The sequence below is a fragment of the Siphateles boraxobius genome, unplaced genomic scaffold (genome assembly GCF_051911475.1).
Source record: "Siphateles boraxobius isolate OS27281-9 unplaced genomic scaffold, OSU_SipBor_1 1, whole genome shotgun sequence".
Classification (NCBI taxonomy): Eukaryota; Metazoa; Chordata; class Actinopteri; order Cypriniformes; family Leuciscidae; genus Siphateles; species Siphateles boraxobius.
In genome coordinates, this window is record NW_027508699.1 from 4340276 (window position 1) to 4484454 (window position 144179).

At 38.4% G+C, this 144179-nt stretch overlaps 5 protein-coding genes and 1 pseudogene across 10 annotated transcripts; 3 read left to right on the forward strand and 3 right to left on the reverse strand.

The window, feature by feature from the left end:
- Positions 1-5855: 5855 nt before the first annotated feature.
- Positions 5856-84328, forward strand: rock1 (Rho-associated, coiled-coil containing protein kinase 1). Of its 4 annotated transcripts, none has more exons than XR_013207969.1 (34): positions 5856-6758; positions 35572-35653; positions 40020-40120; positions 42762-42899; positions 45644-45819; positions 45922-46006; positions 48780-48924; positions 50729-50867; positions 51013-51104; positions 52967-53126; positions 53215-53278; positions 53388-53476; positions 54753-54801; positions 54983-55118; positions 56906-56985; positions 58901-59147; positions 62103-62209; positions 63228-63378; positions 64198-64358; positions 64457-64641; positions 65923-65992; positions 66341-66444; positions 66567-66732; positions 66888-66981; positions 67057-67145; positions 69636-69827; positions 70003-70168; positions 74574-74644; positions 74755-74843; positions 74976-75054; positions 75733-75994; positions 78055-78262; positions 79917-80283; positions 82101-84328. XR_013207969.1 is itself a non-coding variant. In XM_077246969.1 (33 exons), the coding sequence occupies exons 1-33, from the start codon at positions 6660-6662 to the stop codon at positions 79966-79968; spliced, it is 4128 nt and encodes a 1375-aa protein (XP_077103084.1). In that variant the 5' UTR covers positions 5856-6659; the 3' UTR covers positions 79969-84328. The 4 variants fall into 4 exon arrangements, 2 of the variants coding, with proteins under 2 accessions (XP_077103084.1, XP_077103131.1); XR_013207918.1 differs by having other exon boundaries at positions 79917-80605; positions 82003-82964; XM_077246969.1 differs by having other exon boundaries at positions 79917-84328.
- On the forward strand, positions 59492-60220 carry LOC143742128 (uncharacterized; annotated as a pseudogene).
- A 5995-nt stretch (positions 84329-90323) lies between the features above and the next one.
- Positions 90324-103095, forward strand: eif2b5 (eukaryotic translation initiation factor 2B, subunit 5 epsilon). Its single transcript, XM_077247029.1, has 16 exons — positions 90324-90702; positions 91574-91698; positions 91790-91975; positions 92063-92240; positions 94712-94792; positions 94878-94955; positions 95031-95343; positions 95440-95585; positions 98576-98720; positions 99108-99209; positions 99306-99413; positions 99518-99608; positions 99772-99895; positions 100878-101003; positions 101089-101199; positions 102817-103095. The coding sequence occupies exons 1-16, from the start codon at positions 90562-90564 to the stop codon at positions 102874-102876; spliced, it is 2115 nt and encodes a 704-aa protein (XP_077103144.1). The 5' UTR covers positions 90324-90561; the 3' UTR covers positions 102877-103095.
- Positions 103096-106780, reverse strand: mul3 (mitochondrial E3 ubiquitin protein ligase 3). 3 transcript variants are annotated; one of them, XM_077247041.1, is made up of 5 exons: positions 106553-106780; positions 105731-105854; positions 105394-105481; positions 105197-105317; positions 103096-103810 (listed from the first exon to the last, which is right to left on the reverse strand). In XM_077247041.1, the coding sequence occupies exons 2-5, from the start codon at positions 105845-105847 to the stop codon at positions 103327-103329; spliced, it is 810 nt and encodes a 269-aa protein (XP_077103156.1). In that variant the 5' UTR covers positions 105848-105854; positions 106553-106780; the 3' UTR covers positions 103096-103326. The 3 variants fall into 3 exon arrangements, with proteins under 3 accessions (XP_077103156.1, XP_077103166.1, XP_077103174.1); XM_077247051.1 differs by having other exon boundaries at positions 105731-105849; positions 106553-106662; XM_077247059.1 differs by lacking the exon at positions 106553-106780 and adding an exon at positions 106406-106478.
- Positions 106781-114200: 7420 nt separating this feature from the next.
- LOC143742202 (serine/threonine-protein kinase pim-3-like) lies at positions 114201-115363 on the reverse strand. The gene is made up of 4 exons (XM_077234970.1): positions 115354-115363; positions 115058-115152; positions 114844-114894; positions 114201-114614 (listed from the first exon to the last, which is right to left on the reverse strand). The coding sequence occupies exons 1-4, from the start codon at positions 115361-115363 to the stop codon at positions 114201-114203; spliced, it is 570 nt and encodes a 189-aa protein (XP_077091085.1).
- A 22838-nt stretch (positions 115364-138201) lies between these two features.
- Positions 138202-141434, reverse strand: LOC143742329 (uncharacterized). The gene is made up of 7 exons (XM_077235208.1): positions 141284-141434; positions 140732-141007; positions 140433-140639; positions 139362-139754; positions 139059-139153; positions 138845-138895; positions 138202-138615 (listed from the first exon to the last, which is right to left on the reverse strand). The coding sequence occupies exons 1-7, from the start codon at positions 141312-141314 to the stop codon at positions 138202-138204; spliced, it is 1467 nt and encodes a 488-aa protein (XP_077091323.1). The 5' UTR covers positions 141315-141434.
- Between the last annotated feature and the right edge of the window lie 2745 nt (positions 141435-144179).

The following is a 144179-nucleotide window of genomic DNA, read 5'->3' on the forward strand; positions in this document are numbered from 1 at the left end:
GTCAGTTTAATTTAATTTGAGTTGAAATGACTTAAACATCCAGGTTGATTCTACTTAAAAATGTAAGGCAATAACTTATTTGATCTGTCATGTTTGACACTATTACAAAATTACATTGGTATTCAGGGACTTGTATTAAGAAGGTTTAGATGTCTGATTCTGACGTTACCATTTCGTCTGTGCGTCTAATCTTACAGTGGTCAAATACGGAGTGCCTAAGGGATCTGTATTAGGGCACCTGCCATTATCATTATAGATGCGTCCCTTGGAAATATTATTTGAAAACATGGGATTAGATTCCACTATGCAGATGATACTCAGGTATATATTTCTTCCAGACTAGATAACATTTCTAAATCCAGGTTAATAGAGTGTTTAAGATATTAAAGACTGGATGACCGGTCATTTTCTTCAATTAAATTCTGATAAAACAGAGATATAATTAATTAGACCAAAAGCTTTTAACTTATCAATTTATCTTTTGTTATAAAAACAGCGTTTTTCACACCTTAGAAACTCCTCCTGGAGTACCCCCAACACTGCACATTTTTTGATGTCTCTCTTTTCTAAAACACATGTTTGAGGACTTGGAGTCTTTACTGAGCTGATGAGTTGAATCAGGTGTGTTTGTTTAGGGAGACATCTAAAATGTGCTGTGCTGAGAATAGTTAGTCCAGGACCAGGATTGGGAACCAATACCTAAACGGTCTAGGTATTTTTGTGTTTAACAGATCTCATATCATGCTAGCCTACAATCCATCGCACTATTTAAGGTCACAAAACTCTTTTGATAGTACCAAGGATATCAAAGTCTATTAAAGGAGGTAGAACTGCTTCACATTTGGCTCCTAAATTCTGAAATAGCCCTCGGAGTTCAGGCACACTCTCTCAATTTAAATCTAGATTAAAGACACATCTCTTTAGCCAAGCATTCCCTGAAACTTGTAATACACATGATCATCTTTTGTCTGAAATGCAATGAACAGCAGCCATGCTAAATTTCCTCTGTTCACTTTCTTGCTTCCCGAAGTAACTACAGATTGAGATTCAGAGTTTGGATCTAGCCTTTGCAAAGGCTTCAGACGATGCCAACACTTGTGAAGATTCCAGATAATACCAACTTTGGATCATACAAAAATTGTATTATCCTTATATTGTTATCATTACAAGCACTAGCTGTAATCACTGGCTAGCATGATCGTAGTGTCTTGCTTACTGACTTTGACAAGTCTGGTTGTCTCAAATTAAAGTAGGAAGAGGGGGCTGTATGTAGTAAGTCTTTTTATTTATTGGAAATGATGAAAACAACAAAATACGCTTTTCAGCATAGGACAAATTCTTCAAGGGACACACTCACAGCATATCCCTAGTCTGGCTCTTTCTCTCCTCCCATGGACAGTCAGCATTTATTCCATCTCTTCTGCCTCACTGGAATTGATAACAGCTGTTAGTAATTTATCAACAAATTTTTCCTTACAACTCACTTCCGCCACTCGGGAGATCACATGAAACAGAACTTCTGCAAAATTTTGTGTTGACATGTTGCAGAGAAGTACTGCCTTGGGGTATTGTATTTCATAATCCACTATACTGACGAGTACAAAGTGATACCAACATGCTGATCGTTCTAATGTCCTGAAGAGGTTTGTCCCAATTCTTTCCAAGGGGACCTCAATTAATGGGTGAGGACACAATGGTGCTTTAGGAGTGGCCAGGGGATTCATCAGCTGACATTCATGGCTAAAAGAAACAGGCAATGAGCCGATTTATTGATTTTTGTTGCCTGAGGTGTCCGGCCATTGGATTATGGTGAGTCACCTGGAATAACATTTCTCGAGGCCTCTTCAGGACTAAGAGTTGTGTTGTATCCTCTTTTGTTTGTAAACCTGTCCTTGATCCTAGAAAAATAGGGATATGTGCGCGCTAGACTGCTCTACCGGCAGAAAACTCCCAAGCATATTTCCCCAATAACAGTGAAGACGCTGGACAATTCATGCCCAAGATCAGGGGGTTATTGAGGTGGAGATTAACCACCGCCTCCACTATATGCTATTGGCCCCTGAATTGAATTATGGGTATTACTAGTGGGTACCTAAAAGAGGGGAGAGAGGGAAATAAGAAAAGGGAAGCACTTAAGGACTAGGGGACTTCCCCCATGAGGAGCTGGTCTGGGATGAGGAAAGGTCTTTGATGTTGGTTACTCCTCGCCCCTGAGGTGTTTGACTACAGTACAAGAAAAAGAGAGAAGAGAGAAACACTCTGGGACTCGTCAGCTTCTGAAAACACCGTTACATGCTCCTCAGCCAGTCAAGTGGTGGCACTACACTCACCCTACGGTCTCCTTGGGTAGACGGGCGACAAATTGTTCCAGCACCACAAGATTGACAATGACCTCAATCCCTCAGGTATCCACCACTAAACCACCATCCACAGGGATCACAAAGAAGTTGGGACAACACAAAAGGGTGGTAGCTTTCTCCCAGGCTCAGGGAACAGAAGCTCTGGCAATGTTGTGAAGTGTTGTGGCCCACCACCTCCAGAATGGCCCTGGAGGTTCTGGACCCACAATCTGTGTTTTCCCAGAGAGCAGCGGGATGAAGAGCACTAGTCATCGTCCACTCTGCCAGCCGCTGTTTTTTCAAAAAGATCTATGAAGGATTGTACCGCCTCTCCCCTCCCTGCTCATCCAGCTCCATAATACCTTTCGGTCGTTTACACGACAACGATATGCTTAAAACAGAGACATTTTTCCTTTGAGTTTTCCACGTGCATACGACACCATTGTCAAAACAATCCCCATTCACAAGGATCCGCAAAAATTACTGAAAACACTAAACACTATAGACTGAACACGTAATATGCATGTGCATGACGTCATCGTCTTCAGAGATTCGCGTTTTATGCTGTTTACACGGAGACCGTTTTCAAAAACTTGCATTTTGAAACCATTTTGAAAAGATATAATTTGTTCTTGATGAAAATTTTTATTATAATGCTGAGAACACAAAAAATTGAAAATGTTTTACTTTTGTTTGCTTCCTGATCATGTTGTGTGGAGGGCAATGAGAAGGAAGATTGGATCTGCCTCTTCAAGATTAAAAGATCAACCCTTTATATCAGAGGTCTTCAACCCTCCACTGTCCTGCAAAGCTTAGCTCAAACCCTAACCAGCTAATCAAGTCCTTCAGGATCGTTTGGAAATCACAGGCAGGTGTGCTGAAGCAGGTTGGAGAAGAACTTTGCAAGACAGTGGGTTTCTAGGAGCAGGGTAGAAGACCTCTGCTTTATATAACGACAAAGGGGATATCAGATAAATGTGATGTTTACAATGTTCCTGAAAACGTTGAGCATGCGTGATAGGATTTATGAGCTGGAATTTGGGGGATGGTTGAGAAAATAAGGGAATCTTATTTCTCTTTATTTTTCTTCAAGTCACCATAAAATTAAAATGGACAATTCTTATTTTTGTTATATAATATTGCAGTGTTTATTTAAAATGATTTATCCATGCACATCTTTTTTTAAATTCATGTGCCATCATATTCTTTAACAAAATAACTTTCCCTCCCTCTTGCAACGACATCTTTTGTTTTTTGATGATTTGTGGACCAGCGAGAGGGCGGGACAATAAACTCGACAACTGTCTAATCAATTCCGGATGGACAAAATCAAATCCTGCCCTACATTTTTTCTTGTTTGAGAAGCCATTTTACTCAGATATAAGTCACAATCACAGATCTAGATCACAGATTAGAATGTCAGATCTAATACAGTTGGCTGCTAGAGAGTTTTATGTGAGCTCTCCACTACACTGTAAAAAATCCAACTTACATTTTGTTTGACAAATTCTGTTTTTAAAGTTTATTCAACTATTTAACAGGAAAAAGTTTGTACAACTAATGACCCTAAGTTGAGAAAACTCAAAAATGTCCTGCAGCTGGTTGCCTTAAACTTTTAAGTTTTCTAAACTTTTTTTTGTTTACAGTGTAGGCTACATCGTGCCTTGACTAATATAGAAGTCAAACGCTCCGAACAAACATAATCCTCTAATGCAATTTGGAATGCCATTAAAATAAACCCTCTACAAGTTGATGCAGAGTCGCAAACGAGCTGTTTGAAACAGAATCCCTTAAAGCAAGCATTGTTTTACTCTTCAGCAGACTGTTGTCAGCAGACTCAAGCGTGTTGAGTGTCACAAATTGAACGGGCATCTGTATACTGCATCTAGTGTAGACAGCATCAGTGATTATAATGGGTTCTGTTTGCTTCTGTAGACTGGTGCAGCCATTAAGCAAAGGAATGCCAGTGGGTGGGGCATATGGTGCAATGATGTTTAAGCAGTATGTATAACTATTCGTTGCTGTCTGGTTCTAGAGGCAGTCTTATGCAAATGTATTTACCCCTGTGACATCACAGATCCCATAATATCTAAACAAACCATTTTGAGCTTTGTTGAATAAATGCTTTGTTTATAATGAGGGGAATATTTTAAGCTCTAAAACTTGCTAGATGTTTTAATGGTACAAAGACCTCTTATATGTCAAAAGATCAAGGGAAATGTTTGTATTTTCTCCTTAAAACTGCAATGAACCAAAGAAAGTCTCAAAAATGCGGTTTGAAATAGCTGGTGTTTCTGATGTCACAAACTACCCTGTAACCAATCAGGTCAACGTGTGATCGTCAATGAGTGGATCTCTGAGCTGCTGTGAGTGAGTGGAGGCGGGTCTCATTTGCATATTCATAGAATCATGTATTCTAAATGAAGCAAGGGTGTAGAGTTACATTCAAGCTATTTTGAATGTAAAAAACGTTTAAATACGTCATTTTGGTGATCAAAGATGAGTTTTAAGGGGTAGAATTATTGACTACAGGGGGACTTTAAAAAACTGAATCTGTGCACGTCTTTCAATCTTTGCTCTTGAACATCAAAATGTTGTTCAGTCTTTTTATAAATATCTTACCATTAAACTGTTCAGGTGCCAGCTTCCGCCAAGTCACCAGAGCTGATGAAGTCTACATGTATGGCTGGTGTCACACAGTGGCTCAATCAAAAGCAGTTGGTGCTAAATCTTACAAAGACAGTCGCCTTGTGTTTTTCTATTAAAAAACTTGATCTAAACGAAAGACTTAAAATTAACTTACAAAATGAAAAAAAAAATCACTCTGTTACAGAATTTAAATATCTTGTATTGGTCCTGGATCCTCAACTTAAATTTAGTAAACATAAAGAAAATCTCTAATACAATACAAAGTAATCTTAACTGTTTTAAACTAATCAGAAACTATATATATGTATACATAAATAAAATAGTTTTGTTTCTCTGATCTATAACACCAGGCCAACAGCCATTTAGAAGTCAAAATGGCTTGAGAAACACTTTACAACAGGTTACATGAACTACACACACACTGGTTAAAAAAATATTCTCAAAACGCACTGTTTATGTATTTGTTAATCTTGGTTAATATAGTTTAAGCATTTATTCATATTTTTAATACAATATTGTACATTCTACTTCAAATATTGTATAATATTGTATATTCGAACTATTATGTTTGTGTCCATTAACTTTAAACATGATTACTATGTAAAAAAAAATGCTAGTTATAAATCATGATACAATATGTACGAATTGAAAAGTGACAGTATTTAAACGGTAGCTTCTGTAGAGACTGGCCTGGAGCTGCTGTCCTGAAACTGATGGCTATGCCGCTCTGCAAGCGGATACTACTACAACACGACCCGCCATTGTACTCGTGTGTGTGTGTGGTTGTGTGTGTGTATGTGCGTATGTGTGTGTGTGTGTGTGTGTGTGAGAGAGAGAGAGAGAGAGAGAGAGAGAGAGAGAGAGAAAGAGAGAGAGAGAGCTTCTGCGCATGCGCAGTCGGAGAGGTTTCGAAGTTGACTCTCCGGGGTGTTTCAACAGGAAGGCGGACATGTTGGTCAGGCAGTGGGAGAAAATCGGGCACCCAGTCTTTTTTTTTTTGAATAATAACATCGATTAAAGCTTTAACTATCCTTACAGTTACAGCACAGCGGATTACATACTTTTTTGGAAAAGTCGAAGCCGGCGTGCGGACTCGGAGATGTTTATTGCAGAAGAACCGTAAAGGATCGTTTTAACCAGGATCTTGTTTTAACTGATCGAAATTTGTAAGGCGAAGTTTTTTTCGCCACTTCTCACTTTGCAGCTGTCAGACTCGTTTGGCCTGGCAGGCATTTATGGACAGAGGCCTGGAGAAACTTCATTTCATGTGGCCGCATGCTAACTCTGCAACATTTATTTTATCCCTTCTTCTTTTTCGCGCGGATATGATCTGTCCGTCTGTTTTAACAGAGCTTGTTCTCCACATATCTCCTGAAGCTAAATTAGCTTAGCGCACTATAATCTGTTGCTGCTGCTTTTGTGTTTGCCAAGTTGTCATGGACTAATCCGACACCTTGTCTTGTTGTTGTTTTGTTTTTGAAAATGTGGCTTTTCGTCCTCTCTCGGTGTTGTACACGTTTCAACGAGAGCGATAATAAGACTGTAAGACACAAAACGCTGCTTTGATCAAACTAGTGCTTGCTTTGTGAGGGCAGAGGAAGTTGGCGAGTTAATTTGCTAACCTTAGCCAGTAGAGTCACATCTCTTTCATACGTCTGAATCGGATCAGTTATGAATATGTCTGCTGGAGAAAGTTTGACAGCTCGCTTCGAGAAGATCGATGCTATGCTGAAGGATCCCAAATCGGAGATCAACACAGACTGTCTGCTGGTGAGTTTATCAGATTTATTGGAACTCTGTTATGGCTTTTATAAAGAGTCTGTTCGGGTAATTGTTACTAAGGTAGGCACAATCTAATATAAATCTTGAAATGCATGCATGCATGCATACAGTACAGTACAATAATACGCTATATGCGCTGTAAATATGCAAAACAGCGGAATCATGCTTTATGACATTGCAATGCACGCGCCAGCCTGTAATCATTTTTTGTACAATTCAGACTTTAAGCGATGCGGAATTTAAATTTGAATATTTTTTCTAGATTCTTACTGATTTTAACTACTTTGATTCAAATTTTTTTAATGAATTACAATAATTACTGTATTAATACTTGCTATTTCAAAGTTAGCCGTTTCAATTTGGAGTACAAACCCCGTCATTGCAGGACCCCTGGCCCCGGAACCACCAGGCTCAGTTTCTTGTTAAAGGAGGGAAAGTAATAGTTTTCACGGTTGAACCTACAACCTTTTGGTAACCAGCAGGGTCTTTAACCACTAGGCCTCACCACCCATTTTCCATGCTCAGATTTTTCAATAAACCATAATTAGATCTGCATTTGTACTCTGCGTTTACCCGTCATGAAATGTGCAGTTTGTAAAGTGATTTCTTACATTTGAGCATCTATTTCTTAAGGAAATTGAGCTCTTCTGACTCCCGTGAATTGATGTTGCATACTCAGGCACATAGATTGTGTGTGTTATAGTTACAGTATTAAATCTAGCCTTACATTAAGAGCATTCTCACTGAGAGATTCAGTTATTAATAGTGACATCAATGACACTTCATATACTGTACTCTTTCTGTGTAGTCTTGAGTCTCACAGGCTTTGACAACCACTGTAGTAACAGGTCACAGGATTTCACAGTATAGTAATGTATTGAATCACACAGCTATAAAATGATATGTGTGTGTGTGTGTGTATAAATGCATATTTAATGTATACATGACTGCAGCCATTCATAACCCTTTTCGGTTGATCAATTACAAGTGTGTTTTTTATTAAAACAGATAGTTTCGTCAACTTCAAAATGTAACTACAATATGATTCAAGTAACAAAGATTCTCTTTATTAACCAACTGGTTCAAAAAAGTTCTATTCCAATAAGCGCGCCACACCTGAAGTGATCAAGATGGTGTAAATGTAAAACAAATTACTTATTTGTTAAATATCTTTGCAGAAAATATGCATGAAATATGAACGCAAAATTTTTACAAACTTATCTAAAACATATCCTATAGGCCTATACTCAGTAATAATATAAAATAAATGCTGAATATTTCTTAGCCAACAAGTAGACATTGAGTTTTAGAGGTCAACCCAAAAAGTCAATGCCATTCAAATTCAAAATGACAAAGTTTAACACCGGTAATAGGCCATTAGTAACAGCAAATGCTTTGTAAAAACAAAATAGCAGCACCTTTCAGCCTGTCACCATCATACAAACATGAAATATTAAACATACAGTAGTAGTTCTTTACAGGGTTTTGCATTCCATTGTGCTGCTTGTTTTTATGTTTGGCTTTTGCACACCATGAAATGGCATTTAAAAAAAGCTGCGCTCAAGTTAGTTCATCTCGTGTCTAATACCTTTGCTTTTTTAGTCATCATTGCTGTGTTGTCAACATTTCTAATTGTAACGTTTGCTAACATTTATTCATACCTGCAATTTCTCAATTTAAAAATAATAAAAGGCAAAACATTAAATTTGAATTAATCGAAAAAATCTGAAAAATTGCCCAGCCATACTAAAATCTCCAATAAAATAACAGCTGTGACACTAAAGAGCTGTTACCACACCGTAGGCTATATTTATGCTTATAGCCACTTGCATTGCATTCAGGTATGCATTTTCTCAGTTCATTCTGAGTTTTTTTTTGTGGTAATTATTGTTTTAGAATATTGGTCTTTGAATGGTTTTATCATGTAACTCATTTTGTGGACATGTTTTAGTGCTATTTAACATGAAAACCACGTCTTCCACTTAAAGGTACAATATGTAAGAATCTTGCAGTAAAATATCCAAAAACCACTAGGCCAATGTTATATATTTTGTTTAGTTGATTACTTACAATATCCCAAATATTTGTAAATCGTGAGAAAATTGTGATTTTAACCAAGGAAACGGGGCGTGTGAGCAGGTGTGAGGAGTCGCCAGTCAATGACGTCATATCCGCGTTACCCTCGGTTTTCGCCAGGTTTGCGCTCGCACTGCAATAGTAACCATGGCGACAGACGTGGACAACTGGGTTATGCCCGTTATGCCTAGCAGGACGCTCACGCTGTTGTTGTTTTGTTCAAACATTATGGACCATGGCAAGCAGACTTTGAGACAAAAAGAGGACTAAAACGAAGATCAGCATCTTTCAAGATGCCGAGAGCTCCACGTCCGCGACTAACTTCGACTTGACAGAGACGCGAGTGTTGCATGTACTTTATTAGACAGGTGAGCAAATGTACATAAAACAAATCAATGTTATTTAGTTCAACATGATGAAATGTTAGAATATGATCTGTATGTTATTCTAATGTTGATCTAGCTTAGTTAGTCTCATACAGCCATCACACAACCTAACTAGCAACATTCAACACTGGTATACGTCTAGCAATCGCGCCCTGCTTCACACCAGTCATGTTAAAAACATCAATTTAGTCACTCATCTATATAAAAGATCCATCAGCTTGACGACAAGATCCATTATTCAGCTTAACGTGAAATATACGTCATCAATATACGCCTTTGTTATTGTAAGAGGTTAGCGACCCCTGCTGGCGGAAAAATCCTGCATATTATACCTTTAATCTGAAACATTTTAATATATGAGGAATTCAGCTACAAAGCACTGTAAGGTAGTGTTGTCACGATTCTGGTATTTCTGACTTTAATACCTTGAAAAATATCAATATTCTATTCCATTTCGATACCACGGGGAAAGCTGCCATTTATACTGCCATATAGATATTTTTATTATTATCTCATAATTTTTTGTTCTTTTGGGATTTCATTTTGTTGGAATTGCTTTCGCACAGCACATGGAGGCTTTATTTGAAACTTTGAACTAAATTTAAAAAAAAGACAAGTAAACATCAGTAATAAAATAAGAACAAATAAAGAAATTGCAAATGATAGGCTGTCAAAAATACATAATAGAATAAATAGACAAATGAAATAAATGTGGCTTTACATTTTTCAGGTAAGTCTAACAGTAGTATTCAGGTAAGAAATACTACAGGAATTAAATAAAGTAATCAAATGTAAAATAACACTTTATAGTCTTCATTGTAAAAATGATACCTATTAATGCTTGGAATAAAAGTTACAAAAGTTATTTAGTCAAAAGCCGCAAGTGATTTTCTCTTTGTATTTTGTTCTTTGATTGGCATGACAGACTGCAGCAGGTTTATTAGGCTGCTGTCACTTTAAGAGCCTAATATGCACAGGTTAAATTTACTGTTACACAGCATGCAATTTCTTTCTTAACGATTTCACTATTAGGCTAAAAGTGAATATTTTGTATTTACCTGTGGAGTAGACATGCAATTTCCATAGCGGTGTTCAAACTGGCAATACAAGTATTAATGCTGTACTGGCTGGATGCTAAGTGGTGATATGGGATAAGTTTCGTTGCTCAATTGCCTACACAGTGATGCACAGCAGTTTGACTCTAAACTTATTTGAATACATTTTTTTATAGTAGCCAACCGATATATCGTCAAGGTCGGTTTTTGACATTTTTCAAATTTCAGCACCAGGCCAATAGGGATTCAGTTTGGCCGATGTGTCTGAAGCAGGACTTTTATTTTGACGACGCTGAGAACGCCCGAGCACACAGCGCATCCATAGAGTGCCGAAGTTATGACGTCACTTTGTAGGCTAAAACGCGGAAGTGAGTTCGCATTTTAGCACTTCCGGTTCCCTCACCCTAAAGTCTATGGGTTTTTTGAATGGGTTTTTGCTAAATCGCCTGAAATAAGGTCTGTGGTTAACAAAGCCTCTAAATATGTTCACGTTTTGATCCATGACATAAAACACACCAGTTATAACCTGCTTGTGGTTTTTTAAACTGTATTGTGTCTGCTTGTGGTTTTTTAAACGTTATATAGGCTTCAAAATGTATACATTTTGGATTAACTTGTAAAGATTATCTTGATAGACAAAACGTGTAAGGGTCACAACTCTTTGTTGAACACAGATCTTATTTTTTGCAATTTTCCAAAAGTCTATGGGGAAAATGCATAGACATCATATAGAGACTAGATGCCCTATTGGCCGCTGTGGCGCAAGAAATGCGGCCGCCATCTTAAACCGGTCATACTCCTATTTGCGTTGCATAGCAGCAGTAGATGCCAGAGCACTGTGCAGCATATTCCTGCTCAAATTGGCGGACCATCACTCGGGATTACTTTTCACAAGTAAGATTTAACATTTAACATTACCGTACTATTAGTTGTATTTTGTGAACAAAATACTCAGTGTGTCCTGTGTCGTTGCTACGTGTATGACCTTTGCAGCAAAAAAACCCGCGTGAAAATCAGTTCGGTATTCAGTGAGATATGATTAATTAAATGCGCTGACAGCTCATTGCACCTGCCAAACAGATTACACTGAGCGGTGCGGGTGACCGGTTAAAGATGGCGGCCCCACGGCTCGTCCGCGCCAATAGGCAGTAGCGGTTGATAGGGCGTCTATCTATATGATGTCTATGGGAAAATGCATAGCTTTTCGATCGAGGGAACCCATGCGCCGCTAACTTCCGAGTTGTCCTAAAAAGTGACGTCATAACTTCGGCTCTCTATTCTCTGTCTTCATTAGTTTATGGTCTCTGTTTAACAGTTTATTACATTATTGGATAAACAAATAAGTGAAATGGTAGGCTTTATGAAAAAGTAATAGGCCTTTAGCTTTTGATTTTACATTATCAGTAATAACAAGGAAAAACACTAATACTTTTTCATTTACTGTCAACATTCATCAAATATGCATTTATAACATGTAATAAATAATCTCTGAATATCTAATAAACATTTACAAACCTTGCAGACTTAGTTAAATCCATTGAGATGTTCTGAAGTGCGCATGTGTAGCCTGCATGAATGTGTGTGCTGTGTGTGTGTGACGGTTGGTCTGTGTGAACTGAATGCAGACAAGAGAGTTCAGCTTCTCTGGAGGCTCACGATCGACACACTTTTTTAAAAACCCTTGATATCCATTCGGCCACGGTCATATATTCATGTCATTTCCACCGTGTGCTGTAGAATTAGTGTTATTACTGAGTGCTCTGTTACAGTGTTTACTTCCTTTTATTCATAATTTTTAAAGCCATAATTTGGTCCACTGCCTTAAAACTGCAGTGAACCAAAGACAGTCTCAAAAACACGCTTTGAAATCGCTGGTGTTTCTGACGTCACAAACTACCTTGTATTCAATCAGATCAATCAAATCCATTTATTTCCCCCCTAAATTCTGTTTTCCATTTAATTTTGACAATTAATTTACAAGAAAACATTGCATTTTTATTTTTTGTCAAATAAGATGCTCCACAACAGAACTGTATACATTTACAACATGGATGAAAAAATATCTTGGTTGTATGATGTTGCTTAGAAATAAAACTGTTATTATTATTACTTTGAGAAGTACATTTTAGTATACTCTAAATGTAATTCTATACTCACTAGTTTTCAACTAGTTTTCTTCAGTTTTATTTTCAGTTTCAGTGTGTATTTGTGGTAGTTTTTCTCAAATGAAACGGTGAAAAGCCTGTGAAGTGACTTTCAAAGTCGTTCTGGAGATGAAGTTCATGTGTTCATGTCCTCGTATATTGAGACTGAAAACACAAGGGTTAGGCTAGTTCATACAAAAATGAAAATTCTGTCGGTAATAATTCACCCTCATGTTGTTCAACCCCATAAGACCTTCGTTCATCTTCGGAACACGAATTAAGATAATTTTGATGAAATCCACTGTAGTCACTTGAACTATTTTAACAATGTCTTTAATAACATTTCTGGGCAGGCAGATTAAATTACATAGCAGCCTATGAAGGAGTGAGACGGCTCTCAGATTTCATCAGAAATATCTTGATTTGTGTTCCGTTTCCGTGTGAGTTTGTGTATCAGACACCGTTCATTCACACATGCTGCTTCCCAATTTGCATACTATCGGTCCTAAATAATAATAATATTTACCTAAATGGTATTTAGTGTAGGTGCGTTCACGCCATTTTGAAATAATTACGATAATTTCGAGGTTTCAACTTGTAAATAGCATTTAAGTTTAACCTGGCGAAAAGATTTTTATTCAATGTTATCAACATTATATTTCATCTACAACAGCATTGTGAACTTTTGTACAAATATTTATGGTCATTAACTCTTAAATGCATAATTATTAGTGCATTATATAAGTGTTAAATGATGCTTCCCTGTGAAAGGGCCGCCCACACAGAAGATACAAGAGTTCACATTGATTTAAATGCTAGATAAAGTATATTTTGTAAACAAAATACCAGTAATAGCCAGAAAAACAAAGAAAAAAAAAACTTCTACATGAGCCTCAAATACACTGGCAGTCTGGCACTCTTATTTTGAAATGTCTATGCTTTGCTACTGCTGGCTTGACAATTTTGGGACAGATAATCAAGGTGGTAATTCATCAGCCGGAAGTTGAAGCCTCGCGGGAGCCGCCATTGTAGCAGAACTTCACCTGCTGTTAGCATTCCATTGACTCCCATTCATTTTGGCGTCACTTTGACAGCGAATAACTTTACATCCGAGGCGTCCAAAGACTTCATTTGTCCATTATTTATTTCTAAATAAACACAACAATGTATAAAAGGCTCCATTACTTTGTATCTTACGTTATGGCCCCGTAGAAGCCGTTTTTGTTAAAAACAGGCTAACGATTGTGTCATAACCACACGACTTTTTGTCGCACAATAGAGACATTACCGTATAGACAGGAGGAGAAGGTCGTCCCGTCAAGGGAGAAGCCCATAGATAATGAGTCCATAAAAGCAACGGGACAAAATATTTCAACAACATTTTTGGGGAATTGGAAATAATTCGGTATGTGGCAAGTGAATACATATGAAGTGATTAACGTTGGCAATTTTCACGCACAGCTACTAGAAGATTTACGTCTGTCAGACAGGTTGCTCGCGTCATCAAGCTTAGTTTGAGTCGGTTTGAGTCTGCGCGTAAGGAACGGAAGTGCTCAAAAATCGCTAAAATGGGCTTCAACTGTCTCAACTGAGTTCCAATGAGATGGCTCTGTCCACTTCTTATAGTGTTTATGCAGATAATGCAGAGATATAAAAGCAATAGATTGGTCAGCTTAATGAATAGATCTTAAAAACATTGGCAAATAATTTATGTAACACTTTACAGTAAGGTTCATTTGTTAACACTATTTAATATATGAACTTACATGAACTAACAATGATCAAAACATTTGTTACAGTATTTATTATTCTTTGTTAATGTTAGTTAATAAAAATACAGCTGTTCATTGTTTGTTCATGTTAGTTCACAGTGTATTAACTAATGTGAACAAGCACAACCTTAGATTTGAACAATGTATTAGTAGATTAGTATAGATTAGTATAGTATAGTATTAGTATAGTATTAGTATAGATTAGTATTAGTATTACATTAGTATTAGTATAACAATGTAATACATGAACAATGTATTAGTAGATGTTGGAATTTATTTTAACGAAGATTAATAAATACTGTGGAAGTATTGTTCATTGTTAGTTTAGCTAAGGTTGTTAACTAATGTTAACTAATAAACCTTATTGTAATGTGTTACCATAATTTAAAATGCTTACCATAATTTACAAGAAAATCCTCTAGGAGGCATGACATGGAACGATCTTCACATGGGTTTACACTTTTTACATGAACTGTGTGTGTGTGTGTGTGTGTGTGTGTGTGTGTGTGTGTGTGTGTGCGTGCGTGCGCGTGAGAGAGACAGAATGGAATAACTTTAATACCATCTAATCTTGTGCAAATATTGCATCTCTGAAGTTGGAAAACCATGTGATCAGGATATTTAAAAAAATTCTATTCTGTTGTTTGTGCTCATGAAATAAAATCATTTTGAGAAATCCATATTTGAGAAATCAAACCATAGGGTAATCTGTTCTATAGGGTAAATACTTTTCTGCACTGAGATGCTTCATTATTTGGAAGTTCACCACAGCTATCTGGGGCTTCTAGAGCTCTTTACGTTTTTCAAACTCCCAGTAAATAAACACCACATGATGAGGGTGAACATGAATTACTCCACCGTCACGCATAAATAACTCTTCGGAAATCACTCTCCCCATTAGATTCCATAAAACAGTTGCAAGTCTTCCTGGGGTCCATATATAATTAAATATAAAATGAAATCATGTCTAGTATTCCAATAACAACAATACATTATACATAATTATACAAATAAGTTGTTACATTTAAATTATGCAGTATATTATACATAAAATATCAATTGGGTTGGGTGCTTAGAACCTTACTGGAAAAGTTGAGGATGAAAAACTCCTTCAAGTGTTTGATGAATTCAAATACCTTTCAGTTATACACATTTGTATAGGTTAACGCCTTGCGTTTGCTCTCTCGAAGAGCAATCCGAAAGAGTAGAGTCGCTTTTGTTTTATTCATCTGAAGCTTTCACCTCTGGCCAGTTTTTTTCAGTGTGTATCGTCTCGCCTGTCCCGTATCTGCCTCTAATGCTTCCTATTCCAGGGTTAGTTCGAGATATGACATGTCTAATGAAGCTGCAATGTTCAGAGCGTCTCGTACTGCGTTTACCTCGGGGCAACTGGTCGATCAAACACACTTTGTGCTTGGGAAGCTCATGACAGTTTCTTTTCCCTGGCCTCTGCTGTGAGCGTCCTGCATCAGGGTTTCCAGCGTATGTTAGATTTTCCTCTGACTTTACATTCCTGGAGGAATGTGTCAGATTTTACAATTTCAACAACATTTCTCACCGCACACTGACCTAATTTTGATTTTGTGAATGTGTTTAAGTCATTGTTAGGGCCCTACCTACTCTACAAATTGCACAAACTGCTCAAAAAGCTGACTATGCTTTGAGGTTTCTAGACAGATGAATGTAGAACATAGTCAAAGTTTAGAATTAGAGTTCATATAGCCTCTAATACATATAATACAGTATAAATCAGGAAGTGCTCTTTTAGTTGTATATTAAAAAACCCTGATATAAATAACAATTTGAGCAACAACAACAACAAAAAAGCTATAGATGAAGATTATTTATAAAATTGTCTTAATGCCAGAAATGAATCAGTAAGTTCAATCAGAATAGTAATAAGACACCATAGGGCTGTTGCCAATCACATAAAATCATCATTGGTCCACTAATATTGTCCACTTGAAGGAGTGAATTTGGACGCTGGAATTCGGGCTGCCGCTTGTTTGTGCTTGCGGTTTAATAATAATCATTTAAAACTCTGCCATGGAAACTAGCATACGTGTATAAACCTTAATTAAACAATTAATAATCAATTAAAAAGGAATTTCTACCTGTATGATATTAGGCTGGTCCAGCGCGGTTTGGAAAACGGATGGATGATTGGTTCAGCGGCGGGCGCCCTCTCCTGGCAAGACGCGGGAATTCATTCAGAGCGTGACTATCACAGTGCATTATGGGTATTCTCTAGCTGTTGTGCATACATCGGTTGTACACTCATTATGGGGTCATTGAGTCATTGAACAGGAACGAAACACCAGCGTGTTGCTCGGAGACATTAAGTGACTTTATGACCTTGTTTGGAACTTTTTTTGGTGGAGCAAAAACAAACCGAATAGAGTGGTGCAGGAATGACGTCACTTTGTAGGCCAACCGCCAGTTCGCATCACACTGGTTCCCTCGAGAAAAACCCAGTAGGATTTTCCCATTGGCTTTTGGATTATCGCCAAAAGCAAGTTCTGTGATCAACAAAAGTTTATGATACGTGCACGTTTTGTCCATCAAGATAATTATCACAGATGAACACAACTTTTATGAATTTTGAAGCCTAAATGCAGTCGCCAGAAGTAAAAAGCTAAAGGCTATTAACTTACTACACCACGGTCCCACGAATTCACCGTCACCCTCACCAAGCTTCCGACAGCTCTTTCAGTTTTTTACTAAAGACATTTTCCCAGAACGTTTGAGTTAGAATAGTTTATAAGAGCACAATTATAAGCATAATGATGTAAAAGCGGACTGAGTTTAACTGTTCAGCTGATGACGTTTATTTTCCTCGACAGCCTCCGTAGTCCCATTTAACCACTTGTTAGCAACTGCCTTTTTCAAGATGCGTAACAGTTTTAATAAACATGAGTGAGGTAATACTGATGTATTTTATGTCATTCAATAAAACGTGAAAGTTTCTTGAGCTTGTGTTCACCACAGACCTTATTTCAGCCTTTTAACCAAAACCACGTTCAAAAAACCCATTGACTTCGGGACAATGGAACCGGAAGTGCTAAAATGCAACTCGCTTCTGCGTTTTGGCATGCACACAGTGATGTCATACCTGGACCACTCTATTGTGTCTAAAATTATATTTACTTCTTGTTCCTGGAACGGTTGCATAAAATCAGCGTCACGTTTATGATCATGTTGATTTTTGTTGGATGTAATTAAACTGTTTCTTTTGAAATTATCACCATCACTTTGAACCAATGTGATTTTTCTTAGACACAAACTAGAAGAAAAAAAAACTGGTCTACATAAAATGATCTACTCTATCTGATTAGTTTTAAATATTGCAAAAAGGAATAGAACAAGAGTCAGCTTCCATGAGCTTTCCCTCTCAAAGAGCTTTTGTCTCCGTTGAACTAAAATGAATGAATTCATTAACATCAGGATAAGTCTTAACTGCTCTGTGAAGTGAAAGCATGTCTTCAATACATCACGCAGTTCATTGACAGATGGAGGAAGTCCTGAGTAATGAGTATTCAGGAATCTTCGGATCTTTCAAACAGGAGATCCCATTTTACTGGTCCTAAAATTCAGAAAGAGATCATAGAATAAGCATGTATATTTTTTGTGAGGAAACATTCATTGTAATAGTAATAAGACCAAGGAATTGACAATCATGTCGCCTATAGGTGATTTAAGAAAGAAAGATACTGCTGATTTAAGGTTAAGTATTTGCAATTTTCATCAATTAAAAAAAGTAGTTAGATATACAAACAAAACACTGCGTAGTCTTCAGTGTATGAATTAAATCCACAACAATACTTATCCAATCTACAAAAGTTGAATTCATTCAAGAGAGCAGTGAGTGATTTTCTCTTTTTCATTTGTTTTCTGGTTAACATTAAAGAGACATTTCACCCAAAAATGAAGATTCTGTCATAATTTACTCACCCTGATCTTGTTCTAAACCCAAAAGACTTTGTTTAATCTTTGAAACACAATTTTTTTTAAAGAAAACCGGTAGGCTTCTGTTCCTCCATTGAAAGTTCAGGTCACCAACACATAAAAGATCCAAAAAGGATGTGTTGTAAAACAAATCCATATGAATAGAGAGGTTAAACCCAAGTCTAGTGAAGTGATATGATCTCTTTATATAGGTTGAGGATGAATAGTAATGATCTTTTGAAGACAAGCTCCCAGGCCTCTGAACACGAGAGTGTTGTTTTTGCCCTTAAGAAGTTTCCATTGATAAATGAAGTCCTTTGCTCGCCCCCTTCCTCCCGCCCCCTCCGGCCACCCAACCCACCACTTAATAAAATTCCCAGATTATCAAGAAACCTCTTGTCTTGGACCACAGGGTGGCTCCAAGTGTATGCGTGTTACAGTGCAATGCTTTATGGTCCATGTATATTCTTGTGGTTCGAAGCACAGATTGGCAGTTTGGAAAAAAAAAAAAGTTGGTGATTCATGAATAGCAGGACTTGATCCTAGACAAGCAAAGTTTGAGTCATTTGGAAAAATGAAACTTTTGTTGGAGAGATTTTTTTTTCCCCTTTCCTGAAGTACGTAGTATGTCACTAACTGAACGGGACATTGGATGTGTCTGGAGCAGTTGACAATCTTTTGACGATTTACAAAAAAAAAAATGAATCATTGTTTCTAGCTCTTCAAGACTCAAACATTTGTGACTTCCCATCATGCCTCCAGAGCTGTGTCAGTGTGATCTGCATACTCTGTCTGCAGTGTTTGGAGTTAAGTTTGCTTTTTCTTCATCCTTTGGTCCTTCAGTGAAAATGAAGAGGAAGGATTTTACCTGATAGCTTTGTAATGGCATGTGTAATTGAAAATCAGGGCATAATAATTCTTATTATATACAAACATCCCAAAAATTAACTGTGTGTAAAGAAAGTACTGTCTGAGACCCTATCACATTGATGTGGACCAGAACAGGGACTGTGTGAATTTAACCAGAAACCTTTTTTCATTAGAGTAACAGTAGTGCTGCACGATTATCACAAAAATCATCAAATTGCCGATTATTCCCTTGAAATTGTAATTCCGATTATTAGTTACGATTATCACAATTTACATTGAATATATATATGCGTATTATAATACATGTTTACACAAAAATTGTTAACACACACAAGTATTGTCCCCCTTTACTTAACATACACATCAATTGTAAGAATGACTAATAGTAAAGACTACTAATAGATAAACATTAGGACTATGCTAAAGCAATTAAATAGCAGTCCCAAACTAGTTTCTGTTAATACAATGTTGATATGAAATAACACAAAGTAAAAATAAAGTGGCATTTTTGGGTTATGGAAACGACACTTACCATGGTGAATACACAATACTCACAAGAACTGTTAATGAAACAGCTCCTGGTGAATAGAATGAAAATCATACCTGCGTGCAAATCCTTCTCAGCTAACACGTGATTTATTGGTATTTTACTTTTATTTCGTGTCTTAATAATTCACATTGTTACGACGTTGCATGCACGTAGTTTCTTTTGCACTTTATACAGTGAAGCGATACACAGCGCGCGTCGCCGCATTTGCGCAGGCAATTGAAGAGTGCGCTCTACGAGCACAGTATAACGGGACAGGACAGTAAAGTCAGTTTTTCTGAGGTGAAAGTCTTTTTATTTCAGCGTACACTTACGTCACTGCCTGGTATGTCATATTGTGCTGGGTTTTCTGAAGTAGTCGTGATTCGCCTCTCATAACATAATTATGCTCTAAACACACACACGCAGAGTGGACTTTCTTTTGTAATCGCGGCTTTGAACGATGACGTAATCGTGCCATCCGTAATCGTAATCGCGATTAGAAATTCGATTAATTGTGCAGCCCTAAGTAACAGAAATCAAGGAAGGAGGAATAATAGACCTGGCTGAAGTTTAATGTGACAAATGAAAACAAGGCTACGTTTACATGCAAATTAATAATACATTTAATAATCCATTTGATGCCTCAATTGAACTTAACAAATCCTTCCTGTAAACACCTCAGTCGTTCTTATTGCGCTTGATCTGAAAAAATTAAATCTCAATCTGACAGAAAGAGGTGGTGTAGAGCTTAAAATTCATCAATTAGACGCATTTCCATAAGACTGCCTCCAGAGCTAGACATTGACGTATAGTTATACATATTGCGCTATTGGTCATGCCCACTGGTGTTCAACTGTCTACTTGGGCTATACATTCAAATTCCATCGTTTGGGACACAGACATTGGCGTATAAAGTTAAATAAGTGCTGCATTAAGGGACATTCACACAGGACAGGAAATGGAACAGAAACAGGCAGTTTCATACTGACAAGCACTCCTCATTTTCTCTTTAGGAAATATAAAAACCTAGTTTGAAAAAGGAAATTATGAAACAAAGTTTATGAAACAATCCTTTTCTTTAGAATAGAAAGTGACTCTTTTGCTTCACCTGCCATCAAAATCACATCTGAACCACTTCATCATTCTGGAGTGCAGTCCATGCATTAGCTGTGCTTCGCTGCACATGTGCTAGTGTGTGACGACGACATCACAGCTGAGACTCTTTGTGCATTCAATAAACATCACCACCATCCACCAGAGTTCACCTCCAAAACAAGCACAGAGGACACATTAAATAACCGGGATGTGTTTTTGATAAGGACGCATTCGATTGCGGATTTGAACAGAAATCCCAGAAGTCATTGTGGGCAGAAGCCAGCAAGTATTATAATATTTTTGTTCTCAATTAAGAGATTTCCGCAGCAAATGAGAGTACACATTTGTTGTTTTGTTTGGCATAATTTTAATAAAGTGATAGACACTTCATCACTTACAGAAAGCCTTCAGTACTTTTCATTGGTATATAACATTTAAAAACCATGGGCATAGAAATATATATTTAAAAAAAATGTTTTAATCAGTCTACCAACTTAAAATGTGGGCAACAAGCTCAATCCTCACAAACATGCGTTTGGTGTCCCCGTGTTTTTGGTTCTTTCAAGGTAGCTTGACTGGTCTTCACGAGAACACAAGTCCGGTCTTTGTGTTCTTGGATGTGAGAAACAACTTTACTCATCACTCATTCACCTTCTACTTAAGCAAGCACTGACAAAACCACAGACGGGTGTTTCTCTAGTAATTACGTGACATAAAGCATGAGAAAATCTTTAAACAATTAACACAACCTCAGGGCGAAGAAACAAATCTGCTAGCGAGAGGTGTAAAGGAAGTGCCATGCTTTGTTAGTATCACTATGACAAATTTCAATTTACAAAACCGTTTAAGATTAGTTTTACAACATAACTATCAACTGGTGGAGTTTTTATATTAATAATGAAATAAAGCTCACAACATAATAATCAACTGGTGGAGTTTTTCTATGAATAATGAATTAAAACTCAAAGAAACCGTGGTCATTAGATGATGTCACGACACCCGCGGTCTCGGGGACATTCTGAAACGCTAAAGTGGCTGAATGCATTAAGACAGTGATATGAAAAGACCTAACTCAGTAAACACCATAAAGCACATATATACACATGAGACCAGAATATAAATGCAATGTGTTTAATTACATGTTAAGAGAATATATGGATTAATTTTTCTACCAATTTTTTTTGTTTAAGTAATTTACACATCAGAGAGCCTGAGAGTGAGTAAATTATGATATAATTTTTATTTTTGGATGATGAGTATGCTTTCTGAGGGCCAACTTTGGCAGAATCTTAAAAAAAGGACAAACAATAAGTTATGCTTTCTGGACACCTAAAGACTTTGAAAAGATTTAGAAAAGACTTTATAAGATTATCAGCTCACATCTAAAGACTTGGGTTCACAGTTTTTAGTCTCAGACTAAAGACTTGCGATAATATCAAACATGTTTGATATGAAAGACTAGACAAAGACTGGCACAACTAGGTCGCCGACTGCAGATTATCACCTCACATTTAACGATCGAGACGACGGGAGCGCGCCGACACTCCAGTAAGATTCCTAAATACTGCCGGTCTTTAGTCTGGGACTGTGAAAATCCTTTGGTGTACGTCCGGCATAAGTGAGCAATCCCTCTAATATCTAATACTAGTCTGCTGTGTGTGCATTGAGTGATTTAGATGAAACTTGAGCTGTATGTTTGGTGAAGAAGGCTGATCACATGGATGTAAGGCATGGTCATAGCGCCACCAACTTCTGGCAGGAAGTGTATCACGTACAACTGGTTTAAAGGGGTCATGACATTAAATGTTTTATTATTTTAATGTTCCTTGAGATTCACTTATTATGTTAAAAAAGTTTTTGGATTGGCTGGAAGGCAAGTATTAAAACTGTTTAATGCACAGGTAGTTTCAGTCCGTTTAATCACCAAGTGAAAGACAATGACTCTGATTTTATTACATTCAATGTAAACAGCGATTGATAATGGGTAGTGTATTTCTGCACAACGTCGCATTGTTTTTGTTCTATTTCACCAACGAAAATAGTTCCAAAGGAAAGCAACAGCAGCGCGTGTTTTGTTACTGAATGATTCAGCGTTTTGAACGAATCTTTTGTATGATTGACTCAATGATTCACTAATTAAGACGGTCACTTGTCGCCACCTATTGGCGGTTTAAGTATTGCAATTTTTTTATTTGTAGTATATTAAAACATTTATTTAAAACATCAATCTCATAAGATTATTTATTGCAGTTGTAATTTTGCAGTGCAAATTATTTATTTTGATGGGTAACAGCCCTATAGTATCTTATTATTATAATTGAATTTATTGATCAAATGTAAGAATTTGACATGAAAGATGATGCATACATTTAATAAGGTAATAAAAATTCTCTTTATAAAAATAAATAACACTCTGGGGTAAATATCACAAATATGAAGATTTAAGAAATCTGAAAATATTGCTTCAGAATAAATATATTTCACCCCAACCTGAGAGTGTGTATGACTTTCTTTTTTTTTTCTGTGGAAAATGAAAGTTTGGATCCCAAAGTTAATCAAACATCTTCTGTTTCACTTGCCTTTGTCTTCCATTTGTCCTCTAATACAGAACAAAATCAGTACTCTTTTAATGCTAATCTTTCGGATTGGCTGGTACACCCAGTCTTGTGCATTGAACGATAGTTCATGAACTCATTCATATTTTGGGCGAACGTGAACTGAACATACTGTATTACTGCCTGATGAACGTTAACTGTGAACTCGTTCATTCTGGTGTCTGTGAACGGCGTGCGCTCGGGCGCCAGATATCTTTAGAGCCTTCCAGGCCAAAACCCGGCTAAAACACACCGTAAACAGGCCTTAATATGTAGCGGAAAAAACACCCAATCTGGCAACACCAGCCACCAGAGTCGCACCGCCGCATGCGTGATCAAAACAAAAAGCAGCAAGGAGGCGTCGTATGATCATTTAAACGAGTTTTATGACAAGGTCGGTGAGGATGGGAAAAATCGTACATTTCTGTGCAATCTTTGCCCGCCGATAAAATAATTGCTGTCTGTAGTTCTACAAGTGAAATTTGAAAAAGTAGAATATCGTGCAAAAGTCATAATTTTGATGATTATGGCTTACAGCTTATGAAAACCCCCAAATTCTACATCTCAGGAAATTAGAATATTACATGAAATCAATAAAAAAAAAGGATTTTAAATACAGAAATGTCAGCCCTTTGAAAAGTATAATCATGCATATGTATATAGTTATATATACTAAATATATTAGTTTCACCTTTTAATTTGAATTACTGAAATACACGAACTGTTGCACGATATTCTTATTTTTCCGAGTTTCACCTGTACATGTGCTAGCTATGGCAATAATTTTGAAAAATAATAGGTCGCAGCGACATATTGAAAAAAAGAACTATGAATGAACTTGTTCAAAATTTTGAAGTATGAACTGAACTAGTTCATTTTACAATTTGTGAACTGAACTTTGAACTAGTTCATGTAGAAAGTGAACTTTCCCAACACTGGGTACATCATCACATAATCTGTCAGTGTAGCCATGGTAACAACCACCAGTGCTCAGCTATTTATTTAGCTATCTGGCTAGCTCTATCAAAATGGATAGATTTTTAAAAAGGAAAAAAAAAACCGACGAGCTAGCTATCGAAACCTCAGATAATTTTTTTTTTAAAAATCAGAAAACGAACTCTTGGCCGAGTAAGACTCGTAGGTATTATGCAGCATACATAAGGTATGGATTATCTCTCTCTCTCTCTCTCTCTCTCTCTCTCTCTCTCTCTCTCTCTCTCTCTCTCTCTCTCTTTCTCTCACTCACTCACTCACTCACTTACTCACTCACTCACTCACTCACTCACTCACACACACACACACACACACACACACACACACACACACACACACACACACACACACACACACACACACACACACACACACAATGTTGAAATTACTGTACCAGTAGGGTTGGGCGGTATTTCGGTAATATAGTATACCGCGGGGTCTTAAAATAGCAACGGTATCAGTTTCAATACCGTCATTACCGGCACTTATATATAATATATAAATATAATTTATTCAATGCCTAAAAATGCTTATGTAGTTGTCATCAAGTGACAGTGTGGAGGAGAAAGAGAGAGAGAGAGAAGGGAGAGGCGGTAAATACTGACGAGACAATTTGTAAATGTTGCAATAAAAAAGGTGACCGCGAGAGATGGAAACACCTCTAATCTAATGTCGCATCTCCAAAACAACCACCCACTCACTGCTGCGAGGATGCATTTTGCCCCGAGTTCATTAAATTAGCGCATTAGTTTATATTTGTTAAAATATTATAATGTAAATTTTTTTTTTTACGTTGATAATGAAAACGGAAAGTTCGGAAATGGCGATCATCAAATTAAACGAAACTATTCAAAACGAAAAGAAATAGGCTAGCCTACTCTCTGATTATGTAATCCATGATGTGCATTTCTCTCTATCGTTCACTATGGAGATGGCGATTCGTCAATTTCTTTAAACGAAACAATTCAAAAGGAAAAGAAATATAGGCAGCATACTCTCTGATTAATCCATGATGTGCATTTCTCTCTATACGCGGGTTCACTACGGAGATATTAATCGTCAATTTCTTTAAACGAAACAATTCAAAACGAAAAGAAAAAGGCTAGCCTATACCTTCTGATTATGTAATCCGTGATCTGCATTTCTCTCTATATATGCGCGTTCACTAGGAGATGGCGATCGTCAACTTAATCTTTGCAGCACTGACAGAAAAGTTGTATTAATAAAAATCAATGGACGCGTGTCACCGGATTTATAAATGCACTTCTTGCTTGTTGCTTGTTAATTTAATTTAAATTAATTAATAAAATGAATACTTTAATTGTCATAATTAAAATAATTAAATATTAAGTGTCCCATTTTTGCTCATTTATAAATAGTATTTATATCTACCACCCCCTCAGCACCTGGGTTAAATTATTTGGCGCCACCATATTATAACGGCCCACGTATTAAAAATAGTCGAGTCTAAATAGGGCTGCGGCTCATATTACATTTAATGCCGTCAGCCGGGATCAGACACAACGTGCACGGGTTGGCCTTGATTTATTTATTTTTTTGCCGGATCTGGTATTCAGTTTCTGAACGGTGTAGGCACAAGCCAACAGTTTGGTGATGCTGTCTGAGCCTTATGTCATAATTTTTAATTAGTCACGGTAATACCGTATACCCCTGTAAAATAGGGAGGAGGTTTGACGGGATCAAAATTTGGATACCGCCCAAGCCTATGTACCAGATTTGAAGATGTTGAAATTACTTTACCATATATGAAGATCTGACATATAAATGTGATTATTAAAACACCAGTAAAGGTCAATGGATGTTCACCTAGATGTTTATTTTATATATTTATACATTTGCCGTAGTATTGTCGATGGGTCCAATAACACATCATGCAAAAGGGGGGCCTTGACCAGAACCTAGTGGTATTTGGGGGGCCTTGTCATGGAAAAGTTTGGGAACCCCTGCTCTATAATACCAATACTGCAAAAAGAATGGTAACATTAAATTTTTTCAATTTCAGTATTTGAACATTTTTGACGACACTAGTCAAATCTGTGATTGCTGAGGTTACAAGAGTCATTTTAAAAACATGGCCTTGGCTTTTGGCCGGTTTTTAGAAACTATTCTCAGTCTCCATGTTTATCTTTTGATATAGCCTACAGTTTAAGGACCTGCTTGCACTGGTGCCAACACCAGTTTGATAAGTGCTGCCATTCCTGTTCCACATGGACCATCGATCAGCTTGCTCCTTAAACATCTCAGCATGAGCTTAGAACAAATATGTTTACTCATTGACCATTGATCACGTGATCAAACTGTTTGATTTCTCTGATAAAAAAACACAAATGTCTCTGTGATTTCAACTAGTTTATAGCCAGATGAACCAGTGCTTACATTTTCAACAACACTGATGCGGAAAACTTGGAGAAACATTGAGCCACAATGATCCAGTCTGTAGGTTTGTTAACCCACAAACTATCAACATTTTCCATGGATTTACTGTAGTAACACTAACTGTAACCATGGTATTGTGGCAGATGCATTGCATATTCATATAGAATTTTATTAAATATTAAGCTATAGCAGTTTTTGTGTATTATTTTCTTTTAAATGTGTTTAGGCAACTGTTTTTCATAACAAATAACCATAGAAACCATGGTTAAATTTCACCATTGTAGTTTTCTGCCATTTGTGGTTTGACCTGTGGTTATCATGATCTACTAATGGATGATACTACCGGAGACAAATGGCTAATGTTAATGTGTAGTAATATTAATTCCGTTTGTTAGAATATTACAATTTTATCTTATAAAAATGGTAAAAAATATATTTTTTGTTTATGAAAATAAATTTACATCTGCATCCCAAATTGAGCTCCCGTCAAATTTGTGAGAGACAAAACATGTAATATTAATAATATCGCATGTGTGGTGCTACTGTCTGAAGAAGCTGGTGGCACACCTCTCTAATCTTAGTCTGTAAGGGCCTCTTCACTTTCTGACTGTGGTCTTGGCTGTTTTTTCCTCTACTTTGTTGGGAGCTTGTTTGGCTGCATTCTTAAAATAGCTCTCTGACGTGTACAGTCCTGCTGCGGAATGTGACTGTGGCCATCCAGAATTCTCTCTGGCAGGATGTTATGCAAACATTCATTTCTGAACGGAGAGGTTTATTACCACAGTTTGTAAAATGTTTAGAAAATCCTTGATTTTATTTTTTCAAGGTTTAAAATAGCCAGAATTTTGAAAATTGTCCTTGAAAATGATTTAAAAAAATATTTTATTGTGTCTTTTTACATCACAAAAGTAATTGTACCTACAAGTTCATTGGTGTCCAAAAACATCGACTCTCCATATCCTGTTTTTAGTTTAATTGGGCAAATGACATATGATTGGAAGAGGATAATTATAAACTATGGGTATGTCGAGGAATAACAACACTAAAGCTATTAGGGGTGTCACGATTCTCCAAATCCTCGATTCGATTAAATTTTCGGTTCTAAGGTCACGGTTCGATTCGATTCTCGATTTTTACGTTTACTTTTTTTAAAGCCAAAACCGGCCAATCAGGATGCTCTCTGTCTTACATGCGCTTCATGAGGCACACACACAAGGTCTCTCGCTCTCTCCCTCTCTGCCGCGCGCGCGCGCTATACGGTTTGGAGCACAGTTTTTTCTGTCTCGCATGTGCGCTCTTGCTCGCTCACTCTAGATTCTGGGAGATTTTAACTAATTTGCGTGCATCAGGGAGCTGCTATCAATATGCGGGAGACTCCCGGAATTTCCGTGAGACTTGGGATGTCTGCAAACTGTGGCTTTTTTGAAGCGCGAACGTTGTCAACATAACTCACTGGAAATCCCAAAAACGTCCACACCTGCGACTTCAATGAAAGAGGAGGGGGTTCAAGTTCTGTCGCTGGGTCTCCTGCATCTGCAGTTGCCATGCTATCTTTTGAGTGGCTGTAGCTAAGTTAGAGGAGGTTGACCATAGACTCGCAGCACTTCAACACGAGTGTTTTTTTCCGCTTGGCACGCCGACCGGACGTGACATGGGGTTGTGCCAGCATCGAAGATTCCATTTTTTTATTCGAAGTTCGAGATTGTGAATTAATTTCGATCGATTTCGATTTAAAATCGAAATCGTGACACCCTTAAAAGCTATAGCTCAGAATGCCAAAAAGAGACATTGATGTAGGGGTGCACGAATAATCAAAATAAAACTGAAATTACAATATGCCTTAAAGGGGAACTTGGCAACTATTTAAACTTAAAATCCGTTTGGAAATCATTTGGATGGTTTAATAACCTGTTCTGGTGAGAATGGTGACTTTCCCCGCTCCCTCCAACGCTCCCAGGCGGAAAACCAACCTTGCAGCATGGGGACTAACGTCCCGGTAAGTTGAAAATAGGAAGTCTTGTGAGAAGCGAAAATGAGCGAGAAACACAAACTGCTTTACGGCTATTCGACATAAACACACACGCCACCCTCAATGTGTATGATGTATTACCCACCTCGGTAGACACAGCTCCACACGATAAAGTTGGCCAGCTCCGATAATAACAAATGCACATGAGCAGGGGTAGAAAGGGGGAGGAGGGGCCGCAAGTGAGTTTTTTTACGACATTGTTGTGAAATATACGCCTCACAGTTGTAGCAGGAGCTCGTTGAGAAAACATGCGACAACAAAAGTGTAAATCAGCGCAGAAATGGCTAAAGTTGCCAAGTTCCCCTTTAATGCGATTGTCAAACTGCAAAATTGATAATAAAATGAATATGGTGCACCGCATGTTTCAGTGTGTTTTTACACATTAGCAGCTCATTGTCTGCCGCTATTTGCAATTTTACAGTTGTAATTAGAGCTGCACTATTCTGGATAAATTGAGAATCACAATTTTTTTGTTTCAAACTAAATAACGTAATATACTAGAGGTTCTGATAAAATGTTACTTTCTGCAGTCTATTTAAAATTTGAATGAATGAATCATTCAATGGCTCATTCCTAAATACTTAACTTTTTTCATTACTGGATGAATCAGCATTTTTGAACAAATCTCTTGAATGGATGATTCAATAAAGAATACATTTTCTAACAGTTAGGCTACATGTCGCCAACGATCGCGTAAAGATGTAATCGATTCAATCGTTATTTGAAGCGCCATGTTACTTTCTAAAGGTGATTTCCTTTATTTGAATTGCTTCCGTAGCGGTAGTGTTTATATCAGAACAATAAACTTTTATCCTGGTTCTTCTTTCATTGACAACTGCTCTCTCTGGATCAGCAGCAACACAAATCTGAATGTTCCGGTGTGCGTTTCTCGTGATTATTAGTTTAATAGACACTGACGAATCGTTGTCGTTTAGGAATGAGATTGTGTGGGTTTTTAGATCAAGATCTTTTATGGATTAATCGTGCAGCTCTAGTTGTAAAGTTAAATTATTATTATTTTAAGGTTACTCTTTATTTTAAAGTGTAGGTGTCCTTGTTACAGTGTAAATATACATTTAAGTAATGAGTAATATTAATTAACAACTTGTACTTACAATATATTTGTAGTTTGCGTTAGGCTTTGGTTTAGGGTTAGTTGCGTGTAATTATGCATAATTTACTGCTATTACTATTAAGTAGGCTACATGTAACATAGACACTGTAAAATGGAGTGTAACCTTATTGAATATGGCCTAATTAAGGTATGATACAAATTTTTGTATATAAAACAATTGTAATAAAATAAAATGTGAATACAATTTATTCAATCTGTTAATCATATAAAGAAATCGAGTCTTTTGAAAATTTGGACTAAAACACTCAATTCATATGGATTACTAAATTTTAAAGTGTCAAAGTGGTAGTTGTGTGGACTGTCAATGAAAAGATATAGGCCTAATTCTCTCATATTTCATTAAAATATCTTCGTTTGTGTTTCGAAGATGAACAAAAGTCTTTGTTCGAAACTAAGTTTGAAACTAAGTTTCAACTTGAAACTTCTTTTAACTCCTATTCTTTTAATTATTTTATCCTATAATGCCTGATGAGTTTGGAGAACATCTGACAAGAGATCAGAGACCATTCCTCCATACAGAATTATTATACCGGTAGCCTAATAATCATGAATGCACTCCGCTATCTTTTAACACATCTCCGGCGAGCGGCTTCTAAACGCAAAAGAAAAACTCTTCATGAAGTGCAGTGAAATTCAACGATCTATGGTGTTACCTGATGGATCATGTTTGTTCGTTAACTTCATTTTATACGTGCAACTCTTTATACTTTATACGCGTTGACAGACAGGACCGAGCAGGTAATATTTAATATGAAACAAAGTCTCAACTTTCAAATTTGGTCAGTCAAAGACAATGAAACAATAAATAGGCCTAACGTTTTGTGGCTCTAATATGTCGTGACGTGAGAGATTGCCTCAGTTAAAGCCAAGTTCAAATCCACCGACGTTAATCTACTAACTCTCCTGACTGCTTTGTCGGACAAAATATGGTGGATTTTGATTTGTCAGATAGCATCAAACTCCATGCGAAGGATGAATTGACGCTAATTTAAAAGTGAAGTGCACACTGCTGCACCAGCTTTTTATAAGCGATGTAAAAAAAAAATTGTTTCGTTTTCAAATTAGCGCCAATTCAGTGCACAATAACAAAACAGTGTTGCTCCGCACGACCCCACCAATATGCATGCCCGTGCAAACGCGCGCATTTTACGTTTGCCCTTAAATTAGTGATTTAAAAGCCCCCGCCGGTGATACAGGTATTGTGTGGGTATATATACTTAATATATACTTAAGAGATATTTTATTAGTAAAAAAAACTCCAATGCCAATAATTGTGGCCAACGTGTTTTAGAGAAAAACACATTTCATAATGTAATCCCCCCCCCCCCCCACTTCACTTCAATTCTTTTACTTCAATGAAAGGTTAGATTTTTGCAAATGAAAGATCAAAAGGATAAACAATGCAGATTTTTTTTTTTTTTACAGACAGTTTTGATCATATTTACCAGGGGTGCCAATAATTCTGACCGCAACTGTATGTAAATGAACACGATGATCATATTAAACAGCAAATAAATCAAAAAAGCCTAACTTTATTGATTGAAATGTCAGCCCAGGACGAGGTACAGGACTGTGAAGCATTAGGGTGTTGATGGACTCGATCTACTCCATCTGTGTTTTGATCATTGTTCTCAATCAAATCCAGATGTAGTCTTTGACAACAACTTGATTTTCTCAGCTTTTTGTTTAAAAATGTTGCTTTTTTTATGGACATTTTATTTGTTTAAAAGCAGAGGGTCTGTTCTGTTTTTTGATATATTGCATGTTCAGATATGCATACAACTAAATAATCTGGGGGCCATGAGACTTTTGTGAAAAGGATAAAAAATGCTGGCACTGGCTCGCAACATTTTTCAAAGACGCTGGCGGGGAAAGAATTAATTTGTAATATTTTATATTGTTACTGTTTTTAATATATTTGATTAAACAAATACAGCCTTGGTTTGCATAAGAGACTTCAAAAACATTAAAACTATATTATTTCCAACTTTTGACTGGTAGCGTACAGTGTACATACTGTAACGTATAAATGCCCATCAACTTTTCAAGGTTAAGGAACTGCAGACTGATCTAACCAGGTTAGCAGTGGCATAAGTGACATCGACAGGATTAATCTTAATCTAGTGTAATCCTCAATGTCTAAGTCACCCGTGACTAGTTCAAGTGTGTGTGTGATCACTCAAACCCTCAGACTCAACTGAGCCCAGCCCTAATCTTCAGGCTCCTCTTTTAAAAAGGACATGACGTTCTTTTTTAGTATTTTAATATTTACCTTGACACCCTTTGCAGTAAAAAACTAAAATAATACGGTCTAATGTTCATTGCTGCTTATGGTGCAATGTTCATTGCTGAATTAAATGAATATTTAATGTTCAGAATGTGTCTGTGAAGTTTCAGCTCAAATACCCGACAGATCATTTATTATCGCTTGACAAATTTTTCCCTCTTTGAGTGTGAGCGAAAACACGCCATTTTTGTGTGTGTCCCTTTAAATGCAACTGAGCTGGTGCGCCCGGTCCCCTTTCCAGAAGAGGGCGGAGCCTTTACAGCTCGTGCCTCGGATACTCCGGCAACAACAAAACTGGAGAATCTCACGCAGCCAAAATGTCAGAAATTGTCAGTAGCGGTGTTGAGCCTTACATGTTCGAACCGGAGTCGGACATGATGATGGAGAGACTCAGGAAGAAGTTACAACTTTTAGAACGTAACTGGACTTTTCTGAATGGTTAGTGGATACATTTATGTAGGCTAGTTGTTGTGGAGTTGACTCATCGACCTAGCGTGTACCGTCAAGTTAATCTAAAAATCTTTTAGAAACAACTTTTGTGCAAATCCAGCATTGAACTGACCCTGGTTTGTGAAGCAGTCTGGCATAAAATGACTTGCCCAAATATATTACACTTTAATGGCTTTCTTGGGCACATTTCCTTCATAACTGAAAGTGTCCTCAGTGGCTCAGATGCTATGGAGTCTATGGAGACTCTAATGTTTGGTCCATCCAGTAACAGAACATTTGTAATTTTTATTTTTGGGTGACATTGCATATCTCCAGCTGCTACAGCGAGGAAACAGAAATGGCGACTGCTGCGTCTCACTCAGAGCGGGATATACTGTATGCTAACAGGGCGGATCGTCATCAGTCATACACAGGGCAAATGTAAGAGTTGAGGGGAATCTGGAACTGCTCGTTCGGAGAGACTATTTATGATTTATTGGGATTGTAAAAAATGAGTGGGTGGATTTTTACCATTATAGGCTGGTCGTTTACACACATTGTGTACACACACACACACACACACATTAACAAAATGTTACATTTGCATAATAGGTCCCCGTTAAATGAATATCTCTGCTGAGAATCACTCTGTGCAGTCTCTGTCTCTGGAATCACTTCTAGGTCTCTGTAATAATAGTTTATCAAATAGTTTATCAAAACGATCCTTGAAATGTTCCTGAGCAGCAAATCAGCATATTAGAGTTATTTCTGAAGGATCATGTGACACTGAAGACTGCAGTAATGATGCTGAAAATTCAGCTTTGATCACAGGAATAAACTACATTTTATAATATACTACAATAAAGTTATTTTAGAATTTAAATTGCAATATTATTTCACGATATTACTTTTTGGACTATTTTAGATTCAATAAAAGTAGCCGTGGTGAACAGAATAGACTTCTTTCAAAAATGTAGGCTATATATATCAATCATAGGGCTATATTATAAAAGAGACCACTGTATGTATATGTTTGATTAAAATTACCTTTTTTGTTGTATTCTATAAACTACTGACAACGTTTCTTCAAATAAAAATATTGCCATTTAGAGAATTTTACTTTACTAATACTTTTTTTATTTCCCGATAACGATATGTATATCACAATAGAAATACTGCATAAATTGTAAGTAATCAAATGTACAAAAAAAACCACTGCATAGTCTTCACTGTGTACATTAAATATTCTATACATTTATTATTATTAAATTTACAAAAGCGATTCAGTAAAGAGCAATAGGATTGTTTGATTAACATTAATGACACAGATGGCAGCAGATATATTAGGCTGCTGTCACTTTAAGACCGAATGCACTGATCTAATATACTGATACACATGCGCTTTCTTTCTCAACTGTTTATGTTCACTTAAGACATAAACGACTGTGTTTATGAGGATGCTCGCAAAGACCGGCATTTTGACTGTGTTTTTGACCGCTCAAGCCCAATAAGGCGCTAAAAAGAACTCCGTTCAGTACTCGCGCTGAATGAGCAGCGGTTTTATGTGCATGCGGCGCATACGGTTTCTGGTGTGTGTGCTCAGAAACGTCTCTAAGACACGAGCACGCATATAGCGAAATGTGTCGTCTTTTGCTGTGTATTGGTTTAAAATCACTTGTTTTTTTGACCACAAGGCCAACGTGAGCATAACCACGATAGAGAGTCCAGTATTTCTGCTGGTATTTTGCCAATGCCCACCCCTAATAAAATCAAAATCACATTTGAAAATCAATATTGCAATACTTTAGCAAAAAAAAGCACCCTTGCTTGTGTAATAGTTCTTAATATTAAGACCAAAACACACAAGGGCATTTTTTTTGCTCCGATATCTTGAATTTTGGGGTAGTTCTTCTAACTGCATTCTGGTAGACTACATCCCACAATCAAAGTGTGCTCTCTCAAGGCATGTTTTGTTTGGTTTTTGCAAAGTCAGTGACTTTTTTGTTCCATAAATTTACATTCACAGTTGATCACACATTTGCTTTTTGTATTGTCAGTATGAGGTGTGGAGATGGATGTGAAAAATAATACGCACACAGCCTAAGGCTGCAAGCCTGCCACATAACAATGAACCGCCACTTACTGTTGTGTATTTAAACAACAGGTTAATCAATTAGTCAAATAGTTAAATCAACTAGTGTTTGATTGTGCAGAATCAGATGGTTACTTTGATCAACATCTCCTGTATTACTCCTGTTTTAAATAGTTAGCATTAACTTCCTATTGAGTTTAGAAAGGAGTTTAAGGTATTGTTTGTGTACAAGTCCCTGGTAGGCTTGACACCATCGTACCTGTCCGATCTTCTTTCTTACCATCAGGCGTCAAAGGTCATCGAATACTTAACTTGAAAGGGAGATTGTGCATTTTCAGCGTCAGCACCCAGATCGTGTTTACGATCTGCCAATTCTCCTCAGGTTTTTAAATCATTGCTTTAGACTTATCATTTTAAAATTGCTTATGGGCTGGAGTAATTGCTGTTATAATACTTTACTATGTGTGAATTTTTATTTGATGGGTACATTTTTGATTTTTTAATTTTGTTATTTGTTTGTGATTTTTTTTTAAAATTTTGTTATTTGTTTTATGTATCTATTTTTCTCTTGTGGAGCACTTTGGTCGACGCTGTCGTTATTAAATGTGCTATACATCAATAAAACTAAACTAACTAACAATGATTTGTGGATATAGGTGCATTGACTTAGTTTTAATATTTGTTGTGGCTGTGCGTTGAGGATGATAAATTTCAAGTTTTTAGCATGCTTACAATATGCTGTGCTTTATTGTGGTAACAGACTGAGGTCACCTACGCTAGAGCTTCTGCTATCAGAGAACACTGCAAATTCATTCATTTTAGTGTGGATGGTTCATTGATGACTTGCAAAAACATTTATCGTCTAGTCTGTAAAAGTGATAAATAATGATTATATGCAGCACAAGTATACCGATCAGAAGATACAAAATTCACATTCCACTGAAGTAATCTTTGTTTTTTTGTTTCATTTCAGGACAGTTTGGATGCTCTGGTTTATGACCTTGATTTTCCGGCTCTGAGGAAAAACAAAAGCATCGATAACTTCTTAAATAGATGTAAGTATTTTGTCTGGAGCTTGTTCTGAAGCGTTCGAGGCTGCTTAACTGCAAGCGGGATTGTTTTTGGGTCAGTACTTTCAGTCAGACACTATTTTGTCTGTCCAAATATTCCCTCAACAAAAGGTCTTTCGGGACTGCATGGCTGTCACCCCCACATGTCATTATCTCTCTCTCTCACCGTTACATCGGAGGCATAATGTTGAATGACAGTTTTTACTGCTCTAAGTAGTAAACTTGGGCCTGTAACTTCAATATAATTTGTGCTACGGACACAAACAGCCTCACTTATTGTGCTATTACTCTTACAGAGACCTGAGAAATGATAAACAGGCTAAATTTACCATAGACTTATCTGGGTACTTTGGACTTGGGCCAGTAACCAACCACCCGGAACAACCTAGCAACTACAATGGATCCTTTTTACATTTCCATGTTTGGAAAGCAGAAGTAAACTATAGAAGGGTAAATGAGAAAATAAGAGATCATAGCAAATATCATTTTCACATTCCCATTTGCTCCAAAACAAAATGAAAAGCAACAACATTGCATTGCATTCTAGCCACTCATCTATGGGGGACGTGATTTCATTCACCAGATGGATTGCTCATAATTGTAATCTGCCAGCAGGCGGTGAAGTGTTCAAGTCAAACAGCCAAAACCTAAAGTCCTAAAGTCACCTGTTTTTCAGTCGCACAGGATTAGTTTTTATTATAAATGTAAATTAATTGTTACTTTGCTTATCCTGCTTGAATAGACAATAAATGTTACTATGTATGAAATCAATTAAATGTGTATGTCTACTGCACACTGACAACACAAGTTAGATTAACTCATCGCAAAATATCTTTACTAAGCATTAACATATCTGGGATTTTTTTGCAGAAATTGATTCACATAAACAATACATTTTACAATAATAGTCTCTGTTACTATGTTGCACTCTACTATATTAAACCAATTTTACTTTTTTGTACATTTACCATTACTTAACGAATAAAACAATATTGTACAACACAACATAATTACATAACCTTAGTGAATAACTGTACAAGGCACATTGGGCTGTATGCGCATACCTTACAGCGTACATCTGTATTCAGATTTTCTGGAATGAGCACTTTGACATGTGTAGGACATGCTGAGGTGTCCCGTCCTTCTGCTGACCTGATGTTTGCTTCGGTAATGATTTAATACGTAACGTTTTAATATGTAGGTAAAATTCCCAACTTTAAACAAATGACCATTTACAAGGTTATTTCTGCATTGGAAGAATGTACATGGAGAATTCAGATATAAAATGGTGACACGTTAGGTAATGTTTTCTCATTAAATCTGATAATTTCCTATTAAATGGAATGTGTGGGAATCGCAATATGGCGGCACATGACGTCATGAGCAAACCAGTTCTCTGTTGTAGATCAGTGATACAAACCCAATCAAAAACTGAAGTATCAAGTATCTTGTGCATCACTGTTAAGATGCTAAAGGTACCCTTGGTGTCATTACACCGATGAGAAACATTTGGCGTCAATTTTATTGTCATGCAATTGGTGTATAATTTTGTCATTATGGCATATACTTATGGAGGACCAAACCTGCAGAAATTAAAAATGAATAAATAAATTAATAAATATGTGAATAATTGTAAAAATAAATAAATAAATGGCTATTTATACTTTTATTTCCCTATTTATGTATAATTATATTTTTTCCACATTTATTTATTTTTTCATTTATTTATTTATGCATTTATTTATTTTCACATTTATTTATGTATATATGTATTTATGTCTACAATTATTTATTTATACATTTATTTATTTATGTATATATGTATTTATGTCTACATTTATTTATCTATACATTTATTTATTTATACATTTATTTATTTATGCATTTATTTATTTATTCATTTATTTATTTAAACATTTATTGCTCTAGTATGCTAATGAGGGGGGCGTGTTTTACCTAAGGCATAGCAATCGATCTCAGAGTGGCAGTACTGAAGCACTGAGGCCACAGTGACACCTTGTGGTGTGACCAAACAATACGCAAGAGGTTTGTGGACGTGACTTTACAGGTCACGCAGGAAATAAATGACTTAGAGATGGGCAATATGGCCAAAATCTTATAACACGGTTTATGTCCTTTGATATGCCCTAACTGTATATAGCTATATAGGTTTACCATACATAGGCCTACTCTTTATTCCGGACATGGCCGTAAACATCAGCAGGTCGGGATTTCTAAAATGTCTGGGCACACATGAACAGAATCCATAGATAACAGACACGGAAGCGCGTCAAAATTATCCACTATTAACCAAATTTTATTACATGCATTGTAGATCCGTACACAGAAGCTAACTGCATTTTTAATGTAGTCTATCTTCTAAAAACAATGTTATAAATAAATGTGGAAAAAAAATATACTTATACATAAATAAGGAAATAAAAGTATAAATAGTCATTTATTTATTTATTTTTACATGTATTTGCATATTAATTTGTTTATTTATTCATTTATTTATTAATTTTTAATTTCTGCAGGTTTGGTCCTCCATACATACTGTATGTTGGGGTACGATTTTCAATTTGAACGCGCACAATAATTAGATTTATAGCATCGAATAGCCCTAAACCTAAACAATGTAAAAACAATATGAAAAGCATAACAGGCGGATACAAGTACAGTCACAATAATTAACACTTTAGTACAGTAACAAAGAACTTATAAATCATTTGCAAACTATTCGTTTGTAATTAATTCATATTTTTATATACAAATAGTAAGTTATTCGTTCATTGTCACTGCAGTTAACTATTTATTATTGTTTAGCTCATGTAAAGAGTTAGATTGTTTTTATCCTTTGTCAAACGCTTGTTAACCATACCTAAATGATGCACAGGATTGTAAACCAATAGTAAAGGAGTTGTTAATTGTTATTAGGATTAAAGTTCTCACTTTAAATAGGTCTTGTAAAATTAAAGGCAAAATATGTAAGATTTTTGGATTAAAATATATTCTGTTGATTTGTGTAGTTACATTATCCTAAGTGTTTCTAAGAATGTTTAAATCCAGAGAAATAAGCAGTTTTAGCCAGGACACCAAAGACGCTTTAATATATTATGTGTTTTATTGGACAGGTGAGCAACGGTTGATGGATGCGTTCATCGACAGAAAACTAATCATTGTTATACAGCTCAACACAGTTAGTCTTAATGTTGAAATCTCATTTTCTTAGTTTACCGCGAGCACCATGTTTAACCATGCCTAATATCGATCAAGCTTCCTGCCGTGTGCAACAAGTGTCTCATATAGTAGCCGTCGAGCGAACGCACAGAGTAGCATTATAACAACTTTCAACACACACAAATGAATCTAATATGATAAAACAATGCTGTCATATTGTTTCTCTGCTGTATTTTTAAATCTGTTGGATGCCCCTCCGCCTCGTCCCTGCACACTTGTGCCAAACGTGACTCGTACAAGTAAGAAAAGAATGGCTCCTGCTCTGCGATGACTAAATCTGTGTGAATGTTATCTGTCCCCTAGGGAAGCAGAGCCGCTGTGTTAGACAAAGCCTTAAGGGCCCTCGCTACTACACAAACTCACCTAAATGGATTCCTTTTCACTTCCTCCTACAGCGAGGTTGTCTAATTCCTTCCTCTCTTCTGTTAATGGATCCTTAACAATATGCAGATGCTTGTCTAAAGGCACAGCCAGAAGTGCATATATAGTTCTGTAATCTCCCCCTCCACTCTGATAAACCACTTCATCATAAGAACTCACTCTGGCTGCCTTTCCACCATTGTGCCGAACAATCCTCGTGGCAAAACGTGCCATTCGGTGTCGCGCTGGACCAACCGGCAGCTGATACTGTGTGCAGACACTGAGAGTGCGCTGCGATCAGTTAGTCCAGGGTTTAGGACTGTGATGTGCTCTAATGAAGCACAGGAATGATACGGCCTGTGATGCAGCATTAAAGCGATAGTTCACGCAAAAATGTAAATTCTGTCATTCATTTCTCACCCTCATGTCGTTCCAAACCTGTAAGACTTTCGTTCATCTTCGGGACACAAACGAAGATCTTTTTGATCAAATCTGAGAGCTTTCTGTCCCTCCATTGACTGCCTTTGTAACTACCACTTTCAAGCCCCAGAAAGGTAGTAAAGACATCATTAAAGGAGTCCATGTGACTCCAGTGGTTTAATGAAGTGACATGAGTGCTTTGTTTGTGCAAAAAACATCATTTTTCACTTTATTCACAAAATCAGAATCTCCAAAGCACTTTATAAAATCGTCCCCTTGATTGGCTCTTTCAGCTCAGGGTTATATTGTGCATATGTGTGTTTGTTTCTAGATAAGGACACAATCAGCAAGATTCGGGAGCTGCGTATGAGAGCAGAGGACTATGAAGTGGTAAAGGTCATAGGAAGAGGGGCATTTGGCGAAGTACAACTGGTAAGTGTATCGCCTATTGTCGTCTTTTATGCTGTTGTCTCTGCTAGTGGTGGACCGATATTGTTTTCTTTTATGGCCGATGCCGATATCTTAGAGAGCAGGATGGCCGAAATTAAGCCGATATATATTTTTTTTAATTAATAAAAAAAGAAAGAAAAAAAGAATCTCTAATATAAACACTTACTTTAGATGGCAACTTCTTGATTCTGTGTTGGCGTTTTTCACAAAAAAAAGAAGTTGTTTGAAAAAATATCAATAAAAAGCAAGTAAACACTGTAACTAAGTTTGTGCACACTGGGAATCCTTTTTTTTTATTTTTATAAAGACAAGGTAACACTAATTTTACTTATGAGTGGGGAACTGGATATAGCGCAGCATAGTTTAAAATCGAGGGTTTGAAGTTTGACGATCGCGCGTCTCCAGTGAAGCTGAACTCTCCTGTCAGCGTTGAATTCACAGGACCGACCGGCAAAGTAAAGGTCCGGTGCACTGTCAAAATAAAAGTCCCACTTCCAACACATCGGCCAAACAGAAAAGCGGACATTTTAAATGCCAAATATCAGCTGATATATCGGCCTTGGCCACTTGTCACTACCATTACCGGTTGGTTTTAATGCTGTCATACTGTATATACCATTACCTAGAATTACATACATTTTTTTTGTTACTTTTTACCAGTACCTTTAACATTTGCGTAGTAACTGTACCTCTCAGAGTTTTTTTTTTTTTTTTTTACATAATACATTAGTGCCAGTTTTAATTCCACTTATGATATGTATTTTTGATATACTACCATACTGGATGCTTAGCTGAAACTATGTGACGCTGCTCATCATGAAGAGCTTTTACCATGGCATTCTTATTCATCTTGACAAACGGTCTTATCATTAGAAGGATTTTGGACATTTTATGAGTTCTATTTATGATAAATCTATCAACATGCTAAACCATTTGATAGATATTGATATTTTTTTGTGAACACAAAAAACCATTGGGGCATTTAGCCCAAAAGTGTGCATATTAGGAAAAATAATGATGTTTTCAAATATGTTTGCTTCATATTTCTTTAGAAAGAATCATCATCAATTTATTCTATTGCCTGTCTTCCAGGACTTATTAGTATGACGTACATGCGTGATCATATACTTCTGACTTCTGATGACAAAGGTTCAACATAGACATCCATGTTCTGACATGTGCCGAACACTAAACATGAAACATGAAGCAAATAAATTTATGATTATGATTACATAGAGTACATTACAATAAAGAATGTTTACATGAGAAATGCTGAGCAGGTGTAGCATTTAGCTAATTATAAAAAGTGTACGTTTGCAGAATTACACTGCCAAATGGCATGTTGGGTATTGCTAGCCAGTCAGCTAGCATAACAGTCTGTTAACAGCTGGGAGACGCTCAGCCGCTACAGTACATCAAATAAGTCAGGTGTTGAAAGCTAGCAGGACATGAATTTGCTGGAGACTGTGAACGAGTTGTTGAGGACACTTCAGGAGCTCACTGATGCCTTGTCTGGTGAACACTATGTTAGTGTCTCCATCTCTTCAATGAAACCGTTCTTGCTGAGGGAGAAAATGACTCGCAGCTGACTGAAGTCATGAAGACAACCATTCTTGAATGAAAAGTGCTCAGATCCTGCAAATGTCAAGTTATACAGTATAAAACAGTATAGCGTTTTTTTTTTTGACGTATTTTGCCCCATACGACACATGTGAAAAAAACTGTACAAAAAAAAGTCCCATTAAATTAACTGTAAAATCACTGGTAGCTGTGGTTGCCAAACATTTGTTTAAAATAGAATATGGTATATTCTTTATACTTATTCGTAGAGCTGTGAAACGGCATCCAAAATAAAAGGTTGTTTAGATTATATATATATATATATATATATATCATTATCCCCCTAATATATATTTAGGGGGGAAAAAAGAAGAAAAAAAAATATGTATATAAAATAATTATGCACACAGTACTCGCATAATGTTTAAACGCAAACTTTTATTTTGGATGTGATTAATTGGTTCACAGCCCTACTTTTTTGTACACTTAAATAGTTTGAGTTTCTTAAATTGATATTTTAGTATATTAAGCTTAATATTTCGATTTTTTTGTTTTTAAGTTTTGCTAATAAAATTAAACTTTTGCTTTTTTGCAGATTGTCTTTTGTCTGCACTAATTTACTAGTGTAAATAATCACGGTTCATCTGTCAGTATTTACTTTTAATACTTAAGTACATTACAAATAGATTACTTTTATACTTGTGCTCAAGTAAAATGAATACGAGTACTTTTACTGGAGTAATATTTTATCAGGAAAGCTATTAGTTCTTTTACTTTATTTGTGTACTACTACGTGCACCCTTGCTGACAGAAAAATAAGCAATTATAAGTGAATGGAAAAAAATACAGTGGGACTGCAAGAATCTAGATTTTGGTCATACTGTCCAGCACTTCTACATGTGCAGTTTGTTTTTGCCTTACATTTTTAACTTTCCATCAGTGTGAATACAGTAGAAATCCTGTGAGTGTTATTTTCTATATTGTTTCCTTAGTGTGTCATAGTTCAGTGAAGGTAAAGTACATAACAAGCTCCATTCATGTTCCCTGTCTTCCTGTTCTGTAGGTTCGGCACAAAGCCACGAGGAAAGTGTACGCCATGAAGCTGCTCAGCAAGTTTGAGATGATCAAGAGGTCGGACTCTGCTTTCTTCTGGGAAGAGAGAGATATTATGGCCTTTGCCAACAGTAGTTGGGTAGTACAGGTATGAATCAATTGATCAATTATGATTATTAATCATAATCAGCTGTGTGATTTGTCTTGAATGTGGATGGATGTCTAGTTGCTCTCTAAGTTAATATAAAAACAGATTTAAAAACTGAATACATTATATTCAGGTTATGTGCAACAAACTTCAGGTCTTTTGCAGCTACGAATGATGAGCCATAACCGCCTTTTTTAAGAAGTAAAATATAAAAGTTTTTTTTCTTCTTCCCATTAAAATTTGGGTATTTAAGTTGAATAAAATGGCATCAATAAAAATAGCTAGCTAGGTCAGCTGATTAGCTTAAAAGTGCATAGATATCGCCATCATTTCGTATGTCTGCTAACACTTTCTCCGACGAGCGGATACGATGAGACATGTTTTCCTGTTTGTTCATGTGACCCTCGGCATAAAGCTTATTGTTTTTGTTGCCATTGATCTTGTTAAGTTTATTTTTTTTCATGCTTTCTTAAAAATATTGTGATAACACTGTACAATTGATTAATTAGTTAACATTAATTAACTACCTTAGTCAACATGAACTAACACTGAACAATACTTCTACAGCATTTATTAATTATAACATTTACTAATACATTATTAACGTCAAAGGTTGTATTTGTTTAAATTAGTTAATGTACTGTGAACTAACATGAACAAACAATGAACAGCTGGATTTTTTTAACTAACATTTACAAAGATTAACTCTATATTAGTTCATCTTTGTAAATGTTAATGTTAGTTAGCAAATGTATTGCTCATTGTTAGTCCATGTTAGTTGATACATGAACTAATGTTAACTAATGAACCTTATTGTAAAGTGTTACCCATTTTGTCGTATTCTTGAGCATGATGTTGTATATGTATAAAATGAACACTCGCCAAGCGTCAGATGCGAGTCTAGATCATCGTTGGTGAGCAAATTGTGTCAGTCACCAGTAGGGCTGTCAAATAAAAATCAAATTTCACATTAAAATCGAATATTTGTCTAATAAAAAAAACCCCTGGCACATTCACATCAGCTGGAAACATTGTCAACAACAAGCGCTTATTAGCACTCGCCGCAGATCAAGTTGACCATCTGCTGTTTTTGACGAACAATATGTAGATGTAGTTAGTAGAAGTGGATTGTTTCTGAATGGTTCATGTAGTTCACTACGCTGTGTTGAAGCGTGTTTTTTCCGGTTACTGATGCACATTTTATACACTATTGTAACCTAATTTTCCTTGCATGCACATTAAGGAAATTATAACAGTTGTTTCAAAAGTTAATGCGCTTTAAAATGTGAATGTCATTTCATTTCAATAAAAGAGGCAATGCTCGATTTGGTTTATATTTGCTTATTGCGTTCGTTTGCGCTCTCTTTTGGGCATGGGAGACAAAACAATACTTCCTCTAACATGAAGTATTGCCTTTAGAATTAGAATATAATTTGAATTTTGCTGATATTTAAGGCGAGACACGGCAGGCAAAAACATCGTTTTTTTCACTGGTCAATTTTGAGATTTTGGGATATTTGTCTCCAATAACATGTCTTCTTTCAGACTTGTGGTGGAAAAAAAGTCTGAAATACACATTTAGGTCTTTATTTTACCACACTTTGTCTGTTTGCGACTGTAGATTTCTCATAAATTCATCAAAACTTGTCATTATAAATCATCCCTCTGCACCCTGTCATCACACACACCGTTAGAAAGCTCTCTCTCTCCTGTACAATACTGCCCGATCCAAATATGGTCATTTCCTTTTTTATCAGCAACCAATTGTGAAAGTAATAGGGGGGATTTTACTCTAAATGCGCAATCTTATTGGCTGATGCTAAATCTTTAAAGCCCGTTTTCTCAAAATGACTTTTCTATCGTACTCAAAGTCCGAAATCTCCAGTTCAGTAGCACCTATATACACCAAACTTTCCAGTCTTGTACCTAGTTATATTATGAAGACATTTATAGAGGGATTTGTAAATATATTATTCCTAGCCTGATTTATATAACATTTTATTCCAAAAAACATGGCGAAAATCATTTTTTTAAGGCTATTGGCAGTATATTCTCATTTACAGGATAACAAAAGTAGATATCCATAAATCCCTCTGTAATTTTTTCCCCATCTAATATGTGAACACAATGAAAAAATAATTTTGAACCTGGCTTTGTCCAATACTCAGATTTCGTTTTTTAAAATATATGCAAAATAGTGCATATTTAATTAGACAATGCCTCATTTGCATATTTAGACATTAAATTACAGAAAACTTGTAATAAATTTTTTTCTCATCTTAATGTAGGTAATCAACTGGCAAAGTTTCATGGTGATAGTTACAAAAATTACCATATTCACCTGTAGTGTCTCGCCTTAAGCAAGAATTTCAAATGTAGCTTTTTGGCCATTTTGACAGCCCTATTCGCCAGTTGGTCGGTTAGGTTTTTATGAATTCTAGCAATGCAATGTTGTGAGAACACGAACAAACATGAACGACTCTCGGGACAGTTGATGGGCCAGTAATGCATCGTCACGAAAGTTTAAGCCTCGCCAAATGAAATAATCAAGCGTAAGAAGACGAGAAAGAGAAGTTTTCTGTGCAGAATACGCATGAATACTGAATTGAACTCTTGCGCTTGGAAATGCCCATATTGGGAAGTTTGCTTGCAAACAGTCAGATGTTTATTAAGTGAACATAAACAGTTGAGATGCTCATTAAGATGTATGCATGTATCATTTTTTTCTTTTCTGTGTCATCCAGCTGTTTTATGCATTCCAAGACAACCGCTACCTCTACATGGTGATGGAGTATATGCCAGGTGGAGACCTGGTCAACCTGATGAGCAACTATGATGTGCCTGAGAAGTGGGCACGTTTCTACACTGCTGAGGTTGTGCTGGCACTGGACGGCATCCACTCCATGGGCTTCATTCACAGGTCTCACTCCCACATCAAACTGCACTTTCACTTTTTGTGGTCGTGCTTGCCTGCTGGAAATTTTGAAGATAACCAATATGCGTGTGTTAACATTGGTCTTAGGGACGTGAAGCCTGACAACATGTTGCTAGACAAGGCAGGCCACTTGAAGCTGGCAGACTTTGGGACCTGCATGAAAATGAACAAGGTACTAGAGATGTGCGAAACTACACATTTTCATAAAAGTCATTGTGGTGTGTGTGCGTGTATGCTCAGTGTAGAATTCCTAGATCTGATAACCATATTGTTGTATAATAAATGGTAACACTTCACAATAAGTTCCCATTACTTAACATAGGTTAATGCATTACCAAACATTAACTAGAATGAGCATACTTAGTTTTTGGTAACATTGTATAATAAAAATACAGCTGTTCATTGTTAGTTCATGTCAGCTCAAGTCCATTAAATAATATTAACAGATACAACTTTTGATTTTAATAATGTAGTAGTAAATGTAAAAATGAACATTAAGATTAATAAATACTTTAGAAGTGTATTCAATTGTTAGTTTATGCTAACTAGTGCTTTTGTGAAGCATCTGATTGTACCTTTTTAGCACAGTACTGTACAGTATATTCCTGTAATACTGTGTACAATAGAGGCTAAAGGTGTTGTCCGGAGTGATATTTGTTTTCAATGACCGACAAGTTCAATTAAACCATCACAATATGAGGACAATATTATATATACAGGTCCTTCTAAAAAAATTAGCATATTGTGATAAAGTTCATTATTTTCCACAATGTAATGATACAAATTAAACTTTCATATATCTTAGATTCATTGCACACCAACTGAAATATTTCAGGTCTTTTATTGTTTTAATACTGATGATTTTGGCATACAGCTCATGAAAACCCAAAATTCCTGTCTCAAAAAATTAGCATATCATGAAAAGGGTCTCTAAACGAGCTATTAACCTAATCATCTGAATCAACTAATTAACTCTAAACACCTGCAAAAGATTCCTGAGGCTTTTAAAAACTCCCAGCCTGTTTCATTACTCAAAACCGCAATCATGCGTAAGACTGGCGAACTGACTGCTGTCCAGAAGGCCATCATTGACACCCTCAAGCAAGAGGGTAAGACAGAAAGAAATTTCTGCACAAATAGGCTGTTCCCAGAGTGCTGTATCAAGGCACCTCAGTGGGAAGTCTGTGGGAAAGAAAAAGTGCGGCAAAAAAACGCTGCCCAACGAGAAGAGGAGACCGGACCCTGAGGAAGATTGTGGAGAAGGACCTATTCCAGATCTTGGGGGACCTGCGGAAGCAGTGGACTGAGTCTGGAGTAGAAACATCCAGAGCCACCGTGCACAGGCGTGTGCAGGAAATGGGCTACAGGTGCCGTATTCCCCAGGTCAAGCCACTTTTGAACCAGAAACAGCAGCAGAAGCACCTGACCTGGGCTACAGAGAAGCAGCACTGGACTGTTGCTCAGTTTTGCATGTCATTCTGAAATCAAGGTGCCAGAGTCTGGAGGAAGACTGGGGAGAAGGAAATGCCAAAATGCCTGAAGTCCAGTGTCAAGTACCCACAGTCAGTGATGGTCTGGGGTGCCATGTCAACTGCTGGTTTTGGTCCACTGTGTTTTATTCAAGGGTAGGGTCAATGCAGCTAGCTATCAGGAGATTTTGGAGCACTTCATGCTTCCATCTGCTGAAAAGCTTTATGGAGATACAGATTTCATTTTTCAGCACAACCTGGCACCTGCTCACAGTGCCAAAACCACTGGTAAATGGTTTACTGACCATGGTATTACTGTGCTCAATTGGCCTGTCAACTCTCCTGACCTGAACCCCATAGAGAATCTGTGGGATATTGTGAAGAGAAAGTTGAGAGACGCAAGACCCAACACTCTGGATGAGCTTAAGGCCGCTATCGAAGCATCCTGGGCCTCCATAACACCTCAGCAGTGCCACAGGCTGATTGCCTCCATGCCACGCCGCACTGAAGCAGTCATTTCTGCAAAAGGATTCCCGACCAAGTATTGACTATTGGGTGCATAACTGAACATAATTATTTGAAGGTTGACTTTTTTTTTTGTATTAAAAACACTTCTTTTATTGGTCGGATGAAATATGCTAATTTTTTTAGACAGGAATTTTGGGTTTTCATGAGCTGTATGCCAAAATCATCAGTATTAAAACAATAAAAGACCTGAAATATTTCAGTTGGTGTGCAATGAATCTAAAATATATGAAAGTTTAATTTTTATCATTACATTATGGAAAATAATGAACTTTATCACAATATGCTAATTTTTTGAGAATGACCTGTATATATATATATATATATATATATATATATATATATATATATATATATATATAGTAAATTAAACTGTCTATGAATCTCTTATTTGGGAATATGACATCAATTATAACCCCATACTGTTCTTACTTGATGTTTAATGGAAATTAAAAAATTCAGCAATTGCTTAAAGGGAAAACAAAACTATTCAGATTTATAACTTAACTAGACAGTTATAAAGTCATGGGCGCTGTGTTCAAGAATCTGCATTTGACATACAGACGAGGTAACAATAATTGTCATTCATCATATGATGTAATAAAAAATGTTTTTAGCTTCTCTACTTTGCTATGACCCAAGAATAACCCACCATCATATTATCAAAACAACTGTAAGTCAACATTTAAAAAATGTAAATGATCCTTTTTACTGAATGAAATGACAGCTTTCAGTCTCACAGAGCATACCTTTAAAGCACCATTACTAAAAAATATTAAAATCAAATCAATAATCTACATCAATATCTACATCAAAAGCTATTCAACCTCAAAAAATGAACAAGTCAGTTGGTGAATGACATCCTGAACCATCCCTACAAAGTAGTTCAGTCACATTTAGTGTTGTTTGAGTTCTGCCGTAGACTATATTCTGTTGTTTTCCTCCTGTCAGGATGGGATGGTACGATGTGACACAGCAGTGGGAACTCCAGACTATATTTCTCCAGAGGTACTGAAGTCGCAGGGAGGAGACGGCTACTATGGCCGAGAGTGTGACTGGTGGTCTGTGGGGGTCTTCCTCTATGAGATGCTCGTTGGTGAGTTTAGCATCTGTCTCGCATTTGCAGCTTTTACACCAAGATTATCAGGGGAAGGTTTCATTTTCACGAGTATTAGTCAATGCCAGTGGGCTAGACTTGACGGTTGCAGTCAGTGGGTAATCTAAGAGAAACACACTAGGTAAAAGAATTCATATTCACAGGAGCAAATTTAGCTTATGTGAATATGTTTGTTATTCAGAACAAATTCAAGCAGCATAATAGATGTCATGTGCTTGCGTTTTACTACAGGCTACACTGTACTACACTGTATTATAGATGATTCCTGTGTTACGAAAAGTTGGTTTGATTTTCATGGGAGCATTAAAGTGGTAGTCCGTTTCCCATACATGGATTTATATGCTAAATGTCAATTTCGTCACCACATTAATTAATATGTCATCACCTTTGTTTGTTTTTTGCACATGACATGCAGAAAAAAGATACGCCAATATATTTGCCTATGAATTGAGTGGTTGATTCCACTCAATCAGAGGTTACTCGTCACAACGAGCGAGAAAGAGTTCGTAATAAAACAAGAATCAACATTGGCTTGGCTTTTTGTTGATGGCGAGATCTGATGTTGTATTTTAGGGGTGGGTAAGGTGTTTTATTGCGCAGATAAAGTGCCATATGTAGCTCTCAAAAAAAAGAGTTCATTGTAAAACTTTATCTAACGTGAAGGGTCATATTCATCCGCAGTCCCGCAGAGCCAAAGCACAACCAAAACAATATTCTTCCACAAAATGCATGCGGTTTTGCTTTTTAACCGCTAGAAGGTCAAAAGTCACATAGTGTACATTTAATTAAAAAAATATATACATAAGAAATATTTGTATAATATATATAAATTTAAATATTTTATATATAAATATTTTCTTAAATATATACATGCATGTGTGTGTATTTATATATACAAAATAATTATACACAGTACACACACATAATATATGTGTAAACAAACTTTTATTTTGGATGTGATTAATCGCGATTAATCGTTTCACAGCCCTACAAACATCAACTAAATTTAGTTTTCGTATTTAGTTCCAGAGTATATTTGAGTTTGCTCTTTGAAGAGCATTAAGGTTAATGTTTACCTTGTGGTTTTGAACGCCTAAACATAATGGCCAATAATAGGTGTTTAAGTTATTCAGAATCCGCTGCTCAGAACAGTTTCATTCGAGTTTGAGCTCAGCGACCTCTCATTATCATCAATGAAGTGCAAACTCGATGAAAACAAGAGATTCATTGTGTAGTGTAGTCAGCTTCAGTTATTATAACTACAGTTTTCGCAGAAGAGCAGACGTGATTGACAGCTTAAGGAGTGTTAATTTCTTGATTGATGTATAAACCGGTAATTTGTGTGATTTAATTAAATAACCAGGTTATAAGCCATTTGTTGGTGAATAGGAGTCCATAGTGTTTGTGCAAGGACAGCTCATTAGAAAGACATGTTCTCTTATTATTCGTATTATTTTATGGCGCCCAGTCTTTTTATCTCGTCACATCTCATTCAAACGGCTTTGTTTAGAATCCTCATGTTGCAAATTACCATAAAAGTTTTCTATTAAAAGCTACACTTCCGAGCGTAGATCCCTACATCAAGAGGGAAGGTCTTGGCAGAAGCACAAGAGTAGCTGTTCGTTCATTTTGGCTCCAGGTTAAATTCTTAGAAATTAAACTCGAAAGACGAAGACACATTCCTAAGAATGCAGGACTTCCCAACAGATGGAGGGATCACAAAGCTTGGGATAGAGGAAGCATTAATATAATAAGTGTTATGTGTTGTTAAATGTATCCTCAGGTGACACGCCATTCTATGCTGACTCTCTGGTGGGCACCTACAGCAAGATCATGAATCACAAGAATGCCCTGACCTTCCCCGAGGACAGCGACATCTCAAAGGATGCAAAAAACCTCATCTGTGCTTTCCTCACCGACAGGTTTGCATACGAAAAATACGTTTAAACTACAAATAATATATAGTAAGTGTTTTCAGCACCGGTCAGGTGCATATCAGGGATTGAATGAAAGCATGTTAAGTCAAAATACACTGTGCTAATCTCATCTCATCTCATCTCTCACCAGGGAAGTGCGGTTAGGACGCAATGGAGTAGATGAAATCAAGCGACACGGTTTTTTCAAGAACGACCAGTGGGCGTGGGAGAACATCAGAGAGAGTGAGTTGAGTTTCTGAACCTCAGATCTGCCAGCTTAGTTACCTTTTCAAAATTCTGACCTTTTTGATTCTTGTCTTTTATCTTTGAAACTATCTACTGTAAGAAACTATGGCATGAAAGACACTGGGGTCAAAAACAACACTGGACCCCAGTGACTTTAATTATATAGACCAAAAAAAAACCTAATTTTAAGACATTTTAAAATATCTTCTTTAATTTTCCACGGAAAAAGAAATGCACACAGGTTGAAAGAACATGAGGGTTGAGTTGAGCTCTTCAGTGAGAGAGTTTCAAACTTTTGAAAACAGTCTCCATTTAAACAACAAAAACGTGAATCTCTGAAGACGATGACGTCATGCACATGCATGTTACGTGTTCAGTCTATAGTGTTTCATCGCCATCTAATGGCCTGGCAGCAAATACAGCGTTTTATTCGTTTTTGTGGATCCGTGTAAATCGGGATTGATTTCACAATGGTGTCCGACTGTATACGGAAAACTCAAAGAAAAAACTTCTCTGTTTTAAGCATATCGTTGTCGTGTAAACGTACCCAAAGACATGCTTTTTGGAGCGGTAAATAATGGCGCAAATACCAGTGAATTGAATAGCGCAGACCTTAGTAAATTACCTTGCATCATTAATTTATAAAGTCTCCACCCATTAAAATGCATCTGAAAGAGAAACTCTTACAAATGCATATACAATAAGGAAAGCCACAAAAATAACCCTGTCCGTGCCTTTTCAGCACTAATTTTTGTCTTTAGTAAATCCTGACAGTAGTTTTTTAACGCCAAAAAGGGTTTGCGCTGGTAAATCTGTTAGTAATCTGTTAGCTGTTAGTAAATCTGGCGACACAAATCACTGAAGTAGAGTTTTAATGCAACCACCCAAAACACCCTAGCAACAACACAGCAATGCACTAAAACCCCATGGGAACCTTTTAGCACCTGCATAAGTCCATGGCAAACTCTCACATTTCCTTTAGAAAATATAAACACGTGTGCAATAGAATCCATTGTGTATTGTCTAGTGTGCTTCTCTATATTAAGATTCAACGGTATCTATTCACACCAAGTGCAAATAGCCTGCCTTGTTGGCAGAGGCTATTTACACTAACTCCACCCACAATTGTCTTACTGAGCCAGACAAAATTACAAAAGAAATCCTGTTGGAGTGTCTGAAATATTCTGTATGGACTGAGTGATTTACATCAAAATTGAGCTGTAGGTTTGGTAATGATGGCTCATCTCACGAATGTGACTATTGTGAGTGAATCACAGTCATAGCACCACCAACTGGCAGAAGGAAGTGTTATAAACAGAACAGTCACAAATGCCAGCAGCCGTATCACCCTGTAGGCCAAGACTGCTCGCCCACTGAAGCCAAGCAGGGTTGAGCCGGGTCAGTACCTGGATGGGAGACTCCTGGGAAAACTGTTGCTGCTGGAAGAGGTGTTAGTGAGGCCAGCAAGGGGCGCTCAGCCTGTGGTCTGTGTGGGTCCTAACGCCCCAGTGTAGTGACGGGGACACTATACTGAAACAAACACCGTCCTGCGGATGAGATGTTAAACCGAGGTCCTGACTCTCTGTGGTCATTAAAAATCCCATGGCACTTCTCGAAAAAGAGTAGATGTGTAACCCTGGTGTCCTGGCCAAATTTACTCCATTGGAATTGTATTCACCAGTTTTCAGCACTGTTATATTTTTTGGGCATGCTGTCCATCTGATTCTGAGTAGAGACACAAATATACCAAGAACAACTGAACTGAAATTGTACCTTCCTTTCATCAGAGTTTACTTTTTGCATTTGTAGCATTCATTGTTTGTTCTCATTAAAATGTACTACTTTATTGTTGCATGTAGCGGCTGCTCCAGTGGTGCCGGAGTTAAGCAGTGATGTAGACACAAGCAACTTTGACGACATTGAGGAAGATCGAGGGGAGGAGGAGACATTCCCCATTCCTAAAGCGTTTGTAGGCAACCAGCTTCCGTTTGTGGGTTTCACCTACTACAGCAATAACCAGTGAGTACAGGCAGTCAGTGCTTAGATCCCAGGTGTTTGTGTTAGATTGGTAAAAGTGAAAAAAAAAAATTTATTTTCTCCCTATCAGGTTTCCTCGGGAATCAACTATAAAGAGTGACAAACGTAGCTCAACAAAGGAAGATAAGAGTCACGTGAGAACCTCTAAACAGAGACTTTAAATTAAAGAGTTTATAGCATTATAATAGTGAATCTGTGTCTTAAACTGTGAGGATAATTAATTGTGTTTTTCTGATCTCTCAGTTGGAGAATCTTCAGAAGAGAATTTATCAGCTAGAAGAAAAACTTCACAGTGAGATGCAGCTGAGAGACGAGATGGAGCAGAAGTGCAGGTGTTTATCTGTCTGTTTGCCCATCCACCCAAATAACCTTACCCAACCATTCATCTGTCCGTCTAAACCAATCTAACACCTCATCCACACCACGCTACCATTCAAAACCTCCCAAACACCTCATCCATCCATCCAGAACCAAACACCTCATCCACACCACGCAACCATTCAAAACCTCCCAAACACCTCAATTCCAGAACCAAACACCTCATCCATCTGTCCAGAACCAAATACCTCATCCATCTGTCCAGAACCAAACACCTCATCCATATGTCCAGAACCAAAAACCTCATCCATCTGTCCAGAACCAACCACCTCATCCACACCACGCAACCATTGAAAACCTCCCAAACACCTCATCCATCCGTCCAGAGCCAAACACCTCATCCACACCACGCAACCATTGAAAACCTCCCAAACACCTCATCCATCCGTCCGGAACCAAACACCTCATCCATCCGTCCAGAACCAAACACCTCATCCATCCGTCCAGAACCAAAAACCTCATCCATCTGTCCAGAACCAAACACCTCATCCACACCACGCAACCATTGAAAACCTCCCAAACACCTCATCCATCCGTCCAGAACCAAACACCTCATCCATCCGTCCAGAACCAAACACCTCATCCATCCATCCAGAACCAAACACCTCATCCATCCACCCATCCAAAACCAAACACCATTTCCAAACAAACCAAGCATTTCATCCATCTATCCACCCAGAACCAAAAACCCTTTCCAAAACAAATAAAACACCTTATCCATTCATCCACCTAGAACCAAATATCTCATCCAAACCAATCAAACATCTCATCATCCATCCAGAACCAAACACCCTATCCAAAACAATCAAATACCTTATTCATCCATCCCAAACCAAACACCCAATAAAGACAAACCAAACACTTTATCCATCCATCATCCATCCAAACCAAACACACACTTCATCCATCATCCATCCAGAACCAAACACCCGATCCGAACAAACCAAACACTTCATCCATCCACCTACAACCAAACACCTGATCCAAACCAATCAAACGCCTCATCTATCCATCATAAATCCACCCAACCACTCTTCATCCATCCAGCCACAATACATCATCTACCTATCCCAAATCACCATCTTCAATCTCAAATCGTGAATATCCATCTATCACCAACAATCAATCCATCTTTCCCCAATTTAATCTCCTCATTCCTATATCCAAACCTAAAGTTAAATTCAAAAATCAGGCCTCTGAAATCTGTTCTTTGATTCGTTTCCCCCTCAGGGCATCCAATACAAAGCTAGACAAGATAATGAAAGAGTTAGATGAGGAGGTGAGTGAAATGATTTAATCTCTAAAGCATGTGTCTAAATGAACAAAGAGGATATGTATTTTGTATGCAAGGCTCCAATAGATAATTAAAGTTAAATGTAACAATATCTGGTGAAACTTTTATATTTTATATTATGTTAATTCTCGGTTTCTAGTCATTCTGTTGTCTTGACGTGTTTCAGAGTAACCTAAGGAAGAGTGTGGAGGCTAACATGTCTTCACTGGAGAAAGAAAAGATCATGATCCAGCACCGAGCAACAGAACATCAAAGGAAGGCTGACCAGGAGGCTGAAAAACGAAGAAATCTGGAGAATGAGGGTGAGGAGTCGTCGGGTCTCTTTCTAATTTTGATAAGGCTTCAGGTTTCGCTCAATAATACATTTATATGACTAATTTTAAAAATGATTTTAATATAACAACATAAAACAATTTTTATTTATTTGGACTTGCATTTAAAAAAAAATCCCTCTTAGTGTTATAATGTATTTCTATAATACAAAAAATAAAATAAATGAGATACATCTCACCTTACTACAAATGTGGAAGTAAAACAGCTATACATAAAAAAGACTCACAGAGCACAGACTGTTTTTTTAATTCAATCATTCAGTTTTTTTATTATTTATTTAGCTTCAAACTTATAATATAACCCTACAAATATATTCTTGTTCACAGTAATAAAATAAAAAAACATTGTTTCAAAGCATTGTCAATAAAGTATTACATGGTGAAAGAAGAAAAATAAAAAACTTTAAGATTTTTAAAAAAAAATGAATGCTCAACTAGTAAATGTATGGCACGCTTCTTTTACCATCCTTTTCCTATGGTAATCTTGATCCATTTCTCAATATGCGTTCTTGTCTATACTTGTGAAACCTCATCAGTCTCTGCTCAATTACTGTTCCAATTCAAAGTTCACATCTAGCCAAATACAGTTCAAATCCCTGGATTTGTTTTTGCTCCGTTCCTTTTTATTGAGGATTCATAGGTTTAATAGTTTAAAAATAAAACCCCAAAAGAGGCAAGGTTGTGTTTTATATTATATTTAAATTTTGTAATAAATATGTATACAGTGAAGATAATCAGAGTTGACGTGTTTCCAAAATAAGTTTAAAGGACTTGCGCTCTTTGAAGACTGGTCTTGACCAGCTACCTTGAAAGAACGGGCTCGTTCAGCACATTTTAAGCAGAGGGACAGTACCATCCAATGCACAATAAATAAAACATAACATCACAGATATCATAACCTAACCAAATATTTACTTATTTACATTATTGTTATTATTGGATATCTTATTTTACATGATTATTTGTAAAATTGTTTGAAATATGCCAAATAAAAAGTACTGCAGACTTTCACAAGCCGTCGGGTATTTGCGAGCTTTCAGCGGAAGTCTCTTGAGTGAGAACAAGAGAAGTTCAAAGCTTACAGGGACATGTACATTATCCATGCCTATTTTTGGTGTTTTCGGTTCGATTCTCTTAAGCTTAATTCTTAATTCTCTTTTCTCTTATTCTCGATGCATTCTCTGTACTTGTGTTCTTGAGGAAGCGTATTGATAAAAGGCCTATGACTCTTCTGCTGCTTCCTATGAGGGTTAGGATTGGGTGTGGGCTTTAGAGATAGGCAGGCAGCAGCCCCACTGACACCAATCAGAAGCAGGGGAGTGAACATGTTACGGGGAGTGACATTTCGAAACAGCACCGTACTAAAGTCCCTGCATCCTCCTGTCTTCAGGAGGCCGTACTGCCCAGTCGTACTCTGCGTTCTTGGTATTGAAAAATGCCTTTGTATTCAGCTCTTAAACAACTCAGCCTTAAACAGGCTTTTGAGTTGGGCACTGCAGTTTATTAAATGTTCTGTGGAAAACCACATCCAGCAAAGAGCAGTTATATGTCTGATCTATGACTATGACAGTCTGTAAATTAGCTAATGGAAACAGGACAATAGCCCTAACATGAATATAATTCACCCAAGTGCCAAATAGGTCTGTAAAATACACATTTCATTGCTCTGTTAACTTGTTATAAGGAAAGATGAAGCATCCCCCCTCCCAGTATTAAATCCTTTTTTATGTGCGTGTTGTCAATTTCCTTTTCTCTAGTGTCTACTTTGAAGGAGCAACTGGAAGACTTGAGGAAAATCAGTCAAAATAATGACAAGATCGCCCAGCTACAGAACCAAGTAAGCTTATCAAGAACGATTCTCAAATTTGATAATATAAATAGTTGGTGATAGGTGGTGAAAAACAAAACAAAAAAAACATATATATATATATATATATATATATATATATATATATATATATATATATATTGTTATTGTTAACTTTTAACAATACATTTTTTTTCCCTCATGTTTTTTTGGGGTTGGGCCAGTGAATATGTTTTTAGGACAAGTAAAAATCTGTGTCGTGTAAATGCAGAGTTATAATCCTGTTGCCGCAGCACTGACAAGAAAAAGAAAACAAAGACTTCAAGTAGCTTCAAGCCTTTACAGTTGACTTTCTTCTATTACTGACAATGTGATTCTTTTTGAAGCTATGTTTGAAGGCTACATGCTAATGCTTCAATGTATTATTAACTTATAATTAGGGCTGGGTACCGAGTTCGGTACTTTTTAGGTACCGACCGAATTGCCTCGAAACTACCGAGTATCGAAACATGTCTTGTTTTTCGGTACCAAGTTTCGGTACCTAAGTGGTTAATCTCGTCAACGTCAGTGAAACAATAAACATGCAGCATGATTGGCTGTGGCGGAAAAACACTAGTTTACGCGGCTGCCCAGAGACGTGGCTCATCGCACGTGAGGCTGTAGTGTGTGTGTGTGTAAGCGTCCAACCCAGATAGATAGAAAATATGTGGAAATGATGAAAAGTGTACCCATGTACCCGACTCGATGCCATAAGCACACGATGCAATTCGACAAGATAATTGCTGCCAAGACCGGTAACACGGTAAATCTTATAAGGCACTTAGCGCACAGAATACACTCGAGAGTAGAAAGTTTATCAGCCTTCGACTACAAGAACTGGAGCGCGTCACATATAAACCAAAACTCAGCGTATAGGATACTTGCCTCACAGACATGAGAAATAGTTCTATATATGTTCTAAATATGTCTACTTTTAAACGAAACAATTAGAAATAAATAGTTTGATTACCTAATCCATATAGGCGAGCGCGCGTTCACTACTGCGGGGATGACGAGTCAGCATCGCAAATTCGCAATAATCATCTTTGCAGCCAACACGTTTAGTAAACACTTGTTCATTAATAAACAATTAAAATATCTCCTTGCTATCGTTTCCCGACACATCCATAATCATTAGGCTACTTTTGCCAGTGCTTTGCACAAGCTTCATGTGTGCTGAGCGCGAGGCATATATCCCGCACCCCAGTAGCCTGTATTTAATTCAATTCACATTTATTTGTATAGCATTTTTCACAAAACATATTGAAAGCTTTACAGCTTTACAGAAAATGCATGTGTCTAAATTACAATTTAGAGTGATCTGTTATCAGGGGTGACTGTGTGTAATGCATTTCAATTAATTTTCATTCAGTTTCATTGTTAAACAATGCATTAAGTTAAGGCAGAAACAATGAGCTCATTGAAGTAAAGAATACATGTTGTTAAATGATTAGGAAACATAGAAAACTTTAGCATTGGTGCTTTTTTACAGACTCAAAATATGAGTGTAAAAAATTCAACAAACTGAAAAAATAAAAGTTTTTTTTTTAGGTGGTTATATTGATCAAATTGGTATCGAAAAAAGTATTGTTCAGGAACCGGTATCGAAGTCAAGGTATCGGTATCGAAAATTTTGTTACGATACCCAGCCCTACTTATAATTATTATTAGCATTACTAATTGACTTACTAATTGTATTTAATTTAAGTATTTTTTATTTTCATATTTTTAAATAGTTAAAGGGAAAGTGTTCCAATAGCTTTTGCTATGGTGTCGAAATTGTGTAATTGTTTTGGAAGCCATTTGTGGGATGATTTCCTCCAAAAATCATCCAACAAGTGTGGCTCTGTGGTTCTTTGAAAGGTGTTTACACCACATGATAATTAAGAAACATCATCTCACACAGCTGGGGGAAGCCAACGACCTCCTGCGGGCTGAGTCGGACACGGTGGTGCGTTTGAGGAAGAGCCACACGGAGATGGGGAAGTCCATGAGCCAGCTGGAGGGAGTGAACCGTGAGCTGCAGGAGAAGAGTCGCGCTGCAGAGAGCGTCAAACAGCAGCTGGAGAAAGAGCTTCTGCAACTGCAGACCACGCTGGACACCGAGAGACGGTCCTGCAGCCAGGGCTCCGAGGAGATCAGGGAACTGGAAGGTGAGAGCGGGGCAGACATAGACCACAGATGAGGACACAGACAGATTATATTAACACAATATGTATACAGTGCATCCGGAAGGTATTCACAGCGCTTCACTTTTTACACAATTTGTAATGTTAAAGCCTTATTCCAAAATGGATTCAATTCATTATTTTCCTCAACATTCTATAAACAACACCCCATAATGACAACGTGAAAGAAGTTAGTTTGAAATCTTTCCAAATTTATTAAAAATAAAAAAATGATCACATGTATATAAGTATTCACAGCCTTTGCCGTGACATTTAAAATTGACCTCAGACGCAATCCTGTTTCTACTGATCATCCTTGAGATGTTTCTACAACTTGATTGGAGTGCACCTGTGGTAAATTCAGTTGAATAGACATGATTTGGAAAGGCACACACCTGTCTAAATAAGGTCCCACAGTTAACAGTGCATGTCAGAGCACAAACTAAGCCATGAAGTCCAAGGAATTGTCTTTAGACCTCCGAGACAGGATTGTATCGAGGCACAGATCTTCAGAAGGGTACAGAAAAATTTCTGCAGCATTGAAGGTCCCAATGAGCACAGTGGCCTCCATCATCTGAAAATGCAAGAAGTTTGGAAACCACCAGGACTCTTCCTAGAGCTGAGCAACTCTCCCTGAGAGTCAGGGAGGAGACCAAAAACCCGATGGTCACTCTGACAGAGCTCCAGCGTTTCTCTGTGGAGAGAGGAGAACCTTCCAGAAGAACAACCGTCTCTGCAGCGCTCCAGCAATCAGGCCTGTTTGGTAGTGGTCAGAGAGAAGCCACTCCTCAGTGACAGGCACATGACAGCCCGTCTGGAGTTTGCCAAAAGGCACCTGAGGAACTCTCAGACCATGAGAAACAAAATTCTCTGGTCTGATTGAACTCGTTGGCCTGAATGGCAAGCGTCATGTCTGGAGGAAACCAGGCACCGCTCAACACCAATCCCATACCTACAGTAAAGCATGGTGGTGGCACCATAATGCTGTGGACATTTTTTTCAGCGGCAGGAACTGGGAGATAGTCAGGATCGAGGGAAAGATTAATGCAGCAATGTAAAGAGACTTCCTTGATGAAAACCTGCTCCAGAGCGCTCTGGACCTCAGACTGGGGCGACGGTTCATCTTCCAGGACAACGACCCTAAGCACACAGCCAAGGTAACAAAGGAGGGGCTACGGGACAACTCTGTGAATGTCCTTGAGTGGCCCAGCCAGAGCCCAGACTTGAACCCAATTGAACATCTCTGGAGAGATCTGAAAATGTCTGTGCACTGACGCTCCCCATCCAACCTGATGGATCTTGAGAGGTTCTGCAAAGAAGAATGGAAGAAACTGCCAGAAAAATAGGTGTGCCAAGCTTGTAGCATCATACTCAAAAAGACGTGAGGCTGTAATTGATGCCAAAGGTGCTTCAACAAAGTATTGAGCAAAGGCTGTGAATACTTATATACATGTGATTTTTTAAAAGTTTTTTATTTATAATAAATTTGCAAAGATTTCAAACAAACTTCTTTCATGTTGTCATTATATGGGGTGTTGTTTGTATAATATTGAGGAAAGAATAGAATCCATTTCGGAATAAGGCTGTAACATAACAAAATGTGAAAAAAAGCAAAGCGCTGTGAAAACTTTCTGCATGCACTGTACTATATTACAATATTAAAATGTATTAAAAACCTGAGTGTGCGATTGTCTCGATTAATTACAGAAAAAAATTAGTATCATCACCAGAACAGTATCACTGTTTGTAGCATTCTCTCCGCTTGCAGCATTTCTCTCACAGACAGTGTCATGCCAGACGAGCAAACACCATCATTTTACAAATACCACTGTTGTTGTGTCACGGAATGTAGTTTTAAGAGTTTTCTTTTGTTTTTTTATCGAATAATCTAAAGTACCTGCTTGAATATGTTAATTCAGCCATAACCACATTCCAACTACCGGTAACCATAGCGGTAACCACGGCAACAGTATCAAACATGGCGGTGTCCATACAATTGTGAAATTTTGCCACGATTGACAGTACGTACTTAAATAAATGAGTCCAATTGAGACGTGAGTTCATCCATTAGGTATTTTAAATAACCAACAACGTTAACATCTTTGTAACTGGTTGCAGACAGTACGCCTCGCACCCACGGCAGCTCATAAAGACAGAGTGCTGTATGAACACAGCCGTATTAAGCACAAAATATGGGACTGACAAATGACAAAAGTATTCTAGAACTGTGTAAAACTTCACTTTAATAAACAACAATCACTTTGTTGTTTTGCCCAGGGATGTTTTCTTTCTTTTCAGCTTCTCTTGCATAGAAGTTGTGCTGCTTCGATAGGCCTGTGCCATTTCAGTTTTATAGAGTGGTGGTGCAGAGCACTATTTTATTTGGTCTCTGTTTAAAACATTTCCACTTACACTTTAGATCGGGCCAGATATTTTTGTAATAATGGCTGATTTTCAGCATGCATCATTGGGGAACATAAACAGCGCAACAAATTGACGCATTCCAAACAAATCAACTAATTGAATTTTCCACAGATTTATTCCAATCAACGTGTAGAAACATCTCAAAGAGAAATGGGATGCACCTGAGCTAAATTTCAAACGTCATAGCAAAGGATCTAAATACTTATGTCGGTGTGATATTTCAGTTTTTTTTCGTTATAATAAATTTACAAGGTTATCACAAATCTGTTTTTTTTTGTTTGTTGTAATTATGGGGTGTAGTTTGACGTGGAAAAAAGAACTTAAAGCATTTTAGCAAAAGGCTGCAACAAAACAAAACAATGTAAAAAAGTAAAGGCCTGAATTCTTTATTAATAAAAACATTTTCTATGGTGTGCAAATAGTGTAGATAATATTAATTTAAAATTTCAAAACGTTCCCATTGCAACTATTGTGATAATCCAGTGGGATCTAAGTCTGTTCTTTGTCTCTTTGAAGCTCGTATCACTGGTCTACAGGAGGACAACAAGAACTTGAAGCAGAGTTTGTCTAAAGTGGATCTGGAGAGGAAACAAGTCCAAGACAGATGTAACGTTCTTGAAAAGGTTTGCCGTTTTTATATTATTTTAAAATGAATAAAAACATATTTTAAAATGCAATAATGTTTAAAAAAAACAATGGTCCTAAAATATACTTAATTTTGTCTTTAACCATTCTCTTGACATGGTTTGTTGGTCAGTCAGCACTATTTTAGTAATAGTTTGGGCGGGGAAATTCAAGACTTTGTTATGTAAGCTGATTTGGCTATATATCCCTTGTCATGGTATTTCTCTGGATAGTCTTAGCATGTTAGTCACAGTGACATGACTGCTTCGCATGCTGCTGCTATTATTGCTGCCACAGAGCAAATATGGAGACTTGCTACTGCCAAAACATACACAGACAATCTGCTGTGAGCATGTAAGACACTCTGCTGCTGCTACACTTTAAATGCCATAGCATGTTTAATCAAGTGGAGCTGGGGGAGGTGGAGGGTCTCAGAAACTCTGATAGACCAGCTTACAGCAAACACTGAACCAGACTATGCAAATGTTGAACAAGCAAGCTCATTGGCTGCAATACAGCAGAGGCCAATCAGCTTGTACCATGTAAGAAACAATGTGATTGCTAGCAGATTGTATGTAAAGTATCAGCCTGCGCCTTACAGAGTTTCATGACTTAACTAGTCATTTTCAGCAGTGCACTTGGATTGGAAACCAAGGCAGCAACGTTAGGATTTAACATTTCTCACTGTTTGCAGCTGTTTCACCATTAAAAAGTCTGTTTCAAATGTATAACCATTTTACACACAGTAGAATGAGACTGGTTTGCAGTTACACTTAGAATCGCACCGAGATGTTTCGAGACACCGAAACAAATTGTTTTGAAAATATAGTCTCATGCCATAGTCTCACTTAAGTATAACTGAAAGTGTTAGCTTAGAAAAATCCACCCACATGAATTTTATTTGAGACCCACTGGTACAATTGGCCCACTAGGCTGCCTATGTGTTCTCTGTGTGTAGGCTGTGTGAAGTAACTGTGTTTTGTGTAACCGGTGTTTCTATGTTCTCTGTGTCCTCAGGAGAAAAACAGTCTGGAAATTGACCTAAACTACAAGCTGAAGACTCTCCAGCAGCGGCTAGACCAGGAATTGACCGAGCACCGCGTCACGAAGGCTCAACTCACAGACAAATATGAGTCTATCGAGGAAAACAAATCAGCTGCTATGCACGGTATGTGTGTGTGCCAGACGCACCAATGCCATCGCACTGCGTGTCCAGAACTGCACGGCGTCTTGTTTAGCTGCATGCCCGGACACCACCCCCTCACTCACTTGTTGGTGTTGCAGGGCTGGAATTTCGGTGTGGGATTGCATTTATTGCGCATAATTTAACTCATTCCTGCTGATTTTGTGCTCAAACCCAAAGTGTGCACATAAAGCTGCCTCACAGTACTAAATTGACTTCTTTTTGCTCCTTATTGTGCTTAAACAGTCAAACAAAATAATGCCAAAATGCTGATCTTCGTGAGTATTCACATAAACATAGTTATGTTTTTACTGAACGTAAACAGTTGAGAAAGAAATCACATGTGTAACAGTATAATGGATCCGTGTGCCAGGTCTTAAAGTGACAGCAGCCTAATAAACCTGCTGCCAAATTATGAGATAATATTAAAAATATCTATAAAGCCGTTTTTCCCCATTGTATCGATGCAGTGGAAATGCTGAGTGACTAGTAACTTTGGAGAACCACTAGCCACAGTGGCTGATGAGCAAAAAAGTTGCTCTCTCGTGCGTGTCCAGGGACAAAATACATTTTATTAACAAAACGTTCATAATTCAGAGACTCAAAAAAAGTACACTTTTTATGATACTCTTTGCCTGATACAATTAACAGTGATACAATGAATTACAAATTTGTCGACATTTTTAAATGCCAAATATCTACCAGTATATTGACTGCTATACCAGTCAAGTATACCAGTATATCGACTGCTCTTGTCCATGGTGTTCAGTCTTTCTCAACTCTCGGTTTGTGTTTCTCCGCCAGCGGTGGAGCAGAAGGTGTCGGAGGAGACCACGCTGCGGATGCGGGCGGAGAGCAGGGTGGTGGAGGTGGAGAAGCAGTGCTCCATGCTGGAGTTCGACCTCAAACAGTCTGTGCAGAAGATGGAGCAGCTGATGAAGCAGAAGGAGAGGCTGGAGGACGAGGTGTGTGTCCACCCACCGAACGGCTTGGCTTGAAAAGATTACAAACTGTTAAAGGTGTAATGAATTCAGCATCTTTCGTCTTCTCTCCACCCCGCCAGGTCAAGGAGCTGCGGGTGCAGTTGGAGCATGAGTCTGGGAAGCGTTCGCAGTCCCAAAACGAGCTGAAAAGCTGGACGATGGAGGCTGAGCGCCTGAGAGGGTCAGAGAAGCAACTCAAACAGGAGATCAACGTGGCCCTCGAGAACAAGCGCTCCGTCGAGTTCCAGTTGGCACAGCTCACCAAGTATGCTCTCTCCTGCCCTCAAAGGGTCATGAATATATATGTGCATATCTCCCTTTTTTAAATAAAAGACACAAAACTCATGTTCTGTGGAACTATTAGCCAGCAATAGTAAAATGATCTAGTTTCTAAACAGGGTCCAAATTATATAAATAAAATTCTAAATTATTTTGTTCATTATGTAAAGTAGGGAAAGTAGCCACCGTTTCAGTATCGGCCCATATTATGTTCATATCTTTGGTTTATCGTTATCTTTTTGGGTCTTCTAAGTTTTGATTACCTGGACTTTAAATGAAGGGTCAGAAACCGCTCATTCATTTAAAGTATCTTAATTTATGTTTCAAAGATTAACTTTAAAGTCTTAAGGGTTTGAAAGACATGAATGTGCATAAATTATGACAGAATTCTCATTTTTGGGTGAACCGTCCTTTTAAGTTATTTATTTCTGTATTTTTTTTTTAGTACAAGCATTTCTATTGGTCATGTTGGACCCTACTTTTAACTGTTCTGTCATTAAAATGCCTTACTGACAACAGCTATTACGTTACTGAATATTCAGAAGGCTTTTCTGTCGTAGAAAAGGCTATTATTGCAGATTATGTTTAAGTATTTTAAGCTGCCAGTATTTACATGGGTGGATTAAGAATTGACCTCCGTCTGGTCCAGATCCACTGCCAGTTAATCTTTTAACTTCCCCTACTTCCTTTCGTACCTCAAAGTCTGCACAAAGTCATTCACCGATTTATATTAATCAGGCTCCTATGTAAGCTTGTTTCTGCCACGGAATAAAAAAATGTAAAAGAGACTTTTTATCTCTCAATTCTGACTTTTCGCAAAGGAGTTTTAAATGCAAGATTTTGCCGTTGCAAGATAAATAGTCGCAATTATCTTTTCTGTGGCAGAAACAAGCTTCCATAGGAACCTGTATCATTTATATTGTAGTAAAAAAGTCAGGATTGCGAGTTTATATCACGCAGCTCTAAGAAAAAGTGAGACAAAAGGACATTGCTTGGCAGGAACAAGCTTCCGTAGGTTCCTGACCCTATTGTGAGTTATGCATCATTTTGCATTATTCCAAGAGAAAGCAAACAAATCTTTTATCAAAATATAATTACTTGGTTTATCTCTCAAATGACTTTTGCTTGAGATGGCTTGCCCTACTGTTACAAAAGACCTAGTGGGTGGACCTGCCAGGTTTACACTCATATCTACTTGCTTGAGCTGTGGAGTCTGAGTAAGTGTAAGTCTGAAGTGACTGTGATTGATGGAAGTGTGTTTCCTCAGGCAGTACAGAGGAAATGAGGGTCAGATGAGGGAACTTCAGGACCAGCTGGAGGCTGAGCAGTATTTCTCAGTGAGTATCACAGACTGCGGAACATTTTTCATGTTTCTTTTTTTGTTTGTTTTACACTCAGAACTGTTTTGTTTTACACTTTTGATTAACTTGGCACTAGCCTTGGCTTAGGAGGGAATTGATGGAGTTTGACAAAGTGATATGGAAATGGAACTTGAAATTGTATACACAAATGACCTAACATTTTTAAAACATCAATCAACAAATAATAGTCGACAATGCCATGGTATAAGGCTCAGCTTAATGAGTTACGGCCATGTTCGGGTGTTATGTTCTTGTGTGTGGTCATATCATGAGAGGAAATCAGCATTGTTTATATATTCTCAAGCCATTTTTTCCTGTTTTCAGACACTCTATAAAACTCAGGTGAAGGAGCTAAAGGAGGAGATAGAGGAGAGGAATCGACAAACTCAAGACGCTCTCAAAAAAGTCCAGGACATGTATTCAGAGAAGTAAAAGTCTTCATGAATTTGTAGCTTTTATAAAAATGTTAAAGGAACTTAAGAGTGTCTTGTTTCTTCGAAATACTGTTGAACGTTCTTGTGAACTGCTCCTCCATAAATGTTTTTTGTAGGGAGTCGCTCTCTGCTCAGTTGGACCTCACCATGACGAAAGCCGAGTCGGAGCAGTTGGCCCGTGCGCTTCAGGAAGAACAGTATTTTGAACTCTCTCAGGAGAACAAGAAGGCTGTGTCACGTTACAAACTGGAGATCTCAGAGAAAGACTCCAGCATCACACAGGTCTGTTATTAGCGAAGGACAGGCATGCGTTTGTCTTCCAGCACATTTTCAGGATTAGAACTCTATATACCACCTGCAATTTTACTTTGTCATTATTGTCTACTCTGTGGTTATATTAGTGGCTTTTAATTGGAGTATAATGCATTTTCGTTTAGCTTGAGGAATCCATTAAAACCCTTACCAAAGATGTGGAGATCCTCAGTAAGGAGAAGACCGAGTTGGATAAAAGGCTCCGAGCTCAGGAAGAAGGTAATCTCAATTCCAACTGGTTAACTACAGTTTATCTTTACGCATTAACACGACATTTCTAATGTCTTCCTGTAGAGTTTGCAGCAGAGAAGGAGGAGGTGGAAAACTCAGTAAAGGTGAACTACGAGAAGATCCTTAATATAGAAAGAACTCTGAAGATCCAGGTATGACCACCACCATGCAGCAACTTTGTAGAAATAATGTATGTTCTAATAGTGAAAAAGCCAATGTTGTCGTCAGTGACTCGTCACCATAAATTTGAATGTGAAAGTGAACAGAATTAGAGAACTAGGGAAGTCTTTTGAGAGTCATATGCATCAGACTAAATTTAAAGTCACCCTGTAGTCAATAATTTTATTCCTTAACTCATCTTTGATCACCAAAATGACGTATTAAAAAATTGTTCCTTGAAATTAATTCTTCATGCCTTAAAATAGTTTGAATGTGACTCTACACACTTGCTTAATTTAGTATGTGCGGTTCTATGAATATGCAAATGAGCCCCGCCTCCACTCACTCACAGCAGCTCAGAGATCCAATCGTTGACGATCACATGTTGATCTGATTGGTTACAAGGTAGTTTGTGATGTCAGAAACACCAGCGATTTCAAACCGTGTTTTTGAGACTGTCTTTGGTTCACTGCAGTTTTAAGCAGAAAATACTCAGAAATGCTGTCGACTTATGAATTTACTAGTGCTGTCAGTTAACAAACTAGAAATATCTATGAATAAAACATAAAAACTAATACATTTTTATTCATCTGTTGCAGAAAAGCAACAAGAACAACTAAAACAAAATAGAAACGATTTACAGGCCAGAGTTTCTTTTTATAACATGTTTGCAGCGTTGAGCGATGTAGCCAATCATAGACATGTGTTGATTTCTTGAACGCAATGGCCAATCAGAAACATTTAAGATAGACTCCCCTCAACGCTCAAAACTGACTTTTTGTTCAGAGCTGAATTCCGTATGCTGGCAAATCCAAACAAAGTGTATGAACGATTCATTGTGCAGTCAGCTTCATTGATAATAACAGGGATGTGTGAGATCGCGATGAACTGATGTCCGCTCTTTAGGAATTATTAAGTCATGCCAAACCATGCATGCAGTAGCTGCTTGCTTTTATGTTTTAACAGTGAGAAGCGCATTAAAATTAGAAAAAATAATGAGACAAGAAATCAAGGGACATTTAGAATAGATAAAAATGTGCGATTAATTGCGAGTTAACTATGACATTAATGCGATTAATCGCGATCACTAGAATTTACACATGGTTTGTCTTAAAGCATATTAAAAACACCACATAGACATATAAACAACATTAAGCTCAGTGAAAGAAAAATCATCCAAGATGGTGGACAAGTCATCATTAGAAACATTACGATCTTTTCAAATTTGACCTAATTAATCAATGCGATTTTACCTAATATTTGAATGCTTTGTGTAATTTTATTCTTATTAGAATATCAGGTTGTTAACTAATATATTAACTAGGGCTGTCAAGCGATTACAATTTTTATTAAAATTACACAATGTAGTGATTAATAAAAGACAAATTAATTGCAAATTATAAAAGAAATTAAACCCAAAAAATAATTTTACGTCATTATTATGTTAAATGAGAAAAGCATTAAATGGACGTTTCAAAAAGTAGCTTTAAAAAGATTTTTTTTTTTTTTTGGGATTCAAAATAATGTTGTTTTTTTATTAATATCGAAATATAAATATTGTTTTAATGAAATAATGGTCTCAATAAGAAACTAAAACTGCCAGTAGGTGGTGGTAAATGTCTTGATAATGAAGTCATGGAGTCATTCATTCATTAGATTCGCTCAAACAGCTGATTCATTCAGGAGTGAAGTAAACGCTCTCTTTATGAATGGACCATTGAATCATTGGTTCACCGGACTGATTCGCTCAAAACGCTGATTCATTCAGAACGAAACACCACTTTGTGTTTCTCCGAGACCCACAACAGTTCTGCTCTAGCTTCACAGGTAATATTTTCATTGGCAAAATTGAGCAAAAACAAACAATATTGTGTCTAAAATATAACAATCAGATGAACTGTTGTATAAAATCAATATCACATTTGCACTTGTGCTATTCGATGAAAACGCTAAATGAAAACGGCACTTGTGTGATATTGCGCTCGTTACTCATGTGAAATTGCTCAACTATATCATATCATATATAAATATGAGACGACAACTCATTCAGGGGCATTTTTGCCCTGATATCTTGAATTTTAGGGCCAGTCTAACTGCATTCTATAGGCTCCATGATTCATGTTCGTCACCAATCAACTGTGAAATGTAAGACCTACGTAGATCTGGGCTACTGCATTAAATGCGTTTATAAATAACTTCCCCCCATAGTTAATTAAATTAAAGCATTAAATCGACAGCACTAACATTAACAAAAAAATCAATGATGTGTTTATTCTCTATTTGCGTGGTGCCTATGAAGAGCGTTCGTTATTCAATTATGAGGATCCATTTTAGTTAGGTTTATGTATGTGTAGCTGACAACAAAGCAGTTCACTCGGTTTACAACCAGACTTGTTGGATATGACATGTCTGAAAGGAAAATAATCTTTTGCTCTTTGCTCAAACTTTTTGGTCATTCTACCATCTTCAATTTGTCCCTGCAGGCGGTGAATAAGCTGGCTGAGATTATGAACCGAAAGGACATGAAGTTAGACCAGAAGAAGAAAGGCAGCACCACTGACCTGCGCAAGAAAGAGAAGGAGAATCGCAAACTGCAGCTGGAGCTGAACCAGGAGAAGGAGAAGTTCAACCACATGGCCATCAAGTACCAGAAGGAGCTCAACGAGATGCAAGCGGCAAGTTCATGTTTAATCGTTTTCACAGGGACAAAACTGATGGCAATATCAGTGGAATCTGATGATTCACTAAATCAGTTTCAACAGGAATGCCTCATGAAAATGTATTAAGTTTCATGACTGGACACTCCAGGAAGCAACATCAGCATGATGATGATGTTGTGTGTATTTGCAGCAATTGGCTGAGGAGTGCACGTATCGCAATGAGCTGCAGATGCAACTAGACAGCAAAGAAAGTGACATCGAGCAACTCCGCGAGAAGCTGAACGACTTGCAGCTCCGAGTGGAAAACTCCAGCGTCACCAGCCTGCAGACGGACGAGCTGGACAGTAACATTGCTGGTAAGGGAACGTTCACGAAGTATACATATTTCTGTTATATAAATGACAAGTAAATTAAGGAATAGAGTTTTAAGTAATTTGGTTCGCATTTGTAGTGATTGGAAAGCCCACAATAGCCAGATAATTCTGAAGCTTTGACTACGTGTCTTGCTATCATCCCTGTCCATATTTGAAAGTCTGCTAGGAATGGATTTAAAATCGTTTCATTGGAGAAAAAAAGAGCAGAGCAGATGAAATGCAAAAAATTAATTTCTATTTGTATTTTAGCTGATTTATGTAATCAGCATGCGACACTGTCAAAATGCAACTCTAGAATAGGTAACTAACAGTAAGCAAACTCGCCCTTTGTTATCATGATGCCACCGTACAGGCCTGTTCGCATCAAGTTTGGTGTGACTAAGGGTGTGTTCAAACTTGTAGTTCGATTCTCGGACCAAAAAAGAAAATAATACATTTTGCCCTGATTCGCTTGGCGTTTTTATTTTTAAGACCGAACTTAAAGATACAAAAACAAAAAAACTGCTTTTATAATGTATATTTTGCAACGGAACTTACTGAACATCCAAAACTAAGGACGCATGCATATGATGGGGTTTTTTCAGCTGACATTAGGGATGCACCGGTAGCAAAAAATTTTGGCCGATACCAATTACCGATAATTCTTTATATTTGAAAGCCGATAGCCGATATATTGACTGATAAATCAAAATCCAAATATTGTTTTAATATAATTTTTGAGAGTCTGATTACAAAAACAAAAGTCTCACCATTAAAATCCATGTCCCAAGCACACAATTATAATGTTCTCATTTCATTTTATGTAGTCTATATAACAGATTTGTGCTGGACATGTTGCACTTAACCGTATTTTCCTTTTTTTAAGTGATTTCAATCATATTTCAAGCAATTCAAAACCGTCATGTTGAACAGTGCGCATCTGAAATGTGTCAAATGAAGGAAATAATCCATTATTTATCCGCTTCAATATGGGCCAATAACAATAACATTGCAAATATACATATATCGGCTGATACCGATATGGTGGCATCCCTAGCTGAGATTAATGAACTCAACACAGACCAAAGACAGGACGTTATGTCACAAGATGGGACCTTAAAAAGGACAGAATGCTCAAGCACACCTGGTTTTTGTTGTCATAGGACTTGTGTTGCTCATCACATTTCAGTACAGGTGTTGGAACCACGTCTCCTCACAGCAGATCTGTTGCGTTTGTGTGCAATGGAGGAAATCCCGACGCTGTTTTGACTCCTTTACAGTTTTTATAGAAAAACCATCATGTGTCCACACACACAGCAAGCGCGTTTAGTCCAGCACACAGCATTGGTCTGGATGTTCGGAAAGTGTTGTTGCAAAATATACGCCATAAAAGCAGTTGGTTTTTTTTCCTTCTATATTTAGATACAAAATGACAGTGTGAACGCTAAGCGAACCAGGACTACATGTGTCATTTTCTTTTTTGGTCGGGACCAAAAGAACCAAGAGAATCAAACTACATGTGTGAACACACTCTTAATCCCAATACCTCAAACTGAGTTTGATTCCATCCTCTGAAAGCAGTTATGACACCTATAGGCAAAAATCTTCCATCACTACACAGAATCGCATGCTATAACGCAAAATGAATATTAAAACGCCACTGGTAAAACTCTTCTAAAACTATGAAAGTAAAATCGACAGTATAGACAAATTGAAATTTTATTACCACTTATTACCACAATGTTGGTCAGCATTTCAGGAAAAAAGACTTGGTGAGAGGGGATAATTTGGGATGCATTTTTTTAAATAGACATGAAAAAAGTATTTTTAAAAAAGTGATTATGGCTATATTCTGTTTATATTAGACAGCCAACAAATCCTTGATCTTGGCTATATTATTTGGCTAATGAATGTCATTTTGTTAGGGTATATTTATTAGGACTGTATTTATGATGTTAATTAGATTTAGCGGATAAATTGTCCTTTTGACTTATAATGTTGTGATGATAGGATGAAGGTGATGATGTTTCATGTTGCCAGGTGGTGTACATAATCATCATCTTCCAATGTCTGTGTTTAAAGTCTAATCTCTTGTTCTCCCTCATATATAGTCAGTTCTTCTTGCTCTCCTTATCTGTGTATCTTCTATTCTTTTTCCTCTGTGAGTAACTTTAAGATTGGGATCCTGTTATGCCTGGATTGTGCTCTTGGGTGGCATTTTGTCTCTTCTCATTACTTTTTTTTTTTTTTTACTTACTGAATGTCAAATGTGTTTTGGTGATACCTCAGAAATAAGCTACTCAGAGTGATTTTACCAACAGAGCAATGCTAAAATAGACCTATTTGAAACCAAATTGCTGAAATTAGTGAAACCTTATTTTGCTTATTAAAATCATACTCTGAGCACCTTTCAGAGGTGTTTTAGGTCAAGTCACACTCTTTTAATGTGTGTGTGTGATAGCTTTACTCTTTATATTCCTATTGGCCTGGGTTAAAATATTAATATTTGAATGTGATATAGAACTTGGAATTGCCTTCAAATTGCAAGTTATGCACAGAGGATCATGTAATAATTGCAAAAGTAAAAGTTTCTTCATTTAGCATGGCTTGTCCCTCCCTTGCTCTGCAAAGTTTGAAAACCCTTAAAGTGGTCATGACATGTTTTTTTCTCAATATTTATATATTTTAATATGTTCCTTGGGGATCACTTATAATGTTAATAAAGGCTTTTGTGCACATAAAAAAAAAAAATATATATAGACATATTATATATATATATATATATATATATATATATATATATATAATGGGGTCCAACAGTATGAAGGTCCAAACTGCAGTTTCAGTGAAGCTTCAAAGTCTCGACACGATCCCAGCCGAGTCTTATCTAGAGTAGAGAAACCATCAGTCATTAAAAATAAAAACCTTTATATTCTTTTTAACCACAAATGCTTGTCTTGCACGAGCTGTGATGCGCCACACATTACATAATCACGTTGAGAGGTCTATGGTCTTAGTCTGTTGTCTATGGTGCGATGATGTATAACTATTCGTCGATGTCTTGCTTATATGCAAATGTATTTGCCCGTGTGACGTAACAGATCCCGCAATATCAAATCAAGCCTTTTTTGGAGTTCGATTAAATAAATGCCTCGTTTATAATGAGGGCAACATTTTCAGCTTTGAAACTTATTGGATGTTTTTAAATGGTAGAAAGACCTCTTATATGTCAAAAGATCAAGGAAAATTTTATCTCTCATGTCATGACCACTTTAATCTATCCAAATGATTTAAGTTATCCAACCCTAAAATTGATCCAAAGCGACTTGAAATTTTAATTGAAAATAACATATTCCCAAAAGAATGAATCTATCTAATCATAATGGGAAATCGGCGTCAATACCCAGCCCTGTGAAGCACACGTGTTCCTGTATGTTGACTGTGTGTACGGTTGGTTTATCTATTGCACTGGAAGCATGCTCACTACAGAATGAATGACATTAAGCATTCACACTCAGTTGGGGTCACACAGTTTTTGCATGATTTTTTAAAACAATTCTTACGTGACCTACCTGTCTTCCTCAAAACCACCTTGTGATCATATGCTTTTAAACCAGTAACATTTTAATTGAATTGCATCTTAGTTTGGTTGATATTTCCAGAAAAGGGGCAGAATTACATGCTTTGATGATAAAATGTACTTTGTAACAAACTGCTGCATTGAGCCAGTTACTAATACTGCTATAAACGTGATGCACATTCCTGGGTTTATTATGCAAAATTTTTATCTACGTCGTTCAGAAAAACATACAGATGTAGTACTGTAATAAATGAGCATCTCCTAATGGCCTATTTGTTCATGTTAATCAGGCCAGATAGCTAGTACTGTAGCTGCTGCTGTTGTTTTGAGCTATCGTGCCCGTTATTCCAAATAGAAATACAATTCTTTATAATTGTTAATGAAAATGTAATAACTTGGTGTTCTTCTTCCACTGACATCACTAAGGCTGTGGTCCATGTGAGCTATTATAGTCAAAATTGATTGGTTAACCAGTCAAATATCTATTTAGCCATTGTTTTCTCACATTCACAATAACATCAGGATCTGTTTACCTAGGGACATCTCATTTTCACCATCTTACTAATCCTTGATCGATAAAATAAAGGCTTTCCCTTTTTTCATTGTTAGTTTCACTTAACAAAACAGCATGGGATTTTACAACTACAACCCTGTGATGTGGGCAGTTGTTTTAAAGTGTACCTGGTTTACGCATGCTAGTAAAAGCCAATCGGTTTTTGTAGATTGTGTCACAACTTTGGTTTGTGTTCCCAGTTGTTTTACCGCATGTCTATTTTTATTGCTTGTTCAAATTCTGACTTGTATATAATGGAATTTCTTTGCTTTCAGAATCAAGGCTTGAAGGATGGCTCGCAATACCTAATAGGGTTAATATAAAAAGATATGGCTGGAAAAAGCAGGTAAGGCTTGCATGAAGAATTGTGTGTTAAACTATTATTGTCCATGCATTTAGACATGATAGGCCCTGCTCTTTTCTATCTTTTTCAATATTTGTTTTTGTTTCCCTCAGTATGTTGTGGTGAGCAGTAAAAAGATTCTCTTTTACAATGATGAGCAAGACAAAGAGCAGTCAAACCCCTCTATGGTACTAGATATTGAGTAAGTATTCTGATGAATAACTATCCATGGATCGAAATATCCATGTTAACTGGCCACTGTATTCATTCGTGCATGTAAAATTGAATGATTACACTTTCTGCTAAATAACAAAAATGTATTATTTCAAAACAGCAAACTTTTCCATGTACGTCCTGTCACACAAGGCGACGTTTATCGAGCTGAGACGGATGAAATTCCACGAATATTCCAGGTCAGTTATTTTCAATTTTTTGCACAGAGATTCTATTTAAAAATAGTCATAAATTCCCTGTAATCACCGTTCCAATTCTGTAAGTATAAATAGACTGGATCATGTTTGGGAAACTACTGTAGGAAAGCTGAAATCATTCCAAGTTTGTTGCAAGGTATTCATAAGGAGACGTTTCACACTGTACTTTCCATAATGTCCTTATTTGCATGTGTGAAATGTCAGTGTCTTTGATTGGATGAACGCAGCACACGACCTGTTTGCAGAAAAGACTCTAGCATTGTGCATCATCATATAATATATTGAAGACTGTACTATCAAGTTTATAATGAGTGGACGTTTCAGACTGTAAATGTCACGTTTTCTGTCACCCTTTTACTTTTTCCCCTCAAACGCTGAAACATAGCCTACTTTTTATTCAACACGCGGCAATTCTGCGACTAAACAAAGCATGTGAATATGAGGCACGTGATTGGGTGTCCTTTGCTAAGCCTCTAGCCCCATCATTCTTACACCGTATCATTTCACACTGGACACATTTGTAACCCTGATGCAGGGTTAACAGTTTTTACTTTTATAAAAAATTACATTGTACATTTATGTTGATGTCTAAAAAATCTTTCATGACGCTCTAACTTTTACTTAAATGTACAATTTGGAAAATATGTTTTTGTTCTTCAGATACTTTATGCTAATGAGGGTGAGTGTAGGAAGGAAGCGGACATGGAGAGTGTTCCTCAGGGTGATAAGGCCAACTGCTTGCCCCACAAAGGCCACGAGTTCATCCCCACCCTCTACCATTTCCCTTCTAACTGTGAGGCTTGCTCCAAACCCCTGTGGCACGTGTTCAAGCCCCCGCCAGCCCTGGAGTGCCGCCGCTGCCACGTCAAGTGCCACAAGGACCATCTGGACAAGAAGGAGGACGTTATCGCCCCTTGCAAAGGTGAGCCACAAGCAGAAAATGCCTCTGTGTGTTTACTCTTTTATTATTATTTTTTTACATTTTATAAGGTTTGACTGAAATTGTAGAACTACAAAATTTTGATTTTACTTTAATTCCTTTAAATCCTTTAATCCTTTACTTTAATAATGATGTATTTCTTTTTGTTACTGTTTATCCCATAGTTTTACAAGGTTTTTGGTATTCAGCTTTATCTTCTCCATTTTGGCCCAGTCCTTAGCATCTTCTGGGCAAGGTCCACGGCCCACATATATTCTGTAACACTGTCCATCCACCGTTTATTTGGTCTTCTATGCTGTCAGTGGCCTCCTGGGTTGAAACAGGGGGCTGTTCTTGGCACAGAGCTCTTGTTAGTGCTCATTATATAGCCGTATACAATGCTTCCCGCATATTCTCCATGACCAAGTTGATTCCAATCCTTTGAGATGGGTCAGGTGTCCCCAAGTGTCCCCTGGAGCACATTCATATCTTGGTGTGGAGGGCTTGCTCGTGCTGCTTTGTTTTGGCCCAGCACTCTGCCCCATAAAGGGCCTCTGAATGCACTACGGTCTTATAGATTTTGACCTGTCTCCACTTGAGCGATGCTGCATCGGTTCTTCCCCGGGCATCAAGGATGGTGTCGCCATCTGATATGACCAAAGATCTGAGGTATTTAAACTTGATGATCTTCTTTAAATCCTGTCCATCAATGTTGATGGTGCCATTGGTTTGGGGGCCAAACTCCAAGTACTCAATCTTTTGAATGTTTGCCGCATTCTGTTTCCACTAAGGGTGTTGAAGCACAGAGCAGGTATCCTGCAAAAGCAATGCTTTGCGTACAATTCCACGTACAGTCCAGGGGTGCGGTGATTGGAAGTCTGCTGTCACTGTGTATATGCAAAGGATGAACAGAAGGGGCGAGAGGGCTGAGCCTTGGTGAACACCGACAGTGATGTTGAAAGGTGGTGAAATCCCAACTGGGCATCAAACCATGCTTGTGACATTACAGTAAAGAAATTACACCCCATACATTTCAGGGATGTCATGAGAATGCAGTCCTTGCCAGATAAGGTTGCGTGAAGCTCAATCAAATGCCTTTTCCAGGTCCAGGAATGCAATGTGCACCGTTTTTCTCCTAGTGCTTCTCCGTCAGCAACCAGGTGGCAAGAAAAGAGTCCATCATGGTGCCACATTCTTTGATGAAGCTACACTGATTGGATGTGGTGGCAGTGATGTTTTGGAGGTGTTTGTCCAGTACCCGCTGAAATACCTTTTGAGCAACCCAATTTGGGTGGTAGTTGCCCTTGCCTTTCTTGATTGGCACAGTTGTGCTGGTTGTTCAGTGTGGGGGGCTTGTTCTCAGCTATGACTCAATGAGTACCTCAAAACTGCTGCTTCACACTCTCCAAGCATCTTCCAAATCTCAGCTGGTATGTCACCATGGCCAGTCCGCTTCCCATTCTACATCTCATTCTACAGGGTGGTGATGGCACAACGGATAAGACACATGCCTTTAGTGTGAGAGACCCGGGTTCGAATCCACTGTGAGACACCAATGTGTCCCTGAGCAAGACACTTAACCCCTAGTTGCTCCAGAGGCGTGCGACCTCTGAAATATAGCAATTGTAAGTCGCTTTGGATAAAAGCGTCAGCTAAATGAATAAATGTAAATGTAAATAAATCAGTGATGCGGGTCAAAGGTGGGCTTGATATAAGCGGTAGTAACTGTAATTCGCTCATGCGGGCAAGTAAATCAGAGTTTCGCTAGACCTGGTTGTCAGCCTAAACGATTTTCATGACGTGACCGATATCTTGGGTCGAACGGTGGCAGAACTTGGCGAGGCGGGAGATGTTGTTTGCCCCTTCTGTTGCACTTCTTTGTTCCACCACATTTGATTGTTTGATTGATAGTTAATTTTACCTGTAAATGCTGCTTTAAAAAAAGTAGGTAACAGGCCCTCTAATCAGAAAGTTACATTTAATTTACAGCAAAGACTGTATGAGTGAAAATGGCTAATGACAAGGCATCTCACAGCAACACTCATTTTGTTCTTTTCCCTCAGTTAATTATGATGTGACATCAGCTCGAGACATGTTGCTTCTGGCCTTGTCCCAAGATGAGCAGAAGAAATGGATCGGTCATCTCGGCAAGAAGATTCCCAAGACCCCTCCTTCTACCTTCTCAAGGGCGTCTCCACGCGCAATGTCCACTCGCTCCGTAGTAAACCAGTCCTTCCGCAAGAACCCCAAAAACATGCCAGGAAAGCCAAGGTAACTACAACCATACATTGTCACATCAATAGTATAGCACATTATGCATTTGGAGCAGAGAATAGGATTTTCAGTGCAGCATAGTTTTAACCACAAAGCATTCTCTCTGGATTTGATTGCAAGTCACATTTCACTCCAAAAGAAATAATAATAATGTCTTCAGGAGAATAAAAAGCAAAACTTTTCCCAATTTTTCATTACTGTAATGTAGTGATGAAATAAAAAACATTATGCAATAATCTTTCTGCAGCACTGGCAGATTCTGTTCGTTCCATTCAGTAGTGATCATTACTATGTCCTATCAAAGTCCCTTTAAAGGACAATTCCGGCCAAAAATAAACCTAGGGCTAAATAACACATGGGTACCGAGTTGACCGTTCTATGGGATGCGTTTTCATGATAATCGAATGTACCCAGTTTTTAATGTTATTTTTAGTTTAACCACAGATTAACTTATAACGCTAGTGTATGGGGCATTGAATAAGTACGAATAAAAATAACTAGTTAATATCACTAACAAGGGTCAAAATAGCCCCACACTAACACGGAAGCATAATGAGGGTCTCTACCTGCAAACCGAAGCATTGAGAACTTTGTAAGTGTACAGACAGTTTAATAAGAAGATACTTTATAAAGACAGTACACTTCGCGTATACAAGCAGGAGCCATCTTTGGAAAACAGTCTCGACCAGTCGAAGCACGAACGCCGTGCTACGTGAGCTGAACTGTGACTGTTGACCAGCACGTAGCACGGCGTTCGTGGTTCGACTGGTCGAGACTGTTTTCCAAAGACGGCTCCGATTATCATGAAAACGCATCCCATAGAACGGTCGACTCGGTACCCATGTGTTATTTAGCCCTAGGTTAATTTTTGGCCGGAATTGTACTTTAAGACAAGTCATTTCACTCGGCGACCATTTTGAAACACCTCTCGGTCATGCAAGTGCAGCGCCTATCTCTTTGAATAGGGAAACATCTAATTCTCCAAATCTGTTCGCCAAGCTTATGATTAAATTGATTATGATTAGATTGGTAATACCGAAATAACTTTATTGTAGCGTTAAAAAAAATATGTATTTAAAATGTATTTATTTCATGGTATTTGCGGTACTGACTTTGTTGATTTAAATTAGATTTTTGTTGTTCATTGTAGGAAATAATGATAAATGAAATTAAACTGCTAGATAAAAAAAGAAAATGACAAAACATTGACTTATTCTGTAACTCATCAGGTACATTGTTTCAAACTGTTAACAGCCCCCCCCCCCCCACACACACACACACCAAGCTGAATGATTGCTTTAAAGGTTTATGTTTACGTGGTTTGCTTTAAAGCAATCCGTATCGTATAAAGCATTATATAAATAAACTTGACTTGAGATAGAGTATGGTATTTAGAATGGGTGAGGGAAGTGCATGATTATAATGAAAATAATGTCTTAGTTCAAAAAGCCCTATTGTCCTAAAAAATTTACTTCATGCTAACATAATTCCTTATTAAATATACTACATTTGGGGTGAAATGTGACTGGGACATGTTTTTATAAGATTGAGATATAAAGAGCTGTAATCATTGCTAATGAAGGCCATAAGGTCCTGGCTGTAGAGGCAGGGTAGTCTCGTGACGGGCTGTTTATTTGCTGTTGTCTTGTAGCAGGGCGCAGTCCAGTCTCCATGCGGCAGACACAACATCCAGTACATGCTGACAACATCATACAGCTTCTCCACACCTTATATGTCTAATGGTGTAGTCCACTGCTCCTGTGTTTGTTCAGTGCCTTCATTCACAGTTTTAAAGGTCGAGGTTAACTGTGGTCAGTTGCTCTTAAGAGGCCTGTCCTTTTCTGTTTACTCTGGGTTTTTGTTTACTACAATGGCAAATTATTTCTGTTACAAACTTAACCAATTGAAAGGGAATTTCCTTTATCTTGACCGAGGCTCTCTACGGTCTTGGCTTTAAAACTTGAAATTTCTCCTATATTCTGCCATTTGTGTCTTGTATCCTCTGCAGGAGACAATGGGTGTCCAGCTCCCCCTTGCTGGGCGTAATGGCTACATCTAGACCAGAGGTGTCCAGTCCTGCTCCTGCGGGCCACTGTCCTGCAGAGTTCAGCTCCAACCCAATCAAACACACCTGAACCAGCTAATCAAGGTCTTACTAGGCATACTAGAAACTTACTGAGGCAAGCTGGATCTAAACTCTGCAGGACAGTGGCCCTCCAGGACCGAGCTTGGACACCCCTGAGCTAGACGGTCCAACCACACCCAAAACCCTGTCACCGAACACCCCCCACTGGTGTTGTCAAAAGTACCGACTTCGGTACCAAGGTGGTACTGATATTTGTAAAAATGTGACGATACCAGCATTTCCCTCTAGCATTTTGAGCTCCGTTGAACGGATTCTTAAACACCTCTGATTGGCCATTGCGTACACGTGCTCAACATTTATGTCTCTGATTGGCCATTGCGTACACATGCTCAACATTTATGTCTCTGATTGGCCATTGTGTTCATGCGCTCAACATTAATGTCTCTGATTGGCCATTGCGTACACGTGCTCAAATGGATTGGCTAAAATATAAGCTGTTTTTAGACTGACAAGAACGTTTTGAGTTCTGAAACTTACAGGATGTTTTTATGGTACTTTTATGACCTCTTATATGTTAAAAGATCAATGAAATTTTGATTTCTCAGTTCATGTCCACTTTAAGCAAAATAATCGTTAGCCTATTATCAATTTAACCATTGTGCAGCATGACGAAAATATGACTAAGTTTTCATTGATATCGACTAAAACTTGACTGAATGAAAACAGGGCAAGGTTGACTAAATATGATAAAAGCTAAAAGTACATTTAACACAGGATTAAGACTAAATGTTAATAGCTGACAAAATTAAAACTAGCACCAGTGCACAAAGCAAGGTCCATAAAGACATGGATGAGAGAGTTTGGTGTGGAGGAACTTGACTGGCCTGCACAGAGTCCTGACCTCAACCAGATTAGAACAGCTTTGGGATGAACTAGAGCGGACTCTGCGAGCCAGGCCTTCTCGTCCAACATCAGTGCCTGACCTCACAAATTCTCTTCTAGAAGAATGGTCAAAAATTCCCATAAACACCTAAACCTTGTGGAAAACCTTCCCAGAAGAGTTGAAGCTGTTATAGCTGTGAAGGGTGGACCAACTCCATATTAAACCCTTCGGATTAAGAATGGGATGTCATTGAAGTTCATGTGCATGTAAAGGCAGACTTCCCAAAACTTTTGGCAATATAGTGTATGTTGAGGCCGTGAATCAGAGACACATATGTTGAGCCCATGAACACAATGGCCAAACAGAGACACATATGTTGAACCCCGTGAACACAATGGCCAATCAGAGACACATATGTTGAGCTCATGAACACAATGGCCAATCCGAGACACATATGTTGAACCCCGTGAACACAATGGCCAATCAGAGACACATATGTTGAGCACATAAACACAATGGCCAATCAGAGACACATATGTTGAGGCCGTGAACACAATGGCCAATCAGAGACACATATGTTGAGGCCGTGAACGCAATGGCCAATCAGAGAGACATATGTTGAGCGTATAAACACAGTGGCCAATCAGAGACACATATGTTGAGCACATAAACACAATGGCCAATCAGAGACACATATGTTGACTGCGTGAACGCAGTGGCCAATCAGAGTTGTTTAAGAATCGGTTTCAACAGCGCTCAAAACGCTAGAGGGAAATGCTGGTATCATCACATTTTTTAAATTTCAGTGCCGAAGGTGGTATTTTTGACAACTCCAAACTCCACCCATTATGTCCAGAGAGGGGGAGCTGGATGTCGTTTTTCTGTTATTTAAATTTCTATGATGGTAACAAAATGTCAATCACACAAAACCTGACAAAGGAAGTGATTATATTTTGCTTGAAGAAAATGAAGCTTATTTTGAGGATTTTATTTGTATTATCTCATTATTGACATTGAGTATCAGTAAAGCTGCTCTGTATCGATCAGGCAGTGCATGGACCGAAAAATTCTTGACCATTTTTTCTTTAGCAGTTTCAGTCAATGTAGAGTGGGCGTTCATTTGTATAGTTATAAACTTTTCTAGAAAGGTTTAGCTGAATTTATTAGAATACGTATACTACTATCCAATAAAAGAAGACAAACATTGCAGAATATTGTTGTACTCCTACATCACTACCTGTACTGTTATACAGTACAGTATTACAGTATAACAGTAATACTGTTTTACAGTATTACTGTTAATTTAAAATAAACAACAAGAATTACCATTGAGATTTCAAATATAACATCCAGATGCTTTGTAGTAATTTTAAGGATAAATGTCCTTATCATAAAAATGTCATAATGCATACAAATATCTTCAGGCTTTATTTCCTTCATGTAAAATATAACGGACTACTGTTGTTGTTCTCTGTTTTCTGCAATCAAATGTTGCAGTTTTTTGTTCGATTCACCCACGTTGAGAGATGTGTGTGAATCATATTATGATGATGACTGAAAAGTTCTGTTTAACATGTAAGAGTGATCCTACATTTAATCTCTCTTTCAAACACTGGACATTTTCTTTTCTTCTTTCTTCCAGCTAACCATCTGAACCTCTGGATTAAATTGGGATTTTTGTACTTTCCTCTCTAAGAAAAAAAAATAAATTAAAAAAGTATACAAAAAAATCTGTAACAAACATGTAATTAACCTTTTTAAAGTTGCATTTCACAACTGAAAAAACAGACAGTAATTGGTGCTGAAATTCAGGATTTACCTTCCGCAAGGCATCATGGAGACTGTTTGGCATCATCTTTTTCTGCCCTCTTCTCCCCATAACACGGTTTTTCTCAGACTCCCATTTATTCCACACCATATATCCAACTGTCCAGAGGAAAGCTTTGACATCTTTTCACAGCTTGGGAAGGAAACTATAGGCTGTTCTCATGGCCATGTCTTTCTGTTTGGACTCTGAAACCTCTGGGATTGGGACTATAGCTTGGCACCATGGCGAATGGGGAAATTTGGGGAATTAACCGTAAAAGGGTCTCTGGGAGAGTCTTTTTGTTTGCAAGCCATTTCCACTTCGATCCACTTTGATGCCGCCTTCTGATGGACTCTGGTTGCCTTATTCTATGCCTCGAAATGAACTGTGTTTGGTTGCAAAGTATTGGGTACTGAGAGTTTCTGAGAGGAGATTTTGAGGGTTTTTTTATGGAGCATGGAAGATCATTACAGTCTATGCATAATATTATCATAATTGTCATTATCGTTATTATTGTTTTTGGAGGCTCCAAGCCATAGGATACCATCAAATTGGCATCAGGAGACATAAAATGTCACAGAAACCATTGAAAAGAAATTGTGTCTGTGTGTGTGTTCATTGGGTACATTGTTTCTGTAATATTATTTTGTTTATCTTTTTTTTTTTTTTTTTGTAATGTGTTGCCTTACATTTGATTCATGGATAAATGTTTCAAAAAGGAAAACATTAAGTTAACAAATGTAACTGCACTGTTTGAATTGTAATTTATTTGTAGAACTAAACATCTGTAGCGTTTGGCTCACCTAGTGCCTTTTGGATAACAATTTTACTGCCATATCTGTTTGCGCTCCTCTCCAAACAAATCTTTACTATTATCATACTTTGAAAACAAACATATCTATTACAGTGTGATTTTTACCAGAACCTAAACGGTTTGAAACAGAGCGGACCATCTATTGCATGTCTTCAATGTTGTCAACCAAAGTTCGAAAGTTCTGCATGTAGAACCAGGATGAAGACAACATGTCCTGCTTTTTTTCTTTTACAATATCAATAAAAAAGACTGTTAACATCCCCAGCTCTCCGTCAAAACGGTTTCCGTCAGTGTACATACTCATGAATCAAGATGATGAATACCTCCTCAATAATCCAACATGGTTTTTACAAATGTGTTCAGTAAAATAAGCACTGGAACAATGATCTGTTTTGACGTGGATGTATTGCATGTTAAATTGCATCGGAGGCCGCACTGATGGATATGTGTCAATAAACATATCTTTATCTATCGCCTGAGTGTGTTTTGTTCTTACCTACCTGGTTTAATCATTTTGATGTTTTGTCAGGTGGTTCCTTCACAACTCCAGCTGACCTAAAACAGTACAGTTTATGATGTAGAGTTGATGTCAGACGTAATGCATTTCAACTGTGAATGGCTTATAATCATGACATATGGGATATACTTTTTAAAACGTTTACAGAAATTAGTGTGTCTGTCTGTCTGTGAGAGACTTATAAAATCCAGTGGTGCTATAACTTACAAATGGTAATGTGAAGCCTTTTCTTTGTATAGTATCATGGATAATTGTTACCACACATGGGCGTAGATTACGGGGGACGTGTCCCCCCCACTTTTTATACAATGTAAATTCGTCCCCCGCATTTTTTCATAGGGCAAGTGTGTCAACGACAAGCTGAGGTTTTCACGGGTGTGTATACATCGATATTTAAAATCAAAAGAGTCAAGGATAGTCTATACGTGACTTTCACGTTTCCATGGTAATCAGTCACTCGTGCATTAGCTTACGACACGCCCGCACCCGCGCCGAATCCATCAGTTGCATAGAGTTCAAAATGGCAAAAAACTCTTCACTCCTTTTTCACGAAAAAGTCAAGCACTGTAAGTAAGTTGTCATGTAGTATCCGAATTGTGTTGCACAATGATGAATAACTCCGCCTATTTCTCTTGTTGAATAATTAACAGGTTTTGTTGTAAATTCACTACCCGAACAAACATGCAATATTTTCAATCTTTTTTTACTCGTAATGCATTTTATTTTCACAGATATGTTATCAAAGCCCTTCAAATTAGAATAAACATGGTGAATGTTAATGCTGAATTTGTATTTTCATGCATTAACAGCCACGATCTGCTTGAATCAGGCAGCGTTGTAACATGTGTACATCATGTTTATCATAATTTGGTAACACTTTACAATTAGATAAAAAAAGTTTGTAGACTAACTTTAAGTTCTCTTGAAAAAGCCTAACTAGAAAGTTTGTAGTAGTTTTAAAAGCTTGAAGTTTGAAGGTTTTCAATTGGAAAGTGTTAGTTTAGTAAGACAGACTTTGTTTAGGCTAGTAAGAAAATGTAATTTTGCCAAAAGAAGAACTTTTCTTTTAAGTAAATGTTATTTTTAAATCAGCTTCAGTGTGATATTTAACCATATTATCATCAGATATCTAAAACAGAGAATATCATATGTTTGGGCAGTTGGATTATTTATTTTTAACAGCGGATTCGGGGCACTCAAAGTGCAGCAGATTAGTGAATTTATCTTTAAAATGTACAAAATCTTCTTTCAGGGGGGCATGCCCCCGGACCCCCCTAGAGGTACAGAGATCCACTTACGGAAATACTGTGGTAACACAGTAGACTATATGATGGTCTATGAAAAATACACATTTTATTATCTTATTAAAATACATGATCAGGATTTTACCACCTTCGCCTCATTTTAAGCCAGGAAAAACCCTGCATGTGCAATATAAAGTACTGGACAACTTTCTTTCTTTTTTTCTATTGCTTTAAAATAAATAGCATATTAAGCCAATTAAGCAAAAATCTGTCAACAAAAGTCTGAAGAAAAATAAAACTGGTATTACACTTGACATTCTGTCCCCCTCACTTTTGAAATGATGGCTACGCCCCTGTATAATATCTATTTATTGTTGCACCAACATGACAAACTACCAGTTTGAGATGTAATAAGGAATCTACAAATAATGCATTTTATCTTTGGTTTTATTTAATATATTACATTGTACATTATGAAAACCTATATAAATCAATAGTAGGTTATACGATAAAGGTTATATATCAAACCTATTATTTATTTTGGCATTCAATTGCATGTTTTCCCTCATCCTTCCCTTGGGTCATTTTGAAAAATTGAGAGTTCATCAAAGGGGGCCGAGACCCCAGGACTTTTCCCGCACTTGAACCACGAATACACAAATAAAATTGAATGGATTAGAGGAGTTTTGAGGTTGAAATTTAAAAAAGTAACAAAGCCTTCCCTCACGGGTCAAATTGACCCCCATATATATGAATGAATGAGGCATTTATATAGCATTTCCATATGTACTACTGTACACCCAAAGCGCTTTACAATCATGTCTCTCCTCACCCACCACCAGTGTGAGCATCCACTGGGATGATGCGCCGGCAGCCACAGAACAACGGCACCGGTGTGCTCACACACACCAGCTATAGATGGAGAGAGAGAGAGAGAGAGAGATAAAGCCAATTCAGTGGTGGGGATTATTAGGAGGTCATGATTGGAGGGAATGTGGCCCGGACACAGGGGTTACACCCCTACTCTTTACGAAAAGTGCCATGGGATTTTTAATGACCACAGAGAGTCAGGACCTCGGTTTAACGTCTCATCCGGAGGACGGTGCTCTTTTGACAGTATAGTGTCCCCGTCACTACACTGGGGCATTAGGACCCACACAGACCCCAGGCTGAGCGCCCCCTGCTGGCCTCACTAACACCTCTTCCAGCGGCAACAGTTTTCCCAGGAGTCTCCCATCCAGGTACTGACCCGGCTCAACCCTGCTTGGTTTCAGTGGGCGAGCAGTCTTGGGCTGCAGGGTGATACGGCTGCCGAATAGAATGCAAGGAATGCTTCAGTACACATAGAAAAACCTAAAAGTGCTCGAAATTCTAACTAAAAATACCCAAAAACTTCATAATTTCTACATGTGTATCTGAATGCATACTGAAGAGCAAATTACTTTAGGACCCAGTGGAAAAAAACTCATTTGCTCCATATAGAGCTATAAGGCCATCTAGTGGCAAGGGCCATGAAATATCATGTTATATTATTATTTTTTCCACAAGAGGTCAACTAAGACACCCAATGTAAGATATTTTGAGCTAAATTAAAAGGGTTATGAAATTGTGAGTTATTTTGAATTTAAGATGAAAGAATGTGAGGAATGTGCTGAAATTATTATTTATTTATTGATCAAATCTAGTAATTTAAAGGTAAATGAATTTTAAAAAATGCATTAAAAAAATAGAAAAATATTATCAAAATTAAATAAAATAAGCTTTCTGGGGGAAAAAATTAAGTATAATTTTAAAGTTTCGGGTCATTTTGACCCGCAAGGAAATATGTGTTACAAAGTGCGAGGGAGGATGAGGGTTTATATAATAGGCTAATAGCGATAGTCATGGACACATCACTGTGGCTCCTGGCTCCCTCGTCTCCTCCACGGAGAGGTCTCCCGCTGTGCCGGTGTTGTGCTTAATTTCGATTCCCAGCCTGATTATTATCCCCACCCACACTGAAGCCGCTACCTGATTGCCTAATCCCGTCCCGCACCTAATTCTAAACAGGGTCAGGATTCGGCACGGCACTCAAGTGGTCACCCACCCATTCCCCTCTTCCAGAGCTCTCCTGCGGCCTCCTAATCTTCGCTGGTGTTCCCCTGCTCCGTCCTGGTCCTTCATCCCTCATCCCTCTGGTCACGGCCACTTCCCAAAGTATCTGGATATCTGCAATGTCATCAAGCCCCACCCATAGGCCCGTCTAAATTTGAGGGATCCTTGGAAGGCAGCCTTCCTTCAGTCTTTCGTTAAGCTCACCTTGAAGGATGCATCAAGTGTATCCTTCATGTCCTTCAATCACCCACAGTCCTTTGCACACATTCCAATTCACGAAAAAAAGGACTGACTGAAACCGAGTCGGCACTGAGCTTATCTGAGTTCATTAGGAAATTTAGGAGAAACAATGTTTTCAGAGATGAAGGCATACATGTTACCTTTTGTTTTGGTGTAAATTAATCACAAACACTGAATTGCTGATGATGTAAGACACTGATATTCTCTACAGATCCTCAGTGTCAGGAGGCGTATTGAATTAGGACTCAAACCCTATTCACTGTTTTGGATTGCAACAATTTGCCTGTTTTTCCTGTGACTCCTTCGATTGCAGGAAAATTGTTTTGTTTCTCATTGTTATCTCCTCGTTCGTCACTTGGTGTCTGTTATCTTCTGTGAATAGACCATTAGTGTAACCAAGTGTTACTATTTTTTGTCAATACTCACTTCATTCTTCAATAAATACCTGCGATTTAGTTCATCTTCATGACTACGTTCCTCACTGACATAGGCTAACAATAATATACAGTATATATTAGAAATAAAAATATTGAGGAAGATGCCCCTCTTAAGAAAAATGTATATTTACTTTTAAATTGTAACATGTTTAGATAGTTTGGCATTGTGAAATAATTAGAAAAAAATGCTAATTTAATCGTCATAGCACAAAACTAACCATTTAACCTCACGGGAAACGGGATAGGGCTGAGAGAATGTTTGTCCCGTACTGAAACCTTACATCACCAATGCTATAACACTGAAAATCACAAATAGATACTCTTTCACAATAAAAATCACTAGGCTATGTATTTTTGGTAACACTTTACCATAAGGTTCATTTGTTAACATTAGCTAATGTAACTAACCATGAGGAATACATTTGTTAAGCTTTATTAACGGTTCAGGGCTCTCAAGTTTTATCAAAAGTTTAGAGTGAGATTTAGGGGAGGAGCCACCCAAATATTTGCAGCAGCGGTCCCTCGACCCAACCAAATTCGCTTCAATTTTTGCTAGGGGTTCAATTTTGCCTATTGTTCATAATTGACCAGCACAAATGGAAATTATAACAATTGTTAAATCTGATAAAAAGACAAATTCATCCAATAAAATAAATAGTTATATTTAAAAAATACAAATTTATTGAAAAATAAGAATAAATTTGACCCCAAACAAGCCAACTGAACATCAGTGCTCAATGTACATAACATTGTGTCATAACAACTTGCCCTGAGCATGTATGTCAAGACCCAAACCGGTCACCTTTACAGGGGTCATCGGATGCCCATTTTCCACAAGTTGGTATGATTCTTTTGGGTCTTCATGTAAAGATTGTAACATACTTTGGTTAAAATTTCTCAATGGTTGTGTAAAACAACACCCTTTTTACCTCTTCAAAAACAGCTCTGTTCACAGTGACCCGTTTCGGTGCATGTCTCTTTAAATGATAATGAGCAAGAACTTTTTGGCTTTTTCAGGATTAAAAAAAGTGAATGGATTTTTTTCGTTGCATGGTGATTGTGTCAACACACTGCAAAGACACATTTATTTGCAAATACCATATAAAAGTGTATTTTGCATCCGATGACCCCTTTAAAAGCAGTTGGAGAGTTTATGAATGAATCAAAAATAATTTAGCACGAATGTGGCTATCCTCCTCAACATCAGCTCTCACTGTCTTTGATCACAGGCAAGAGATGTCGTCCAGGAATCGTAAAATCAAAATGCTAAAAAAGATCGTGCTCTTTCAACTTCCACTCCGTGTGTGCGCGTGTTGTCTAGTAACGAACGAGCTTGCAGCGGGAACACATAATTTACCCGGAAACAACTAATTCTAATTTCTGATTGGCTGGTAGCTAGGATTTAACTCTGTATAACTCGAGAGTCGAGACAGATGCTATGAACTCGGCAGAAAACTTCCCTCCGTTTGCCTGCGCCTCGTCCATTAATTGTATAGCGGGACAAGTTCCCTTACTCCTCAGCGTGAGAAATACAAGGTGTGGCGTGTGAGCGTGTTAACGGGTTGAAATGCGTGTGTCTCACGCCCAATGCGTGAGACTTGAGAGCCCTGTTAACGTTAGTTAAAAATACAGCTGTTCATTGTTTGTTCATATTAGTTCACGATGCATTAAGTAATGTTAACAAGATTTTAATAAAGATTAATAAAAACTGTATACGTGCAGTTATTCATGTTAACTAGCGAACCTTATTGTAAAGTGTTACCGTATTTTTTTAAATCAATTAAAATGCATCCTTGTATAAATTAACGTATCAATTTATAATAATAATAATAAAAAAACTTAGCTTGTGATTGGTCCTGTTGTTTTGATCCATCGCTGTTCGCTGAGAAAAGTAACTTGTGTCACATGACAACGCCGTTTACGTTGCTCTTTAGGCACAACCTGGATAATAATTTAAAACGTAGTAGTACACGGACAAACTGTAGCTATGATATTAAACTGATGTTACGCAGTTATGGATTAAAAATTAAGCTAATCAATATTAGATTATTATACCGACTAGAGACAACTTCCGGGTCACTAAACTCAAGCTTGTTGCCGTTGTATTGCGTTTCCTTGACACACACACATACACACACACACACACTCACACTGCAGACCCGGTTGACACAAACATGGCAGGCAAAGCAGGGAAACAGAATCGGCCCAGAAAGGCAGTGTCGGATAAGGATGAAGAGGAGCAGCCATTACAGGCTGTTCTCATAGCCGACAGCTTCAACCGCAGGTTCTTCCCCATCAGCAAAGACCAGCCGCGGGTGAGTGAAGTCAACATCACCGCGAGCACGTGTGTGTGTGTGTGTGTGTGTGTGTGTGTGTCCATCCAGTTCTGTCCTGCTAACTCATCACTACAATACTGTACTTTAAACACATTCTACAAGGAATAGCTCATGGTACAAAAAAGCGTGTTGCCATATTGATACAAATGTTTGTGGACATGCACCACGATAATAGAAGGGCTCAGATAATAGTATGTATTAAGCATGCAATATTTACTTTAAATTAGCTTTGCTTGTTTGTTTGTTATTAAACAACTTGTCACGTACAAAAACAACTAGATACATCTTTGCATTGGAACAGTAGGATCAGTGTTTTTTATCGATCATGTTGAAACACTCTTGAAAAGTATTGCATTTTTGTTTTTCATCACGTTTTAGAAATAAACTCTGTGAAATAGACAACACCTAGGTTTCACCTTCAAGAAAGCTACTTTGATTTGTGTATGCTATATAAAATTTGACCAGAATAAGGATGTTATTAAGAAAGTCGTTGTTATTGTTCATTACAAGTCCATAAACATTTATATCTGCATGCATTCTATCAAAAGATAAATTATAATGATGAAAGAAATTTCAATGTTGTCATAAAATTCATATCTACTGGCTTCAGATCCAAATCTTTGCCTTAAAAATACTTTTTTTTTTAAATTTCCTGCTTAATTCAGATTGTGAATATGATAATTATTTAGTAACATTGAATGTATAAAAGTACCACGCTATTAGCCTCTGATAATTTACCATGGCATCACCAGATGATTTTAGATTCTGAAGAGATGTTGATTTAATTTAAGAGATGTTGATTTCATGTTGATTTCTAGACTAACGCTCCACTCTTGCGTTCTCCCATCAGGCCCTTCTGCCTCTGGCTAACGTCTCCATGATCGACTACACACTAGAGTTTCTGACATCCACTGGAGTGCAAGAGACATTCGTCTTCTGTTGTTGGATGTCCAGCAAAATCAAGGAACACTTACAGTGAGACACTGTGACATTGTATGTTGATATTGGAGAACGACTGTCATCCTCCTGATGACTCAGTTTTTGTATTTGCTGTCTTGTTTTACAGAAAGTCGAAATGGTGTCGCCCCACATCTCCCAATATGGTCCACATCATCACCTCTGATCTGTACCGTTCTCTCGGAGATGTTTTAAGGGACGTGGACGCCAAATCTCTAGTCCGCTCTGACTTTCTGCTGGTTTATGGGGACGTGGTGTCCAACATTGATGTTTCCCAGGCTTTACAGGAACACAGGTTAGTGTTTTCTCTCCACGGGAAACAGCCCATCGTTTCGCATTTATATATCATTAAACCTGTAATTTTGTTGTTGTTTTTTGAAAGACAGCGCCGCAAAATGGACAAGAATGTCTCAGTGATGACCATGATCTTCAAAGAGTCCTCGCCCGGCCACAAGACTCGCTCTGAAGACGATGACATTATAGTGGCCATGGACAGCAAGAGCAAGCGTATTCTCCATTACCAGAGAGCTCAGGCGCTAAAGAGACTTCAGTTCCCTATGGTGAGAGGGCTTTCGTTTAGTGCAACGGCTGAATCTCCAGGGGTCTCATTTATAAAACTGTGCATAGAATCCTTACTAAAAGTGTACATGTGCCTGAAAGTCAAAAATAGCGTACGCAAAAAAATATTCAGACTTATAAAACCATGCGTAGAATTCACTTAATAAATCCCAGTCAGTGGAACATTGTGCGCACATGCGTCTCCTCCCCGAAACAACCATATATGGAGCTTACAACGCCTAGTTTTACTATGCATATCCTCATTTGCGTATCATTTACATATGATTATTCATCCTCGTGATAACATGTTTAACGGTACAAGACATTAGGAATAATGACATACGGACGTGCCGTCATATTACATTAATAAAAGTAATTAGTAGCCTATCCTTGCCTTGTTTTTAAATAAATAAATCAAATAATATAAAATACATTTCAGAGAAAGTTTTTCTCAATCTTTTCCACTGGCCAAATAGTATTTTTAATTTATTTATATTTTTAATGGAAACAGATTGGCCTTATTGTGCATTATTGATCATTATTTGCACGAAAATATATTCTCAGACCATTATCATGCTATTATCATGCGCTAAGCAATCCTCGCTGTAGTTAAAACATTAAAACACAGCATGCCACAGGAACCGTGTTCAAAAGCATCGCATCCACTATTTCTATCTATTAGAATCTAAAAAATGTTGTAACTTCTTGTTGTAAGTGCTTCACTCCATTAATGAGAATGACACATTTAGATGTAATATGCATATCAGATGTAAAACATAGTTTAAATCCTTCTTTTATGTATTTAAACTGTTATTGTGACCATGCACTGTGTTTATGACCAGGACTCATACTGAAGATATAAAGTGGTTTTCCTTCATCTGCCGTCAGCCCCTCAGATCACCATCGGTGTCGCCAAACCGCTCCGTTTACAAAATATTCATGCGCATGGGTTTGCGTGCAGGTGCGCAAAATTTCCCGTTAAGTTTGTTTTTATAAATCACAACTTATGGGACGGAAGTGCCGTACGCCTCTTTCAGGGCCTGTTTTGTGCGACGCACCGGTTATAAATGAGGCCCTTGAAGTCTGTGATCAACATTTTCGGCTTGTATTTCACCCACAAATAATAGCAAAATACATTTTAGGAAGAAAATGTGTCCTGTGCAGAACTCGCCAACACGAGGGGTGTTTGTGTTTGCCAAGGCATTGTTACTCTTTTGCTAGAGTGTTGGGTTTCTAGGGCGTTGTCATGTACAGACTGTGTGATTTCATCAATCCCATAAATCATCACAAATCACACTGTACGACATGGATCTAATAAACGTGAGTACGGCATCTATGTAGACTGTACGATAATGACACCTATTGAATCGTAGGCTACGGATCAAGTTAGTATAGAGGAATAAAGCGTCATTAGCATGCGCTAGTGGTAAAGAAATAGAGCAAGATGAACTTTGGCAGTTTCGATTTTTATGTTCGCTGAAAAAAAGAGGAGGAAGCGGAAGAGGAGAATATGCGGTCATGGCTAGTGAAAAGATGCCAACTTTGTATGCCAATTTAGCAAATGGAGTTTGAGGTCAGTAGTTTTAAGTTTTACCGTCATGCCGTGTTGATCATTATGCCATGTCATGTTCCATTTTTATTGGCTAGTCATTAGACGTAGGTTGTAGCAGCAAACAATTTCTGACACTCAGAAAATGATCACAGGCTATCTTTAGTCGCAAGAGCGTGACAACGGCCATCGTTAAACCTCTTTCACTGTACGATGTACAGTAGGACCAGCGTTTAGGAGCCATTAACACTGAAATCGACCACTAATTGGCCATCTTTCGTCTGGGACAGCCAGGGCTAAATCATTGCTAGGTAGTTTTGGTTGCTTGTTTGCTACAAGTCTGTTAGCATAAAGAAATAGTAGCACTACTCCTGTTTTACTTTTGAGTTTCTAATACTCGTTCTCAATGAAAGTCGGGCTGTCCAACAAATAGAACTATAATGTATGAATACATTCTCAGTCAGCTCGACAAAGCATATAAAAATCATTGCAGTGATTCATACAGTTGGCAAAATTTGAAGTGGATCAAAAAAGTTCTTCAAAGTTGTCCTAAAACAAGAACGGGTATTGTTCTAAATTCATGTATAACTTTGATGAAGTTTTGATCCACTTCAGATGTTAACTACTGTAGTTGTTCAATTCACATTTATTTGTATAGCGCTTTTTACAATGCATATTGTTTCAAAGCAGCTTTACAGCTTCCTACATTACAATTTAGAGTGATCTGTTATTAGAGGTATCTCTCTTAGTTATGTATCTCAGAAATGTACATTACACGGTTAGCTAATATGTATTAATGTTATGCTCATCAAAGTAATGAATAAATGTTTGTTAACAAATGATTATGATATTTAGAAACATGTAGCATTGGTGCATGTTGACTCTTGTTCTTTGTTGTGAAAGTTGTTCTTTCTTTTCACACAGAATATTTTCCATAGTGGAAGTGACGAATTTGAAATTAGGTTTGATCTTTTGGATTGTCATATTAGCATCTGTTCTCCACAGGTGAGTGTGGCTTTTTTTGTTTTTAAAGTTCTGTTTGTTTGTTTAACTCTTAAACGTATTGCTTGATGAATATCCTGTAACTTAGGTTGCGGAGCTTTTCACAGACAACTTTGACTACCAGACAAAAAACGACTTTGTCCGTGGGCTTCTGGTCAATGAAGAGGTATGAAACACACAATCAAATGACTTGCTTATTTAAGAATTCGTATGATCTTATCAAGCGTTTCTTTTTCCACAGATCCTGGGAAACCAGATCCACATGCATGTCACTAAAGATGGATATGGGGCTCGTGTGTCCAACCTCCTCATGTACGACACGGTCTCTTCCGACATGATCCGACGCTGGATCTATCCCATCACACCTGAGGCCAACTTTGTGGACCAAGAAGGCCAGAGCTGTACACACTCTCGCCATAACGTGTATCGTGAGCCCGGGGTCAGTCTGGGTCACGGCAGCCAGATGGAGGAAAACGTGCTTATTGGCCGAAATACAGTGATTGGAGCAAACTGCACCATATCAAACACTGTGATTGGAGCAAACTGTGTCATCGGTACTGTCTTAATAGTTGACATTGTTGGAAATGCCTTGTGACAATGTGAAAATCGATTTGATTGACACCCTGCTAACTGCTGTTTTGTCTACTTAGGAGACAATGTGACTCTGGAAAGAGCGTACATATGGAATAAAGTCCACATAGCCAACGATGTGAAGGTCAAGCAGTCAGTTATCTGTGATTGTGTGGAGGTGAAACATGGAGTCGTTTTGAACGATCAGTGTGTGCTCGCCTACAATGTAAGAAACCACTCAGTTGTTGCATCATATACATTTAATATTCACTGCCTGCCCCCCAAAAGTTGCTGTTTGGATTTAAATGGGCAAATGCTTAAGAGTCTATGAATGGATCATTATCCAGCGATTATTATTATGTTTCTTGTATTTAAACTGCGACCATCATCAGAGCTGTGTTGGTGGTGGCTTGACTGTGTGCAAGAACTTTGAGGGCTCATCTTAAACCCCAGACTCAATGTTGTGTTGAAGCAAGTAGTTGGTGGTGTTGTGCATCTTTACCTCATTTGTGTTCTTCTTATTGAAGTACAGTTTTCTCTCTTTTGTCTCTTTTGATCACACTCTATGATTGAGCCTTAAAAGGCAGAAGTGAGTGTTAACTTCAATGATTAATCATTGTATGGTTTAATTCATCTGTTTTTCTCTTGGCTTACTCGAAGTTTGCTAGTTCATCATTTATTTCTTTATTTGTGGGGTTAGTAGAGAGGTGGGTGCCATTTATTTTGAACTTGACTTTTTCTCCTGTTTATGTTAGCAAGGGAGTTGTCTTCTCTTGTTTTGTTTTCTTTTAGTTTAAGTAGTTTGGTTAATAAGGAGTTAGACTGGTTATGTTCGTTGTTTTGGCTATACCCTCTTCTGAATCTGATACCCCTCTTTTTCCTTTGCTTAATTTGTAAATAAAAACGACTTTCTTTCATGAAATATATACAGGTCCTTCTAAAAAAATTAGCATATTGTGATAAAGTTCATTATTTTCCATAATGTAATGATAGAAATTAAACTTTCATATATTTTAGATTAATTGCACACCAGCTGAAATATTTCAGGTGTTTTATTGTTTTAATACTGATGATTTTTCTCAGAAAATTTTCTAAAAATTAGCATATTTCATCCGACCAATAAAAGAAGTGGTTTTAATACAAAAAAAGTCAACCTTCAAATAATTATGTTCAGTTATGCATTCAATACTTGGTCGGGAATCCTTTTGCAGAAATGACTGCTTCAATGCGGCGTGGCATGGAGGCAATCAGCCTGTGGCACTGCTGAGGTGTTATGGAGGCCCAGGATGCTTCGATAGCGGCCTTAAACTCATCCAGAGTGTTGGGTCTTGCGTCTCTCAACTTTCTCTTCACAATATCCCACAGATTCTCTATGGGGTTCAGGTCAGGAGAGTTGACAGGCCAATTGAGCACAGTAATACCATGGTCAGTAAACCATTTACCAGTGGTTTTGGCACTGTGAGCAGGTGCCAGGTCGTGCTGAAAAATGAAATCTTCATCTCCATAAAGCTTTTCAGCAGATGGAAGCATGAAGTGCTCCACAATCTCCTGATAGCTAGCTGCATTGACCCTGCCCTTGATAAAACACAGTGGACCAACACCAGCAGCTGACATGGCACCCCAGACCATCACTGACCGTGGGTACTTGACACTGGACTTCAGGCATTTTGGTATTTCCTTCTCCCCAGTCTTCCTCCAGACTCTGGCACCTTGATTTCCGAATGACATGCAAAATTTGCTTTCATCTGAAAAAAGTACTTTGGACCACTGAGCAACAGTCCAGTGCTGCTTCTCTGTAGCCCAGGTCAGGCGCTTCTGCCGCTGTTTCTGGTTCAAAAGTGGCTTGACCTGGGGAATGCGGCACCTGTAGCCCATTTCCTGCACACGCCTGTGCACGGTGGCTCTGGATGTTTCTACTCCAGACTCAGTCCACTGCTTCCGCAGGTCCCCCAAGGTCTGGAATCGGTCCTTCTCCACAATCTTCCTCAGGGTCCGGTCTCCTCTTCTCGTTGTGCAGCGTTTTTTGCCACACTTTTTCCTTCCCACAGACTTCCCACTGAGGTGCCTTGATACAGCACTCTGGGAACAGCCTATTTGTTCAGAAATTTCTTTCTGTGTCTTACCCTCTTGCTTGAGGGTGTCAATGATGGCCTTCTGGACAGCAGTCAGGTCGGCAGTCTTACCCATGATTGCGGTTTTGAGTAATGAAACAGGCTGGGAGTTTTTAAAAGCCTCAGGAATCTTTTGCAGGTGTTTAGAGTTAATTAGTTGATTCAGATGATTAGGTTAATAGCTCGTTTAGAGACCCTTTTCATGATATGCTAATTTTTTTAGATAGGAATTTGGGGTTTTCATGAGCTGTATGCCAAAATCATCAGTATTAAAACAATAAAAGACCTGAAATATTTCAGTTGGTGTGCAATGAATCTAAAATATATGAAAGTTTAATTTTTATCATTACATTATGGAAAATAATGAACTTTATCACAATATGCTAATTTTTTGAGAAGGACCTGTATTTGGGTTGTTGTGAAACCATTCTGGGTCTGGAGACGGGGTGGCTTCATGCTGTTAAAACATTAATTTCACCACCATCCATTTCTGATGTTGCTTACCTCCCCTAGACCAATCAGGAAATCGTAACAGTTATGTCAACAGTTCTTCTAACCCTAATTGATGGAGTGTGTAGCTTTCGTTTCTTAAACGACGATGCAGGAAGAACATAAATGTTGAACATAAAGAACATAAATGTTGTTTCCATCAAGAGGTTTTATCAATATTTGGTCCAGATCTTGTGTTGTCAATGCAAGAGTCCAGCACTCTGTAAAGTCTCCTCCAGCACATCCCGAAGACTTTCAATGAATTTAAGATCTGGACTCAGAGGAGCCGATTCATGTGTGAAAATGATTATTTATGCTCCTCACAACCATTCTTTCACTGTTTGAGCCTGACGAATATGCAATAATAATCCAATCAATCATAGACTCTTAAGCATTTGTCTATTTAAATCCAAACAGCGACGTTTTTTGGCTGGCCAGTGTATACACTTAATATACTTTAAATATATTTATTGAAGATAAAGGTGGTCACATTTTTAAATGAGTATTTGGTCTCTACACTTGACTTGATCCTAGTTCATTTTACAGCGGCTGAATCTTCTCCGTCTTGTGTGAATCAGCTAGTGTCCTTGTTTTCTAAGCAAATGTTGATATGCAGGTTGTGGTGGGTCCAGATATTACTCTTCAAGAAGGCACAGTTCTGTCCATGCACCATCCAGATGAAGAGGATGAGGAGGATGAGGATGAGTTCTTGAGTGATGACCATGATGTTGGCTACAATAAAGACAAAATCAAACAGAAAGGTCCGTGCTCTTTTTATTTCCTTATGTGGTTCTGTGAAATGCAAATAACTGTGACTGTCGTCCACATTGACAGTGATATTAAAAACTGTAGTTCACTGGGATGATCGTAATTTGTGGGCCGTAGATTTTGAAAGTCTGATGTGATTTTATTTATTATTGCAGTAACTGTAAATTATGCATAATTACAAGCAGCCTAACACTGAACGTGCATTTTGTTAATATTACTCAGTTCTTGAGGAATTACACCGTAACAAAGACACGTGAAAATAAAGCGTGTTCTTATATGTCATTCTATATTGACAAGGAACGTTATTGCCCCTAAAAATGTAAAAGCATTTATAAAAATGTTCAATGCATGATTGACATGAGCAAACTGTGTTTTGTCAGTGTTTAACCCAGCAGAGGTGGGTTCTGAGGGTAAAGGATACAGATGGAAAGCCAGCAGTCTTGATGACACAGAGGAAGATGAGCTTGCGGATGGCATTTGGGGTGAGAGTCTGAATACGGACCATTTAAAATTTTGGGTGAACTTTCATTTAAAAAAAGGGGATTATGCAGGCATTGATGGTGATGTCATGTTTCCAGGCCTAGTGTTGAATCCCGACCCAGAGAGTGACAGCGAAAGTGAGGTCAGTGAGGGATCACATGACCTGGGAAGCCACAGTGCGTCACCTGAATTGGATGATGTCACAGGTGAGAATTGTAAATGTGGAATACCACATTGTTGAATCCATATATGTTGCATGCATATTTTCCAGAACTCCCAGTTTTAATACCAGCCTTTCTTTTCCCCTCAGTGTTTCAGAACGAGGTTCAGGGGACGTTACAGAGAGGCTTGGATGAGAACATAGGCTGTGACAATCTGGTTCTTGAGATTAACTCACTCAAGTAAGTTAAAGTTTCGAAGATCCAGTTATTTATTAACTCTTTGTTCACCCAAAAATGAAGAGATAAATTACTGATCCCGTGTTGCAAATCCAAATACTGATCATTTCTCTATGGCACACAAGAGATGCTCTGCAACAGGTGAAATGTTATTGTCACTTCTCAGGTATGCCTACAACATAACTCTGAAGGAAGTAATGCAGATCTTGATGAGAGTTGTGCTTGAGTTTCCTTTCCAACAGCAGGGGGCACATATAAGCACAGCTCAGTATTCAGCACACCTACTCCCTGTGAGTATGTCTGTTTGATATTTACAGGGATTCAGTTTTTTTAAAAATCCTCTGACTGAGAACTTTTTTTTCAGGCTGTATCACATTCCTTTAACCATTAATTTAAATACTTGTGACCAATAACATTTTTATGGAAGATGATGTTTTAGAACAGCTTTTCAATTGCCTGTTTGCATCATTTCAAAGCTGTTTTTAATCTATTAAATAAACCTGATACTTTTGTGTGCAATGCTTGACACGCTTTAGTTATACAAATGATCAGCCATTTACTGACGTAAATCAGCCCCTCTGCAGACAGAAATATATATTATGACCACGAATTAAGAATTCGTTTTCGTTAAATCTTGGCCACAGATAAAAAAATCCTTCTCGTTTTTGTTAAATTTAAGAATTTGTTCATGTGTTTGTTAAATCATGGCTTCGAATTAGGAATTTGTTTTGGTTAAATCGTAAATGTTTCATTAAATTGTGTCTTGAATTCAGAATTGATCTCGTCGTCATTAAATCTTGACCATGAATTAAGAATTTGTTCTCCTTTTTGTCAAATCGTGGCCTCGATTTTGGAATTCGTTTTCGTAAAATGGTCGCCACAAATTAAGAATTATTTTTGTTAAATCATGGGTTAAGAATTTGTTCCCATGTCTTAATTTGTTCCCTCATTTTACTAAATCGTGGCCACGTTGAACTTATTAGTAAAACATGCTGACGTATTAGTGAGTCGTGGGGACAAATTGTTAATTTGGGGAAGGCATGTCATATTCTTATACGTAAGAATTAGTTTGGAGGGCCCTTTCCCCACAAGTCCCTGTTAATATCCAATCTAGATCTGCATTGATCTCATACATGGCTTCTCCGCAATCCAATTCATGGAAAACTTTAATCTCTGGATGTGTATAATCTTAAATCGGATGCTTCTCCTGTACATTCAGTTATTTGACTATAGCAGAAGATACTGAAAACAGTCCCTGTATTTTTTTCTCAGTTGTTAAAGAAGTGGGCGCCAGTCTTCAAGAACTATGTGAAGAGAGCTCAAGACCAAATGGACTGTCTGACTTCCATGGAGGAGGTTTTCCTTGAATGTGACACTCATTGGGCAGTTTTGGTCAAAGTGAGCCGCCTCTCTTTCTGCAGTCGACCACAACACATGTTGTGTCTGTTGCTGGCTGACTGTGTGTAATGTCTGTCCTCTTCAGGTGCTGATGAGCATGTACCAGCTGGAGATCTTGGAGGAGGACGTCATCATGCGCTGGTTCACTCAGGGTGTCGCCACAGGGAAGAGCCAACAGCTCCGCCAGAATCAAGGGGTGGGATTCTCCAAGCTTTATCTGCTGTCAAACTGATAGCTACTGTACATTGATTTGTGAAAATTGCTTTCAAATTGCCAGAAAGGTGTGCGCGTGAACGCAAACCAGAGCCAGAATGTCGAAAAATACAATCCCAGTATCAGGCCCTAGTAATATTCCTGGGATGGGAATAGTCCCATGTGTGAACAGAGCCTGAGCGGAGGCAGTGTAGCTTCTTTACAAGGTCTTCATTAGATCATACCTGCAAACTAGTCGCTTTTCAGCGAAATTCTCCGTTTTTGAATCAAAATGTGTCATTGGGGTTGAAGTTGCAAGCACGATAAACTTCACAATAATAATAGGGAATGTGCTAATTAGACTGGAGTGAGACCATATGGACATCTTTCGAGCTGTTGTGATCTGTTTTGGGCGTTCTAATGATGCGTGACAGTCACACAGATCACCTGTTCCGCTTTACAGCACGACTAAAAACCATGAATGAACTCAGGGCTCGACATAACGCTTGTCTGGGACAAGAGGAATTTTTGAAAGAGCAAGTGAAAGATCATTTTACTTGCCCAACCAGACAATGATTGTGATTTTATTACATTCAATGTAAACAGCGATTGATAATGGGTAGTGTATTTCTGCACAACGTCGCATTGTTTTTGTTCTGTTTCACCGACGAAAATAGTTCCAAAGGAAAGCAACAGCGCGTGTTTTTTTACTGAATGATTCAGCGTTTTGAACGAATATTTTGTATGAATGATTCAATTGGCGCTTTTCCACTGCATGGTACGGTTCGATACGGCACGCTTTGGCGCTTTTCCACTGCATGGTATGGTACGGTACGGCTCGCTTTAAATGGTACCACCTCTGTTGAGGTTCCAAGCGTACCGTACCGATACTAAAATGTGTTTTGGGAGCACTGTAGATCACTGATTGGTCAGACAGACAGAATCGTCACTACTAGCGTCATTGTATTTGCGAGACATCAACCTGAACCCGCTAGATTTAATGGCCAGTAACAGCCACCACTGTAGCATCTGTTTTAAAACTACTTGCTACGAAAAAAAACTTCCCAAAAAAGAAATGGCTGAATTGTGATCGTGTGGACGAGAAGCGCAGACGTTCCTCTTGTTGGCTGCCGAGGAGCGGATAAACTATAACGATCAGTCATAATCCCACCCACTTTGAAGCGGTACCAACTGCAGTGGAAATGCACCCGAGCTGAATCGAACAGAACCCTGCTGCGCCGAACTGAGCCGTACCATGTAGTGGGAAAGCGCTAAATGATTCACTAATTAAAACGGTGACTTGCCGCCACCTAATCTCATAAGATTATTTATTGCAGCTGTAATTTTGCATTGAAAATTATTTAATTTGATGGGTAACAGCCCCATAGTGTCTTATTATTATAACTGAATGTATTTATTAAATGTAAGAATTTGACATGGATGATGATGGATACATTTAATAAGGTAATAAAAATTCTCTTTATAAAAAATAAAGGGGTAAATATCACAAATATGAAGATTTAAGTATATATAATCCTAAAATATTGCGTCAGAATAAATATATTTACACCACCAAACGTGTTTTAACTTTGAGTTGTGCTTATGTGCTGTCTCTCCACAGCTCCTGAAGTTCATTCAGTGGCTAGAGGAGGCCGAGGAGTCTTCAGAGGAAGATGAATGAACGTAAACCATCACGAGTGCGACTCGTACACTTTACAAACCTACACGTCATGGTATCTTCTCCATGTGATGACTGTTTTTGCTGCCAAAAGTGAAAATTTGAATACTGTTATTTACTCATGCATTTCTTTCTTCTTCGGAAGGTATTTTTAAGAACAAACTCATTGGACGTCATTGTCCACAACAGAATTCTAGTGATTAAAGTCAACGTGATCACCCATTTGTTGTGAATAGCTTTTATTATTGGGTAATACACAGTCGAACACAAGGTATCTGAAATATTACATTCATATAATAAGAGAAACGCTGATTTAAAGGTAGTTTGAATCACTTGGAGTGTACTAGGCTCGAAAAAATATTTTCACTAGCAAAACTCTGAAATAAAATCAAAGACTGTAGCATGGTTTAGTTTTATAATTATGTGCACGATTTTGTTTCGTAACGCAGTGCGCTAGTTCTTTTTATCCTTAAGACTACTATGGATAAACCCCGCTAATAATGTAGACCCTGTAATTCCAAACAGAGCCGTCAGCCCTTTCCACATGCTAGCGCTGTTCTCGTGTCTCTGCATGAAGCTCCTGTGATCTCCAGGGATCAGGACAAAGCTGCGTCCATCTCTGGGCATCTGCAACCTCATGATCTTATCCTGCTCCAGCACAAGCTCCCCGAATCCCGTGAGGGACGCCCCCACACGCAGCAGCTCCTCGCGCTCCTCTTGGGCCACAGGCTTCTCTCCGCTCAGTTCTTGCAGGACGACGTCCACCAGCCCCTCTTTGGCAGTCCTGAGGCGCTTGTGCACCTGCTCCAGGTAATCACCGGACGCCTCCAGAGGCGAGTCCACGCGCACCGACACCTCACTGATGAAGGACCCGGGCTGGATCAGGCTGAAGGGCACCGTGTTGGTGGTCTGCTTCTTGTTCAATTTTTTGGAGACCCTGTGTGGAAGATAATGAAGCAATACTGTGTTTCAGCTACACTGAGTCCGAAATTGTCGTCACGTTAAAAAATAAATACGTCCTCACGTTATATCAATCAGTTACACACTGCCTTCGAAACTTTCGTCCGTCATGAAAAAATTCGGATCGGGTTCGTTTTTCTGTGTTTTCCGCATCCGTAGCAAGCATTTTGAGAGGTGTTCAAATTTAAGACCGTATTACAGTATGAGGAGTAGTCACTACAGTAATCAACATTTGAAGTGGATCAAAAAAGTGAATCTAAGTTGTCCTAAGACAAGAACGGTTCAACGTTCAAAATTCATGTATAACTTTGATGAAAGGTTTTGATCCACTTCAAATGTTGACTACTGTGTATGCCAGGGACTATATCTGCTATTTATTGAGAAGTCACTTTATAACGTGCCTTATATCCTTGGTTCAACTCGCAATACAGCTTGGCTCCTCATAGGCAATAGCTTAAAGGATTAGTTCACTTCAGAATTACAATATCCTGATAATATACTCACCCCCCCTTCCTCCAAGATGTTCATGTCTTTCTTTCTTCAATCAAAAAAAATGAAGGTTTTTGAGGAAAACATTCCAGGATTTTTCTCCATATAGTGACTTCAATGGGGTTCAACGGGTTGAAGGTCCAAATTGCAGTTTCAGTGAAGCTTCAAAGTCTCGACACGATCCCAGCCGAGTCTTATCTAGCCAAACCATCGCTCATTTAAAAAAAATAAACATTTACATACTTTGTAACCACAAATGCTCTTCTTGCACGTCCACGACTTCACGCATTGCGTAATCACGTTGGAAAGGTCAGGCGGTAACCTGACATAGGCGGAAAATGTAGAGAGGGCGAAAAACTGCATCTCATTTTCTCCTCCAACATGAAAATCGTCCGACATCGTTGTTTTACCCTTTATTTATCTATTTTGTAAATGGCGTTTAACTTAGTCTTTGCATGTTTGCTTTGTAAACACTAGGTCGGTACTTCCGACTACGTCACACGTTACGTAATGTGTGGCGCATCGCAGCTCGAGCAAGATGAGCATTTGTGTTTTATATATATATAAAAATATATAAATGTTTATTTTTTTAGAAAATGACAGATGGTTTGTCTAGATAAGACTTATTCCTCGGCTGGGATCGAGTCGAGACTTTGAAGCTTCACTGAAACCGCAATTTGGACCTTCCATTGAAGTCACTATATGGAGAAAAATCCTGGAATGTTTTCCTCAAAACCTTAATTTCTTTTCGACTGAAGACAGACAGACATGAACATCTTGGATGAAGTGGAGGAGAGTAAAATATCAGGAAATTTTAATTCTGAAGTGAACTAATCCTCCAGAAAAGCTAAATGATTGGCAGTGAAGCATTTACCATGACTTGAGAACGGAGTTCCAGTATTTCCAGTGCTCCTGCACGGTTATCTTTTGAACGACACCATAACACTGTGGCACATTCCTGCTGGAAATGGGCTCTCCGATGGCCTGCACCAATCCTGCAATGGAGGCAAAATAAAGATGCATAAACTAAGACTTTTCAAAGTATGAGGTGTTGTTTAGTATTTTATCTACCTTCTACAGCAACATAATTAAGTCTCTTGTTGGACGACGCATTGAGGATCCTGAGCAGGTGATGGTCTGCTTGAAAGTTTGGTATCTCCTGCAAAGTGGAGGAAACAGACCAATGTTTGGACGTGCAAGCTTTTATAAAAATATTACAATTTAGCTGATTCTGATTCTGTTCCACTGATTCTGTAAACTTTCATATGAAGAGTAAACTGAGGATATGTGTATTCAACAAAGACACAATAATGATGATACTTTATGAATCAGAGCTTTTGGGATCTAGGCTACACTACAACAGTGTTTAATTCTGTTACTTAGGAAACAGTGATGGGAAAGTCATTACCTTCAGCTTCTGTATTTCTTGTCTTTTTTCGGAGTACAGTTTATAAAACAGTCCAGAGAAGGCGAAGCAGGATCCTGCACATATGACGGTCAGTGGGTTAAGGAGAGGATCACTCATTTCTGATCTGGAGAAACACAGACAAGCTTGTCACAAATCTTTAGTTGTAAAACGTAGTTAACATGGTAATCCCTCCCTTAAAAAAATTAACCATGGTTTTACTGCAAATTAAACCAAATGGTTATTGTAGTTAAACTATGGTAACCACAAATTAAACAGTTTTGCTACACTAACCATAGTTTAACCATGGTTTTTGTATTAAAACTGTGGTTATACAAATGATAATCAATCCACCTATAAAACATGCTTACTTTTATTATAATAAAACTATGGTTCATTTTCGTACTTTTCCGCTCAAACAAGGAAATAAATTCTGTCCAACTAGTTCAGTTGTTTTCACTAGTAGAATCTAGTTTTGTTTTCGTTTCATTTCACTTGATGTCTGTGAACAGATCCAACACCTTGTTCGCAACAGAATCTAAATCACAATTTATAGTTACTTAATATACTGACGTCTCACATAAACGATACATTAACAAACGCGACATAATAAAATAACATACGAGCAGACAGATATTATGAACCTCAGCTTAAGTAAAACATGTCAGAGTAGCTAACGATGAATCAGGAAACAACTGCTGTAATTATTCAAACTTATACTATGAACACTATAGTTATACTACATGTATATGATGTATTATATTTACTGCTATCTTGAGAATATGCTAGTTGAATTGTTTTCTGCATTAGGATTCTCCTTCTCACCTGAAGTTTATTATACAAACATCCAATGCGTCGTCATCTGAGGTGCACTTGTGTCCACAGGAGGGCTGTGAAGGATTAAAGACACTCCCACTGAAACACAAACCCCAATCTGAAGCGAGCTTTCATAATATTGTCCCTCTGTCCTACACCTACACGCTTGATTTCTGCAGATTCAGTCCAGCAGCCACAGGGTCACAGACCGGAAGAGCTTCTGTTAATTAACCGTTCAAAACGCCACCTATAGGCGTCGTTTTCTTGTATTAGATTATCTATTTTCACATGGATTTTGTTTGGACTGATATTACAATATTTGATAGATAGATAGATCCTTTTATTAATCCTTTGCAGGAAATTACGTCACGGCAGACCCAACACCATACATTCACTCAGAACATATCCATTAGTTAAAGGTTGTATCAGCGATTTCAGGCCCAAACAAAACTATCACATTCATCTAATCTTTCCTAAAGATCCGCTAGCTGCCCGCCCCATAAACAGGCTGTCAAAAAACCATGTCTCTGTAGGCAGCCTAGGCTCTGAGATCTGCACACAAAAACAAATGGGTACAACCACCACTCAAAATCAAAATAAACAGTGTTCTAACCAATCACGGACAGGGGCGGGTGTTGTTTGTTTCTGCGCGGAAGAGGCAATCCCCAAAAATAGAAGGAGGATTAGGGCGAGGGAATACCCTCGTTTTTCGTCAAAGAAACAAATAATAATCAGGAAGGCTTTTAAACGGTGGAGAGAAATTTTTTAAATCGTACGCCGAGGTTGCACTGTTTCTTTTGGACAGGTGAGTAGCTGCTAGTGATGACTTTTTTGTATGTGAACTGTGTGTGAAAATATAATTCTTTAAAAAATATGAAATAAGCTCGACTAAACTTGGATAGCTCTAGCGAATATCAGATTGTAGGGAGGGATTTAGTGTGTGAGATTGGCATGCTAGTGAGCGAGTTGATTCTGACGAATTGGAATTCGCTGAGGGAGGGGCGAGCTAACTTTGTTTGTTTGGGATCTCGCTTCAAACACAAACAGAAGTGACTTCACCCACAATCGCTGATACAACCTTTAAGTTAAAATATAACAATCTAAAAATAAGGGAAGTTATTTTTGTGCATTATAGAGTCATATAGCAGCTGGTATGAAGGACTTCCTATACCGCTCCGACTTGCACATTGGTGTCATCAGTCTCTGACTGAAGGTGCTGCTGTTTATCACCTTCAGGTGGTGGAATGGGTGTGCTGGGTTGGTCAAGCTTATTCAATGTTCTGGCCTCAGCCACTTGCTGAACCATCTCTAGTTCAGCCCCGACCAGCGGCCTTCTTGATGAGCTTGTCCACTTTGTTTCTGTCTGCTGTGCTGGCCACCACTGTCTGAGACACTGCAGGGCAAGGGTTGACAGATATCAAACGACCTTAACCTCCTTAAAAAATAAAGTCGGCTTTGCCTCTTGCGGTACAACGCCTCCATATGGCTCTTCCAGTCCAGCTTACTGCCAAGTTGCACACCAAGGTACTTGTGATTGGTCACCAGCTCCACCTCAGTGCCCCTGATGGTAATAGGTGTTGGTTGGATCCTCCTCCTCCCCCTCCTGAAGTCCACAAACATCTCCTTGGTTTTTGTGGTATTTAAATGGAGATGATTGTTCGCACTCCATTGCACAAAGTTGTTGAGTGTTCCTCTGTAATCCTTCTCATCACCTCCTCTTATAAGGCCGACAACTGTGGTGTCATCTGAGAATTTCTGCAAGAATCATATGTCGTTGTTGTATTGAAAATCAGCTGTGTAGATGGTAAACAAGGACAGAGCCAGCACAGTTCCTTGTGGCACCCCTGTGCTGCTAAGAACAGTGCTTGAGGCACGGTTCTGCAGGCCTACATACTGTGGTCTGAGGGATAAATAGTCCAAACCAGTGATGGAGCCACCTTCATCCTTCCCATCTTCTCCCCTAGCAGTCCAGGCTGAATGGTATTAAAGGAACTCAAGAAGTCAAAAAATGTGATCCTTGTACTCAATTAGCTTAGGGACTATGGGCTATGATGAATATATTTAGACTTTGAAAATGAACCTTCGGTGATCTACTGTAGCCTAGTTATATTCACCGTAGGTTTTCATTCATGACTGTATTCATTCCAGTTAAAGGTGCTCAAAGCGATGTCACGCTTTTTTAGGCCAAAACATTTTTTGTCACATACAACAAACATCTCCTCACTATCCGCTAGCTGTCTGTCCCCTGAACACACTGTAAAAAAACACGGTCTCTGGAGACACCCCAGGCTCCACAAACGGCAACAAATACAAACTGGGCTAACCCGCACCACGAAACATAACAAACTGTTCCAGCCAATAACCGATAAGAAGAGTTTGGGGGGGTTAGTGCGCAGACGAGGAGGAGGAAGGGTCTAGCTAGCCTTCGTTTTGTTTGACAATACTTTAAACGTCAACAAGAAGTGATGTCACCCGACATCGCTTAGAGCACCTTTAATGCAGGTGGAGCTGGAGAAGGTGGAGGGTTTGGAAAGCACACTGAAACTACAGCAAATCCTAACAAAGTATTTGAACGTTGAGCAGCACGCGAGCTCATTGGCTACTGATACAGCAGGAACCAATCAGCTTTGCCCTATAGTGATGATGTGATTGTTGACATGTTAAGAACTCTATAAAACTCCAAAGTAACCATAGATATATACACTAGATGTCGCCTTGGGTTTCTCAGCATGGGTAAAAACCGCCGCCATCTTGGAACATGGGTCTTGTCATAGGAAGTAGCTAGGTAATGCTGAATTCATGGATGATGCCGGACTTTTGTGCTACGTATGGATGTTCACACAAACGAAATATAAAAACCAGACTGCAAGGGATTACATTTCACAAGAATGTGACATTTTGTAAATTTTTTTTAATTTCTCTGGACTCAATGATAAATACATGTCTGACCGTTGTAACGAAACAAAACAACTAGAAAATCGCATTCAAGACGATTTATGGTGATTTTATTTCCATTAGACCTTTTCCTACATTGACGCTGATGCATTAAAGAGGAGGCGCTCCCCTGTTCCATGATGGCGGATCTATTGACGCATTCGTTCCAATGAACTGCCGTAGCCAAGGCGGCATCTAGTGTATATATCTATGCAAAGTAACCATCTGTGACAGAAAACAACCACCTAGCCACTAGCTAGAACTACCTAGTTTCCATTTATGCATTTGGCAGACACTTTTATCCAAGGCATTCCAAGGTAAATTCTTGCTTTCCCTGGGAAAAGAACCCATGACCTTGGCATTGCAAGTGCCAACACTCTATTGTTTGAGCTACAGGAAAACTAGTTAGTTTTGACACTGCAAGCACCACTGACATTTTCACCACTGTTATTATTATTACTGTCTACAGGCTCTAGTCTCATTATTGGCTTATGTTTTAGACAGACTCAACAATGCACTGAAGTTTGCAACCATGTAGATTTTGTTTCGAGAAGCAGCGGTTTTGTTTCAGTTCAAAGCTTTCTCATAGGTCGAGACTGTTTAAAAGCATTTCTACTTTTTTTATTCATTGAAAGCATTCATTCAGAAGGGTCATATATACAGTAGGGCTGGGTTTTGTTCAAAAGTTTTTGATATCGATACCGATGCCATGACTTCGACACCGGTTCCTGAACTATACTTTTTTCGATACCAATTTTATGTACAGATAATATTATAGCAGAGGCTGTTACATTAGTGTGAAGAGGGGAAAAACAAGAAAGCTAAACTCTTAGTGCAGCCAACCTTGAGGATAACAACACTTTACACGATAAATAGTTGAATCAAAAAGCATGTGTAATTCATTGAAATCATTGAAACTTTTCATGAAACAACTATTTATTAACAGTTTAACAACAATTACATTCTTACTGTTTTTTTCTTCAAATTTCATTTTATTTTTACCCAGTTCTGTGCTTTCTGTTTTATCTCATCTTTATGGTTTAATCAAAACCATATCAAATAAATTGAATTCATAAAAGCAAAGTAATAATAGGGCCCTATGAATTTTTTTTTTTTGTAAAGAAATTCTGTATTGTGTATTTTAATGTTTCTGGTAATCAAATGAAGGCGTAAAAGATTTATTCATATGAAAATTAAACAAGCCCTTTAGTTGTTTGGCAAACAAGTGCTACACAACAGAGGAAGAAAATTTGTTTTAATAATAATTGTATTATAGTATTACATTAAGATGTACATTATACTGTACAAGAGTAATATATATCTATCGCAGTTCCTTTAAGTCAAACCAAACTTTTATTTTGACGGGTTTCCGTAAAGGCCTTTTTTATTGATGCCAACAGAAAGAAAATGTAACAAATACATAACAACAGTAACAATAAAACCCAGGACATGTCAAGAAAATAGTACAAATAAAATAACATAAAGCCAGAGGGGATGGAAAAAAAATAGATAAATAAAATTATACAAGGTTAAACATTGAAAGTAATCTTTGACTTTTTCAAAGATTTTCTGTTTTTATGCCCATTAAAGACAAAACATATGAATTATAGTCTACCAGAAAAATTGACAGTAGCGGGATCTTACCCAAGAATTTGTATTTGTGAATAAAAAATTTGCCAAGTATCATGAACAGATTAACAATGTACTGGAAATACAAATTTGAATTGTGGTAAAGAAAAATAATATTAAAGGTGTTAATACATATTCTGACATTTGTTTTTTCAAGAGATAGGTACATAACTCGTTCAAGAAAGATTTAACACAAACACATTCACAAAAAGATGTACAATTGTCTCTTCTACATCACAGAAAGTGCATTTATTTTCAATGTTTTGGATATACTTATTGAGTACACTATTACCAGGGTAGCATCTCTGCAACATTCTTAAATGTAATTTTGTTTGTTAAAAGATATTTGTGTGGAAGAGACCAGACAAGACTCCAATTAACATTGTATAACGTCATCATTCATTTGAAAGATGATGCTGGAATAGATTTTCTGTTAATATTGAATTTGTCGTCAGTAATCAAAATCCCTTCAATTGAAATAGAAGTGTTATACAAAGAAATAGGTCTATAGGTTTGCTCTCCTTTCAAGAGTTTTTATAACACTAGGAATGGCGTTGAATACAATATTAAATTAATTTCCTGAAGCTCCAAAAGCAATTTTTTTGGAGAATTATGATAAGGAATAAAACTGACAATTGTCATCCATCAGCTGATTAACAATAGAGATGTTATTTAAATACCATCTCTCAAAAAATGTTGATCTATTTCTGTAAATAATATTCTGGTTGTTCCAAATAAAACCACGTTGAGGTGAAAAATGATGTTTGTAAACCCGTAACCACGATAATAAAAACCTGTTGGTGAAATTTTGATAATTTAATGGGTAGTTTTCCGAGTGAGAAGGGGCACTGTAACAAAAATCCAATATCTCCAATTTCCTCAAAATGAGGAACAAAATGAGGAAACATGTTCCATATAAAGTCTTTTTAAACAATTTACTTTTAGCACATGGTAAAATAGGGTAAAGTCAACTACTCCAAGACCTCCATCACTAACCTCTTTTCTTAGACCCTCCTTTATAATAGTGTTTGATTTATTTTTCCACATGAAATTATATAATAATTTATCTAATACATAATGACTTAGGACAATCATTACAGAAAAGAGATAAGAAACTCTTGATAGACCCTCTAGCCTCCATAGATAATAGTTTCGCTCAAATTAAATGTTGTCAAAGTGAGAATATTAAACCGAAAAAGGACTGTATAAATATGAATCCTTCATGTTCTGCGTGTCTCTGTGTCGATGAATGGCATCGCGCTGTTGCCATCAAGCCGGCGTAAACTAGTGTTTTTCCTTGATGCCTCAACACAGCCAATCACCAGCACTTGATTTGTGCACATCATACATGATGCATGCTTATTGTTTCACTGACGTTGACAAGATTAACCCCTCAGGTATCGAAATTTGGTACCGAACGACAAGACAATTTTTGATTCTCGATGGTATCGAGGCAATTCGGTCAGTGCCTAAAAAGTATGGAAGTCGATACCCAGCAGCCCTAATACAGATTTGTCATACATAAGGCGCTATATAGATAAAGATGACTTGTCTTAACTTGAATTTTAAAACATAGTGAATTGAGCTGTGATGACTTGATAACTTGTTTCCAGTCTTCAGTCTCTCATGTTCTTGCTCAGACGTGGACAGGCTCGGATCTCTCTGGTGTGGCGCTTGAGTTCCTGTCAGGTCGGGGTTGGACTTCAGGCTTCGGGTCGAGTCTCCGGCTCAAGCCCTCCAAGGACAGAAGGTGTGTTCTTTCCTATCCGATACAAAGATTATATGAACAAGTCAACTCATGAATGATATTTTAAGAGCTGTTCTACAACAGAATTGAATTCTGTTTGCATTGATTCTGTTATTTTCCTGTTTACCGTGAAGCCGCTTTGAAACAATCTGTATTGTACAAAGCTCTATATAAATGAAGGTGACTTGACTATAACAAGAACATTACAATGAACACAAATTTGAAAATCTCACTACAAACAATCCAGATTTGAAGACAAATGATAATAATCGTTCTCTGTCTGTTACACTTCCTCACACCTGAAATCACTGATCAAGTGAATCTCCTGAACTTCTCCAACAGTAGACCATTTCTAATCCATTCATGTTGTGACATCTGCTCTAACGTGGGCCGTTTCGTTGGATCCCGGGCTAGGCACTGGCTAATCAGATCACTGCATTCTGTACAAATGTTAATAAGGAGAGAGCTGGTTAGTCATGTGACTTGGAATCTATGAAAACAGCATCTAAAACGTGATTAATATAATGTAAAATGTTCCTTATCTTTACTTTAAAAGTGAAGCATGTCGTTTCTGCGACACTAGTGGCACCAAGCGGAATTACAAGGTAAAGCATATTTTCAAACAAACCCCGCAAAGGCCCCTTTCGTGCATCGTGTCTTCCCCAACTTAAACATCACAAACCCAGCTCTTACTGGTTCTTGTGAAGGCATGCTTCAGGAACAACATATTAGAAATACGTTTAGCTGTATTGCATTTGTCTTGATGAAAATGTGTCTTTCTGAACAGGTGCGTGATGATGCTGTATGGTATCGAAGCATGCTTTATAGCCCGTAGCATCACAACGCTCTGTTCACTTTGACGCGTTCTTGACCCGTTTAATCTTTTAAGGTATAAATGCAGCGAATTTCGGCTTTCACTTCTGTAACTAAAGCTGGATTTCTTTTGCCAAGGCTCCGCCTGCTACAGTAACCACGGCCCAAACTCTCGCTCCACGTTGAGCCATATATAAAAAATCTTACATACTTCACCTTTAACTGTTTCTGTACAGAGCCTTTACTTTATGTGTGTGTGTGTGTGTGTTTATCAGTGTTATCAATATTATTCACTCACCTCTGGATAAGTTGGAATTCTGAAATGTAACTTTGGCTTCTATGACTTCCGTTCTACTGCGAAAAGGACGAGATGCGTTCACCATCTCATACAACATCACTCCTAGAGCCCAGACATTTGCTGGGACGGCGTGGAATCTGGGTTCTGTGAAGACTTCAGGTGGGCAGTGATCCTGTCTTCCTGTAAGCAAGACATTTGCACATTGTTGAGCTTTTTTTCTTAAAGCATCACTACATTCAGGTTTCCACATTCCCAAAATGCTCACCAAAGTATACGTTGCTCTCGTAGCCCTCACTACTGAATAGCTGACCGCAGCCAAAGTCTATCAGCTTGAGGTCTAACGAGTTTCTCTTCAACAGGAAATTCTGCGCATGAATGTCATTGTGAAAAACGCCATGCTCGATGCAGTGTTGTACTGCCAGCACAGCCTGCGGCATGAAGACCCGTGCTACTGTTTCACACACGTCAGGATTATGACGAGTGATGAAGTCCAGCAAGCTCTCGCAGGGTTCAGGGAACTCCATGATGAGAGTGAATTTTCGAGGGTGTTCAAACCAATCGTATAGCTGTATGACGTATGGGCTCATGGGTTCTCGCCTCATCATTAGCAGCAGCGCCACTTCTGTAATGAGAGGTTCGGGATGTCCAGGCTAGAGAAAAGCAGTAGACAGAAGCTTAGCTGGGTAAAAATCTGACCAAAACATTTTTAAGCGTACTTTTCTTTGATCTTTTTAGATACGTTTAAAAGAGCCTCAAAAGAGCTCAAAGTCTTTTCTTATTTGTCAATCACATTTACACCTAATGCTTCCTATGGGTGTATTAACTACAGCAATCTGCACTTAAACAACTAAATACATATTCAGGTTATGGCCAACTTACAATATAAAGATAAAGAAAATTGTCAAACTTGCGCATCCGCTTGATGGCAACCTGAAAAAAAGAGAAATAAAAACACAAAACAGTTTCAAGTTAAGAACAGTAACAGTATTCAAGAACTTGACCTTGCACTAAGTATTAAACCATTTGTAAATTGTTTTGAATATGTTTTGATGCACACAAAAGCCAAACGTTTGTACAATTCGGGAAGATTTACCTTTTTGCCATCAAATTTGCGTGTTCCCCTGTACACACTGCCAAACGCTCCGCATCCAAGTATCTCTCCCACTTTATAGAGAGACTCAAAGGAATCTGAAAAACAAACAGAAAAATATGAGAAATATATATGAGATTGTTTTATTCAGAAAATATCAGTCCTGGCTGTGTCGAGAAAATAACATTAATATGGGGAAAATAATATAAATATTCTCTGAAAACAAGCCTTAAGATATTTTGAGTGGAAAACAAGAAAGCAATACTGTTTAAAATAATGTGGGAGAAATAAGGACTGGCGATTTACCATTATTTGGCTCGACACCGGAGAGATCTGGTGCAGGTGATGATGTATCAGGACCGGGTGATGATGTATCAGGATCAGGTGATGATGTATCAGGATCGGGTGATGAGGTATCAGGATCAGGTGATGATGTATCAGGACCGGGTGATGATGTATCAGGATCAGGTGATGATGTATCAGGACCGGGTGATGATGTATCAGGACCGGGTGATGATGTATCAGGACCGGGTGATGATGTATCAGGACCGGGTGATGATGTATCAGGACCGGGTGATGATGTATCAGGACCGGGTGATGATGTATCAGGATCAGGTGATGATGTATCAGGACCGGGTGATGATGTATCAGGATCAGGTGATGATGTATCAGGACCGGGTGATGATGTATCAGGATCAGGTGATGATGTATCAGGACCGGGTGATGATGTATCAGGATCAGGTGATGATGTATCAGGACCGGGTGATGATGTATCAGGATCAGGCTCTGGCTCCAGATCTGCTGGAGGGACAAAAGGCTCCACAACATCCACAGCACAACTGTGGCAACAGCAGCAGAAATAACCCTTCACAGCCTTCCATATCCTGTTGAGGAAACAACCAATTCTTTTCCTCTTCCTTGTAGGTTTTCCTGAAATGAAGTGAAACATCTCTGATGTCAAATTAATGATATCATGACATAACTTACAATTTACTGTTGAATTCTTATCTGTAATGTTATAAATCCAAAGTAATGGAAATATTTCCAAGCTACCCACCTGACTTCTGCTAAATGCCTGCATAAATGTCCCAAAATCGTATTTCACAATATTAATAGTCCTTTTATTTCACAATTTTTATTTATTTATTTATCAAAAATATAATTCTATTGGGGCTGGAATGCTGTCTGAGAATCGGCATTCTGTGCGCGTGTTTCTGGTGTGTGTCAGACAGCGCAAGTACCATTGAGTTCACGGCTTATTGAGAACGTTTTGCTAATGTTCCCATAAAGTTAAGCAATCGTTATTCTAAATGTTCCCTGAACGTTCACAGCGTCCAGTTTTTTCAATGTTTCAAAAAAGAAATTTCTTGGTTAAATGAACATTATATTTCATAATTTTGCATTATGGGAACGTTACTTTTGAATGTTCTCTTAATGCTCTGAAAATGGTCAAATTAAAATATTTCTGAACAAATTTAATCAAAATTCAGCTGAGCAACAGTAAATGTGACGGGACATTAACATGCTAAAAACTTGTAGCAGTTCTGCATGAAATGGCAAAATCTCTATCTGTACACTTTACACTGCCCAGCCTTATTTCAGTCTCACCTGTTGAGCTCTTGTTCACAGGAGAAGCATCCATGGCACCCTGAGCAGTTCGGCCTCTCGAAGTCTCAGTCGGCTCGACAGGAACTTGACCCGGCAGCGGACGGCACTGCCACCCTTCCAAGCTGTCGGACCTGGACAGCCTCAACAACTCTCTGCATAACCACCTCTCCACATTGTCCTCAGAGAGGGACAAAGATGATGAAGAGTCTGGAAAATTTCAGATATTAAAAATCATTTTTTTTCTTTTGTTGTAATAATATTTAGAATCAACGTAAGAATTGTTCAAAGCCTATTCTGACCTCTGCGAGAGTGTGTAGATGAAGTGGACGGACGTCCATCATCTGGGCTCTTCTGGCTGCCGATCTGCCACTCCTTCTTCCTGTGAGCCGGACCTGTGGACACAGACAAAGACAACTCAGAAGACAAAGACTGTGTTAAATAACCATGAAGCTCCTGGATCTGTGTCTGGGTCGGGGCTGGCAGCGGATCCTGATCACGGCCATCAGAACCGGGTCTCCAAACCTCCCGACCAGCCGTCTGAGAGACAGCAGCTCTCCTGCATCTGGAGCGGCCTGATGTTGGAATATTTCACATAACTAGTATTAATGGTTTAACAATAACCAATACTCAATGTCAGTGGTCAATTACAAAGTGTCACTATACATAACTTTAGTTACTCAGATTGAAAAGTTGATTTCATATGCAAGGAGTCAAATACATGTGAGGACTTAGCTGGGAAAATTGGGGGATCAAATTTACATTGCACAAGTTTCTTCACATTAATTTACTCAACCATTGTACAACAATATTATACCATAACATACCATGTACAAATAAAAAACTAAAGCACTCACCTCCTCTTCCCCCGATGTGAGCCATTGACATCCACCAATCTGCAATAAAAACAATACAAAAAAACAATACAAAAAAGAGAACAAAATACAAATCTCCTCAGAAATACTAAAATTAAATTAAATAATAAACAAAAAAATTAATAAAGCGCCAAGCTCCTTCTAGCGTAAGAAAATAACAATTAAATAGAAGTCTCCACAAAAAAAATATAAACTCTTTAAAAAATAAATATATGGAAAGGATATATGCTCCGATCTTCTTCTAGAATAAAAGTCTCTTCTCAGCTTCAGCTTCACAAGATTTGCATAGAAAATACTTTGCAAAAGTCTCTGAATTGTTCGCCTCGTCTCTCAATCAACTCAGAAAGCGATCAGTTCGAGTGTAAACATTTGCAGTCAAAATTCATAGAACGCGTCGCTATAGCAACTAAAGTTCAAATCATTCATAACCACGTACGTAACGTTGCATCAGAATTCGCGTGCGTGAGCGCACATCGATTCTCAACACATTTATCGAAAAGTAACAACCTTAATTTTAAACAGTTATTATTATTATTATTATCCGTGCAATTATTCTTGCCCAAAATCTTCATTAGCTATTAATAATTAAGCAAATAAGCGCCGCCTTCGCAAGGCACTAATGGATCCCCATAGTCATTGCTTCTGTCCAAAATGCGTGCAAAAAGGCACAAGGAAGGATAAATCGGACATAATGTTATTATAAAGTCTAGAAGAATTTAATACATTTCCGCATATAAACATCAAGCCAATCAGTTGTGACACCCATGCGTCATCACACCGGTTCGTAGTAACGTTAGAGTGGTGAAGAAAAGAAATCCATATTAATAAAGCCCATTTATTTTACTAATCAAGGAGTGGAGGATGACGTTCATCATTTATTTTACAATAATCATTAACACTAACTTTCTCAAATAATGTTTAGCAGATTATTTAAGTTATTAACAGTTTATCTGCGCTGTCATGTGCCGATTCGGACTGAAATATTACGGAGGTAAAGCGTTAAGAATAATGTATGGTAATAAAACATACATCGAAATAAAATGAACTTTATGTGAATAAAATAAAATTCTAAACTTTCCGTTATTGACTTCATTTTTCCGATGGACGCAAAAACAGCAGTAATTTGCCCCAATATTTTAATTACATTAATTCCTACATTTCTTTTAAATCAAAAAACAGAACCCCAATCAAAGAAATACATCTAAAATAAATGCCTATATTTTTAATTGAAGTGGTGTCAATTGCAATAAACTGTGAATTCATTAAATGAGTACACTCAATTAGCTTAGGGACTATAGTCTATGATGAATATTTAAAGGGTAACTAAACACTAAAACAACTTTTTTTTAGTTAATGATCTGTAAGAATGGAGCTTCATAAATGCTGTTCATTGATTTGAGTAAATTTTTTGACATTTGGGTTTAAAGTGTTTTAATTCTGCAATATATGGTGTAAAAACGTCTGAGTGCTGCCCTCTTCAGGTTGAAAGGTGGCTACTGCAGTTGAATTTTCCTATTGGAAGGTGTGGTACCCTCTGTCGTCTGAGGGTACCAGCTAACCACGCCTGTAGTGGCCTTTCATTTTTAAGCCACTTCCGTGAGGGAAAGTATGTTTGACGCTACACCTGTTTTAACATGACTTAAACTTTATTGTAACAAAAAGGTGAAAACTTAAAGGGTAACTAAACCCTAAACCAACTTTTTTTAGTTAATGATCTGTAAGAATGGGGCTTTATTAGTGTTGTTCATTGATTCAAGTAATTTTTTTGACATTTGGGTTTAAAGTGTTTTAATTCTACAATATATATTGTAAAAACGTCTGAGTGCTGCCCTCTTCAGGTTGAACGGTGGCTACTGCAGTTGAATTGTCCTATTGGATGTTTGCGGTGGTTCGTGACGTAAGGGGTGGGTGGTGACGTAAGCAGGTTCCAGCTCACCACGCCCTTGGTACAAAAAAGTTTAAATAAGTTGGTATAAAAACCAACTTATTTCGTCAAAACCATTGTAGCGAGTCAGGAGTTGGAATTGCCAGTATTGAAAACGATCAGGATAGAGTATTTTAGCGTCTATTTAGCATAGCATTTATATAGTTATTTAGATTATTTCGTGTAGCCTAGGTAGTTAATTAGCATAGTTGTTAGTGTTGTATTGCACGGGCGTCAGTTTGGTTTGAAATGTGCTGGGGACAGAGACACATTCGGAAGTCCATTTTCAGAAGTGCCGGGTACAAACTTGTCAAACTGTGCAGGATCTCTGCTCAGCGCGTAAATAAATGCATCGATCCGCAAATTTTTTGAGTTCTTAAATGATCTAGAGGTAGATCTTTTGCCAAGCGTGTCAGAGGTTACAGGTTCTAATCCGCACTTGTATTGTTTTTTCTCTCTCATCAAAACTGAATATGTTCATCAGTGATTACAGTCTGTATCAAGCAGGGACACGTTTGTGTGCATTTTATTTTGTGATTTCAGTCTCCACAACGGCGATAGATTGAAGAGCGCGTCCGAGTGAAGACTGCGCCAGCCAGAACACTGTATCCATGACACTGATAGCAGCGGCAAACGAGCGCTCAGCTTGATTTCAAAAACAACACATTTTAGTGCTAGATCTCTTATTTAATGGCAAACTAAATGACTGCTCTGGTAGTTAACTGGAGATGTTTTATTTATTTGTATTAGGTACATCCGTGTCTTAATGTTTCCGCTCAGGCCCGCCCTGGGTTCTATCTCTATCCCCGCTGGGCTCTGCCCACTTTTCCAGCATTTTTCAAATATTGCTAGTGGGTGGAGTCAGGCTCTGACCAGCGGTTTAGTTACCCTTTAAAGACAAAACTCTAGCCTCCAAAACAAGCAGTGTGGTGTAAGTTAGGTCAAAAAACTGTCTCCCTTCCCCCCTGTCCCTTGCCACATCACTTGCTATCTGCAGGAAGTCCCCAAAAGGGGTGCAATTCTTTCCCATTGCCACACAGGGGAGTACAGACAATAGAACAGACAAATTTACAGACTTATGGCTCTTTCATTCCCCCTTAATTGACGATGATAAGGCAATTATATAAAATATTGAGGAGCCATATGAATACTTTTTATGAAAATATTTTCAATCTGTTCACACACAAAAAAAGTGTCTAAAATAGTCCAATGGAAAAGTCAATGAAAAATGTTAAAAAAAACGTCCAAAAAAATTCATCAAAAATGGTGATCGTTACCTTCATCAAGAGAGCATGTAAACTCTGCAAGCAACTAAAATTACTATTAGTTACTCTTGAAGAAGACATCGTTTATTAATAGGTCTTTCCAGTATGTTGGACTTTGTTTTAACCAAGGCATAACGAACAAGTCCCCTTTTGTCAGGCAAGGTCTTTGTGATCCGTCCCATAGGCCAAGAGTTTCTGGGTGATGTATCGTCTACTATAAGAACTATGTCCCCCGGCTTAAGATTTTTTCGCACTTCATGCCATTTCTGCCTCTCTTGCATCAGTGGCAAGTACTCTCTTGTCCATCTCTTCCAAAATAGATCACTGATATACTGGACTTGTCTCCATCTCCGTCTTGAATACAAGTCATTTTTTATGAACAATCCAGGTGGCAGAATCGGTTTTCCTTTCTGCAGTAGGAGATGATTAGGTGTAAGAGGCTCGGGATCTGTGATATCATCAGATATGGTGGTAATAGGGCGATCATTGACTATAGCCTCTACCTCACAGAGTGCTGTCTATAGTCCCTCTTCATCTAAGGCTTGTTGTTTTAAGACGGAATACAGAGACCTCTTAATGATGCGGACAAGCCTTTCCCATGTGCCTCCGTGATGAGCCCCTGAGGGAGAATTAAAACTCCATTTGATTCCCTCGTTCAGCATTGCACGTTTGATCTTGCTGTTATCCAGCTGAGCGAGACAACCTCTAAGCTCTCGTTCGGCACCTACGTAATTAGGTCCATTGTCTGATATCATTTCTTGAACTTGACCTCTTCTACATATGAACCTTCTCAAGGCCAAAATGCAGGAATCTGTATCCAATGAATAGGCCATTTCTAGATGGATAGCTCTGCTCGCCAAGCATGTAAACAAGACACCATATCTCTTTACCAGACTCCGGCCCCTTTTTACCTCGACTGGACCAATATAATCTGTACCTACGCATGTAAATGGAGGGGAATCACAAGCTAGACGACTTAAAGGTAGATTGGCCATTTTTTGCTCCATTACTGGTGCGTTCCAACGTCTGCATGGCAGGCAGTTCCTGATTAGCTGGCATGAACTAGCCAGTATCTCTGGCGAAGCTTTGAGAGTATCTGATTTTTTCCACATTGACCTGCTGATTGATGAATGTGGTCTAAAAGTAATGTGGAGAGATAACTGTTCTTTAGCAAAATGACTTGATGTTTCAAATCTTCAGGCATCGACATTTTGTGCAGCCTCCCTCCAACTCTTAAGATACCATCCATCAGAAAAGGGTCCAGTTTGTAGATACTGCTAGTTTTCTTAACAGTATGCCCTTTTCTCAGAGACGTCATTTCCGATTGAAATGTCTGTTGCTGGATAAAGCCTATTAACGCCTTCTCTGCTTGTTTAAGATCATCCACTGAAAGCTCTTTATCTCCAAATTGAGTTTTGCTCTCAGCTTTCCTGTAATTGGACCTGGTCAAATAATAAGGATCAGTGCTTTGTAGAGGAAGAATTGAGTGAGCATCTTTTTGTTTTTGGCTTGCCATCCAAAGCATCCATTTAAACTTCAGGATCCATGCAGTAGCCCTTTTGAGGCTATTCCAAGAAGAGAAGTGTTCGATGAATTTGTGAACAGTGTCAGAGCCTCCTGTTAAAACTATAGTGAAAGCCATAGCCCTCTTCACTATCTCGGAGTCGCACACAAGATAAAGTCATTTGCTCCTCCGGAAAGCACGGCCAATTTGATTCAGGCAGTGAAAGGAATTCTGGACCATTCCACCATCTTTCTGAACCAAGAAAGGAATCAATCGACAGGTCGCGTGATGCCGCATCTGCAGGGTTCAGTGAGCCATTCACATAATGCCACTGGGATTTCTCAGATAAATCACGTGTTTTGCAGACTCTATTTGCAACGTATGTTTTGAATCGTGTTGTGTCATTAAAAATGTATTTTAAGACAGATGTGCTATCTGTCCAGAAAATAGATTGTGTGAGTGAATTCTCTTGAGCATCCTGTCAACACATGTAGCAAGGACAGCGGCTGCCAACTCAAGCCTGGGTATAGTTACTGGTTTTAATGGAGCAACTCTGGCCTTGCCCAATACAAAGGCAACATGAACATCACCAATGATGTTGGTAAGGCGCAGGGTTCACAGTAGGAATTCACAGTAGAAAGAGTAGTCCTCTTGGTGGACTGTTGATCCTTTAAGTTAACCTTAAAGAAAAAGGAGTCTGTTTCAGTGCTCCACTGAATTCTAAGAGCTCTTTCCACAGGGAGTTTACCAATATCAAGATCTAACGCCTACATGTCTTTGGCCTTCTCCTGTACTGGAATTTAAGCTAGAACAGAGCGACTATTACTTATCCACTTTGTCAGTCTAAATTCGCCGGTGGCGCAGACCATTCTCAAGTCTCGAATCAGGGCAATAGCTGCATCCTCATTGGGTAAGGAAGTTAGGCAGTCGTCAATATAGAAGTTCCTTCGAATGGTACTAAGAATCTCTTTACCAACGCTGCCCTTGTTGTCCTCTGCTGTTTTCTTGAGTGCATAGTTTGCACAACTAGGTGAAGAGACGGCACCGAAAAGGTGAACTAACATCCGATACTCTGCCAATGGTTGGCTAATGTCACAGCTAGGCCACCATAAGAACCGCAGAAAGTCCACATCCCCAGGTGTGACTATAACCTGATGAAACATTCCTTTGATATCCGCCATGACTGCCACGGGTTCTTGACGTAATCGAAGGATAACTCCGAGGAGACTGTTTGAGAGATCAGGTCCCTGTAGAAGCTCTTTATTTAAGGATGTGCCTTGAAATGAAGATCCGCAATCAAATACAACCCTAATTTTCTTTTTCCTCTTGTGGTACACGCTGTGATGGGGTATGTACCATACTCTTCCGAATTTTCCTGACAACTGATCTAATGTCACCTTTTCGGCATACCCTTTCTCTGAGAGGTGTTGTGGCAGAAATCCTGTTAAACATCATCACTGCGTAAGTGTCAGGATACAGGCACGGAGACAGAGGTAAGTGAATCCAAACACAGCTTTATTTAACGTGACACAAGTGCATAGGTGAGTATTCTTAAAGTTCAGGTGCAGATTTGGTGAAGATCACTACGTGCGGGGCAGATTACAGGTGAGCAGGTCCTCTTCAGGCTAACTGATGTCAAGCAGTCACAGATCTCTTATACTTGTCTTTTCTCTTGCAGATGTCGTCGTGGGAGCGACAACTCGGCGTGAACACAGGGACTCAGAAGAATACAGGGTTTTTGGGGAACAGGGGTCCAGACAGGATTTCGAGGAACAAGGATCCAGACAGGATTGCAGGAAACACGAATTTTGGACAGGATCTCTGAAGACAGTGGAACAGGAATGCAGAAGTTAGTAATTCACAGGTGAGTATACGTTACTTGGCTGGAACTGGACATATCAGAGACTTCGGAAGACAAGGGAAATGGTCTGTTCCTGTTGGAGGCTTGACAATGACTGAGGTTGTGGTGAGTGTTTTTATGCAGGGGTTGATGAGGCTTACTGTTTGTGAACAGGTGCAGGTGGTTAGTATTCTGGGGAGAGTGATCGTTGTGTGGTGAAGGATGTTGTGTTTGATTGGCTCCTGACATTACCCCGCCCCTCCAGAGTCCGCGCCAGCGGACCTTGGACCCCGACGTCGTGGTGGTCTACCTCTGGGTCATGGTGCAGGTTTGTCAGGATGTTGAGCGTGAAACTCGAGGAGCAAATTGGGATCAAGGACGTCGTTCCGGGGTATCCAACATCTTTCCTCTGGTCCATACCCCTCCCAATCTATCAGATACTCGAGCTGAGCACCTAGACGTCGGGAGTCCAATATCTCCTTTATCAGATAAATGGGCTCTGGTTCAATAGGCGGTATCGGGGGGTTATCTTCCGAAACCGTTTCTGTGGCTGAGTTGGGTACAGGAGGGTAATGAGGTTTCAGGAGGGAGACGTGAAACGTGGAATGGATCCGATGTTCTGGGGGTAGACGAAGTTGGTAGGTGACTGGGTTGATTTGTCTTACAATGGGGAATGGTCCGATGTATCTGGGGTTGAGTTTGCGGCAAGGTTGACGTAGACGGATGTCTTTTGTGGAGAGCCAGACTAACTGTCCGGGTTGATACTCAGGGGTTTGACGGCGACGAGCATCTGCGAAATGCTGTTGGCGATTCACCGCTTGCTGGAGGTGATGATGGGTTTGATTACACACTCTTTCGCTTTCTTGAAACCACTTATTTACTCCTGGTACTTCTGAGGGTTCGCCGGACCATGGAAACAATGGGGGTTGGTAACCCAGCACACACTGGAAAGGAGTTAACTGCGTGGATGACTGTCTGAGGGAGTTTTGTGCGTACTCTGCCCAAATTAGATATCGACTCCAGATATTCTGGTTGGTGTGGCAGAATGAACGCAGGAAGCGTCCTACATCCTGGATCTTTCGTTCGGTTTGGCCATTGGTTTGCGGATGATACCCTGATGATAGGCTTACAGTCACGTTCATAAGAGTGAAAAAGGCTCGCCAAACTCGGGAGATGGATTGGGGTCCTCTGTCGGACACGATGTCCTCTGGGATGCCGAAGTTTCGAAAAACATGTTCCATCAGAAGTTCAGCAGTGACAAAAGCCGTAGGGAGACCCTTCAGAGGAATTAGTTTGCATGCCTTGGAGAACCGATCGATGGTTACAAGGATACAGGTGTTGCCGTCAGAAGGGGGAAGATCCGTGAAGAAATCTACACCAATGTGTGACCAGGGTCTATGTGGGACAAGAAGTGGTACTAATTTACCCGCAGGGAGATTTCTGGGAACTTTGGACATGGCGCAGGGAATACAACCTTGTATGAACGTTGTGATGTCCTGTTGCATGTTGGGCCACCAATATTTGAGTTGGAGAGTTGAGAAAGTTTTGCCTATTCCAGGATGACCTGTGCCTACAGAGGAGTGAGCTGATGAAATGAGAGAGTTGCGGAAATCCTCAGGTACGTAAATCTTCTCGGGGGAGCATCCTGGGACTCTAGGTTGTTGTCGTGACAATTCCAATAATTGCTTGTTGATTTCCCACTGGATGGGGTTGACAAGCAGTTTCTCGGGCAGGATGGTCTCAGGTTCCTCCATCTGAGTTTTTTGGGCATGGATGCGAGAGAGAGCATCCGCTCTAGTATTCTTTGAGCCTGGACGATATGAGATTCTTAAATGGAAACGGGTGAAGAATAGTGCCCATCGGGCCTGACGTGGATTGAGTCTTTTAGCATCTCTCAAGTACTGGAGGTTCTTGTTGTCGGTAAGTACTAGGAATGGATGTTTCGCCCCCTATAACCAATGCCTCCATTCCTCTAAGGCAAGTTTCACAGCCAGAAGCTCCCGGTTTCCAATGTCGTAGTTGCTTTCTGCCGTAGATAACTTCTTGGAAAAGAACGCGCAAGGTATGGTCTTGGAGGATGAGTCAGAGTACTGGGATAGAATTCCTCCTACCCCAGTAGTGGAGGCATCTACTTCCACCACAAATACCCTCTCTGGATCTGGATGGTGGAGCAAGGGTGCAGTGGTGAATGCGGCCTTGAGTGAATTAAAGGCAAGCTCCGCTTCTGGGGTCCAAAGTAACATCTTCGGCTTTCCTTTTAACAGGGAGGTCAGAGGAGCTGTCAAGATACTGTAGTTGTGTATAAATCATCTGTAAAAATTTGCGAAGCCGAAGAACCTCTGGAGTTCTTTTACCGACTGAGGAGTTGGCCAGGACATGATGGCTTCGGTCTTTCGTTTATCCATTTCCACTCCTCTTTCACTCAGTTGGTATCCCAGGAATTCGACACTGGTCTGATGAAAAGTACACTTTTCTGCTTTTAGAAGCAGGGTGAATTCTCTGAGTCTTTGGAGTACCAGGGACACATGATGTTGATGTTCACCAGGGTTCTTGGAATAAATCAGAATATCATCGATATACACCAATACGAACTTTCCCAGGAAGTCTCGGAGTACCTCGTCCATAAAGCTTTGAAACACGGAAGGAGCGTTCACCAACCCATACGGCATGACCAGGTATTCATAGTGCCCTGCAGGCGTGATGAAAGCAGTTTTCCACTCATCCCCTTCTCTAATTCTGACCAGATTGTATGCACTCCTCAGATCCAATTTGGTGAAGATCTTGGCTTCCCTGAGCTGTTCGAGGGCTGCTGGAATGAGAGGTAGTGGGTAACTGAATTTCACGGTGATTTGATTCAGGGCTCTGTAGTCGATACATGGTCTTAAACCTCCATCTTTCTTGGCAACAAAAAAGAAACTAGCGGCAGCAGGGGATGTAGAAGGACGGATGTAACCCTGTTGCAAAGCTTCTTCGATGTACTTCCGCATAGATTCCTGTTCAGGAATTGATAGAGAATAGATTCTACCCTTGGGAATCGATGCATCGGCGACCAGATCAATGGCGCAATCCCATGGTCTATGAGGTGGTAAGTTGGAGGCAGTGACAGGGTTAAATATGTCAGAGAACGAGGAATAACATGAGGGAATATTTGTGGACAGATTTTCTGTGGGGCTTTTGATGGAGGTGGAACTCACAGTGAGCGCTTTCTTAGGTTCAGCACCAGGTGGAGCAGAGTGTGGGCTTTTCTCAAGTGGGCAATGACATCCCCAACTGTTTATCTTACCGGACTGCCAATTTATGGTAGGTTGGTGACGAATTAGCCATGGACGGCCTAGGATTATGTCTGCTTGACTATTTTGAAGAATGAAAGGTTCGAACATTTCGTGGTGAATATGTTCAATGCATAACTGGATAGGTGTTATTTGAGCTGTAACATACCCCTTGTTAATGGGTTCGCCGGTCACTGCATGGATGGAATATGGCTTTGGAATGTCGACCTTCCTGAGGTTAAGTTTCTTGCAGAGCCGCCCTGATATGAAGTTCCCCGCTGATCCGGAATCGACGATGGCTGCTACAGATACATGGAAATTTTGGGTTTTCAAGGTTACAGGAATAGTGAGTGGTGTCGATACGGCGAGGTGATCCTGAACGGAGCTTACCGTAATCTGACGTGGTCGAATGGGGCATGCGAGTCGAAAGTGACCATTAACACCACAGTACAGACATATCTGCAATTCTCTACGACGAGAACGTTCAGCCTGGGTGAGTCGGTGAGTATCGACTTGCATTTCTTCTGGGGGTCTTTCAGACTCATGGTTAGCGAGGACATGAGGGGATGTGGCATGAGAATGTCGAGCATCTCGATAACAGCCCTGAGATCGTTGATGGACACGGAGAGTTTGCTGTATGAATTTTTCCAGCCCCAGATTATCATCATAGATCACCATTTGGAGATGGAGTGCAGGATTTAAACCACCACGATAAACAGCCAGAAGAGCCTTTTCGTTCGAACCACTCACTGAAGCTAGAGTTCGAAACTCAATGGAATACTCTGAAACGGGTTTCTTATCTTGTCGAAGTTGCATTAACTTATCGCTGATGGATGAATCATTGACTGGGTGGCCGAAAACTTCCTTGAAATGGTTAATGAAACTTTGTAATGACATGGTAACCTCAGTTTCTTGCGACTCAGCCCATCTCAATGCTGTTCCAGATAATTGCTGAATGATGAAAGAAATTCGTGAGCGATCGGTTGCAATATTCCGCCCGGCCGGAGAATGGCGCTGGTCGAGAGGTGGAACTAGCAATGCATACCAGTGTGGGAGTGGGGTTTGCGGAAGTGGTTGTGGACTGAGGAAGCGGACTCGCCGCATCGGTTGCAAGTTGCCCTGGAATGGCAGCGGATGGCGGTTGTGTTGGATCCAGAGCGGTAGTTGGTCAAGCCTTCTGTCAGGATACAGGCACAGAGACAGAGGTAAGTGAATCCAAACACAGCTTTATATAACGTGACACAAGTGCATAGGTGAGTATTCTTAAAGTTCAGGTGCAGATTTGGTGAAGATCACTACGTGCGGGGCAGATTACAGGTGAGCAGGTCCTCTTCAGGCTAACTGATGTCAAGCAGTCACAGATCTCTTATACTTGTCTTTTCTCTTTCAGATGTCGTCGTGGGAGCGACAACTCGGCGTGAACACAGGGACTCAGGAGAATACAGGGTTTTTGGGGAACAGGGGTCCAGACAGGATTTCGAGGAACAAGGATCCAGACAGGATTGCAGGAAACACGAATTTGGACAGGATCTCTGAAGACAGTGGAACAGGAATGCAGAGGTTAGTAATTCACAGGTGAGTATACGTTACTTGGCTGGAACTGGACATATCAGAGACTTCGGAAGACAAGGGAAATAGTCTGTTCCTGTTGGAGGCTTGACAATGACTGAGGTTGTGGTGAGTGTTTTTATGCAGGGGTTGATGAGGCTTACTGATTGTGAACAGGTGCAGGTGATTAGTATTCTGGGGAGAGTGATCGGTGTGTGGTGAAGGATGTTGTGTTTGATTGGCTCCTGACAGTAAGAGACACTCATAGTCAAATTAATAAAAGGAAAGTATTTATTCTTGCAAGAATAGGTTCAGTCTAGTGCACAGAAGTTACGCTGTGCAAGAGAGTGACACACAACAGGAAGATATGAGACAGCTTTTATACTCTTTTCAAGGTTCTTCCTCACCTGCTGTACCTTTCACCCACCCAGATAAGGTCCTTACTGCTGTTCAGTTTCTACTTAAAGACACAAACTGGTACTGAAATAAACTGGCCAAAACTGACCGTCCCTAAGGTCAGAGGTCCTGTCCCATATGTTCCTGAAACGTCACGCACAAGCACGTACACACATATACTTTTACACATTGAATAGGTTCTCTCTCTTATGATACCAGTTTGGGATCAATGACTATTAAAATTTCTACTACAGAGGTTACCCATAAATTCCTTATAATCAGTAAATAGCTTATCGTCCCTTTGGAATCTCTTCATGAGGGTATTAGCTCTCTGTTCAGCTATCGTTCGATTATTAGGTAGGTAAACCTCTTGACGGAATGGAAGTTTAAGTTGATAGTGACCATCTTGTTTAACAACAGAGTCTGCCGCAATTTTGAGGAACATCATGTCCTCAGCTGAATACTCAGGCTTCTCATCACATACCTTTTCAGGACAATCATGATTTAGCTGACTCAGGATGAGCTGTTCTACGCTGGAAATTGAAATCCTATTACAGGACACCTTTAGTTGTTCATTTCTGCTTAAAGATGGGCTTCTGCCCAAAGGTCCATTAATAAGCCATCCCAGTTGAGTTAGGACTGCATAGGGTCCATCTTCTTGACTATTAATAACCTTCCATGGCTCTATAAGCTTTGGAGCATTGACTCCAATCAACAGACCGACTTCCGCTTCAATGGTATTCAAACTGATCTCATTGAGATATGGCCAGTGCTGAATGTCCTCTTGAGTAGGAATGTTTTTTTACCAACTGGTATAGAAGCTTGAGTAAAAACCTCTGGCAGGGGCAAAAAATTGTTACTGTCGAGGCTACTTACTTCCAGCCCATCCAATTTGTATGTATTTAATGGTCTTTCCTGTCCCATAGTCCTGAGTAGAACTTCTGTTCTCCTCCCTCTCACATGCAGCTTTTCCGTTAGACTTTCTGTACAGAAAGTTGTGGAAATGAAAGCGTAAGCGTAAGTTCTACCAGAAAGACTCCATTGCACGTCACTAATTTATAATTCCACACTACCAATCACAGCTCGACATTGAATATAAAAGACTGATCCTACCGTTCCATGTTGTTGCCCGCAGGTGTCGTAGCAAAGTTTTCCCCCATCCTCCCCACCACCACCAGAATGGCTCTCGTCCACTCGTCGGGGGGTAGGCTCCGCCCCTGCCTCTAACATCAGGCAGGACCTATAAGCTAACCTTCAGACCCTGACGGAGGACGAGGCCTACGCCAAAGAACTCAGAGACGGAGCTTGTCGAGTATCTACCTTTATTTTTGTCTGTAAACTCCTTTCACAAAATAAATTCTTTTTTCGAGAATCCTTCTGAGTCTTTATGGCAGAACTTCCAGGATCAAGAAAAGCATAAGTCTCTATGATGTCACTCCCATTGCAGGCCTTAATCTTCACCGGCAAGATATCAAGTTTGTAGTCTAAAGAACCAACCTCCGCCTGTTCTGCTAACACCATGGCGATTGTAATTAAGTTACTACAACCTTTATCCTTCTGGGAAGTGTGTTGCTCTGTGAGGGGCATACTTTCGACATGGAGAACTGTTGGGTGGCTTTTGTGACAACTCTTACAATCCAGACGTTTTCTACATGCTTTGCTCATATGCCCCTTTAGAAGACATGCAAAGCATAGCCCTTTTCCCTTTAGAAAATCTTCTCAAGATGAGGCTTTAACACTATCTGACGACATGCTTCCAATGCATGATTGCCAAAACAGAACAAGCAGGGAGCCTGTAATGCAACACCTGTAGACTCATGGCTCTTTACTTCTTTTGTACTGGATATCAGTTGTGATATTGAAGTAGCAAAGCTTTTCTTACTCCCGGACTTGAAAGGACGAGACCCTGTCTCGACCCTAATGCCCTTTGTAGCTGAAGTAGGGTCTAGAATATTGCCGAAGAGAGGGTCTTGAGGTATCTTTGCCTGTTTTTCAATAAAGACAATCACGTCCTGGAATTTGGCTCTACTATGTGTTCTTTCAAGAATGTCACATGCTGTGCTTCTCCACTTTTCACGTAGTTTATATGGGAGTTTGGATATAATCTGTTTAAGATTGGAAGGGAAATCAAGATCAAACATATTAGGAAGGTCTTCCGCAGCATTGCAACAGCCTCTTAAATAAATTGCATAAGCATTAAGAGCCTTTCCATCATCTGTCTTGATATTACTCCAACTTAGGGCCTTTTCCATATAAGCACTGGTGATTTTCACTTCATCACCAAAATGACATTTGAGGAGCTTCTTAGCTTCAGCGTAACCCCTTCTAGTATCCATATGCAAGCAGCTTCGGACAAGTTCCTTGGACTGGCCAGAAGTAAATTGTTCCATACAGTAAAGTCTATCCCTATTATTGTCTGTATTATCTTCTGTGGCATGTTCAAAGGCTTGCATGAAAGGGCGAAAATGTCATTTTGCCTCCGTACCACATTCGAAAGATTCATATTTGTAAGCCCCACGTCTGTGCAACTAACAGATGGATTTTGAAAAGTTGTAGCAGGATTATCAGATGTTGCTGTCGCATCCTCAACATTGGACTTTCGGTGTGCTACTTGGTTAAGTTTTGGAGGTTGAAACATTCTTTGCAACGGAGTTTTTCGGGATAGCTCCAAGTTGAATAAATTCAAAAGATGGCGAGGGTCCTGGTGATGTCTGATCCTGTTTCGTTGATGTCTTCTTAGAATTCTCGGCACCGTACTTTTCAAGATACTCATTCATTTCGTCCTTAGGTTCAAAAGATTGCTGGGAACTAACAGATCGAGCTTTTAAACTTGGACATGCTGTTGTTGCAGAGTCTTCAAAGACCTTGAGTTTCGCATCGTTTGCAGCTATGTCACATTCCAAATTTACTGTTTCCAATCTCATATTCAAAGCAGCCTTTTCCATTTCTAGGGCATGTTTTTGTTTTAATTCAGCTTTGCGAGCAAGAAGGGCTGCTTTATCAGCAGTTACTTTTATCCTCATGGATGATACCGATGATGATATACTTGAGCTGTGAGAACTACGAGATTTTTGTGACCTCTTGGACACATTCGAAACACTATCACTTGGCTTGATAAGAGTTTGTGGATCCTTTTGAACATTTTTCCACATCTCATATTCACTCATAAAGTAATCAAATGTAGCCATTTTAGGCTCAAACCAGTCAATGCGCTCATTTTCCTTTTCATAGCTTTTCTTGCACAAGCCTATGAGCAGTCTTAAATTCTCAAAGTGACATAAAAAAGGTCTCTGCACTTCCTTTTATTGATTCCACATCACCACCATCAGCAAGCAATGCCTTTACTTCATTCATCCTACGTGTGCACACACAAAGCCTTCCCCTACGCATGGAACTGAGGGAACCGATGCTTTGTTCAACTTCATCCTTCTCATTTTTGGACATTTCATCAGCCATGTTTGACACAAACAAGCACAATCAGGTATCGAGCTTTCCATAGGATCAACAGGCCACAATATACACATAAGCATCAGCTTCTTGTACCATGCTTTGATCAAAGCCAAAATTCTCAACCACAGCTCTTAGAAATAAGTTCACCCTTGTTTACTTAAGCATTGGATGAGTTTCAGAATACTTTTGGCTATCGATGCATGTCACTCAAGGCCTGATCAGTCCAAATGTAGGCCTTGATTGGGCCTACCGCATGCCTGCATGTCCTTCTTGGGAGTTTTTTGACTTAATGTAGTGGCTTCCTTTTTTTTAAGCCACTTCCGTGAGGGAAAGTATGTTTGACGCTACACCTGTTTTAACATGACTTGAACTTTACTGTAACAAAAAGGTGAAAACTTAAAGACTAAACTCTAGCCTCCAAAACAAGCAGTGTGGTGTAATGTATGTCAAAAAACTGTCTCCCTTGCCACATCACTTCCTGTTTAAGATGGCTACCTGCAGGAAGTCCCCAAAAGGGGTGCAATTCTTTCTCATTACCACACGGGGGAGTACAGACAATAGTACAGACAAAACTACAGACTTATGGCTCCTACAACGCCCTTACCGACAGAGAGATGCATCTCAGATGCACCCCCCCGCTTCCCCCCACCTACCCCCCCCCCCCCCTCCGCTGGGCTCTGCCCACTTTTCCAGCATTTTTCAAATATTGCCAGTGGGTGGAGTCAGACTCTGACCAGGGGTTTAGTTACCCTTTAAGGCTTTGAAAATGAACCTTCGGTGATCTACTGTAGCCTAGTTATATTCACCGTAGGTTTTCATACATGACTGTATTCATTTCAGTTATTACAGGTGGAGCTGGGGAAGGTGGAGGGTTTGGAAAGCACACTGAAACTACGGCAAATCCTAACAAAGTATTTGAACTTTGAGCACCACACAAGCTCATTGGCTACTGATCCAGCAGGAACCAATCAACTTTGCCCTATAGTGATGATGTGATTGTTGACATGTTAAGAACTCTATAAAACTCCAAAGTAACCATCTGTGACAAATACCTACCACCTAGCAACACCATAGCAACTAGCCAGAACTACCTACTGTAGCAAACGAGTGCTGAGTTTTGCCACTGCAAGCACCACTCACATTTTCTTCAGGAAATGTACATTTCAGTTATTATTATTATTGTCCACAGGCTCTAGTCTCATTATAGGCTTATGTTTTAGACAGACTCAACAATGCACTGAAGTTTGCCACCATGTAGATTTTGTTTCGAGAAGCAGCGGTTTTGTTTCAGTTCAAAGCTTTCTCATAGGTCGAGACTGTTTAAAATCATTTCTTCTTTTTTTATGCATTGAAAGCATTCATTCAGAAGGGTCATACAGTAGGGCTGGGTTTTGTTCAAAAGTTTTTGATATCGATACCGATACCATGACTTCGACACCGGTTCCTGAACTATACTTTTTTCGATACCAATTTTATGTACAGATAATATTATAGCAGAGGCTGTTACATTAATGTGAAGAGGGGAAAAACAAGAAAGCTAAACTCTTAGTGCAGCCAACCTTGAGGATAAGAACACTTTACACGATAAATAGTTGAATCAAAAAGCATGTGTAATTCATTGAAATCATTGAAACTTTTCATGAAACAACAATTTATTAACAGTTTAACAACAATTACATTCTTACTGTTTTTTTCTTCAAATTTCATTTTATTTTTACCCAGTTCTGTTCTTTCTGTTTTATCTCATCTTTATGGTTTAATCAAAACCATATCAAATAAATTGAATTCATAAAACCAAAGTAATAATAGGGCCCTATGAAATGTTTTTTTTTTTTTGTAAAGAAATTCTGTATTGTGTATTATAATGTTTCTGCTAATCAAATGAAGGCGTAAAACATTTATTCATATGAAAATTAAACAAGCCCTTGAGTTGTTTGGCAAACAAGTGCTACACAGAGGAAGAAAATTTGTTTTAATAATAATTGTATTATAGTATTACATTAATATGTACATTATACTGTACAAGAGTAATATATATCTATCACAGTTCCTTTAAGTCAAACCAAACTTTTATTTTGACGGGTTTCCGTATAGGCCTTTTTTATTGATGCCAACAGAAAGAAAATGTAACAAATACATAACAACAGTAACAATAAAACCCAGGACATGTGTCAAGAAAATAGTACAAATAAAATAACATAAAGCCAGAGGGGATGGAAAAAAAATAGATAAATAAAATTAAACAAGGTTAAACATTGAAAGTAATCTTTGACTTTTTCAAAGATTTTCTGTTTTTATGCCCATTAAAGACAAAACATATGAATTATAGTCTACCAGAAAAATTGACAGTAGCGGGATCTTACCCAAGAATTTGTATTTGTGAATAAAAAATTTGCCAAGTATCATGAACAGATTAACAATGTACTGGAAATACAAATTTGAATTGTGGTAAAGAAAAATAATATTAAAGGTGTTAATACATATTCTGACATTTGTTTTTCTAGAGATAGGTACATAACTCGTTCAAGAAAGATTTAACACAAACACATTCACAAAAAGATGTACAATTGTCTCTTCTACATCACAGAAAGTGCATTTATTTTCAATGTTTTGGATATACTTATTGAGTACACTATTACCAGGGTAGCATCTCTGCAACATTCTTAAATGTAATTTTGTTTGTTAAAAGATATTTGTGTGGAAGAGACCAGACAAGACTCCAATTAACATTGTATAACGTCATCATTCATTTGAAAGATGATGCTGGAATAGATTTTCTGTTAATATTGAATTTGTCGTCAGTAATCAAAATCCCTTCAATTGAAATAGAAGTGTTATACAAAGAAATAGGTCTATAGGTTTGCTCTCCTTTCAAGAGTTTTTATAACACTAGGAATGGCGTTGAATACAATATTACATTAATTTCCTGAAGCTCCAAAATCAATTTTTTTGGAGAATTATGAAAAGGAATAAAACTGACAATTGTCATCCATCAGCTGATTAACAATAGAGATGTTATTTAAATACCATCTCTCAAAAAATGTTGATCTATTTCTGTAAATAATATTCTGGTTGTTCCAAATAAAACCACGTTGAGGTGAAAAATGATGTTTGTAAACCCGTAACCACGATAATAAAAACCTGTTGGTGAAATTTTGATAATTTAATGGGTAGTTTTCCGAGTGAGAAGGGGCACTGTAACAAAAATCCAATATCTCCAATTTCCTCAAAATGAGGAACAAAATGAGGAAACATGTTCCATATAAAGTCTTTTTAAACAATTTACTTTCAGCACATGGTAAAATAGGGTAAAGTCAACTACTCCAAGACCTCCATCACTAACCTCTTTTCTTAGACCCTCCTTTATAATTGTGTGTGATTTATTTTTCCACATGAAATTATATAATAATTTATCTAATACATAATGACTTAGGACAATCATTACAGAAAAGAGATAAGAAACTCTTGATAGACCCTCTAGCCTCCATAGATAATAGTTTCGCTCAAATTAAATGTTGTCAAAGTGAGAATATTAAACCGAAAAAGGACTGTATAAATATGAATCCTTCATGTTCTGCGTGTCTCTGTGTCGATGAATGGCATCGCGCTGTTGCCATCAAGCTGGCGTAAACTAGTGTTTTTCCTTGATGCCTCACCACAGCCAATCACCAGCACTTGATTTGTGCACATCATACATGATGCATGCTTATTGTTTCACTGACGTTGACAAGATTAACCCCTCAGGTATCGAAATTTGGTACCGAACGACAAGACAATTTTTGATTCTCGATGGTATCGAGGCAATTCGGTCAGTGCCTAAAAAGTATGGAAGTCGATACCCAGCAGCCCTAATACAGATTGGTCATACATAAGGCGCTATATAGATAAAGATGACTTGTCTTAACTTGAATTTTAAAACATAGTGAATTGAGCTGTGATGACTTGATAACTTGTTTCCAGTCTTCAGTCTCTCATGTTCTTGCTCAGACGTGGACAGGCTCGGATCTCTCTGGTGTGGCGCTTGAGTTCCTGTCAGGTCGGGGTTGGACTTCAGGCTTCGGGTCGAGTCTCCGGCTCAAGCCCTCCAAGGACAGAAGGTGTGTTCTTTCCTATCCGATACAAAGATTATATGAACAAGTCAACTCATGAATGATATTTTAAGAGCTGTTCTACAACAGAATTGAATTCTGTTTGCATTGATTCTGTTATTTTCCTGTTTACCGTGAAGCCGCTTTGAAACAATCTGTATTGTACAAAGCTCTATATAAATGAAGGTGACTTGACTATAACAAGAACATTACAATGAACACAAATTTGAAAATCTCACTACAAACAATCCAGATTTGAAGACAAATGATAATAATCGTTCTCTGTCTGTTACACTTCCTCACACCTGAAATCACTGATCAAGTGAATCTCCTGAACTTCTCCAACAGTAGACCATTTCTAATCCATTCATGTTGTGACATCTGCTCTAACGTGGGCCGTTTCGTTGGATCCCGGGCTAGGCACTGGCTAATCAGATCACTGCATTCTGTACAAATGTTAATAAGGAGAGAGCTGGTTAGTCATGTGACTTGGAATCTATGAAAACAGCATCTAAAACGTGATTAATATAATGTAAAATGTTCCTTATCTTTACTTTAAAAGTGAAGCATGTCGTTTCTGCGACACTAGTGGCACCAAGCGGAATTACAAGATAAAGCATATTTTCAAACAAACCCCGCAAAGGCCCCTTTCGTGCATCGTGTCTTCCCCAACTTAAACATCACAAACCCAGCTCTTACTGGTTCTTGTGAAGGCATGTTTCAGGAACAACATATTAGAAATACGTTTAGCTGTGTTGCATTTGTCTTGATGAAAATGTGTCTTTCTGAACAGGTGCGTGATGATGCTGTATGGTATCGAAGCATGCTTTATAGCCCGTAGCATCACAACGCTCTGTTCACTTTGACGCGTTCTTGACCCGTTTAATCTTTTAAGGTATAAATGCAGCGAATTTCGGCTTTCACTTCTGTAACTAAAGCTGGATTTCTTTTGCCACGGCTCCGCCTGCTACAGTAACCACGGCCCAAACTCTCGCTCCACGTTGAGCCATATATAAAAAATCTTACATGCTTCACCTTTAACTGTTTCTGTACAGAGCCTTTACTTTATGTGTGTGTGTGTGTGTGTGTGTGTGTGTGTGTGTGTGTGTGTGTGTGTTTATCAGTGTTATCAATATTATTCACTCACCTCTGGATAAGTTGGAATTCTGAAATGTAACTTTGGCTTCTATGACTTCCGTTCTACTGCGAAAAGGACGAGATGCGTTCACCATCTCATACAACATCACTCCTAGAGCCCAGACATTTGCTGGGACGGCGTGGAATCTGGGTTCTGTGAAGACTTCAGGTGGGCAGTGATCCTGTCTTCCTGTAAGCAAGACATTTGCACATTGTTGAGCTTTTTTTCTTAAAGCGTCACTACATTCAGGTTTCCACATTCCCAAAATGCTCACCAAAGTATACGTTGCTCTCGTAGCCCTCACTACTGAATAGCTGACCGCAGCCAAAGTCTATCAGCTTGAGGTCTAACGAGTTTCTCTTCAACAGGAAATTCTGCGCATGAATGTCATTGTGAAAAACGCCATGCTCGATGCAGTGTTGTACTGCCAGCACAGCCTGCGGCATGAAGACCCGTGCTACTGTTTCACACACGTCAGGATTATGACGAGTGATGAAGTCCAGCAAGCTCTCGCAGGGTTCAGGGAACTCCATGATGAGAGTGAATTTTCGAGGGTGTTCAAACCAATCGTATAGCTGTATGACGTATGGGCTCATGGGTTCTCGCCTCATCATTAGCAGCAGCGCCACTTCTGTAATGAGAGGTTCGGGATGTCCAGGCTAGAGAAAAGCAGTAGACAGAAGCTTAGCTGGGTAAAAATCTGACCAAAACATTTTTAAGCGTACTTTTCTTTGATCTTTTTAGATACGTTTAAAAGAGCCTCAAAAGAGCTCAAAGTCTTTTCTTATTTGTCAATCACATTTACACCTAATGCTTCCTATGGGTGTATTAACTACAGCAATCTGCACTTAAACAACTAAATACATATTCAGGTTATGGCCAACTTACAATATAAAGATAAAGAAAATTGTCAAACTTGCGCATCCGCTTGATGGCAACCTGAAAAAAAGAGAAATAAAAACACAAAACAGTTTCAAGTTAAAAACAGTAACAGTATTCAAGCACTTGACCTTGCACTAAGTATTAAACCATTTGTAAATTGTTTTGAATATGTTTTGATGCACACAAAAGCCAAACGTTTGTACAATTCGGGAAGATTTACCTTTTTGCCATCAAATTTGCGTGTTCCCCTGTACACACTGCCAAACGCTCCGCATCCAAGTATATCTCCCACTTTATAGAGAGACTCAAAGGAATCTGAAAAACAAACAGAAAAATATGAGAAATATATATGATATTGTTTTATTCAGAAAATATCAGTCCTGGCTGTGTCGAGAAAATAACATTAATATGGGGAAAATAATATAAATATTCTCTGAAAACAAGCCTTAAGATATTTTGAGTGGAAAACAAGACAGCAATATTGTTTAAAATAATGTGGGAGAAATAAGGACTGGCGATTTACCATTATTTGGCTCGACACCGGAGAGATCTGGTGCAGGTGATGATGTATCAGGACCGGGTGATGATGTATCAGGATCAGGTGATGATGTATCAGGATCAGGTGATGATGTATCAGGACCGGGTGATGATGTATCAGGATCAGGTGATGATGTATCAGGACCGGGTGATGATGTATCAGGACCGGGTGATGATGTATCAGGATCAGGTGATGATGTATCAGGACCGGGTGATGATGTATCAGGATCAGGCTCTGGCTCCAGATCTGCTGGAGGGACAAAAGGCTCCACAACATCCACAGCACAACTGTGGCAACAGCAGCAGAAATAACCCTTCACAGCCTTCCATATCCTGTTGAGGAAACAAGCAATTCTTTTCCTCTTCCTTGTAGGTTTTCCTGAAATGAAGTGAAACATCTCTGATGTCAAATTAATGATATCATGACATAACTTACAATTTACTGTTGAATTCTTATCTGTAATGTTATAAATCCAAAGTAATGGAAATATTTCCAAGCTACCCACCTGACTTCTGCTAAATGCCTGCATAAATGTCCCAAAATCTTATTTCACAATATTAATAGTCCTTTTATTTCACAATTTTTATTTATTTATTTATCAAAAATATAATTCTATTGGGGCTGGAATGCTGTCTGAGAATCGGCATTCTGTGCGCGTGTTTGTGGTGTGTGTCAGACAGCGCAAGTACCATTGAGTTCACGGCTTATTGAGAACGTTTTGCTAATGTTCCCATAAAGTTAAGCAATCGTTATTCTAAATGTCCCCTGAACGTTCACAGCGTCCAGTTTTTTCAATGTTTCAAAAAAGAAATTTCTTGGTTAAATGAACATTATATTTCATAATTTTGCATTATGGGAACGTTACTTTTGAATGTTCTCTTAATGCTCTGAAAATGGTCAAATTAAAATATTTCTGAACAAATTTAATCAAAATTCAGCTGAGCAACAGTAGATGTGACGGGACATTAACATGCTAAAAACTTGAAGCAGTTCTGCATGAAATGGCAAAATCTCTATCTGTACACTTTACACTGCCCAGCCTTATTTCAGTCTCACCTGTTGAGCTCTTGTTCACAGGAGAAGCATCCATGGCACCCTGAGCAGTTCGGCCACTCGAAGTCTCAGTCGGCTCGACAGGAACTTGACCCGGCAGCGGACGGCACTGCCACCCTTCCAAGCTGTCGGACCTGGACAGCCTCAACAACTCTCTGCATAACCACCTCTCCACATTGTCCTCAGAGAGGGACAAAGATGATGAAGAGTCTGGAAAATTTCAGATATTAAAAATCATTTTTTTTCTTTTGTTGTAATAATATTTAGAATCAACGTAAGAATTGTTCAAAGCCTATTCTGACCTCTGCGAGAGTGTGTAGATGAAGTGGACGGACGTCCATCATCTGGGCTCTTCTGGCTGCCGATCTGCCACTCCTTCCTGTGAGCCGGACCTGTGGACACAGAAAAAGACAACTCAGAAGATAAAGACTGTGTTAAATAACCATGAAGCTCCTGGATCTGTGTCTGGGTCGGGGCTGGCAGCGGATCCTGATCACGGCCATCAGAACCGGGTCTCCAAACCTCCCGACCAGCCGTCTGAGAGACAGCAGCTCTCCTGCATCTGGAGCGGCCTGATGCTGGAATATTTCACATAGCTAGTATTAATGGTTTAACAATAACCAATACTCAATGTCAGTGGTCAATTACAAAGTGTCACTATACATAACTTTAGTTACTCAGATTGAAAAGTTGATTTCATATGCAAGGAGTCAAATACATGTGAGGACTTAGCTGGGAAAATTGGGGGATCAAATTTACATTGCACAAGTTTCTTCACATTAATTTACTCAACCATTGTACAACAATGTTATACCATAACATACCATGTACAAATAAAAAACTAAAGCACTCACCTCCTCTTCCCCCCATGTGAGCCATTGACATCCACCAATCTGCAATAAAAACAATACAAAAAAACAATACAAAAAAGAGAACAAAATACAACTCTCCTCAGAAATACTAAAATTAAATTAAATAATAAACTAAAAATTAAATAAAGCGCCAAACTCCTTCTAGCGTAAGAAAATAACAATTAAATAGAAGTCTCCACACAAAAAAAATATAAACTCTTTAAAAAATAAATATATGGAAAGGATATATGCTCCGATCTTCTTCTAGAATAAAAGTCTCTTCTCAGCCTCAGCTTCACAAGATTTGCATAGAAAATACTTTGCAAAAGTCTCTGAATTGTTCGCCTCGTCTCTCAATCAACTCAGAAAGCGATCAGTTCGAGTGTAAACATTTGCAGTCAAAATTCATAGCACGCGTCGCTATAGCAACTAAAGTTCAAATCATTCATAACCACATACGTAACGTTGCACCAGAATTCGCGTGCGTGAGCGCACATCGAATCTCAACACATTTATCGAAAAGTAACAAACTTAATTTTAAACAGTTATTATTATTATTATTATTATCCGTGGAATTATTCTTGCCCAAAATCTTCATTAGCTATTAATAATTAAGCAAATAAGCGCCGCCTTCGCAAGGCACTTACAGTCTAATGGATCCCCATAGTCATTGCTTCTGTCCAAAATGCGTGCAAAAAGGCACAAGGAAGGATAAATCGGACATAATGTAATTATAAAGTCTAGAAGAATTTATTAATACATTTCCGCATATAAACATCAAGCCAATCAGTTTTCAGTGACACCCATGCGTCATCACACCGGTTTGTAGTAACGTTAGAGTGGTGAAGAAAAGAAATCCATATTAAAAAAAAAAGCCCATTTATTTTACTAATCAAGGAGTGGAGGATGACGTTCATCATTTATTTTACAATAATCATTAACACTAACTTTCTCAAATAATGTTTAACAGATTATTTAAGTTATTAACAGTTTATCTGCGCTGTCATGTGCCGATTCGGACTGAAATATTACGGAGGTAAAGCGTTAAGAATAATGTATGGTAATAAAACATACATCGAAATAAAATGAACTTTATGTGAATAAAATAAAATTCAAAACTTTCCGTTATTGACTTCATTTTTCCGATGGACGCAAAAACAGCAGTAATTTGCCCCAATATTTTAATTACATTAATTCCTACATTTCTTTTAAATCAAAAAACAGAACCCCAATCAAAGAAATACATCTAAAATAAATGCCTATATTTTTAATTGAAGTGGTGTCAATTGCAATAAACTGTGAATTCATTAAATGAGTACACTCAATTAGCTTAGGGACTATAGTCTATATATGATGAATATTTAAAGGGTAACTAAACACTAAAACAACTTTTTTTAGTAAATGATCTGTAAGAATGGAGCTTCATAAATGCTGTTCATTGATTTGAGTAAATTTTTTGACATTTGGGTTTAAAGTGTTTTAATTCTACAATATATGGTGTAAAAACGTCTGAGTGCTGCCCTCTTCAGGTTGAAAGGTGGCTACTGCAGTTGAATTTTCCTATTGGAAGGTGTGGTACCCTCTGTCGTCCGAGGGTACCAGCTAACCACGCCTGTAGTGGCTTCTTTTCCTTTTTAAGCCACTTCCGTGAGGGAAAGTATGTTTGACGCTACACCTGTTTTAACATGACTTAAACTTTATTGTAACAAAAAGGTGAAAACTTAAAGGGTAACTAAACCCTAAACCAACTTTTTTTAGTTAATGATCTGTAAGAATGGGGCTTTATTAGTGTTGTTCATTGATTCAAGTATTTTTTTGACATTTGGGTTTAAAGTGTTTTAATTCTACAATATATATTGTAAAAACGTCTGAGTGCTGCCCTCTTCAGGTTGAACGGTGGCTACTGCAGTTGAATTGTCCTATTGGATGTTTGCGGTGGTGACGTAAGGGGTGGGTGGTGACGTAAGCAGGTTCCAGCTCACCACGCCCTTGGTACAAAAAAGTTTAAATAAGTTGGTATAAAAACCAACTTATTTCGTCAAAACCATTGTTGCGAGTCAGGAGTTGGAATTGCCAGTATTGAAAACAATCAGGATAGAGTATTTTAGCGTCTATTTAGCATAGCATTTATATAGTTATTTAGATTATTTCGTGTAGCCTAGGTAGTTAATTAGCATAGTTGTTAGTGTTGTATTGCACGGGCGTCAGTTTGGTTTGAAATGTGCTGGGGACAGAGACACATTCGGAAGTCCATTTTCAGAAGTGCCGGGTACAAACTTGTCAAACTGTGCAGGATCTCTGCTCAGCGCGTAAATAAATGCATCGATCCGCAAATTTTTTGAGTTCTTAAATGATCTAGTGGTAGATCTTTTGCCAAGCGTGTCAGAGGTTACAGGTTCTAATCCGCACTTGTATTGTTTTTTCTCTCTCATCAAAACTGAATATGTTCATCAGTGATTACAGTCTGTATCAAGCAGGGACACGTTTGTGTGCATTTTATTTTGTGATTTCAGTCTCCACAACGGCGATAGATTGAAGAGCGCGTCCGAGTGAAGACTGCGCGAGCCAGAACACTGTATCCATGACACTGATAGCAGCGGCAAACGAGCGCTCAGCTTGATTTCAAAAACAACACATTTTAGCTTTAGATCTCTTATTTAATGGCAAACTAAATGACTGCTCTGGTAGTTAACTGGAGATGTTTTATTTATTTGTATTAGGTACATCCGTGTCTTAATGTTTCCGCTCAGGCCCGCCCTGGGTTCTATCTCTATCCCCGCTGGGCTCTGCCCACTTTTCCCGCATTTTTCAAATATTGCTAGTGGGTGGAGTCAGGCTCTGACCAGCGGTTTAGTTACCCTTTAAAGACAAAACTCTAGCCTCCAAAACAAGCAGTGTG

Excerpts from the sequence above, each read along its gene's own strand:
- rock1 (XM_077246969.1), top strand. The coding sequence starts at position 6,660 with ATGAATATGTCTGCTGGAGAAAGTTTGACAGCTCGCTTCGAGAAGATC. Across the intron at positions 69,828-70,002 it reads AGCTCAACGAGATGCAAGCG|CAATTGGCTGAGGAGTGCAC; the intron begins GCAAGTTCATGT and ends GTGTATTTGCAG. Across the intron at positions 74,844-74,975 it reads TCTATGGTACTAGATATTGA|CAAACTTTTCCATGTACGTC; the intron begins GTAAGTATTCTG and ends ATTTCAAAACAG.
- mul3 (XM_077247041.1), bottom strand. The coding sequence starts at position 105,847 with ATGAGTGATCCTCTCCTTAACCCACTGACCGTCATATGTGCAGGATCC. Across the intron at positions 105,482-105,730 it reads AAGAAATACAGAAGCTGAAG|GAGATACCAAACTTTCAAGC; the intron begins GTAATGACTTTC and ends TCCACTTTGCAG. Across the intron at positions 105,318-105,393 it reads TAATTATGTTGCTGTAGAAG|GATTGGTGCAGGCCATCGGA; the intron begins GTAGATAAAATA and ends CCTCCATTGCAG.
- LOC143742329 (XM_077235208.1), bottom strand. The coding sequence starts at position 141,314 with ATGTCAATGGCTCACATGGGGGGAAGAGGAG. Across the intron at positions 141,008-141,283 it reads TCACATGGGGGGAAGAGGAG|CATCAGGCCGCTCCAGATGC; the intron begins GTGAGTGCTTTA and ends GAAATATTCCAG. Across the intron at positions 138,896-139,058 it reads GCAAATTTGATGGCAAAAAG|GTTGCCATCAAGCGGATGCG; the intron begins GTAAATCTTCCC and ends TCTTTTTTTCAG.
- LOC143742202 (XM_077234970.1), bottom strand. Across the intron at positions 114,895-115,057 it reads GCAAATTTGATGGCAAAAAG|GTTGCCATCAAGCGGATGCG; the intron begins GTAAATCTTCCC and ends TCTTTTTTTCAG. Across the intron at positions 114,615-114,843 it reads ATTTTCTTTATCTTTATATT|CCTGGACATCCCGAACCTCT; the intron begins GTAAGTTGGCCA and ends GCTTTTCTCTAG.
- eif2b5 (XM_077247029.1), top strand. The coding sequence starts at position 90,562 with ATGGCAGGCAAAGCAGGGAAACAGAATCGGCCCAGAAAGGCAGTGTCG. Across the intron at positions 91,976-92,062 it reads CAGGCTTTACAGGAACACAG|ACAGCGCCGCAAAATGGACA; the intron begins GTTAGTGTTTTC and ends GTTTTTTGAAAG. Across the intron at positions 95,344-95,439 it reads TGGAGCAAACTGTGTCATCG|GAGACAATGTGACTCTGGAA; the intron begins GTACTGTCTTAA and ends TTGTCTACTTAG.